Below are 108,138 nucleotides of genomic sequence, written 5' to 3'. Positions count from 1 at the left end.
GTCCAAATCTTTTTTTAACCTCCCCTGATATGCTAACTGCTGTTACCACATCCTCTGGCAATGAGTTCCAGAGTTTAACTATTCATTGAGTGAAAAAATATTTCCTCCTGTTTTAAAGCATTTCCATGTAGCTTCAATGAGTGTCCCCTAGTCTTTATACTTTTTGAAAGAGTACAAAATTGATTCACTTTTACCCATTCTACACCACTCAGGGTTTTGTAGACCTGAATCAGGAGATAGATTTGCATACACTGCTTTCTTGGTATGCAAATCTCTCTCATGCATATTCATTGTGGATATCCTGAAAACCCGAATGGCCAGGTGGTTCCCGAGGACTGGGTTAAAAAATCGCTGCTACAGAGGATTCAACCTGGTGCAAGGGGGATTCTGCATGACATCATGATGCTCCAGTGCCTCTGAGAGGATTGTGCACAATGGGGCTCTGCTTCACTTCATATTAGTTAAAGGATCAGGGCTTCCCTTCACTGCTTTCCCCACAAATCAGTCAATACTTCCACACAAGGCCACATGGCTAGCAGGAGTGTGGGCCAGAGGCTAGCACACGTGACAATTTTCCACATGCCACGCACAGAAGGGCTAATGTGCTGTGTTATGTAGTTAAAGTGGCCATTGCTTGGGGCCAGTGGATTTGATAAATGTGAAGAACACACAAAAAGTGATTTATCACAGTTTCATATTTCACATTTCACAATAGCTGTGTAGCCAAAGGGAGATGTAATGGAGAAAGGAACCACTGCAGCCTCCCTCTACTCACATCTCCAAACCCAGCCTTAGAACCCTCAGTCAGAGAGGCCAGGAACAGTGCACAACAGGGAGGTGAGGGGGAGAAGATGAATCTTTGCTCCCATCAGTGTAGGAAGCATTCCTTGTGCATTCCAAACATTCACAGCATCTCTTCATTTGGTCCTTGTATGTCTTTTCAGCTGCTTCTCGCACACAAAAGTAAATAATATATTCTTTAAGTGTATAAAAATATAAAGCCTAATTCTGTTTTTCTGCTGCAGATGGTAGATGTCTTCAGTGGAAGTGTCTGTTTCAGACAGGAGCACCTCAAACGTCAGGTTGACACCATGAGACATTTGCTGTGTTTGGACTAATTTCAAGCAGCCCATGTTTGCAACTGCCCAGAGGCACCCTCTGCTAATACCCAGCTGCTCTGCCTTGCTTTCTTTTGTCTGATTCAGCATAGACACAGGAGCCCTGTTTCAGGACTGCTTGCACCACATTCAGAAAAAAAGCAGAATTGTTGATCTGGTGCCCTCGGTCGCTTAGACCACTCTCAACAACCTGGAGAAGAGAAGAAGAAACATTTAACGTTGATGATACGAAAGATTTCCCTGTAAGTAAGAATAGCATTCAAGCGATCAGATCACAAGAGTGCCTAAAACTCTATGGGGTCCTTTTACTAAAGTGCGCTGAAAAATGGCCTGAGGTAGTGTAGGCACATGTTTTGAGTGCACTCAAATCCATTTTTCAGTGTGCCTGCAAAAATGCCTTTTTTAAATTTTTGCCGAAAATAGATGTGTGACAAAATAAAAATTGGTGCGCGTCCATTGCGGGTCTGAGACCTTACCGCCAGCCATTGACTTAGCGGTAAAATCTCATGCACTAACCGGGTGGTAATGACCTACATGCATGCGTAGCGGGTGTACGCCAGAAAAATAAAAATTATTTTTCGGACGCGCACCAAAAATGAAATTACTGCAAGACCCACGCAGTAGCTAGGAGGTAACTTCAAATTGGTGCGTGTTTGACACATGTAGATCCCTATGGGCCCAATATTCAGACCACAGGATTAAGCCCGGTTAACTCCTGCGGTTGGCGCTGAGCATGGATATTCAATGCTGGGCTGTTTCCAGTGACCGGCATTGAATATCCGTTTTATTTTTGGCTGCTTCAAACTTAACCAGCCAAGCTGATATTCAGCACTACCGGTTAAGGTTGAACCAGCCAAAGCTAGTCCTGGTATTCACGTGGCCAAATATGGCTGCCAAATTAAAAATCAGTAGATAGCAGTTATATCGCACGATATAACTGGCTAGCCGCTAGCTGGAAATTTTCATCGGGTCATGACCGGCCGTGTCCCGCTGAAAATTCGCAGATAACTGGTTATGAGGCATTTAACCGGCCAGGTGCCGATCCTGGCCTGTTAACTTCTTTTGACTATTGGAAGTACTTTTTGCATAGAATGTCCTCTGTTACACACAAGCGAGTCTTCATTTAAAGATCTTGCCTGGTAATAGCATTATGAATGCAATATTCTGATTTTCTGGGATTCAGCCATGGATAGTACCAGAAACTGAACCCAAGTGAAAGTGGAAGCAATATACTGAGTAAAACCTACAGATCATTCAGAGCATAGCCAAAAACTACCAGTAGTGTGAGGTGGGCAGGAACGAGGTGGCAGATTTCAGAACACCAGGCATATAGCTGGGGATGCCAGTTCCCCTTCTTCCTTTCTCTTTTGCGGACTCCCCTGCCTCTCCTGCTTAGCCAGTATAAAAAAGGACCCTCCCTTTCCCCTGCATTTCTTTTGCCTCCTTCAGCTGCCTATCTCTTCCTCCCTACCCCAGACATGACCCTTTCAATCCACCTTTGGAAATACAATTATTTCCCAGGTTGACTTCACTCGTTATTAAGAAACTTCAGCAAGTAGAACCACATTTTGCACATTCAGGTATAATCACATAAACAAACTCATAAAACACACTGGTAAGTATTTAGCTGGCAGCAGTCAGTATTTTATTTTAAACTCTGACCATCATGGGCTAAATTAGACCAAGATATTCAATGCTGAGTCATATCCAGGTATGACTGAACATGTGCTGGGTGGCATCACTTATGCAGGTCTGGGCCGATAGTCAGTCAGGACCTATATAAGACACTTTTGTGGTTCCTGGCTGAATATTGGCCAAGACCTGCATCAGGAAAGCTGTTAGGTTCCCCCCCATCCCATCCCAATCCCTCCTCCCATCTGATCTGTCATGGCATCTCTCCCCCAAAGAGCATTGCCCTCTTCCTCCTCCCCACACAAGAACCTATTCCCTCCCTCCCCCTGACCCCCCCCCCCCCCAAGAGCAATGCCCCTCATGGATCCCTTCTGCACAATAGCTTCCCCCTCCCACACACACAAGCATTGCCCCACTGAAAGAACTCCCCCTACTTCCTGTAGGCCCTCTAAGCCTTCCTTGAGTCCTTGACTCACTGGTGGTTTAGTGTAGGAAGGGCAGGAGTGAGCCTATGGTGGCTCCAGGTTCAAAAGGGCTGCCATAACCTCTAGCAGTAGCCTTGTGCTTCTAGCGGTAGTACCATGAGACTTCCACTAGAGAATGCAGCGGGCATTTTGAATCTGGAGTAGAGAGCTGCATGGGAATGGTGTTAGTGGGGATCCCCTCTAACTCTGTGGGAAACCCATGGGGATAGATGCAGGTCCTCCTGGGTTCCCTCAAAGTGTAGTGCCAGGCCAGCCTACCTATCCTTTCCTTGTGTTTCTAAACTAGCTTAGCAATTATTATAGCACTAAAAAAAATGAAAGGATATGGTTGATAGCATTGAAATCTCCATAAGGAAGTCTGAGAGAGGAAGTTATCATCATGGGCTACTGTTAAATTGGGTTATTTTACTACAAGTTGGGTTATTTTAGTACAGGGGATGGGCAGAGATGGAGATTACTTGTGGGGACAGGCGGGGATGGAGAAGATTCCAGTGGGTACAGGTGGAGACGAGTGAAATTTTTGTCCCCATGCAACTCTCTAATCTGGAGCTCCATGGATAGGAGTGAGTGGGGATCACTCCTACCTTTCCTACACTGAACTATCAGGGACTTTTAAGGTGGGCCCAAGGGGGCCAATGGGGGAAGGAGGGGGTCCTTCAAGAATGGGACAATATTCATGGAGGGGAGTGAAGCTCTTGTGGAGATAGTCGTCTGTGAGGGAGCTGCTCTCGGGGGGTGTAGTAGCGTGGGCGAGGGCAGACCCAGAGTCTTCACAATCACAGCCAGACAGAGGCTTTAAAGATGAAAACAAAACAATTTATACATTTTGCAGGGAAAGGGGTAACTTGTTTCTTTCTAAACACTCTGTTTCAATCAAGCTACCTAATATTTAATACTTATTCACTACAAGAAAAGAGTCCTCAGAAACCCACAGAAGACATTCTGGGGTTAACCACCAGCAAATATCTTATGCTGGTATCACGTTTCTATCATCGGACTCAAAACAACTCCTTGAGTCTTTAAATTTTTAAACATTAATTGTGCCACAAAATTCAAAATTGTCGTGATAATTAATAATGAACACCAAAAGCAATAATGCTTATTCACAAAAGGACAGCAACATATTAATGTTTGAGGAAACAGCACTTAGCTTCAGTTCAATGCATTTCACCAGTCTCACGGCTTCATCAGCAACGTGCTGCCTTACAATTCCAATATCACCAATTTTTCATATCACCATTGTTTTCAACTGTCTTTTCAGCTTCATTATTGCCTTTGATGTTCATTATTAATCATGATGTCAATTTTGAATTTTGTGGCACAATTAAGAATGTTTAAAAATTATTAGAAAAAATACATAAACAATTTAGGGGCCCTTTTACTAAGCCGCGTAGGCGTCTATGCACGCCAAATGTGCGTCAATTTTGAGCTACTGCCTGGCCCTTGCAGTAATTTCATTTTTGACCATTATTGCCCGGTTACTGCGTGAGACCTTACCGCTAGGTCAATGGCTGGTGGTAAGGTCTCAGACCCAAAATGGACGCACGGCCATTTTCATTTTGCCGCATATCGATTTTCAAAAAAGTATTTTAAAAAGGCATTTTTTACAGGTGCGCTGAAAATGATTCTGCGTGCACCCAAAACACACGTCTACACTACCGCAGGCCATTTTTCAGCGCACCTTAGTAAAAGGGCCCCTTAATGACTTAAGGAAGTTTTTTTTTTTTGAGTCCGATGATAGAAACTTGATTCCAGCATAAGATACTTGCTGGTGGTTAACCCCAGAATGTGTTCTGAGGGTTTCTGAGGACTTTTTTCTTCTTGTAGCGAGTAAGTCTTAAATATTAGGTAGCTTGATTGAAACCGGAGTGTTTAGAATTGTTAGTATAGATTTACCACATTTTCACTCCAGTACAAGCTGCATTGTGTGAGTATTGTTTGAGTAATCTGTTTCCTTCACAGCTGGGGAGAAATAAAACACAAAACTAATTCTTTAGTCTCAAGAGTTATCTCCCGTAGCCTGCTCCTGCAGGACCATGGCATGCACAAGACTGTCTCTCTAAAGGTAGCACAAACAGCTTGTCTTTGGAGTGGGGGAAATACTTTGCTCCTAATTTAGTGAAGACATTCCCAGGGTGGGTCTGAAACACTATGTGTGGTTTTGCAGGTTCAAAACATGTTTTTTTTTTAAAGTCAAAGAGTGTCCACACAGAAGATGATGTAGGTGTGCCAGGTGAGCAAGTGGGTGCAGGCCTGGATTTAATATTTTGGTGCCCACAGACAGGACTGGAGGGTGATGCAAGGATCCTTCCCAGGAGCTTGGAGAGCCAAGGAGGACACCCAGAGCCTGGAAAGCAGGGGTGGGGGTATTGGCCAGAATGCTATAGTGGAGCCTCTCTGAAGGAGCACCAGTGGAAGGCCCTAAAGTGAGTGGGAAAAGGTTCCTCTTTGTAGCAGGTAGTTGACACTTCAACATTTGAACATTGTGTGTGTGTGTGTGTGTGTGTGTGTGTGTGTGTGTGTGTATCTCTCTCTCTCTCTCTCTCTCTCTCTCTCTCTCTCTATATATATATATATATATATATATATAGGAGTGTACAGATGTGTATATTGGCATATGTGGGCGTGTGTGCAAGAGTGTGTGGGTGAGGGAGTGTGCAGCTATTTGTGTGGGTGCAGGCAGGTATGTGCAGGTGCATACGTACAGTGGGGGAAATAAGTATTTGATCCCTTGCTGATTTTGTAAGTTTGCCCACTGACAAAGACATGAGCAGCCCATAATTGAAGGGTAGGTTATTGGTAACAGTGAGAGATAGCACATCACAAATTAAATCCGGAAAATCACATTGTGGAAAGTATATGAATTTATTTGCATTCTGCAGAGGGAAATAAGTATTTAATCCCTCTGGCAAACAAGACCTAATACTTGGTGGCAAAACCCTTGTTGGCAAGCACAGCGGTCAGACGTCTTCTGTAGTTGATGATGAGGTTTGCACACATGTCAGGAGGAATTTTGGTCCACTCCTCTTTGCAGATCATCTCTAAATCATTAAGAGTTCTGGGCTGTCGCTTGGCAACTCGCAGCTTCAGCTCCCTCCATAAGTTTTCAATGGGATTAAGGTCTGGTGACTGGCTAGGCCACTCCATGACCCTAATGTGCTTCTTCCTGAGCCACTCCTTTGTTGCCTTGGCTGTATGTTTTAGGTCATTGTCGTGCTGGAAGACCCAGCCACGACCCATTTTTAAGGCCCTGGCGGAGGGAAGGAGGTTGTCACTCAGAATTGTACGGTACATGGCCCCATCCATTCTCCCATTGATGCGGTGAAGTAGTCCTGTGCCCTTAGCAGAGAAACACCCCCAAAACATAACATTTCCACCTCCATGCTTGACAGTGGGGACGGTGTTCTTTGGGTCATAGGCAGCATTTCTCTTCCTCCAAACACGGCGAGTTGAGTTCATGCCAAAGAGCTCAATTTTTGTCTCATCTGACCACAGCACCTTCTCCCAATCACTCTCGGCATCATCCAGGTGTTCACTGGCAAACTTCAGACGGGCCGTCACATGTGCCTTCCGGAGCAGGGGGACCTTGCGGGCACTGCAGGATTGCAATCCGTTATGTCGTAATGTGTTACCAATGGTTTTCGTGGTGACAGTGGTCCCAGCTGCCTTGAGATCATTGACAAGTTCCCCCCTTGTAGTTGTAGGCTGATTTCTAACCTTCCTCATGATCAAGGATACCCCACGAGGTGAGATTTTGCGTGGAGCCCCAGATCTTTGTCGATTGACAGTCATTTTGTACTTCTTCCATTTTCTTACTATGGCACCAACAGTTGTCTCCTTCTCGCCCAGCGTCTTACTGATGGTTTTGTAGCCCATTCCAGCCTTGTGCAGGTGTATGATCTTGTCCCTGACATCCTTAGACAGCTCCTTGCTCTTGGCCATTTTGTAGAGGTTAGAGTCTGACTGATTCACTGAGTCTGTGGACAGGTGTCTTTCATACAGGTGACCATTGCCGACAGCTGTCTGTCATGCAGGTAACGAGTTGATTTGGAGCATCTACCTGGTCTGTAGGGGCCAGATCTCTTACTGGTTGGTGGGGGATCAAATACTTATTTCCCTCTGCAGAATGCAAATAAATTCATATACTTTCCACAATGTGATTTTCCGGATTTAATTTGTGATGTGCTATCTCTCACTGTTACCAATAACCTACCCTTCAATTATGGGCTGCTCATGTCTTTGTCAGTGGGCAAACTTACAAAATCAGCAAGGGATCAAATACTTATTTCCCCCACTGTAACTGTGTGTGCTGCAGGTGTGGGTGAAGGTGCGCAGGTGTGTATGGATAGGTGCAGCTGCGTGAGTGTGTGTAGGGGGAGTTTGTGTAGGCATGTGCAGCTAAGAATGTGGGTGGGTGGGTGTGGGGGTGCATGCATGTATATGCAACTGTACATGTGGATATGTGTGTGTAGGTTTGTGCATGTATGTGCAAGTGTGTGTGCAGGTGTATGTGAGTTCACGTGTGGATATATACAGGTATATGCAGTGTGTGTGTGTGTGTGTATGAGGGGGTTGTGCACATCTTTAATTCATCAATACTCAAAGTGAAAGTGAGTAGATAAAATGTTCCAGCAGACTTGCCAGTTATGCAGCAGCATGAAGATTGACCCCTAAGAGAACAATGTTCAGATTAAAGAGATGAGACGGAGTGAAGGGTGGTGCCACCGAGCAATGCAAAAGGATTTTATTTTGAATCACTATGCATGATTTACTGTGCAACTAGTTTTGTACCCAGGGCACTGCCCAGCCCTGAATTTTCAAATATTCACTTGTAGACCTGCAAGTAAACATGGGATTTTAAAAACTGCCCCTTAACTTGTTATGTTGTGTAACGAGACAGAGAAGATGACTCAAAAAGTAAACGACACTCCAGATGAACAAGACTCGACACAGCTGTGTTTCGGCCTATAAGGCCTGCATCAGGAGTCTCTTGTGTTCAATAATTACATCCACTTGTAGTATTTGTTGTTTAATATACCGAAAAATTTTTTTACTATGTTTTTTTGCCTCTACTGCTATCTTTTTTTCGTAATCCCTCTTGGCCTTCTTTATCTGCACCTTGCATTTGCTTTGACACTCCTTATGCTGCTTCTTGTTATTTTCAGACGGTTCCTTCTTCCATTTTCTGAAGGCGTTTCTTTTAGCCCTAATAGCTTCCTTCACCTCACTTTTTAACCACGCTGGCTGTCTTTTGATGCTTTCCTTTTCCTTGTGTGACTCGTAGAAATGACTGCTTATGGTATGCTAGAATTGCTGTATAGGTCCTGAGTGTTTTATAATCTCGGTATGCCTAGTACTGGATTTTGGAGGGGGGTGTTAAGAATGACCGGCCCCGGGTGTCAACTACCCTAGGTACGCCACTGACTTTGGCATACCAGAACACACCTGAAGTATGTCTAAAATAGTATGTCTAAATAGAAGCTTGATATGCTTTGTGCGCAGGGAATAAAACAAGGCTATAATAAGCAGTAAAACTTTGAGGTTGAACTTGTAGTCTAAAAGTATTAACTTGTTAGACATATGGAATGTTAAGATCCACTACTTAAACTTCTTGTTAGTGTTCTGTCCTCTGACAGCCTTGCACTAGTTTAAAATGTGACCCTAAAATGTGTTCAATGCCTTTACTGTCATTCTAAGGATCTTCATTGCTTCAGTTCCCACTGCAAAGATACGTGAGCAGTGCATTGTGTGTAATGTAGTTCACAGGCAATGCAGCCACACTTGCCTGTCTGTATAAGAACTGTTACCATCAGGGCCGTGCCAACACGGTAAGCGAGGTAAGCATGGCAGGAGGGCGCCATCCTCTGGGGGGGCGCCCCACCGCACCATGCTTACCTCGCCCTCTTCTCCCCAGGTCCTTTTCCTTTTTTTTCTGTTTAAATTTACCTCTGTCCGGCGGCGTAGTGCCAGTGAGAAGGAGGCAGCGCTCCCCCGCCCCGACGTGTCTACTAGTCTTCCCTTCGCTGTGTTCCGCCTTCTTCTGACATCAGAAATGACATCAGAAGAAGGCGGGACACTTAGCGAAGGGAAGAAGACTAGTAGACACGTCGGGGCGGGGGAGCACCGCCTCCTTCTCACTGACTACGCTGCCGCCGGACAGAGGTAAATTTAAACAAAAAAAAAAAGGAAAAGGATCTGGGGAGAAGAGGGCAGGCAGTGTAGCGATCGTTTTCGGGGGGGAGCGGTGCGGTGCCAACGGGGGGGGGGGGGCGGCGGCGGCGGCACGGTGCCAATGGGGGGGGCGCCGGAGGCGTCAACTGCAGAGGGGCGCCGGAGACCCTAGGCATGGCCCTGGTTACCATTGGTTTGTGCTGCTGCCCAGAGCTCCTCTCTTTCTCAGCCGAGCTTAGCTCCTTTGTCTACCTGCTATCATTTCCTGCTCATTCTTACTATCTCTGTCCTGAGAGGTCAGCCAGGCACGACCTTTCCCTCCAATCGAGGGATGTCCCCTAGGACCACCCTTGCCACCTGGTGGCAGGCTCTGTCCCCATTGGTCTTTACCTCCTCCTCTCTGGGCCTGTGTGAGCCTTCTTGACCTCCCTGTCTCTCTCTCCATGAGGCATTCTCCATCTTGCTTCAGACAGCACTTGTCCTGCTTCACTCCTTGGAACGAACTTGGTTTTTTACCTTGAATATATCTTCCTAATGAGATATTGCACTCTCCAGTCACCCAGCTCTGAGCTACTTCTACCTGTTCAACTATTTTCTCACCTCTGCAATAAAGCTGCCTCTCCTCAGATTTCTACCTCCAACCAGGGTTACAGCTCTCAGAATTACGGAGTCTCTGTGCCCTGGGGCAACACTTCTGAACATCTGACTGTGAGTAAATTATCTGTATTTACTCAATAACAGAAACTTCAGAAAATAAAGAGACTTCAGGTGTGTTCTGGTATGCCAAAGTCAGTGGCGTACCTAGGGTAGTTGACACCCGGGGCCGGTCATTCTTAACACCCCCCTCCAAAATCCAGGACACTCAGGACCTATACAGCAATTCTAGCATACCATAAGCAGTAATTTCTACGAGTCACACAAGGAAAAGGAAAGCATCAAAAGACAGCCAGCATGGTTAAAAAGTGAGGTGAAGGAAGCTATTAGGGCTAAAAGAAACGCCTTCAGAAAATGGAAGAAGGAACCGTCTGAAAATAACAAGAAGCAGCATAAGGAGTGTCAAAGCAAATGCAAGGTGCAGATAAAGAAGGCCAAGAGGGATTACGAAAAAAAGATAGCAGTAGAGGCAAAAAAACATAGTAAAAAATTTTTTCGGTATATTAAAAGCAGGAAGCCGGCAAAAGAATCGGTTGGGCCGCTGGATGACCGAGGGGTAAAAGGAGCGGTCAAGGAAGATAAAGACGTAGCAGAGAGATTAAATGAATTCTTTGCTTCGGTCTTCACCGAGGAAGATTTAGGTGGGATACCGAAGTTGGAAATGGTATTTCAAGCGGACGAGTCGGAGAAACTTACCAAATTCACGGTAAACCTGGAGGACGTAATGGGGCAGTTTGGCAAACTGAAGAGTAGCAAATCACCTGGACTGGATGGTATTCATCCTAGAGTACTGTTAGAACTGGAAAATGAACTTGCGGAGCTACTGTTAGTGATATGCAATTTAGCCTTAAAATCAAGCGTGGATTGGAGGGTGGCCAATGTAACGCCGATTTTTAAAAAAGGTTCCAGGGGAGATCCAGGAAATTATAGACCGGTGAGTCTGACGTCGGTGCCAGGGAAGATGGTAGAGGCTATTATTAAAAACAAAATTACAGAGCACATCCGAGGACATGGATTACTCAGACCAAGTCAGTACGGCTTTAGTGTGGGGAAATCTTGCCTGACCAATTTACTTCAATTCTTTGAAGGAGTAAACAAACATGTGGACAAAGGGGAGCCGGTTGATATTGTGTATCTGAATTTTCAAAAGGCGTTTGACAAGGTGCCTCATGAAAGGCTACAGAGGAAATTGGAGGGTCATGGGATAGGAGGTAATATCCTATTGTGGATTAAAAACTGGCTGAAGGATAGGAAACAGAGAGTGGGGTTAAATGGGCAGTATTCACAATGGAGGAGGGTAGTTAGTGGGGTTCCTCAGGGGTCAGTGCTAGGACCGCTGCTCTTTAATATATTTATAAATGATTTAGAGATGGGAGTAACTAGCGAGGTAATTAAATTGGCTGATGACACAAAGTTATTCAAAGTCGTTAATTTGCGACAGGATTGTGAAAAATTACAGAAGGATCTTATGAGACTGGGAGACTGGGCGGCTAAATGGCAGATGACGTTTAATGTGAGCAAGTGTAAGATGATGCATGTGGGAAAAAAGAACCCGAATTATAGCTACGTTATGCAAGGTTCCACGTTACGAGTTATGGACCAAGAAAGGGATCTGGGTGTCGTCGTTGATAATACACTGAAACCTTCTGCTCAGTGTGCTGCTGCGGCTAGGAATGCGAATAGAATGTTGGGTATTATTAGGAAAGGTATTAGGAAAGGAGTGGAGGAGTGGCCTAGTGGTTAGGGTGGTGGACTCTGGTCCTGGGGAACTGAGGAACCGAGTTCGATTCCCACTTCAGGCACAGGCAGCTCCTTGTGACTCTGGGCAAGTCACTTAACCCTCCATTGCCCAATGTAAACCGCATTGAGCCTGCCATGAGTGGGAAAGCGTGGGGTACAAATGTAACAAAAAAACAAACAGATGTGAGGATGTTATAATGCCATTGTATCACTCCATGGTGCAACCACACCTTGAGTATTGTGCCCAATTAAGGTCGCCGCATCTCAAGAAAGATATAGTGGAATTGGAAAAGGTGCAGCGAAGGGCGACGAAAATGATAGCGGAGATGGGATGACTTCCCTATGAAGAAAGACTAAGGAGGCTAGGGCTTTTCAGCTTGGAAAAGAGACGGCTGAGGGGAGACATGATAGAGGTATATAAAATAATGAGTGGAGTGGAACAGGTGGATGTGAAGCGTCTGTTCACGCTTTCCAAAAATACTAGGACTAGGGGGCATGCGATGAAACTACAGTGTAGTACATTTAAAACAAATAGGAGAAAATGTTTCTTCACCCAATGCGTAATTAAACTCTGCAATTCATTGCCGGAGAACGTGGTGAAGGCGGTTAGCTTGGCAGAGTTTAAAAAGGGTTAGAACGGTTTCCTAAAGGACAAGTCCATAGACCGCTACTAAATGGACTTGGAAAAATCCACAATTTTGGGAATAACATGAATAGAATGTTTGTACGTTTGGGAAGCTGCCAGGTGCCCTTGACCTGGATTGGCCGCTGTCGGGGACAGGATGCTGGGCTTGATGGGCCTTTGGTCTTTTCCCAGTATGGCATTACTTATGTACTTATGCACTACATTGAGCACTAGAACACATCAATTCACCTATTGTAAAATGAAACCAGACAGAATAGTACAGATCGTCGATCCTGAACAGTCAATGCCAACTGAAAGCCATGTCTTTTTCATAAACATAGATACACCCTAATCCACTATAGAACAAGTAATCATAAACTTTTTATTTAGACAAAAATTAAACTGAAACCCCAAGATGCTAGATTCTGCATACAATGCAACACCACAGAAACAGAAAATGTAAATTTGAAAAAACTAAAAAATACCAATCACCACTTTACAAATTAATAAATAGAAATAAAACAAATATAGAAAATAAAATAATACCATTTTATTGGACTAATACATTCAGCTTTCAGAGGCCAAAACCTCCTTCCTCAGGTCAATACAGTATAGTGCTGTAGTCAAAATGTATTAAAATTAGTCCAATAAAAAGATTACCTTATTTTGCGTAACCCTTAGAAATGCTAAGTAGTAGTAGTAGTAGTAGTACATGTTCTATTTATAAACATTTATTAACACATTATCCTAAAGCAAAACAATAAAAATATATATTTTATTTACATTTTGTTGTCTCTGGTTTCTGCTTTCCTCATCTTCTTTTCACTGTCTTCCTTCCATCCAGCATCTGTCTTCGCTCTCTCTCTCTCTCTCTCTCTCTCTCTCTCTCTCTCTCTGCCTTCTGCCCTCTCTCTCCCTTCCATCCTCCTGCCCTCTATCTCTGCCCCTTCCATCCACCATCTGCCCTCTATCTCTGCCCCTTCCATCCACCATCTGCCCATCTGCCCTCTTTCTCTCCCTCTTCCATCCACCATCTGCCCTCTATCTCTGCCCCTTCCATCCACCATCTGCCCGTCTGCCCTCTCTCTCTCCCCCTTCCATCCACTGTCTGCCCTTTCTATCCCTTCCATCCACTGTCTGCCCTTTCTCTCTGCCTCTTCAATTTACCATTTGTCCTCCCTCTCCCATCCATCCAGGGTCTGCCCTCCCTCTCGTTCCCCCTTCCATCCAGGATCTGTCCCCTCTCTCTCTCTGCCCCCTCTTTTCGGCCCCAAGTTCCAGCTCCATTATCCTACCTGCCCCTAGTTCCAGCCCCAGCCCACATCTCCCACATGCCCCCCTTTTCCAGCCCCACTATTTCATCAGTCCCCAGTTTCAGCGCCAGCCCTTTTCTCCCACCAGTGCCGAGCTTCAGCCCCAGCCACTTCTCCCTGTCCCCTTTTCAGCCCCAGACCCATTCTCCCACCTGCCCCAGGCATGGCCCCATTCTCCCTCCTGCCCCCTTCTCAGACCCCAGTTCCAGGCCCCTTCTCCCATCTGAGCCCCTCCTCCCCAACCCAGTCCCCTTCTCTCATCTGATCCCTCCCCTTCTCCCATCTGAGCCCCCCTCCCCTCCCCATTCCCCACCTGCCTACCAGCTCCATGGACAGACGACCCTCTTCTCCTGCCACCCGGCACCTGACCCAGCCTTTTAAAAAAATCTGTGAAACGGCAGTGCAGCGCCTCGCGTCTGTCTGCTCTGCGTGTAAAGGAAGCAAATCACCTCGTCGGCCGGCCTTCCCTCACTGTGTCCCACCCTCTGATGTAACTTCCTATTTCCGCGAGGGCGGGACACAGTGAGGGAAGGCCGGCCGACGAGGCGATTTGCTTCCTTTACACGCAGAGCAGACAGAAGTGAGGCGCTGCGCTGCCATTTCACAGATTTTTTTAAAAGGCTGGGTCAGGTGCCGGGTGGCAGGAGAAGAGGGTCGTCTGTCCATGGAGCTGGTAGGCAGGTGGGGACTGGGGCGCCGGCGGAGCACCCCCCCCCCCCCCACCTGCTGACACCCAGGGCAGACCGCAGCCACCGCTCTGCCCTTGGTACGCTACTGGCCAAGGTTATACTTCAAGATATCGAGACTTTACAGTTAACAAGTCTTAAGAGGCTTGACAGTTAGTGCTACTTTGCAGTATCAGGAAGTGGAAGGACAGTGTAAGGGTGCAATTTTCAGCCATTTAACTGCAGGCTTTGTTCCAAGATTTCAAAATGAAAGTAGACATATACTTTCACTTTCAAACTAACTGCTCGGAAGAAGAATCCATTCACGTTTGTGCATGATTTTTGTGCTACATGCAAATCCAATGGAACCAACTTTCCAGAAGGTATGCATATAGGTGGATCTTAAAAAAACACTAGGTTATCCTACCCAAAGCAACATAAGCATGGAAGCTGCTGAAAATTGCACAGTAACAGCGATCTCCTCACCTTATCTACAGGAGGCTCCAGCTGAATTTGATTATTTATATTCACGTGCAGAATCTGAGCCGAAATAGCTTTCTCCAGGTCATAACCAATCCAGAGATTGTTCATAATCGCCTGCAAAAGGAGAAAAGTTACTTTTCTGTACTGTCTGCATCATGGTGGGTAAGAAAACAGGGCGGTGTGTGCCAGCGGTATAGCTAGACATGCCATTTTGAGTAAGCCTGAGCTCAAGGTGGGTAGGCACACAATCCTGCCCCACTACTCTCTACCCTTGCCTCTACCCTGCCCCCCCAGCAACCCTTAATAAATAATACCTGAGCCAGGGCCACTGAGAGGGGGGGGGGCATTTTGCAGGTGGCACCGATGGGAGGCCACCTCCCTCCCTCCAACGTAAGGTAGGGGGTGGGGAGATTGTCTGTGGCCCACTGGGCCACCAGGACCCTGTAACCCTCGGATCTCCAGCCCCCCCTGAACCTGTGTCGGGGGGGGGGGGGCAAGGGGGCCAGAGGTTCACTGGACATCCAACCCCCTGTCACTGGGGGGGGGGGGTCATCGGTCACCCACTGGGCCACCACAGACATCTGAGGGTTGGGGAGGGGTTAGGGAGGCTGGAGACCCACCGGATCTTCAGCCTCTCCTGAATCTGCATCGACAGGGTTTGAGGGAACTGAGGTCTGCTGGACCTCTAGCCCCCATTTCGCCTGGCTCAGGGCGGGGGCAGTTGGGGTCTGGTGGTCCCATGGACCTCCAGTCCCTGTGTTTTACAGGTCTGGGCTTTTAACAGCCCAGACCTGTCAAACAAGTGCGGGAGGATTGTGCCTGAGAGCATGCTCAGGCACAATCCTCCCGCACTACTACCCCATGATCAGAGAGAATTGTGTGCTTAAATTTGCATGCAATTATCTCTGATCTTAGGTCCAGTAATGCCCCACACTGTTCCAGCGCTATTTTTAGAGCGCTGTTTGGAACAGCGCAGGGCTTTTGATCATCTGCCTCAGGGGCGTAGCTAGGTGGGGCCACATGGGCATGGGCCCCCACAGATTAAGCCCTGGTCCCCTCTACTTTTGACCCCCCCCAGCCACCGACCCCCCCCCCCCCCCCGCGCTGCTAGGTACCTTTGCTCAGGGCTACATACAGGACGTGCATGCAGGACGTCAGGAGTTAAAAACAGATCATCAGCAAAGGCGCTGGAGTCGACCGGTGCTGAAGAAGACTTCGGCTGGTGGGGGTTGGGGAACCCCGCCAACAAAGGTACCTGGCAGTGGCGGCGATGGGAGGGGGTCGGTGGTGGCGGCAGGGGAGGGGTCGGCGGACTAAACTGTGCTCCCCCACCTTGGGCTCTAGACCCCCCTCTCACCGAGGTCTGGCTACGCCCCTGATCTGCCTGTATTTGTATATTAGTTAAAGAGCTTCAGAAAGCTACTGCACGAAGTTACACCTGCTCCGAATCAGACATATATATGCAAGTACTAGGAATCCCTTATTTGTGTATGAGATACATACATAACTACATACCTCATCCCAGCTCTGCCCATGCTCCATTCCAGGGAGTTTCTAATATATATCAGATAAGGTAGGGACTATCTGGTCAATGGTTAGTGTGGTGAGCTGCTGTCTGGATAGTCGGTGGCACCAAATACATTTATAGATTGCCGACTGCTGCCAGAATTACAGGTAGGTAGCGCCATTTAGTCACCTTTGTGGTGAGCTGCTGTTTGGATAGTCAGTGGTGCTAAATATAAATAAAGACTTCCGACTGCTGCCAGCATTACAAATAGGTGGTGCTATTGGGTCAAGAGCCAGCCATTGTGGTGAGCTGTTGCCTGGATAGTCGGTGGCACTGAACACATTTATAGACTGCTGACTGCCGCAGAATTACAAATAGGTGGCGCTATTGGGTTGAGTCAGCTAGTGTACTGGATAATCAGTAATAAACAGAAATAAAACAAAACAAAAAAAGATAAGATAAGATGATGCCTTCTTTATTGGATTAACTTAATACATTGTGTGACTGGGTGTCCAACTCTCCACATGCTGCATTTGCACACCTAAAAGGAGGCGCCTACTGACAGAACTGCCACCAATGTGTCACTGTGCTGCTGGTAATGTCATAAATATGAAACTGCCTGTTGCCTTTGTGCTGCTACTCTGTGACTTACTGTTGAACCTTGTGGTATTTCACATTTACTTGCTACTCCATGAAAATGGCTTCTAACACTGATCCTTTGCTCTATCTCCTGCATCACTGAGCTCCAGGTTGCTGTCTGATGTTATATTATGGGGGTATGTTTTTTTTTTTAGAGAATAGCAGCATTTTACACGCTCAAATAGATACTTTTATGCGTGTCTATGTTAGGGTACTTTTATGAGTAAGTGCTCAGAAAACATAGAGCCTGATATTCAAAGGATTTATACTCCTAACTTTGAAATTATGCTCTTAAAATTGTCCTCTTTGAAAATTTATTAGGGCTGAATGCCTAAATTTATATTCAAAATTTCACTAAGACTAAGGGGTCCTTTTACTAAGCTGTGGTAAAAGGGAGCCTGTTATAGCGTCAGCATGTGTTTTTGATGCACGGTGAGGCCCCCCTTTTACCACAGCGGGTAAAAGGCTGTCTTTTTTTTTTTCAACAAGAAATGGCTGTGCAGTAGGTGAAACGCTTACAGAGTGGCCATTTCGTGGGGGGGGGGGGGGAGCACTTCCCCATTGAGGTGACGGTAAGGGCTCCCATGCTAACCCAGCGGTAACCAGGAAGATATTACCACCGGGTAAGCACCGGCGCTACAAAAATAGAAATTATTTTGTAGAGCTGGAAATGGTGTGAGTGGGAGGTGGGAACTACCGCCGGGCTCCTGCAGTAGCCCGGCGGTAGTTCTAGATTGTTGCATGGCAAACTCATTGCCGTGCACCAACCATTTAGTAAAAGGGCCTGTAAATTTTAAAGGCCCTCTTTGCGCCCTAGGAATAACCTTCTCCAGGGACAAAGGGTCTGTGCTTCCAGTATGTGTTCGCCCGCCTGCCTAAATCCTTTTGCTATTGCATCCCATTGATACCTCTGTTGTGTAGATAGCACGAGGCTTAAGTCTAGGATAAAGTCCATGATCATGGTCTTCTATTTGTCAGGAACTATACAGGATCTAAATAGATCTTTGTCCATTCAAGTTCCCATACATATAGTATTAGAAATCTACAAAACTTTGTGTAAATACCATGTGTGATTTGTATGTAACTTAGTTTTAAGTTAGAATGACAGGTAAAGAATTATTGGAAATAAAGACAGAGATAGATTTCAGAAAGAAGACTTTAATCTTACCAAGTTGTTCAATTAGGTACAGACATCAGACAGTCTCTGGTTTCAGTCGCACAGGGCCCTGCCGTCTGAGCAAGCGTTGGGGAGAACTCCAACTTTCTCTCAAAATCTTATCTCTTTTATAGCCACAAATCCCAATAGAAGTCTATTGTGAGGTACCTTTTTTTTTCTAATATTTCTCAATTTCTGAGATCATACTTTCGTATCCGGCCACATGCGCATCTGTACCATCTGTCTTTCCGTTCTAGCTATTTCAAGAGATTACCCCATATCCGTTAAAGTCAACATGTTTTTGGAACATTCTGTTTTGTTCGTTTACCAAAATATCTTTATCAGTTTCATATCTTTCTTTTGTAATAAATTTCATAACATCTCATGATCTGTGTGCCATCTTATGGAAAATAAGTCCCATTTTATGAACCTCATTTTATTCCTTTTACTCATTATTCTTTCATTATAGGTGCTATATTCAATTAAAAAGTTGTACCTGGTTGTGTTAAGACTCATTGTTCAGACCTGCATTTTGCAGATTCTCAAATATGACATCATTAGCTTGTTACTTGGCCTAGTCAATACTCTTTCAGTTGCTTTAGGCTGTGTAGCTTAGCCTACCACTATTCCAGTGGTAGGTCTGAAGCTAGGCCACATATTAACAGGCCCCTATATTATTAAATTTAGGAGCATAAAATGTAGATGGTAACAGAGGAGGATTTAGGGTGGGAAATATAGGTGTAGATGTTCCTGAGGTTTGCAAATGTGTAGAGCAGAGGCCAGAGCCGGCCCAACCATTAGGCAAAACTAGGCAGATGCCTAGGGAAGCAACTTTTTGGAAGGCAAACAGCAGCTGTATTCAAAGCAAAACAATAGACCCAGAAAGCCACGCAAATTCAAAGAACCATCAGCACATATTTTACCTTAAACTGTTACATAGTAAAATACATACATAGTAGATGACAGCAGAAAAAGACCTGCACGGTCCATCTAGTCTGCCCAACAAGATAAACTCATATGTGCTACTTCTTGTGTATACCTTACCTTGATTTGTATCTGCCATTTTCAGGACACAGACTGTAGAAGTCTTGCCCAGAACTAGCCCCACCACCCAAACACCAGCCCCGCCTCCCAATCTCGGCTAAGCTTCTGAGGATCCATTCCTTCTGCACAGGATTCCTTTATGTTTATCCCACGCATGCTTGAATTCCGCTACCGTTTTCATCTCCACCACCTCCCGTGGGAGGGCATTCCAAGTATCTACCACTCTCTCCGTGAAAAAAATACTTCCTGACATTTTCTTGACTCTGCCCCCCTTCACTCTCATATCATGTCCTCTCGTTCTACCGCCCTCCCATCTCCGGAAAAGGTTCGTTTGCGGATTAATACCTTTCAAATATTTGAACGTCTGTATCATATCACCTCTGTTTCTCCTTTCCTCCAGGGTATACATGTTCAGGTCCGCAAGTCTCTCCTCATACGTCTTGTAATGCAAAACCCATACCATTCCCGTAGCTTTTCTTTGCACCGCTTCCATTTTTTTTTACATCCTTAGCAAGGTACGGCCTCCAGAACTGAACACAATACTCCAGGTGGGGCCTCACCAACGACTTATACAGGGGCATCAACACCTCTTTTCTTCTGCTGGTCACACCTCTCTCTATACAGCCTAGCAACCTTCTGGCTACGGCCACCGCCTTGTCGCACTATTTCGTCACCTTCAGATCCTCAGATACTATCACCCCAAGATCCCTCTCCCCATCGGTAACTATCAGACTCTCCCCGCCTAACACATACTTCTCTCATGGATTTCTACTCCCTAAGTGCATCACTTTGCATTTCTTCGCATTGAATTTTAATTGCCAAACCTTAGACCATTCTTCTAGTTTCTGCAGATCCTTTTTCATGCTTTCCACTCCCTCCCCGGTGTCCACGCTGTTACAAATCTTAGTGTCGTCCGCAAAAAGGCAAACTTTACCTTCTAACCCTTCGGCAATGTCACTCACAAATATATTGAACAGAATCGGTCCCAGAACCGATCCCTGAGGCACTCCACTACTCACCTTCCCCTCCTCCGAGCGAATTCCATTCACCACCACCCTCTGGTTTCTGTCCGTCAACCAGTTCCTAATCCAGTTCACCACTTCAGGTCCTATCTTCAGCCTGTCCAGTTTATTCAAGAGCCTCCTGTGGGGAACCGTGTCAAAAGCTTTGCTGAAATCTAAGTAGATTACGTCCATAGCACGTCCTTGATTCAATTCTCCAGTCACCCAGTCAAAGAATTCAATGAGATTCATTTGACACGATTTCCCTTTGGTAAAACCATGTTGTTTCAGATCTTGGAACTTATTGGCTTCCAGGAAATTCACTATCCTGTCCTTTAGCATCGCTTCCATTACTTTTCCAATAACTGAAGTGAGGCTTACCGGCCTGTAGTTTCTAGCTTCTTCCCTATTACCACTTTTGTGAAGAGGGACCACCTCCGCCGTTCTCCAATCGCACGGAACCTCTCCCGTATCCAAGGATTTATTAAACAAATCTTTAAGAGGACCAGCCAGAACCTCTCTGAGCTCCCTCAATATCCTGGGGTGGATCCCGTCCGGTCCCATGGCTTTGTCCACCTTTAGGTTTCCTAGTTGTTTATACACACTCTCTTCCATGAACGGTGCTAAATCCACTCCACTCTCACATGTACTTTTGTCAGTCCATCTCGGTCCTTCTCCAGGATTTTCTTCTGTGAAAACAGAACAAAAGTATCTATTTAGCAAATTTGCCTTTTCTTCATCATTTTTTACATAGCAGTTCGCAGCATCTTTCAGTCTCACAATTCCCTTTTTATTCATTTTCCTTTCACTAATATACCTGAAGAAAGTTTTGTCACCCCTCCTTACCTTTCTAGCCATTTGTTCTTCCGCACACGCTTTCGCCAGACGTATCTCTCTCTTGGCTTCCTTCAGTTTCATCCGGTATTCCTCTCCGTGTTCCTCTTTTTGAGTTTTTCTGTATTTCTGGAACGCCAACTCTTTAGCCTTTATTTTCTCAGCCACTTGCTTGGAGAACCATATCGGTTTCCTTTTTCTCTTGCTTTTATTTACTCTCCTTACATAGAGGTTTGTGGCCCTATTTATAGTTTCTTTCAGCCTGGACCACTGCCCTTCCACTTCTCGTACGTCCTCCCAGCCCATCAGCTCCTTCCTTAGGTATTCCCCCATTTTACTAAAGTCAGCATGCTTGAAATCCAGGACTTTCAGTTTTGAGTGGCCACCCTCCTCTTCAGCCGTCATATCAAACCAAACCGTTTGATGGTCACTGCTGCCCAGGTGGGCACCCACTCGGACATTTGATACACTATCCCCATTTATGAGTACCAGGTCTAGCGTCGCTCCCTCCCTTGTGGGTTCCATCACCATTTGTCTGAGCAAAGCACTTTGAAAAGCATCCACGATCTCTCTACTTCTTTCCGATTCCGCAGATGAAACCTTCCAATCTACATCCGGCAAATTGAAATCTCCCAACAACAGCACCTCTCTTTTCTTCCCCAACGTTTGAATATCAGCGATCAGATCTTTATCTAGTTCCTCCAATTGTGTCGGGGGTCTGTAGACAACACCCACGTGGACAGAGGTTCTATCCTCTCTTTTTAAGGTGATCCATATCGCTTCTTCCTTTCCCCAGTTCCCTGTCATTTCAGTCGCTGTGATATCATTTCTCACATACAGAGCTACTCCTCCTATCCTTCCTAAAAAGATTATAGCCTGGTATGTTTGCATCTCATTCATGGGAACCATTGAGCCATATCTCTGTGACTGCAACTATGTCCAAGTCTGCCTCCAACATCAGGGCTTGAAGGTCATGAACTTTATTGCTTAGGCTGCGAGCATTTGTGGTCATCGCTTTCCATCTACATTTCCTAGTATGTGTTTTGGTTTTAGTGATTTGGAGGTGTCTTTTCTCTTTGGGTACCTTCATATCTTTTTGTTCCACCTTCCTTGCTTTTTCTTTTTCTTCCGCCTCAGTTTTATTTTCAGGAACATCACAGTGCCGTAGTGGAGCAAAAGAATTCTGTAGGGGCAACACTTGTGAGGGCGGATGCTTCTGTGTCACATAACGAAGCCTGCCTGAGCCTACCGTGAACCATCTATTCTTAGGTGTTTTTATCCTTTGAGGCAGTGGTGAGAATTTGGTATGATTCTGTGCAGTATGATTTTGTGCAGTCCTAGAAGTTGCTTTAAGTGCATTCAATTCCTGCTTTACTTTACTGAGCTCCTGTTTTAAACTAGCGAGCTGAAGACAGATAGGACAAGCTTTAAGTCTCCAGATGATTAGCCTTGAAACTAAAGCACCACAATTATTACAGAGAATAAAAGTCATCCTGATTGGTTGAAATGGGTATGAACAGGTGTACTATGATGGGGTTGTAATTAGGGTGGAGTTAATTTGTGATAAGTAGTGTATTTGGGAAAGCTATTTAGGAAGTGTCAGTCTTGGGGTGGGTGGGCTTAAGCTTAAAAGCTGTGGAATGTGTTTGCTGTAACCTATCTCTAGAACAGTATTGAAATGCCCAGAGCCACAACTGTAAGGTAGGGGTAATCAGAAAATAGTCTTATCTGAGAGCTCCCAAATCTGTCCAGCTTCTGTGCAGAGACAAAAACCACGTGGAGAGAAGCTCCACCTGTGCTATGCAAATGCCTTACAACAACTGTTATAGGATGTTTGTGTAATGAACATGATTGATGAGTTTAATTATCAAAATCTTGGACGGGGGCTGCAGCCTAGGGCCCTGAAAATTAATTGAGGAGGGTTGTAAAGCTGAAGGTTTGCCTAGGGTGCCCCCGACACACACGTGCAAACAGTTACGCCTGACTGAGAGACTAACACAGAAAGCTACTGCAGAGGAAAGGGTGCAGTTAACAAGAGCTCAACATGCACATTAGTAGGCAAACAGTGAAGAAACGGGTTCAGCAAGGGAGTTAAAGCCCACCTCTTGACCACTGCCTTTGACTCCTAACCACTACTCACTTGCCCTGTCCTTTTATCCTCATCTCTTTTTTCCCTTACCTTATTGTTCTGTCTGTTTACCTGTCTTATCTAGATTATAAGCTCTTTGAGCAGGGACTGTCTTTTTGTGTATGGTGTACAGCGCTGCGTATGCCTTGTAGCTCTATAGAAATGATAAGTAGTAGTAGTAGTAGTAGTTAGCTTGTGCGGTAGACATCAGCGCACAGCAAATTAAAATTAATGGTAATGAGGCTAATAGCTATTCTACCCTGATGCAGAGAAGTACACAGAATATTTATAGCAAGCATAATGCAAGAAATCTACTGACAAGTCTGAGGAGGCATAGAAAGGTTAGCTTGCCCTTCTACATCAGGGCAGAGAAGCTAAAAGCCCCCAATGGGTTCCCAAGACTCTTGATCCCTCACCATGAGATCACCCAAATTTCCATGATGTCTAATGACACCTCGAGTCTCTGCCCCCCCCCTGCAAGATGACCCCCCAATCCTCCAACCATCTACCCTCCTGATCCACCAAAACTTTCCCTGGTGTTTAGTGGCACTCCAAGCCCCCTCGCTTCTGACATGACCCCCAAGCTCCCAATCCTCCCCAACTTCCCTCCCAGTGTACCTTCATGAAGAGGAAGGAGCAATGCCCACTCACTCCTGCCTCTGCACAGCCATCTTGGAAAATGGTGGCACCTGTGAGACACACTGTACAGGGTCAGTCTGTCAAATAAGGCTGTTGGCATATTACAATCAGAATGGAACACATAGGCTGAGTTTTACAGTCTGTTATCACAGACACAATATGGCCATTGTTTTTAGCACTGATAGCTGACACTGGAACAGTTTAACTTCACTTACTCACCAATGCAGTGGCACTAATGATCATATCACCACCTGACCCTCCAATCACCAACCGGGATTTCTTATCTTTGGAGATTAAGATGGCAGGAGTCATGGACGATGGGGGCATTTCTCCTAAAAGAAAAGATACAGCAAACAGGGCAGATTAAAACTGGAAAATTGTAAGATGTGGTGGTGCGTGTCTATTTGTATGTAAGACCAAAAGACTGGATGCTGAGTGAGGCAGAGCTACATCTGCTGACTGCTGCCCAGAAGTTATGAGAACACGCCAACCTCTATCACATCCAGTTAACAAATAAAAAAATGGCAAGCAGACCCTAATGATACAAACAGAGATGAGCACAACGCATGGAAGCCAACTTTTCAAAATTATTGGGGGTGCTAAGCCCAGTGGAAATAACCCCTCCCTGGACATATACAAGGCATTTTCTAAATATTGGGGGTGCTCAAGCACCCATAGCACCCACAGAGTCGGCTCCTATGAGCACAAGCACTAGCAAGTTAGATATAAAAAAAAAGCTAATAAGGCAGGCCAAGAGATACAGCTATAGGGGCAAAAACTAATTCTAAAATCTTTTCCAGGTACATTTGAAGCAAAATCGTGTAAGGGAATCATTTGGACTGTTGGATGACCAACGGGTAAATGAGTGCTCAGGGAGAATAAGAGAATAACAGAAAAACTAAGTGGACAATTCTATAACTGGTCACTATGTGTTAGGCACCTCAATGACACACACTGTATGTCAATTATATAAAAGCATAAATCCACATGTGTGCACAAAGTTAAGCGTGCTAACTTACACCATGTCAGTGGCAGGCGTCAGGGCTGAGTGCTACAGTATTTTATTAAGTTGCATGAGTAAGTGGGAGACACACCCGTGCCCTGCTCATGCTCTATCCACGTGTGCACGCCCATGTGTAATGTGCTAATGCACATATGGGGTACTTTATACAAAGGCATGTGGTACACTTGTGCGAATGCCAATTATCTCAGCACTTACGCATGTCACTTCATGCACACTTAGCTGAGATTGGGTTGCAGAGCCGGTGGGGGGAGGCGGGGCTGGTGGTTGGGAGGCGGGGCTAGTGCTGGGCAAGACTTCTACGGTCTGAGCCCTGAAAATGGCAGATACAAATCAAGGCAAGGTATACACAAAAAGTAGCACTTATGAGTTTATCTTGTTGGGCAGACTGGATGGACCGTGCAGGTCTTTTTCTGCCATCATCGACTATGCTACTTATAGAATTGCCCTTCACATGATTTATTTGCCTCTGTCCACCTGATATTCAAATCAATTTAAGTGGACAGGAGGCTCTCCTGTCCACTTGAATTGCTTGGAGACCCCTAACCTTCAATATTCAGCAGCACTAAAATCAGGCAGTGCCACTGAATATCGTCTCTGGCTGTCCATGTTTAAGCAGGTTCCGGCCAATATTCATCCAGGACCCGCATAACTTTCCAAGTACAATATTTACCCCTCTGGGCCTCCTCCTGCCCTCCGAAACAGCCCCCTCCTCTCATTCACCCTCCTCCTAGCCCGCAACAGTAAGAACTCCCATCCTCCCTTTCCCCTGAACATCCCCTCAACCCCCTGGGCCTAACTCAGTTCCCTGGTGGTCCAGTGGGTGGGTACATGGAGGTATGAACGAACTTCACTTGCTCCTGCACCTAGCGGTGGCACCCACAAAATGGCTGCCCCACTAAGGGAACGAACGAGTGGGACATATCTAGACCAGGGGATGGGGGATGTTCTAGGAGGAGAGAAGAGGGTTTTTTTGTGGGCGGGAGGGGGGGTAGAGGGTGAATGGGAGGAGGGAGTCTTTTTTATGGGGCAGGAGGGGGCCCAGACTGTACTTGGAAAGTTATGCGGGTTATGCGGAAAAACCAATAACCTGAAACTGGTAATCTATAACCTATTATTCAAAACAACCAGGATGCCTGAGGACTGCCCAATACAATGCTAATTTTTTGAAAAGAGCTCCTGGGTTGATAATGAAATTATAGATATGTGGGCCTGATATCAATGTTGATAAAAATGGTTGAAATTATACTTGGATTCTGTCAAGTGCTTGGCTACTGTTAGAAACAGATTCTGAGCTAGATGGACCTTTGGTCTGTCCTATATGGCAAGTCTTATTATTATTATTAGCATTTGTAAAGCGCTACCAGACGCACACAGTGCTGAACACCTGATACAAAGAGACAGTCCCTGCTCAAAAGAGCTTACAATCTAAATAATACAGACATACAAGACAGTTATGGGTGAGGGAAAGTAATGGGTGAGAAGGAAGGAAGGGACAAGGGGAGGGCAATTGAGTAGTGGCTAGGAGCTAAAAAGCAGCAGTGAAAAGGTGGGTTTTCAGCATAGATTTGAAAACAGGTAGAGATGGAGCTAGACGTATAGGTCCAGGAAGTCTATTCCAGGCATAAGGTGCCGCGAGAGAAAAGAAGCGAAGCCTGGAGTTAGCAGTGGAGGAGAAGGGGGACGACAAGAGAGATTTGTCCAGTGAGCGGAGTTCACAGGGAGGAATGTAGGGAGAGATGAGAGAGGAGAGGTAATGGGGGGCTGCAGAGTGGATGCATTTAAAGGTCAGTATGAGAAGTTTAAACTGAATGCGGAAGCGGACAGGGAGCCAGTGAAGTGACTTGAGGAGTGGGCTAGTGTGGGTATAACAATTCTGGCAGAAAATAAGTCGTGCCACAGAATTTTGGACAGATTGGAGAGGAGAGAGATTGCTGAGCGGAAGACCAATGAGAAGTAAATTGCAATAGTCCAAGCAAGAGGCGACAAGGGTGTGGATAAGGGTTCTGGCAGTGTATTCAGAAAGGAAGGGGCGAATTTTGGTAATATTGTATATAAAGAAACGACAGGTTTTGGTGACCTGTTGAATATGCGCAGAGAAGGAGAGAGTGGAATCAAAGATGACTCCAAGGTTACGAGCCGAGGAGACAGGGAGGCTGTGAGAGCCATTAACAGAGATAGAGAAAGTGGGAAGAGGGGAGGTGGGTTTAGGGGGGAAAATGAGAAGTTCAAGTTTTGGTCATGTTGAGCTTTAGATGGCAGTGAGACATCCAAGCAGCAATGTCGAACAAGCAGGCTGAGATTTTGTCCTGGATCGAGGTTGAGATTTCAGGGGTGGAGATGTAGATCTGAGAGTCATCAGCGTAAAGATGGTATTGAAAACCATGGGATGAAATTAGGGTACCAAGGGAAGAGGTATAGATGGAGAAAAGGAGGGGTCCAAGGACAGAACCCTGAGGCACACCAACTGAAAGCGGGATGGAAGTTGAAGAGGATCCACCAGAGTGAACACTGAAAGAACGAAGTGAGAGGTAAGAGGAGAACCAGGAAAGAACAGTGCCCTGGAATCCAAGCGAGGACAGCGTATCCAGAAGTATAGTGTGGTCAACAGTGTCGAAAGCAGCAGATAGGTCAAGAAGGATAAGGATAGAATAAAGACCTCTGGATTTAGCCAGTAGCAGGTCATTAGAGACTTTGGTAAGTCTTCTGTCCTTATAGGAAAAAATGAGTCAATATACAGCCCACAGAAGTCAGTATTTATTTTTTTTTTAAATGCCGATTGCCATGTGCTTTTTATACCCGGATATTCAACTTTTTTTGTTGCACTAACTTTAGCCAAACAGTTAACCAGTTAGTGGGCTGAACACTGCCTCAAATTGGGAAAGTTCTGGCTCATCCCAGATTCCACCCCTGGACCATCCTGGCACTGCCCAGATAGCGCTGAGGCAGCCTGACTGAATTTTCAGTGGCATTATCTGGGTAAGTACTGCTGAAAATCTGGGTATGACCCTGTGAGTGAAACTTATCCGAGTAGGAGACACTCCTACCTAGATAAACCCTGCTGAATATTGGGCCCCAAATTGTTGACCATATTGATAGACACAGCTTAATGGGAATGAGTCAGCATGGGTTAAGCAATGGCAAGTGTACTGCTATGGATTTACAGCCTGCTTCACTGACACAGACTACTCAATAATTACCGTGGATTCTTTTGGATTTGTATTATGTAAATGAGACCTTTATTAGAGGTGCTAAAATCTACAATGATTAAGATATTTATACAATGATTAAATCATCTAACTAAAAGAAAGCAATAAGACAGATATATACATATTATACATACAACATCACTGGTCAGGAATTTCAGGCCCTTATCTCATCAGCTGGGAGGCCCGTTGCAGCGAAAGCCCGAAGTCTCCTTATGACCAGGAACAAGTCCTCTGCACGATACGTCTACCCACAGATGAGCCTCAAAACTCTGCTGCAACAAGCCTCCCTTTTTATAAGACTTCAGAGCTAAGGAAAATTACAAGAATGTACACGAGGATGCAGTCACATGCTTCCAGCCCAAGTAAACAAACCAATGGCCAGGTGGCTCATCTCTTGAACTCCGAGCATATCCTGTTTCCCTCCTGCACAAACTGAATTGGTCAGAGATGTGCCTTATCTTCCACATTCCAGCTTATTTTCACACAAATCATTTTTAAACAGAATTACCTCTAATCAACAATACAGACCCCGAGTGAACTGGTCAGTCAAGACAGAGTTGAAAAACAATCTTTAAAATTCACTTTTATTAAAGCAAGTCTTTCCTTACCAATTTATTAGATTTTTGAAGGTGTAAACAAACCTGGTTGATGTGGAGGGGCATTTTTGGTATGATGTCTAAGTCCGAATGTGGTTTTGCTAAAAACGTCCAAAATTCAAGTGGGGAATATAGCCATTTTCAAACCAGAAAAAATGTCTATCTTTTTTTCAAAAATGGCTGTTTGCTAGATGATTTTGTGCTCTGTGTGTTTATCTTTTTGGTCCATTTGAAAAAAAAAGTCAAAGTGAAAAATGCACAACATCAAGGCATTGGGATGTAGGAAGGGTCAGCATTCTTAGCAGACTGGCCACACAGACATCCCAGGAGAGCAATGGGGCACCCTAGGGGGCCCTGCAGTGGACTTCAAATAAATGCTTCCAGGTATACATCTCACCATTGCGCCTTTATCTTGTCTGCTGAGCCCCCCAAAACCTACTACCCCCAACAGTACACTACTACAATAGCCCTTATAGGGGAAGGGGGTGCCTATATGTGGGTACAGTGGGTTTCTGGTGAGATTTTGAGGGCTCACAGTTTCCACCACAAGTGTAACAAGTAGGGGGAAAGTATGGGCCTGGTTCCACCTGTCTGCAGTGCACTGCACCCACCACTAGACTACTCCATGGACCCGTATGCTGCTCTAATGGACCTGAGTATAACATCTGAGGCTGGCATAGAAGCAGGTAAGTAATGTTTTTAATCACATTTTTTGTGGGGTGGGAGGGGATTAGTGACCACTGGGGGAGTAACGGGATGTCATCCCTGATTCCCTCCAGTGGTTATATGGTCATTTAGGGCACTTTTTTGTGGCTTATTCGTTAATAAAACAAGTCTAGACCAAAACATCTAACTTATAGCCCTGGATGTTTTTGTTTTGTTCCATTATGGCATAAAAACATCCGAGTGTTAGAAACGCCCAGATCCTGCCCTTAACACAACCCTGACATGCCCCCTTGTGATTTGAACACAATTCTGACGGACTTCATAGAAACACATCTAAAAACTGGTTTTGAAAATACCAATTTGGACGTTTTTGTGAGAAAAACATCCAAATGCAGATTTATGCCACTCTTTGGACATTTTTCTCTTTTGAAAATGAACCCCACAGAGTCTCATTTTCAAAGCACATAGACTTACAAAGTTACTTGAGCACCATAATGTATTTGGATTCAGAGAAGGCATTTTCCTCTCATTAGGGACTTTGTTAATTAAAGAGTCATGGAATTGGAGCCAATGTCCTGCAGTGGGCTGTAAACGGGCTAAAAGACAGGAAACGGAGATTAAGACTGAATGGTCAATGATCCACATAGAAAAGGGTCACTAGTGGAGATAGGAGTGAGGTCATCACATTTTCAGATCAAACAAAACTATTCAAAGTCGTAAAAACAGCTGAGGATTGTGAGGAATTGCAGAAGGATCTTGTGAGACTACAAAACTGAATATCTAGATGGCAAAAGAAATTTGATGTGGGCAAGTGCAAAGTGATGCACAAAGGGAAAGACAACACCATCTATGGGTGCAAAATGTTGGTTCTGAGTTAGGAGTCGCCACCCTAGAAAAGGATCTTGGAGTTATTGTGAAAATGTTGAAATTTCCAGCCCAGTGTGCTGTGGCTAATAAACTATGTTTCTTCTGTGGATTGACAAAAAGATTTTTTTGTCCCATCCTACTACTTCTAATTATGACCCTCAGAATTGTTTTTTAAAATTCCCTACGTTCCTTGCATCCTTTGGTCCTGCCGGTTATAAATTCTAGTTTACAAAAGGGTAATTTGTCTCCAGTATTAAAGAAACCTCTGATTAGACTGAGCTTGAAGAAAGGCAATTTGGACAGGTCTACTCTGGGAAATTATAGACCAGTATCCGATATTCAGGTTCTGTCAAAACTAATTGAAAGAGCTGTTTTACTCCAATTAAGAAGTTTTATAGAAAAGAAAATTCTTCTCCACTCTCACCAATCTGGCTTTGGGGCATTCCATACTACTGAGTCGAGTCTAGTTCAGGGGGTCTCAACCCAGTCCTTGGAACACACCCAGCCATTGTTCCCTCTAAGGTGAGCAGGATTCCTCCAACTGCATTGCTGCCTATGGGGGGGGGGGGGGGGGGGGGAGGTGGTGTTTCTGTTTTCAATGGCTAGGGGAGTCCTACAGAGCTTGCCTGTCTCTCACTATTGAAAATGTGATAGTGAAACAGCACCCGCACTGGCAGTACTGTAGGTGGAGGATTCCTGCTCAGCTTAGAGGGAACAGTACATCCGGCCAATCAAGTTTTCGGGATACCTACAATCTCCCCGATATGTAAAACCATTTAACCGACCAGGATCAGCTCCTGGCCAGTTACATGATACTTAGGGACCTTTTTACAAAGCGGTGGTAAGCCCAACACGGGCTTACCGCTTGCAAAATGAGAAGTACTGCCGGGCTACCACAGCAGCCCGGCGGTAGCTCTCTCCCCCAGCACGTACCATTTCCGATGCAACAAAAATAATTCAATTTTTGCAGCAACGATGTGTCCCCAGCGAAAATCGGAAAAAAAAAAGACCTGCCTTTTACCCGCTGTGGTAAAAGGGGGCCTCGGCGCAAATCAAAAACACACGCTGATGTCAGCGCAGGCTCCCTTTTGCTGCAGCTTCGTAAAAGGGCCCCTTAATTGGCTATCCAGCAATATTCAACGGAAGACTGCTGGTTATCTCCAGCTGAATACTGCAGTGTGGGCATCTCGGGTCACTCCATATCAAAAAGGACATAGTGGAACTAGCAAAGATTCAAAGAAGGGCAACAAAATGATCAAAGGGATGGAACGACTCCATGATGAAGAGAGGTTAAGCAAGTTAAGGCTCTTCAGTTTGGAGAAAAGACTTAAAGGTGATCTGATAGAAGTTTGTAAAATCATGAGTTGAGTGGAATTGGTTAAACAGGGAACTGCTGTTTAATCTGTCAAACACCATAAAGTGAGAGGACACTATGAATCTACTAACTGGCAGATTGAAAACAAATTGTACAAAGGTTTAGTTAGTTTTCTTTTTGTTTTTTTACACAGCGCATAATTAAGTTTTGGAATTTGTTGCTGGAGGATGTGGTCAAGGCAACCAACATCATGGGATTCCAAAGAAGATTGGACAAGTTCCTGGAGGAAAAATCCATAAAAAGTTATTAGCCATGTAGGTGGACTTGGGAGAGCCATTGTTCATCACTGGAAATGAAATAGATCCACTTTTTGGGATGTGCCAGTACTTGTGATCTGGACTAGCCACTGTCAGAGAGAGGGTGGTGGACTCAATGGACCATGGTCTGATTCAGCATGACATGTCTTATGTTTTTATGTTCTTATAATACTCTATATGTTACAGGAGCACAAAAACATACAGAAGAGCAGCAGATAAGAAGTCCAAAGCCCATGCAGTCTGATCAATGTACTTTCTGGTGCAGGGCCATAGACTTCTGACTTTCCCACACTTGATGGCAGTTAAGTAGGACAGGATTAACCCTTTAGTGGACTCTAGGTGAACAATACATTTTTAAAACCTCCAAATATGTGCACACCAGTAGGCTAGCCTCTATTCAACCCCCTGGTGTAATCACATCACCCTTTTCATCCCCCCACCCCTTGCATAATCATTGTCTTCATTTCCCTGATCTGCCCACCCGATTTTCAGTGGGCAGAAGTCTGCAAGCAGTGTTTCTTTCCTGCCAGGGCCACCGAGAGACTGAACCATGCTCGGAGCAGGGCCGCTGCCCCCCCCCCCCCAAGTCGCCAATCGCTGTAGCCCCCCCCCCCCCCCATCGCTGCTGCTGCTGCTGCTGCTGAAATACCATAGCTAGCAGGGATTCCAGGCCCCACTAGCAGAAGACATCTTCTTCCTCCAGTGCTGACTGCCTGCCCCTGCGGCTGCTTTTCCTCTCAGGGCATGCTCAGTTTCAAAATCGAGCATGCACACCTGAGAGCAAAAGCAGTCACTCAGCAATGGGCAGAACAGCAGCGCTGGAGGAAGCTCTGTGTCCTCCCCAGCCTCCAAGGGGGGTCCGGCGTCGGAGTTTTCTCTCTCCTGCTCCTGTCAGGACACAATCACTCGGGTCCCGTCAGGAGCAGGAGAGAGAGACCCCAATGCCTGGCCCAGGGAATTTTGGCCCCCCCTGCCCCCCCCCTCGGCAGCCCTGTTTCCTGCTGCTGCCTTCTTTTGTGCTGGCTCTCCTCTGCAAATGGGACTTGTGAGTGTCTAGGGCCCTACATGGTTCTGACGTAGAGGAGCAGAAAGGAGGCAAGAGGCTTTTCGACAGCTCCTGGAGGACAGTGCGCAAGAAGTGGGGAGAACAGACAGATTTCTGAGGGCAGTGATGGCTCTGGCTCATCTCGTTCTGCTGGCAACTGACTTACCAGGGTAAAAATCTGCTTTGGAAGCCACTAAATTAGAACATATGGCAGGGGATCCCTAAACGTTTGGATCCTAGGCACATGCCTAGTTTGCCTATATCTTAAGCCCACTTTGCAGCTAAGGATCCTCTGGGCTCTCTGGCTTTCTTTCTTTATTATTTGGACTTAGCTCAGATATTTCAATAGTAGCTCAAAGCGAGAAACATTCAGGTATGAAAGGAATTTCTTGAATTCTTTTATTGTTCTTGTCTTCAGCACTTTCCCTGGGAGTTCATTTCATGCATCCATCCATAGGCGCCAACTTTTCAAAATTATTGGGGGCGATAAACCCAATGAAAACAATCCCTCCCTGGACACATACAAGGAACTTTCTTAATATTGGGGGTGCTCAAGCACCCACAGAGTCGGCTCCAATGCATCCATCACTCTTTCCATACAGAAATATTTCCTAATCTTACTCCTGAGTTCATCCCCTTGCTGTAAGTGCATGTGTGTGGCTATGAGGGAAAATCCATTAATTCTGGGATAAGCAGTATAAAATGTTTTGTACTTTTTGGGATCTTGCCAGGTATTTGTGATCTGGATTGGCCACTGTTGGAAACAGGATGCTGGGCTTGATGGACCTTTGGCCTTTCCCAGTATGGCAATACGTACTTATGTGTGAGATCTCAAAAGCTTTCAAGCATCAATATCTCTGTAATTTGATGTTCCCCCTCAGGATCAGTACAGAAGTTACATCCCTGCATATTATAATGAGGTACTGGGCCATCTCTGCTAGAACATGTTGCTCCCAACTCCTATCTGTACACAGATTCCGACATAGAATAACAGTTAAAAACCCACCCGTTGTAATATAAATGCATTTTTTAAACCCCAAATGTGTTCACAGCAGACATCAGTGTAAGAGGGAGGGGTTTTTTTTTGGGGGGGGGGGGGGGGAGGAGTTAACCATTTTTCTATGATGATATAAAGGAATGCGTCCTTCATCTATATATCTGTACATGGACCCTCAGCTATATCATAAGCAGTATTGTACATAAGTACATAAGTAATGCCATACTGGGAAATGACCAAGGGTCCATCGAGCCCAGCATCTTGTCCACGACAGCGGCCAATCCAGGCCAAGGGCACCTGGCAAGCTTCCCAACGTACAAACATTCTATACATGTTATTCCTGGTATTTTGGATTTTTCCAAGTCCGTTTAGTAGCGGTTTATGGACTTGTCCTTTAGGAACCCGTCCAACCGCTTTTTAAACTCTGCTAAGCTAACCGCCTTCACCACATTTTCCGGCAATGAATTCCAGAGTTTAATTACACATTGGGTGAAGAAACATTTTCTCCGATTTGTTTTAAATTTACTACACTGTAGTTTAATCGCATGCCCCCTAGTCCTAGTATTTTTGGAAAGCGTGAACAGACGCTTCACATCCACCTGTTCCACTCCACTCATTATTTTATATACCTCTATCATGTCTCCCCTCAGCCGTCTCTTCTCCAAGCTGGATAGCCCTAGCCTCCTTAGTCTTTCTTCATATGGAAGTCGTCCCATCCCCGCTATCATTTTAGTCGCCCATCGCTGCACCTTTTCCAATTCTACTATATCTTTCTTGAGATGCGGCGACCAGAATTGAACACAATACTCAAGGTGCGGTCGCACCATGGAGCGATACAATGGCATTATAACATCCTCACACCTGTTTTCCATACCTTTCCTAATAATATCCAACATTCTATTCGCTTTCCTAGCTGCAGCAGCACACTGAGCAGAAGGTTTCAGTGTGTTATCGACGACGACACCCAGATCCCTTTCTTGGTCCGTAACTCCTAACGTGGAACCTTGCATGACGTAGCTATAATTCGGGTTCTTTTTTCCCACATGCATCACCTTGCACTTGCTCACATTAAACGTCATCTGCCATTTAGCCGCCCAGTCTCCCAGTCTTGTAAGGTCCTCTTGTAATTTTTCACAATCCTGTCGCGAGTTAACGACTTTGAATAACTTTGTGTCATCAGCAAATTTAATTACCTCGCTAGTTACTCCCATCTCTAAATCATTTATAAATATATTAAAAAGCAGCGGTCCTAGCACAGACCCCTGAGGAACCCCATAACTACCCTTCTCCATTGTGAATACTGCCCATTTAACCCCACTCTCTGTTTCCTATCCTTCAACCAGTTTTTAATCCACAATAGGACATTTCCTCCTATCCCATGACCCTCCAATTTCCTCTGTAGCCTTTATGAGGTACCTTGTCAAACGCCTTTTGAAAATCCAGATACACAATATCAACCGGCTCCCCTTTGTCCACATGTTTGTTTACTCCTTCAAAGAATTGAAGTAAATTGGTCAGGCAAGATTTCCCCACACAAAAGCCGTGCTGACTTGGTCTCAGTAATCCATGTCCTCGGATGTGCTCTGAAATTTTGTTTTTAATAATAGCCTCTACCATTTTCCCCGGCACTGACGTCAGACTCACTGGTCTATAATTTCCCGGATCTCCCCTGGAGCCTTTTTTAAAAATGGGCGTTACATTGGCCACCCTCCAATCTTCCGGTACCACGCTCGATTTTAAGGATAAGTTGCATATCACTAGCAGTAGTTCCGCAAGCTCATTTTTCAGTTCTATCAGTACTCTAGGATGAATACCATCCGGTCCAGGAGATTTGCTACTCTTCAGTTTGCCAAACTGCCCCATTACGTCCTCCAGGTTTACCGTGAAGTCAGTAAGTTTCTCCGACTCGTCCGCTTGAAATACCATTTCCGACACTGGTATCCCACCCAAATCTTCCTCGGTGAAGACCGAAGCAAAGAATTCATTCAGTCTCTCCGCTACGTCTTTGTCTTCCTTGATCGCCCCTTTTACCCCTCGGTCATCCAGCGGCCCAACCAATTCTTTTGCCGGCTTCCTGCTTTTAATATACCCAAAAATTTTTTTACTATGTTTTTTTGCCTCTAATGCTATCTTTTTTTCGTAATCCCTCTTGGCCTTCTTTATCTGTGCCTTGCATTTGCTTTGACACTCCTTATGCTGCTTCTTGTTATTTTCAGACGGTTCCTTCTTCCATTTTCTGAAGGCGTTTCTTTTAGCCCTAATAGCTTCCTTCACCTCACTTTTCAACCAGGCCGGCTGTCTTTTGGAGTTCCGTCTTTCTTTTCTAATTCGCGGAATATGTATGGCCTGGGCTTCCAGGATGGTATTTTTGAACAGCGTCCACGCCTGTTGTACAGTTTTTACTCTCTCAGTTGCCCCCCTAAGTTTTTTTTTTACCGTTCTTCTCATTTCATTAGTGTATTCATTAGTGTATTTCAAAAGCATTAGTGTAATATCTAATTTATTTAAATGTTCTAATGTGTGCTTATTAGATATCCCATTAGTAGTCAAACTGATGGAAAGCTTGGTGACCAAACAGCTTATGGAGTACATGGACAAGTTCTCAATACTACACGACTCACAATCAGGATTCTGCCCCTACCATAGTACTGAAACTGTCCTAGTCACTCTCCTGGCGAAATTCAAGCAGGACAGGTAAAAGCATACTTCTCCTCCAATTCGACATGTTGAGCACATTCGACATGGTAAACCACAATATACTACTAAGACTCCTTGGCCACTTTCGGATTGATGGAAATGTACTTAACTGGATCAAGGGTTTCCTAACCACCAGAACATAGCAAGTAAAATCAAACTCAGACATATTACCACCGTGGAAAGCAGCCTGCAGAGTACCTCAAGGATCACCATTATCACCAATACTCTTCAACATAATGATGATCCCATTGGCAAAGTCCTTATCCAATCGAGGCCTCAACCCGTTCATCTATGCAGATGACGTTACAATCTACATTCCTTTCAGACATGACCTAACAGAAATAACCAATGAAATCAATGATGGCCTGAACATCATGGACTCATGGGCAAACTCATTCCAACTGAAACTGAACACTGAAAAAACACACTGCCTCATCCTCTTATCTCAACATAACAAATACAAACCCACAACCATAAACACCCCAGGACACACCCTCCCTGCCTCAGACAGCCTAAAAATACTCGGAGTCACAATCGAAGTAACCTTACCCTTGAGAGCCAAGTAAACTCCATAATAAAGAAAATGTTCTATTCAATGTAGAAACTTAAACGATTAAAACCTTTCTTCCCGAGAGAAATTTTTCCTTGTTAAGTCCTTTCTGTTGGGTGTTAAAATATTCAATCATTCTGACTTCAAAGGTCTTACGTTCTTGTATGGTTTTATGCCAGAAAGGACTTAACAAGGATCTGGGGTTCCTAGCCCATTATAAACCATAAAGCTGTATGTCTCTGTTGATCACCCTCCCCTCACCTATCCACACCCACCCTGTTAGAATATCAATGATATGCTTTAATGTCCCCATGCATACTTCCTACCCACCCTGTCAGACTGTCATAGTAATGCTTGAATGTTTTCACTTATATACACTGTCAGCAGGCACATTTGCTTATTTCCGATCTGAGGAAGAAGGGCAACCTTCGAAAGCTAATCAAGAAATGTATTAAGTTATGTCCAATAAAAAAGGTATCATCTTATTTTCTTTTCCATGTTTTGTTTTGTTTGATTTCTATTGATACAGCTTATAATCGAAAGTGATCGCCGTCCATCTTCCGACATAAATCGGGAGATGGCCGGCGATTTCTTAAAAGCGGCGAAATCGGTATAATCGAAAGCGGCATTTTTGACAGCATCGCCGCTTTCCCGTCGCATCGCCGGTGAAAGTTCAAGGGGGAGTGTCGGTAGATTAGCAAAGGCGGGACATGGGCGGGCATGGGCGTGGCTACCAGATGGCCGGCTTTCGCCGATAATGGAAAAAAAAAAGCGGCGTTAAGCAGTATTTCGCCGGCTTTACTTGGTCCTTTTATTTTCACGACCAAGTCTCAAAAAGGTGCCCCAACTGACCAGATGACCACTGGAGGGAATGGGGGATGACCTCCCCATACCCCCCCAGTGGTCACCAATCCCCTTCCAAACTAACAAAATAAAACTAAAAACCTTTTTTCCAGTCTGTATGCCAGCCTCAAATGCCGTACCCACCTCCATGACAGCAGAATGTGTTGTATCCTCCGACAGCCTTTCCCTGGTTGCGATGTGGCTGTGGGGTGAGTGTGACACCTTTTCTGTTAGGTGCCCTGCAGAGAGTCACATTAGCAATGCATTGTGGTGGGTGTAGGGTACTGGGCTCTACTCCCATGGTGCTTTTCCCCCCTGCTAACTGGGTCAGAGTGTGCCCTGTTTTGTTTCCTGTTGTAGTCCATGCGGTAGTGGCCATTTTTGTAAGCCAGTTTTAGTTCCCTTTCCTGTGTTACCCACATTAGAGAACGTAGTTCTTACCTTGAATGGTGCTGAAAGAGGGCATTGTATACCATTGTGCCAGCTCTGACCTACTGCTAATCTTAGTACCAGGGGACTCTTTGCCAGTGGGGCACAGCCTCTGATCTGCAGTTAACTGTGAGTAAACGTGGTTATTTCAAGAAAGGACTTTTTCAGAGAGATTAGTCTTCAGGTATGAACTGGTGTGCCAAAGTTATACAGCAGCAATAAGTCCTAGAGGCTGTATGCAGGTCCCTGGAGCAATTTTAGTGGGTGCAGTACATTTGTGGGTAGTGGGTTTGGAGGGCTCAGCTCCCAAAGTAAGGGAGCTATGCACGTGGTGGGAGCTTTTCTGAAGTCCACCGCAGTGCCCCCTAGGGTGGCTGGTTGGTGTCCTGGCATGTCAGGGGGGCCAGTGCACTAAAAATGCTGGCTCCTCCCATGGCCAAATGCTTTGAATTTGGCCGGGGATTGAGATGGCCGACATAACTTTCCATTATCGCTGAAAAACAAACCCTGCCATCTCAAACCCGGCGAACTCCACGGCATTTGGCCGGGCTAAACTGTATTATTGAAAAAAAATTTTCGATAATACGGTTCCGGCCAGCTGTAGCGCTGCCGCCAACATAGATCGCCGGCGATTATGCCCCTCTTTGTGACCTTAGAACAGAATCTGGGACTCAAAGGATCTTGGGTTTGACCCAGGATGCACATCTTACATTCTTATAAAAGCTTCTTACATGTAAATCATATGACCTTAAGATCTGACGGTCAGGATGCCTGGGTGAGAGATCTTACCATTTTGGATGCGACTGCCAGGCACATGGACTATCCTACAGAAATCAGCAAGTTCATTGTTGAAAATGATGCCAGTACGTGGTGAGTAGACCATGGAACCAAATCTGATTAGAAGGAAACAAGCAAGAGAGAAGCTGTAACCTGCAGAGAAATGCAATAATCATCCTTCCCTAACAAGCACAACCAATCACCCTGCCAGGCTGCATTGTGTCAATGTGGCACATTATTTCTCAGTACTAAGGGGTGCTTTTATAATGGTGCGCTGAAAAATGGCTTGCAGTAGTGTAGGCGCGGGTTTTGGGCACGCTCCAATCCATTTTTCAGCGTGCCTGTAAAAATGGCCTTTTTAAAATTTTTGCCGAAAATGGACGTGCGGCGCGTCCATCTTGGGTCTCAGACCTTACCGCCAGCCATTGACCTAGCAGTAAAGACTCACACAGTAACCAGGTGGTAATGACCTGTGCACGCCTGTTACACGCATCCGAGAATAAAAAAATATTTTTGAGATGCACGTATTGGACACGCCAAAAATGAAATTACCGTAAGAGCGATGCGGTAGTCAGGCAGTAACTTCATTTTGGTGCATGTTGGGCGTGCATAGACGCTTACGCGGCTTAGTAAAAGTGCCCCTTAGTGCTGTTCAACTTCTGAAGATGTGGATGTGCAGATTAACACACTAAAAAACAACAGATTCAGGGGCCTTTTTACTACGTGGCAATCCGGAACTACCGGCGGCCCAACGTAGGTACCTGCTGTACTTCCACCCCCAGTGCATCCCATTTCCCTATTTTTTACCGCAGCAGTCACTGCCAGGTTAGTGTGGGAGCCATTACTGCCACCTCAATGGGTGGCAGTAAATGCTCCCTCCCCCATGGTCACATGGGAAGTGCAATCTTACCGCATGGCCATTTCTTTTTCGTGAAAAGAAGACAGTGAGGTAAATCCAAGGAGGATAACAAGGAAGTCTTTATTGAAGATGCTTAAAAACCAACCCAACACGGCTTTGTCGGGTCGGTTTTTAAGCATCCTATATAATAAAACACACCTCCAACGTTCTGAAGCTGACTGCGTGGACATAAGCCTTGAGGCATTCGTGCTTCTGTATCCATCTCCTGAAATGATGACGTCTCCCATTTCCGGGTGCGTCAGCAGCGACTGTGCCCAATCACAACATAGCAGCGCAAGTCAACTCTGTTGTGTAACTGTGCTGACGGGGGATCCCAACCCCTGACAGCCAAGTCCTCTTCTCTGCTGCTGCGGCATTGCTTGCTGAATGATCTGATCGAGTTTCTGTGCGTGCGTCTGACATCAGACGCACGCACAGAAACTTGATCAGACCATTCAGCAAGCAACGCCGGCGCAGACGAGAAGAGGACTTCGGCTAACGGGGGTTGGGGTCCCCCATCAGCACAGGTACACGACGACGGCGGCGGGGGAGGGTTTCGATGGAAATGGGGGGTTGAGAGGGTCGTGGCAGGGGTGTTTTTGAAATCGGAGGGAGGGGGGAGTCTGTAACTCGGTGGGAGAGGCGTGAGGGGGCCTTGAACTGGAAGGGAGGGAGGGGGGTCTGGAACTTGGAAGGAAGGAAGGGAGGGAGGCGTGGGTCTCGAAGGGGAGAGAGCGAGACAGCGAGGGAGGGTGGGGGATTACCTTGCTAGCATCCATTTCATTGCCTACCGAAAACGGGCCTTTTTTTACTAGTCTTCAATAAAGACTTCCTTGTTATCCTCCTTGGATTTACCTCACTGTCTTCTTTTCACTTCTCACGGCTTCGTGAGGTTTTTTTCCTCCTTTTTTGGTTGTTTTGTTTCACTTCCTTTTTCGGCCTTTTTACCGGCTAAGGTAAAAAGGGCCTCAGCGCGTGGCAAAAATGGCCACCACCGGTAGAGCAGGGTCCCTTTTACCGCAGCTTAGTAAAAGGGCCCCTCAGTAAATTATCCAAGAAAATGAAACCAAACTAAATTGTTAAAGGAGCCCTCAGATCCTAGTCTCACCACTACAAAAGCTGCTCATTAGCGGGCATATTTTCAAAGCACTTAGCCTTCCAAAGTTCCATAGAAACCTATGGAACTTTGGAAGGCTAAGTGCTTTGAAAATATGCTAGAACGTTACCTATCTCCGACTTCCAGACTCTATTTAATATGTGCTCCAAATAAGTATAAAAAGGGCACAATCTTTGTCTGCAGAATTTACACAACGTCCTTATTTTTGTTTTTGTAATATTAAACTCTCGCAACTCTATGCAATCCTCCATTAAGTGGACTTTTATGCTTTAATGAGGAATGTTTTTTTTGTTTCTTGCATATTGCCTGATTTCTTTCTTATTATTGAAAACTCTTAATTTGAAAAAAGAGCTCAATTTAAAGTGTCCATTAATCAGCACTCTATTTTGAAAAAGTACATGTTTTGAAGATTTTGATAAACTATACACTTATCTGCTCCAGAAGACCTCAACGTTTAAAGTCATCAGCAGGAGTCACTGCCAGCGAGTTCACTCAATATTCAAAATCAGATGACTTCTTGCTGCACAATATGTACCCCCCCCCCCCCCCCCCCACCACCACCACCACCACCACAAAATAAATCAGAAACCCAACTCCATGGGTTTAATTTTGAAACTTTTTCAAAGAACTCAGTGGCAACAACCATACTGTGGCAAAGACTTTCAGAGAGTTAAAAAAAATTATTTATTGCATTTAACAAAACATTACAAGTATCAACTTGATAAGAAAAGCACCGTAAGTCAATATTACAGAATAATAAAGCAAAACTACAAAGAAGAAAAATATAAGTGCTATATCAGACCACAACAAAAAATCCCTGAAACAAGGGTGAACATGCAAACCTAAAAAATAATAATAATAATAATAATAATAACAACTTGAGAGAGAACCTATCTATACAAAATCTTCATCTGCTCTTATTCGCCTGCAGGTATAGGAATCTCTGACTTCTTGGCTTCCAGGAATGATTTCAACTGATTAGGGTCAAAAAAGATAAACTTCTGAGAACCCAAAGTCACACAACATTTGCAAGGAAATCTCAAATTCAACTCGGCACCAATTGCAGGCGCTTGTTGCCGCATCTGAAGAAATGACTTTCTACGATCTTGTGTACTTTTAGTTAAATCAGGAAACATCCATAAAAAGTTTTTGTAGCTTCCAGAGAGCTTAACATGAAGTGCTGCAAAGGGCTCACATGCTAGTTAATCGACACTTTAAGCCAGGGCTATTTTTGAGGGGGTACTGAGTACCGGCACCTTTTCCACTGTCTGCTAAAATTGACCCATGGACCTCAAGTTTTAACGGAAGAGCTCAGACTCTACACACCAATTCTGCCTTGTCATAGATTCTGTGACTGGTTGCAGGGGACCTGGCTATTGAAGGGTGGGTCCCTCAGCGATCACCCCATCCCTGAAGGGTGGCCTAGCATTTGATACCAGCACCTTTTCTGCTAGAAAATGCACTGCTTTAAACTGAGCCTTTTTCTATTATGATGTCTGGAACCCGCTGAAAGATAATCTAATGAGCCACTTTTGAGCCAATTTTTTGGTGGACATGGGTGGTGAAACTATTATCTGAGGGTTCCTTTAACTATTTAGTTGTGTTTCATTTTATTAGCTAATTTACAAAGTCTGTTGTTTTTTTGGTATTTTCAGTTGTGGTTCTGTACCTGAGAATTTTTTGCTTTTGGTTTTCTGACCAAATTAACACGCTAGCACCACTGAAGCAGGAGTCAAGCAGGAAGAGAACAGTGTGTGAGCCCCAGGCAATGTGCCTGCAAGGACTGACCCCAAATTGCAATTCAGATACCACAGTGGTCTGAAGAAGTGAAAAGCAGTAAAGCTCTGTGGAATTTTGTTGCTTTTTTAGTCTCCACGGTTTCCACTGGGAGGACATTCGATCATCTACTATCCTTTCTATGGAGAAATATGTTTCAATGGTAATTCCTTACTGCTCAAAAATGAAAGAAGCTGAATCATGAATCTTAATTTATTTTATCAAAAGAAGTATCCTCTAGTAGATGCAATTAAAAAAACAACCCATAAATATCTTTAAAAGGTGTCATATATCTGAGCTGAAAATTCAAATTCCAGCTGAATTTTATAAACATTTACACCTTTTAAAAATATTTGTTGACCTTTTTATGAAACAAAACTTGGTGAAAAGTATCACCTTAGTTGAAAAAGTTCCAAAAATTGAAAACATCAGCCCCCCCTGATTACTAAGCTACACTAGTGGCTGCCATGCACTAATGCCGACACAGCCTATTCAATAACGCCGCTTAGTAATCAGGGGGGCAAATTTGCTTCTTTTGATAAATATAAATTAAGTTTCACCATCCTCCTCCTTTACGGCTCCTTTTACTAAGCAGCACTAGCGTGTGCTTACCACAGCTTAAAAGGGTTTACCACGGGATGCGCTGATGCATTCTGCGGTAAAAGCCCAATGTGAGTGTGCAAAGCACCTGCTAAAACATTTTTCTCTGAGGGGATGTGTCTGGAGGGCAGAGAGTGGGCGTGACAGCATGAATCAGGATTAGCACTTGAGCCCTTACCGCCTATAAAATAGATGGTGGTTAAGGCTCACATGCTAATTTTTGTTAATGCTGTGGTCTACTGGCAACATTAGCACGTGGTCATTAATTAGGAAAATGGAAAATCAGCCATTTTCTGACTGTGTGCAAGAATGGCCTTATTGCACAGGAAAAACCCATGTAAGGGAATGAAAAGGTCACTTTTTTTAACCACAGCTTAGTAAAAGGACCCCTTAGTTTATTGTCTGTGTAATAAATGAAGCACAATTTCTTCATAACTCCTTACTGCTTACATGTGGTTGATTGTGCTGGTAGCAGATACCATACTACCATCCTCAGCCACGACTGAGATATGACTGGTGCCAAAACTTTCTCCCACTAGCTGAGTGACATTGTAGTAGCTCAGAGGGTGGCTTCCAGACCCATCAATCCGCCTCCTGACTAAGTCAGCAAAACTGTCAGACAGCAACTTCAAAAGAAAAAAGAAATCACAGAGATGAGGGATGAATAGACTACTGTCAATAGTTAGTGGTATTCAAGGCAGAAACAGGAGCCACTGCTTTTCTCCAGGTCACATCAGAAAGCTAGGGGGCAACAATGAGAGGTAATGACCAGAGGAGTAACGGTGAAAAATGATTATCCCCTTTAGCACTCCCTTCAGGCTTGATCACCCAAACCATCACTATCTGATGTCCTCCTGAGATTCAGATGAGTTATGATGATCAGGTATATTCCCTTGGTGTAGAATTACTTGATGTCAGGAGCTAGAAACGTCCTGCAGCATGTGCTAAAGGCTCAGTCATGGTTTCCACTCTAGAAACCACTGCTGCCAGGTAGCAAGATAAAAGTGATTTAAATAATAATGAAAAAGTTTCAAAAAAGGAAAGAAGCCTTTGGCCCCTTTGGACATATTTGATAATGGACTATTACACTGTTACACACCACTCACCACTCTCCAGCTGTCCCCAACATGATGCCCAATTTTACTTCTTTGTCCATTGGCAAACTTGAAAGCCTCTGCAATACGATGGAAGGTCTCAATCTTGTCACTGTCCTTCTTCAAGGAGTCCGAGCTGAAGTTATATCCTTCAAAAATAATAAAGTGATAAACACTGCAGTTTAATGAAGAGAACTTGGGGAAGAGTGGAAGGAACTCTCTGCTGATACAGAAGTCCTGAGCTGTAGAAAGCAGATAATCCTTTCCACAGAATGGTATTCTCCTGCCTCAGCTTCTGCCATCAATTACTCAATAATTCACATTAAAAGTAACAGTGCAATACAGATTTTGACTTTTCTAGTAAACCCCTGGGCTCCAATGTTCTCATTGGCCAAAGATAGTGGGACAAGACCAAGTATATCCAAAGTCACACATCTCAAGAGCTCCTTCCAAAATGTGCTCAAAATCAATAGCTACAATGCAAGTTATATTTTAAATTACTAGAAACCTGAACACCAGTAAAAAAAAAAAAAAAGCATCAGAAAGAAGCATATAGAGAAATTTGTGATATTAGGTGGCCGGTGAACGGTGTGAATATCAAAAGAGGACACTGGGTTTAGAGCACGGAGTGAGAGGTGGAAGTAACAGAATCTAGAATGGGACATCAGGGTCAGAGTATGGAAATATTTCTTTATGGAAAGGGTGGTGAATGTGTGGAACAACCTCCCAGTGGAGGTGGTGGAGACGAGGACTGTATTGAATTCAAGAAAGTATGGAACAAGTACGTGCAATCGCTTAGGAAGAGATACTAGATGGTATAGATGGGCAGACTGGATGGCCTTTATCTGCCATCATTTTCTCTGTTTCTATGTAAAAGAACCTAGAATGCGATATTGGGTCAGAGTATGGAGGAAGAGATGAGAATAACAGACCTAGAATGGGACATTGGGGTCAGATTATAGAGTGAGAGGTGGGAGTAACAGAACCTAGAAAGGAACATCAGGTTCATAGTATGGAATGGAGGATGGGAGTAACAGAACACCAAATAGGATGTCCGGATTAGAGTCGGATTCTGGAGATAGGTGGGAGTAACAGAACCTAGAACAGAACATTGGGGTCAGAGTATGGAGAGAAATGGGAGTACCTGAATCCCAAATGGGACATCAGGGTTGGAATTTGCAGAGAGGCAGGAGTGACAGAACCTAGAATGGGACATCATAGTCAGAGTAAGGAGTGAGAGGTGAAATCAACAGAATGGGATATCGAGATCAGAGAATAGAAAGAAGTGGGAGTAACATAACCTAGAACAGGATATCAGGTTCAGAGTATGGAGTGAGAGGTGAGAAGAACATTTATAACAAATTTCTATACTGCAAGTACCTGCCAGGTTCAGAGTGGTTTACAATCAAGTAAAAGAGACCAAGACAGTTTTTTGAGAATTAGCAAAAAGATTTTAAAAATTATATCGTCAGAAATTCCTTGAAAAGCATAGTTTTCAAGTTCTTCTTAGTTAAGTAAATCATCCTAAAAGTTAATATGAAAAAGAAAAGAATTCCAGGCCCTAGGAGCTTGTACTGCAAGTAAACTATCATGTCTGACTACAAAGGGCTTGCACCAGCTCCACTTGATTCAGAATGCCTCAGCAAGACTCATAGAAGGTTGCAAGCGATGTGACCACATCACACCATTTTTGCAAAATCTTATTGGCTACCAGTACAATACAGGGCTAAATTTAAAACTCTATGTCTGATCTTCAAGGCCCTGAAAGGAAATGGCCCTGAGTACCTGAAGAATAGGATGATCCTCTACACACCGCCAAGGACACTAAGGTCCTCTCAAGGACTATCACTAACCACACCCTCTCCAAAAGACATTACACGATGTGATACCCACAAGCGAGCCTTCTCCAGAGTAGCCCCCACACTCTAGAATGCACTGCCTGAAAGGATCTGCTTAACACAAGACTATCTCTACTTCAGGAAGCAAGTCAAAGCTTGGCTCTTCAACCAGGCCTTCAATGGAACAAGTAACTAACTTGTTAGTCTCACTCACACACACAAGGAGTGACATGGGCTTCACATACTGCAGCAGGACATGTTTATCTACTCCTACCCTAGCTGAGATAATATTTAACCATCTCTCTGACCTCATGTGCACCTTTCGTTACATTAGTCACCTTATTTTCTAACTCCTCTTGCTCTCTTACCTATCTATGTCATCTTTCTGACCTCATGTGTAACTTTCTTCAAATTAGTCACCTTACTTTCTAACTCTTCTTAAGCTTACATATACTATATATTCCATCTTTGCTATATAGCTTTCACTGTCAATTAAAATATTCTATTACGTATTGTGTTGATATTGTAAGTAGTATACTATGCCATACTTTGTACTGTTATCTGAATATTGTTACTGCTGTAATTGCCTATTGCTCATGTTTGATTTATTCTTACTGTTTACCGCCTTGAGTGAATTCCTTCAAAAAGACGGTAAATAAATCCTAATAAATACATGTAATTTGAATATATTTACCCCTCTAATTGATGGAAGAATAAAAAACATTATGACACGATCTTCTTTCTCTGTTATTAGTTATGAATTCCAAATGATCTATAATATAAACTGGGCATTCCACCCTTAAAATCTTATATAATAGACAAGAAAATTTGAACAGAATCCTCACTTCTATGAAAAAATGAGTCTGACTGCAGTATTTTGTTTAGATTGTAGTCCACGAATTATTTGTTTAGAGGCACCCAAATATAGCAAATTACAATAATCTAGTTTAGCTAAAAGCAGTGCTTGCACCAGTAACCTACACTGATCAAAGTGAAAGAACTTCCTGATTCGACTCAAATTCCTTAGAAGTGAAAAAAAGCACCTTTAATTAGGGCTTTGTTCTGGTTCTAAAGAAAGGGCTTGGTCTATATGAACCCCAAATATTTTAACTTCTGGAGATAATGCATATCTTGTCCCATTTTATTTATGCATTCTTGTATTCCACTATTATCCAAAAACAAGTTTCAGTTCAAAGTGGCTTACAATTTGCATTTTTGGTGGAGTTACAATAGTGTTGTGCAACGTGGAGAGGGCATCTATAGTTCATATTTCATAGAGTTTTTGAAGAGATAGATTTGGGATCTTGCCAGGTATTTGTGACCTGGATTGGCCACTGTTGGAAATAGGATGCTGGGCTCGATGGACCTTTGGTCTTTCCCAGTATGGCAATAGTTATGTACTTAAGTAGCAAAGGAAGTGGTAACTTTTGTGTTCAATTGTAGAGTTTTGGTGATATTTATTCATATAGTTTTTGAAGAGGTACTGTAGATTTGAAAGGAAGGCAATGATATCTTTGTGATTAGCTCATTTATGGGGTCTTTTACTAAGGCACGCTCACGTTTTTGGCACGCACTAAAATAGGGTGCACGCTAAATGTTAGAGATGCCAATGTATTCCTATTTCTAACATTTAACGTGCATCCAATTTTAGCACGCGCCAAAAACGGGAGCACGCCTTATTAAAAGGCCCCCCTAAAAAGATATGATCTAATTGTGGGTCAGGGTCATTGTCCAGTAATAAAAATTTGGTTTTATTGGTGTTTAACTTCAGTCTATAATGTAACATCCAGGAATTGGTCAGACACTTTTCCACAAAAGGCAAACTTTGAGTTATAGAGGACTTAATGGGAATCAACACTGTGATGTTGTCAGCATAACCACTTAAAGAATGCATCACGTTCAAAATATGTACCCTAGTACACAAAATCATTCACGGAGATGCCCCAGCCTACATGTCAGACCTGATAGACCTACCACCCAGGAACTCTAAAAAAATCATCCCGCACATTCCTTAATCTTTACTTCCCCAACTGCAAAGGTCTAAAATACAAACTAATGCATGCGTCAACCTTTTCCTACTTGAGCATACAATTCTGGAACATGCTGCCGCGCAACTTAAAAAAGATCTACGAACTAACCAACTTTCGCAAACTATTGAAGACCCATCTCTTTAACAAGATATACCACAAAGACCAACAAATGTGAACTCCTATACATATAACCATGCTTTATCACTATCATGCTTTATCATGCTTTATCACTATGATGTAACCAAGATCCTTATGCAATACTAAATGTCTATTTTCTTATGTATTTCCACTACTCATGATGTAATGTAAGCCACATTGAGCCTGCAAAGAGGTGGGAAAATGTGAGATACAAATGCAGGCCATACATGGAGCACAGCGTATCAAAACTCTTCATCCTACCCCCCTGCAGCACAGCTCAGAAATTCAAAATACCCACTTGTTCCCAACGCACAAATATAGCATTTTCTCTCCTAGCCCCAAGTTTAGGCTCCCATCGCAAAGGCGCCAGTGTCGATACCCTATCAGTCTGTCCCCATTTCCTCCGCACATCTCCCCACAATTCCACAAAATGCCTCACGTATGGATTTTGTATCTCAGCCAAGATCCCTCCCCACCTTCAGTAGTCCATAAGTAAGAGCTCATTGGCCTATGCGGGCTATACGACTGCTCTAACTGACTAGCTGGCTTAGTTATCCCCCTCTCACAGTCCATAATCATCTACAGTTGGGCAGCAAAATAATACCACTCAATATTGGGCACCGCTCTACCCCCCCCCCTCTCAGGAGCCCCCCACACTACTCGTCCCACCAAACGGGGATGCTTACCCTCCCAAATAAACTGGGACAGAAAATCCTGCAATTGTTTAAGTGTCCATCTCAAAAGCTCCAACCCCTCCGAGAAAAGCTACACTGGTTACCAATCAAAGAACATATTGCTTTCAAAATCTGCACCCTGGTCCATAAAATTATCTACGGCTAAGCCCCGGGATACATGAAAGACCTCATAGACCTATCAACAAGAAACATAATTAAATCAACACGAACATACCTAAATCTCCACTACCCAAGCTGCAAAGGACTCAAATGGAGTGGAGGAGTGGCCTAGTGGTTAGGGTGGTGGACTTTGGTCCTGGGGAACTGAGGAACTGAGTTCGATTCCCACTTCAGGTACAGGCAGCTCCTTGTGACTCTGGGCAAGTCACTTAAACCCTCCATTGCCCCATGTAAGCCGCATTGAGCCTGCCATGAGTGGGAAAGCGCGGGGTACAAATGTAACAAAAAATATATATATAAATCAACTTATGCATCCAGCTTCTCTTACATAACACACAACTGTGGGACACACTACTAAAAGCCCTGAAAATAACGTACGACCACATAAACTTCCAGAAATGACTAAAAACCAACCTGTTCAAAAAGGCATACCCTATCGACCCAACCTAAGTGCCTGAACCCTGCAACATAACGAAACCAAAGCTTGTAAAAGACACTGCATAACTCTTCCTCTCTACAATTCCCCAATGTGTCTATAACATATGAACCTTATCTGACCATAACATCTCTTTGTATTTGTTTTCTCTACCAGAAATGGCAAACGCCCTACAGTACTATGTAAGCCACATTGAGCCTGCAAATAGGTGGGAAAATGTAGGATACAAATGTAACAAATAAAATAAAAAATAAAATAAATAAACTATAAATAACAAAGGGGCCCTTTTACTAAGTCGCGTAAGCATCTACGCGCGCTCAATGCACGCCAAAATGGAGTTACTGCTCGACTACCGTGTGGCTGTTGCAGTAATTTCATTTTTTGGCACGTGTCCAATACATCATCTGAAAAATATTTTTTATTTTCAGATGCGCGTAACGGACACGTGCCAAGTGGCATTTGATGCACATAAGTCATTACCGCCCGGATTCTTTACCACTAGGTCAATGGCTGGCGGTAAGGTCTCAGCCCCAAAATGGACACGCGGCAATTTTGATTTTGCAGCACATCAATTTCAGCTAAAAAAAAAGGGCCTTTTTTACAGGCACGCTGAAAAATGGATTGGCGCGCACCCAAAACCCACACCTACACTACCACAAGTCATTTTTCAGAGCGTCTTTGTAAAAGGACCCCAAAGTCTTCTCTACTTAGTTCCAGACCCAAAGAATGTTAAAAAAAAAATGTTGAACAGAGTGGGAAATAGGGGAGAGCCTTAAAGAATGCTACAAGAATTCCTCCAACTGACTGACAACGTCCACTCTATTTAACTTTATAAGATCTGTGGGCTAGAAGCCCCTTGATCCATTTCAGAACATTTCCATTTATGCCTAAACGATCTAATTCCAAAAGCCTAATATTGTGGTCCACAAGGTCAAACACCGATGATAGAATTGCAATAATAACGCTTTGCCATTTTTTTAAATGTTTTTTGACATTACGTTACAGGTAATATCACAGATGGAAATAACTACTGTCTCTATATTGTGCCATGTTCGAAAGCCCGATTGGGTGATATGCAAAATGTCATGATTTTTTAGATATGCATTTAGCTGCAAGTACACTAATCCTTCCATTAATTTAACAAAAACAAGATTGATGCAACCAGTCTATTATGTTCGATACAAGGCCCCTAGATTCTTTTAAATCTTTCACAATAGGTGTTACAATAATTTCTCCTAAAGGAATCCAGTAAGAATAGATGTTGAACCTACATTGGGAGTAACAGAACCTAGAATGGCGTAGCAGGGTCAGAGTATTATATGAGAGGTGAAAGTAACCATTGGGGTCAAAGTATGGCATGAGAGCTGGGAGTAACAGAAGAATTGAAATCTTAGGTCAGTGTATGGGGAGAGTTGGGTGTAACAAAACCTAGAAAAGTACATCAGGGTCAAGTATGGAGTGAGGGGTGCGGATAACAGAACCTAGAATGGAACATTGGCGCCAGAGTATGGAGTGACAGATGGGAGTGAGAACAGAACGGAACATAAGGGTCAAGTATGGAATGAGAAGTGGAAGTTACAAAACCTACAATGGCATATTGGGGTCAGAGTATCAAATGAGAGGTTGGAGTAACAGAACCTAGAATGAGACATCATGGTCAGAGTAACAAACTAGAATGGGACATCGGAGTTAGAATATGGAAACAAGTGAAGCAACTGAACCCCAAATGAGACATCAGGGTCAGAATACAGAGAGAAGCAGAAGTAACCAAATTCCTAAACAGGGCCAGAATTTGGAGAGGTGGGAGTGGCAAAATCTAGAATGAGATATTGGAGTCAGAATATAGAGTGAGAAGTGTAAGTGACAGAACCTAGAACAGGACATCAGGGTCAGCGTTTAGAGAGAGATAGAACTTAGAATAAGTCATTGAGGGCAGGGTATGGAGTGAGAGGTAAGAGTAACAGAACTTAGAATGAGACATCAGTGTCAGAGTATGGAGAGAGGTGAGAGTAACAAACCCTACAATGGAACATCGGGATCAGAGTACGGAGTGAGAGTAACAGAAACTAGAATAGGATATCAAATTCAGAGCACGGAGAGGAGTGTGAGTAACAGAACCATGAACAGGACATCATGGTCGAAGACAAGTAACATAACCCAGTACAGGACACCAGGGTTCAATTATGGATACCCTCAGGTTTTTGATTCAATTGCTGTGGAGCAAACTAAAAATTGCAGTTTGGAGATTGCAAATTTGGATAACATGCTTGGTAGCAAGGCCAATGTATTGAAATGCAAATCAATAGGAACATTATGAGAAACAGAGAAGGTACTTTGAGATTTTATAGACACCAGAGTCAGTAGGCAGTGGGAGAATGGTATATATTTGTGCAGCAAGGTAAAATCGGGACACACATTGTCCAATGTTTATCTGAGGTGTTGTTTTAAAAAAAGTTAAAAACAAAAGATAAACAAACTGTGCCATTCTCCTTTACCTTTTAGTACATTGAGGATGAAGCTGAGAAGAGCGCCTCCTGCAGGAGGGGGAGGAGAGTACACTGTATAGTCACGTAGCGACACATTCAAGGCCTCCATTCTTTCAACACGGTAATTTCTGAAGTCGTTCGATGTCAGGAGACCATCTTCAGGAGATGAAAAGATAAGGGGCACACTGTTAACACACCATGCCATACCCATATACTGACCTGTGGCAAACAGAAACTAGTGCTATCAGCAGAGATCTTTCATAGACCTTTCCTCATTACTGCCACACAGCCATCAGCACTGGGAGACTAACCAGGACCACTTCGGGGCTGAGGAGAGACCTTACATTAATTAGGACAGAGAGCGTAGAAAGTACACAGGGAAGTTAACCATTATTTAATCTGCTGTGGCTGTTAATTTTACTTGAAGACCTCCCAGCACATACACTGCCTATGATCCTGCCTTCCTGCTTCACTTCCTGCTTCATGTTAGCAGTAAATCACTGGGGCATCTCAAGAGGAACTGCAGGAGTTTTGAGCTATCCACAAGCTGGATTAGTGAGCTCTAGTCCAAAGTATCCTGACCACATATAATATTCATATCTATGTTAGTTGAATGTTCTAATGCATACTTATTAGGTGTATCATTAGTATTATGCTAACATTGTATTATATCTCTGGTATTTGAATTCTAGTGATGTTAAATGTGTATATTTTTGATACTCTTTCACTGTAGTTCTATAATTAGGTTTCAGTTTACTGTTTTCAAATTTACCTACTTTATTGTATTTGTGTTTATTCTTAGTTATTTTATTATTGTTATGCTGTTAACAAAATTATAAGTTTTATGTTAAACTGGACCTTCTGTACACCACCTTGGGTGAATCTCTTCATAAAGGCGGTTAATAAATCCCAATAAACAAATAAAGAAAATTAACAGAAAGCAATTAAAGGTTTATTTCTTTCAGAAAGCCTATGCATAAGTTGGAGAGCAGTGTCTGCATACATGACATTTGGCAGTGATTTATTTTATTTTTCGATGCTATTTTTGTCTTTATGGATGTTGTGAAATGAGTATTATGTTATGCTTGTTCGCTGCCTAGATTTGTAGATGGGTGTGATATCAGAGTTTTATACATAAATAAAAATAAATAAAGCAATCCAGCCTCTCCCTCTAGGAGCTAATGGGGTAATTCTATAACTCTGTGCCTGGAAATTGGTGTCCTGAGTGTGCCTGGATGGAGCCTGCTCTATAAAGGAACACAGGTGCCTACTTTCTTTCACAGAATACTAGCGAACAGCCAAAATACACACCTGAACGTTAGGTGCGAGTACTTACACCAGCCTTAGAACTGGAGAAAGTGTTTGTGCCTAAGTCCAGTGATATGTGCGTAAATTGCAGTATTATGTACGTTTTTATACATGTAAGTTTATTTACTTATTTATTGGGATGTATTAACACTTTTATGAAGAGATTCACCCATAGTGCTGTTCAACAGGTACAGCTTTCCACAAAACTTACAAGTTTATTAACTGCATAGCAATAACAAAAACTAAACATAAGCATAAACAGAATCAAAGAGGTAAATCTGGACTCAGACAAATTGAATCCTAATAATAGGAATAAACATGTTACAGTGTCAGAAATATACTCACTAAAACAGCACAGTACAATCATATAATGGAAATATGAATGTGTTCTACTGCTGCAATCACTTATTGCCTGTGTCCAGGTTAATCTAGGTAAACACAGCCTTGAGTGGATTTCTTCAAAAAGACTTTAAATAAATAAATGACAGCAGAGTACAAATGATACATCATAACAGGTAGCATGGGGGAACATTCTTTTTACACGGATATGATATGTGCAAAGTCAGCACAATATAAATAAAACCCCTTATTAGGCAATGTAGCAAAACATACATATATCATAGATACGATAAGCACGATGTCAGCATGGTACAAGATATTCAATGCATTAGCATTCTTTGAGATTGGCTAAACAGAAAGAGCATTTGGAGGTCTTCAAGCCATGCCTCAAAAATGAATTTCTTGTTATTTGGGTGACAGCTCCTGAGGATGTCCTTGTGGCGAAACACAAATTTGTGCTGAGCTGGAGAATATCTTTAAGATCAGAGATATTTTCAAAAGCTGGAAAATATTTTATGGACTGGAGATATTTAATAATAACTGGAGATATTTAATAATAACTTGCTGATCTTTGAAGAGTGAAATCAATGACTTCCATGTGAGACGTTATGTTACCTTGTCAACTGGACAATTGGTTTTAATGCAATTAGGTGACGCTTGCATCTGGAATAATAAAAGGGTAACTCATGGAAGAACCTTTTTGGGTTTTAATAGTTAGAGGCATATTTTCAAAGCACTTTGGGAGGCTAAGTTCCATAGGTTTCTATGGAACTTTGGGAGGCTAAGTGCTTTGAAAATGAGCCTCTTAGTTAGTTAGTTAGTGAATGTATGTATAATTAGTGGAGGAATTGTAGTGCACTTTTTTTACATTGTGTGTTATTGTTTGATTTAATAAATTTTTAATTTATTTCTTTGTTAAAATATTTTGAAAACATTTTCCTAAACTTTCTATTTATTTTTGTTTACAAGATACTCAATGCCAGGCTACTTCCAGTGACCGGCATTGAATATGCAGTGAGTTTTTTCATCCGGTTTGAAGATAACTGGCTATCGATATTCAGACATAGCTGGTTATCTTTAAACTGGATAAAGATATAACAGGGTTTGATGCAGCCAAATATGACTACCAGACCCGGTTTAAAAATCGGCGGACAGCCAGTTATATTGTATGATATAACCAGTTATCTGCCAGTTGCTAACCATGGATATTCAGCGAAGAATAGCCAGTTATCCCCCTCTGTATGTTATGGTATAAGCCAATCATCAGAATTAAATGTGTAGCATGATGTTGTGTTGGATCAGATACATATATATATTTTTGTGCAGCTTTTAAAAATACACTGCAGCAGAACTGGCTTTCATTCCAAAAGCCCTCTTCCCTCTCCCTTTGGGGAATCTCACTCCTTAAACAAAAGACTTAAGACTGCTTTAAAGTTTTAAATTGACTCTATTCCTCTGATCAACACAACAAAGATTGGACCTAACCAGTAGAGGCAAGGAGACAAGCAAGTGGGAAAGGTGTGAATACCCCATTGAAGACAAAGACTTCAGAGGGGAAACCATAAACAGGACATTTGCTTGTCAAAGGTATACCTGCCCCTCCCATCAGCTTTCAGACATGTGCAGAAAGGAAGGACTTGTAATGTGTATCTGCTCCAGAGACTGAGCAGGAAGCCCTGTACATCAAAAGACCATTTGCCAGCAAAATCCAGACAGCAAGTCTCGTGATGTCATAAGACATGAGACCAAGACTCAGGGGTCGTGTGCAGACATGAGACCAAGATACCACAATGCTTTGCAAATGCCCAAGGGTCGTGTGGAAACCAGGAAACCAGGACAAAGATCCACATGGCATATCCTCCTGCAGCTTGCAAGGTATAAAAGGACAAGCTGTTTCCCCAAGAGACGCTCTCTCTTCTCTCTTCAAGACTCTCCCTCCAGGAGATTCTCTCTTCAGCACCAATCCAGATGCCTTGCTCCTGATCTGCAGTTCACCTGCCTCATGGCTCTTCAATGGACCACAAAATGCTTTTGCAACAGACTGCTTTGTAAGTTATAACTTTTGATCTAGACCTGCTATTCTACCTTGCCTTACTTAAGCACAGATTATCTGTAAAGATCTCTTAAAACCTACCTCTCGTGTGCAATTGTATATTAAATCAACCTTTTTGAAGCTAAAATTACGGTCTCTTTGTGTTCTGAGTATATGGTATCTTTTATATATATACTTAATTTATTTAATTTATTGCAATTATCACCTTTGGTGATTGTTGGAGAAATTAATATCCTAAAACTTATAAATACAGCACCTGCTCTTAAATTATAAACAGTAGCGAGTGCTCTCTAGAGCTCTTTTCCCCAAATAAATAATTTCTTGTAACATGTATATCGGTAGATAGCTGGTTAAGCAGTATATAACCAATCAGCATCCGTTCAGACCTGTTAAATAGCGCTAAATATCGGGCAGGCTGTTTATAATATCAGTACGACACAATAAAACATCTTGCTCATCCCTCCTACCCTAGCTGAGATTATATTATATTCACAATTAACTTTCAAGTTTGTCTCCTTAGTTTCTATTTATTTTTATTTTATTTGTTACATTTGTATCCCACCTTTTCCCACTATTAGTAGGCTCAAAGTGGTTTACATAGTTCTGGAGAGGTGGTTACAGAATCCGGTGTGAACAAATACAGTATAGGGGTACTATTACAGTGACAAGTACAGTAAAGAAGTATCGGTAAATAGGTTGGGGTGATTCAGACAAAATGTCTGTTTCCTGATTAAAATGCCATATTTCATTATTTGGTGTTTATGTCAGATACTGTGGGGTATGCCTTCTTGAACAGGCGAGTTTTTAGGTTTTCTTGGAATTCTAGATGATTATTCATAGATTTCAGGCGTTTTGGTAGAGCATTCCAGAGCTGTGTGCATATGTAAGAGAAACGGCGCGTATGTTGATTTATACTTCAGGCTTTTACAACTCGGGAAGTGAAGAGTTAAGTAAGTTCTGGCTGATTCAATCGTGTTTCTAATTGGTAAGTCGATTAGTTCAGACATATAGCTCGGAGCTACACCATGTATTATTCTGTGAACAAAGGTACACATCTTGAAAGTGATACATTAAGTACATAAGTAATGCCATACTGGGAAAAGACCAAGGGTCCATCGAGCCCAGCATCTTGTCCACGACAGCGGCCAATCCAGGCCAAGGGCACCTGGCAAGCGTCCCAAACGTACAAACATTCTATACATGTTATTCCTGGGATTTTGGATTTTTCCAAGTCCGTTTAGTAGCGGTTTATGGACTTGTCCTTTAGGAAACCGTCCAACCCCTTTTTAAACTCTGCTAAGCTAACCGCCTTCACCACATTTTCCGGCAATGAATTCCAGAGTTTAATTACCATTCCTTGATTGGTAGCCAATGTAGTTTTTCCCAGAGGGGTTTTGTGCTTTCAAATTTAGATTTTCCATAGATAAGCCTGGCTGCCATATTCTGTGCAGTCTGTAGTTTCCTTAGGATTTGTTCCCTGCAACCCGCATATACTCCATTGCAGAAATCGACATGTGTTAATACCATTGTTTGAATCATGTTGCGAAAAGTGTCCCTTGGGAAGGATTGTTTTACCCATCTGAGTTTCCACATTGCGTGGAACATTTTCTTTGTAATGGCGGTGACTTGGTTCTTTAGCATTAGGTTGCTGTCAATAATAATGGTGAGGATTTTCAGGTTATCTGAGATTGGAAGAGTGTGTTCCAGGGTATGTATGGCTGTGGGGTAGTTTGTTAAATGTTGAGATGAAAGAATAAGGCAGTATGTTTTTTCTTTATTGAGTTTTAGTTTGAATGTCATAGCCCAGGTATCCATTAGGCTTAGGCTATTTTTTATTATATTGGTGATTTCTGAAAGGTTCAATTTGAAATGTGTGTATATCGTGACATCATCCGCATACAGAAAAGGGTTAAGACCTTGATTGAAAAGAGACTTGGCTAAGGGGGTCTTCATCAGGTTGAAAATGATGGGTGAGAGAGGTAATTCTGGAGGTACTCCACAGTCGGTTTCCCAGGGTTGAGAGATGTTGGAGTTTGACTTTACTCGATATGACCTTGTGGTTAGGAACCCCTTGATCCATTTGAGTATATTCCCTCTGATTCCTATCCTGTCAAGAATATTTAGTAGTATATTATGGTCTACCATATTGAATGCGCTAGACATGTCGAATTGAAGTAGGAGAATGTTTTTACCTAGTGCAATTTCTTCCTTGAATTTGGCAAGGAGAGATACCAGTACAGTTTCTGTACTATGGAGGGGTCTGAAACCGGATTGTGATACATGAAGTATTGAGAATTTGTTGATATACTCCATGAGTTGTTTGGCTACAATACTTTCCATCAATTTGGTTTGTCAGTGGGATGGATGCCACAGGACGATAGTTGGTGATATCATTTGATATCATATCTACTTCCTGTTACCCTGTCTATATGTTCCACCTCTGGTTACACCCTATACTACTTATTAAGATGCTTTATTGCACATTTTGCTGTTACTGTAAATAGCACACTATGCCATAATATTTACTGTTATTTGAATATTTTTTCTGTTGAAATCGTCTATTGCCTGTGTCCAGATTATTCTTGCTGTACACTGCCTTGGGTGAACGTCCTCAAAAAGTATATAAATGCTAATAAATAAATAAGGGGTCCTTTTACAAAGGCGCGCTGAAAGCTGGCTTGCAGTAGTGTAGGCATGGATTTTGGGCATGCGCCAATCCATTTTTTAGCGCGCCTATAAAAAAGGCCTTTTTTTCCAAAAATGGATGTGTGGCAAAATCACAATTGTCGCGTGTCCATTTTGAGTCCAAGACCTTACCGCCAGTCATTGACCTAGCGGTAAAGAATCCAGGCAGTAATGATCTGCACACGCCCATTACGTGCGCCAAAAATGAAATTACCACAAGAGCCATGCGATAGTTGGGCAGTAAGTCAATTTTGGCGCATGTTAAGTGCATGTAGACGCTTGTGCGGTTTTGTAAAAGGGCCCCTAAATTAAAAAACAGCTTAATAGGCAACCAAGGGGGAAGTGCGGTTGAAACATATAGTCATGCAGTCACATAGACAGATAAGATAGGTAGAACAAAGTACAGTATCGATTATCCGACTTTCACTGATCCAACCATTCGACATATCCGATAGACCCCCCCAGTGACGTCACGCAGCTTCTCTTTTCATTTTCCGAATCTGGGACCCTACTTTTACTGCAAAACAGCAGCATAGTGAGCCTTTGTTTCTGCATTGTTTTCTGTATAATCAGACTTTTCATTTATCCGACAATGGGTTGGTCCTGTTTAGGTCAGATAAATCGAGACTTTACTGTAGTTTGGATGGGATAAACATGAGTCCTGCCTGTGCTCCAGCTAGACTCCACCTATGTGTATGTCTACCTATACATCTACAGAATAGCACTTAGGCAAAAGCTGGGCATTTTCATGCATATGTATACATATACAGTACGACGCCGATTATCCGGACTATCTCTGCAGGGGGGTGGTCCGGATAATCGTAAATCTGGATGATTGGACAAACTTACATGGACATCCAGTTGTGGAAGAAAAACCTTTTACCACCCATGGGAATAGTAAAAAGCGTTTTTCCCATGGTAAAACAAAACAAATTTGCTGATTACTGTGCCTCCTTGTTTCCACATCTCTTGTAGTTCTCTCTTTCCTATTCCCCCCCTCCCCCATGGCCAGCAATCCGGCATCTCTCATTCTCCCTCACCCTTGCGACCCTCCAAACCTGCTTTTACTGTCAGCAAGCATTAAACACGGTGCCTGTCTGTAGCCCACAGCCTCCCTCTGTAGCGCTCGGCCTCCTTTGATGGAACTTCCTGTTTCCTACAGGAAGGACACTATCTACAGAGGAAGGCAATGAGCTAGGGCAGTGGTTCCCAAACTTTTTCAATTGACGGCACCCTTCATGTCCAAGCAATTTTTCGCAGCACCCCCTAACCAGCGCCCCCCAGCCACATAGGTCTCTGCCCCCTCCCCGGCCATACAGGTCTCCGTCCCCCACCCCCCCCAGCCACACAGGTCTCCATCTTTTATCTGCACAAATATATCAGTGCTAGGGTATCCCTATAACCAGCCTCTCCAAATAACAAACTGATTACGATTTATAACAAATTACTAATCTACCTATGAAAAGTTAGTCCATTATTATACTTCCCATTTGTACATCTGTATGCTGCACAAGCCAGCATATTTAAAAATATAAGTGAGATTAAATTAAAAAAATGCTACCAACAATAAGAATGACAACTCGGATGCAGCAGCTCATAGGTTTGCTTGCTTTTTTTTGAATGGGAATTGAAACAAGAGATTACTGCTCTATTGGCTTCAATTTTGCACAGTTTGGGAAACGCTGAGCTAGGGAAATGCAGCATGTGTAGCGCTACTGACTGTAAAAGCAGGTTTGGAGGGAGAGAGTGAATGAGATACTGGTCTGGATAATTGGACATCCAGCTAATTGGCATTCGGATAATCGACATCATACTGTACATGCATAAATGCCATTATTCTAATGATTTACATGCATAATCGGCACATATTTTATAGAATTACCCTCCATGAGTTGCCACCGTTACAAAAGGATATGCAGAAATGGTGAGCAAGTTGTAGAAGAGAGACAAAAGACTTTACACCTACTTTGAGTCCTTAAATCTTCCAACATCAGCCGTGCTAAATCGCCTTCATAGAAAATGTCAGCTCCCTTCTCTGCCACAATCCTCAGGGTTTCTCCTAGCTTTGATAACTGTAGGTGATCACCTTTCTTCAAGACATCCCCATCTTTACAGAACAGCTGACTGTAAAAACAAAATATAAATCTGTTACTAAGACAGGTTTCAGAGTGCTGGGAAACTTTCTGTTTCAACTCCAATACTTTGCAAACCATTCTCAATATTCAGAAACGTAGCATGACCCATGTCCCACACTGGGAGGAAGACGTCTTCAATATCGTTCACCCCCAGAGCTCCCCATCCCACACTGGAAGGCCTATCCTCATCCCACTTACTATCAGAGCTCCCTTTCTGCCCCACAATCCCCTTTACCCCCACTAGAATTAGGCTGTCTCCATCAGTCCCATCCTCAAGACTCCTCTTCTGCCCACCCCCCTGATAGAGCATTATAAAGCACTTATCTCCACTCTAGAGCTCCTTTCTCTGGCTTTCACTGGGAGAGGGTAATATATCTTTATTATGGAATCACAGGGTAAAAATCACGGTTATTGAAGTCACATGGAAGGACACAATGGGGCCCTTTTACAAAGCCGAGTAGGCGCCTACGCGTGCCAAATTGGAGTTACCGCCTGGTTACCATGTGGCCCTTGATTTTGGCGTGCGTTCGCTATGCGTGTCTGAAAAGTAATTTTTATTTTTTGGCGCACAGCAGCTACATGCGTCAAGTGGAATTTGATGCATGTAGACCAATACCGCCCGGTTACCGTGTGAGACATTACTGCTAGGTCAATGACTTGCGGTAAGGTCTCAGACCCAAAATGGACGCATGGCAATTTTCATTTTGCCGCACGTCCATTTTGGCAAGAAATTTAAAAAAAAAACATTTTTGTAGGTGCGCTAAAAAATAATTCTGCACCCGCCCAAAACATGCGTCTATACTACCGAAATCCATTTTTCAGCGCACCTTAATAAAATGACCCCTATATTGGATGAAGCAGTAATTGCTTCTGTGGTGTAATAGATGTATTACATCTCACTGCTAAATTCTTACCATAAAGAAGAATTCATCAATCTGCTCTTGAAGAAGTCATGCTGAAGATACTTGTGCAGAATTTCAGGAACTGGGAAGCCTTCTGTTGCAAGCTTGATAGTGGGCTCAAAAAGTGACTTCCAAGGCAACTTGCCATATTTCTTGTGGGCTTCTTCATACCCCCTGAGTTCTCCAGGGACCCCAATCCACTGGGCACCTGTCAAAGCAAACCTGGTAGTTTGAACATGGCAGCAGCCTCTACACGCTCCCCACACCCTCTGTAATGCAACACTATGACAATGTCAGCGCTAAATTCTTAAAGACCCTTAACAACTGTGTTTTGCAGCAAACCCTCCCCCGGTCTGCTTTGTGAATACATCTTGACATATCCTGACTGTCCATTCTCAAGGCACGGTGTTACAAAATAGCTGGAAGAGAATTTGTACACCAGAAAATCCCACGGTCTAATGCTCAGATGGCTACAGAGACTCCGTCTGACCTTGCTCAGGTCACTTTCTAATGAGAAGAACATTTCCTATAAGCAGTGGCGATCCTAGGTCGGCTGCCACCCGGAGCGGATCGCCACTGCGCACCCCCCCCCCCCTCCCCAGGTGCAGCGGCGTCTGTTCCCCCCCAGGATGCTGCACGACACCACACACCCTCCAGCATCGTGCACCCGAGGCGGACTGCCCCACCCTTGGTACGCCACTGCTTATATGCCTTTCTCCATGTCAGTTGTCAAAAAGCATGATGAGACCTTCGCCCTACTGGTGGCTGCACTTTTGTTTCTGATTTACTAGGTGTATGCAACATTATGAAATAGTGTATGATTGCAAAGCACCCTATAATTCATTATAAACTTACCTATTTGGTTCGTGTAGTTCCCACAATCCATCAACAAATCTTGGGGTGTTTTCTCTGGTGCTCTTTCTCGGGCATTAATCACTTCAACAGTCCCTAGGAGCAGGTGCAGTAGGAGGAAACCAGAAACCACATTAGTCCTTTCCCTCAACAGCCTCGCTGAACAATTTCATTTTCTTGGTCAGGCAGGGCCGGCGTTAGGGGTGGGCAAACAGGGCAATTGCCCTGGGCCCCCATGTCACTGGGGGACCCAAACCTGTCTGATATTGAAAGAAGGACAATTAGCAAGCAAGCTTTGGGGCCCCCTCCCTTGCATCTGCCCTGGGCCCCATCATGTCTAGCACCGGCCTTGCATTCAGGTATCTTTCCTTACACTCTGAGCAGGACTAAGGAGAACTGATGCCCTAAGCACAGTTCAACAATGGTGCCTCCCTGCTTAACTGACAAGACATAGACTCAATAAGTGCTGAGAATTATCATTATTGCACGAAACAAAACATCATATATATTTATAATGATTAGAAAAACACTGAAATTCATCTTGGATAATGGTTGTGGCAGACAGCATTGAAAGAGTTACGCTAGGGAAAAACTCTGAGGTTGTCCTTTCCTTTATTATCTTAAGCACATGCTTATTTTGCTTAATGGTTAATCCAAGGCTGCTTAGACCTAGCAATTATGTGATTTTACTTCAAAAATGGCCAAAAGGTAAATGGTTTGTGGTAGATCAAGGGTGAGCTAGTAAACACATATCTCCTCAAGCCGTTGATTTTCAAAGGTACTGTGGGGTGTCAGGATTGCTGGAAGTCAAAATTATTGCTGGACACACTTATATTAATATTAAACCAGCTTCTGACCTCTGAGAACTTCCCCCTCCCCTTCAGGAATCAGAGGAGGGAAAAATGGAACAAATTGTGTTGAGCGGCCTGCTAGCCCTGTGTTTAATTGCTCTTGATCAGCATACCTTTTGTTTCTATAACTTGACACCTCAGATTAGATGCCTTAGCCAAGCATTGAGCAAGAATTCTATAACGGCATCTCAGGACTATATTATAGAATACCAATGTAAGTTGGGATTGGTACGCCTAAATGTAGTCTCATAAATAAACAATCTGCAACGAGTGTGTAGTTATAGTTTCTTTGTTACGCCTAAATGTACGCCATGTCTATGACAGACATAACCAATGACACCTACAGCTGAAGTTTTGTGTGTAAATTACAGTATTCTCTAAGTTATGTGCATAACGGCAAGACCCACCCACTGCCCAGCATGCTCTGCCCACGTATATGCCCCCTCACACATATGCACTAAGGTTGTGGTTCCCAAACCTGGTCCTGGAGGCACCCCAGCCAGTCAAGGTTTTAGGATATTCACAATGAATATGCATGAGAGATATTTGTATACAGTAGAGTCAGTGCATGCAAATCTCTCTCATGAATATTCATTGTGGATATCCTGAAAACCTGAAACTTGAATGCGCTTAGCACGATTCTATAAAGAATATGCATCCTTTATAGTATCACGCTTCTATAAAGAGTATGCATCCTTTATAGAATCATGCTTAGGCATAAATTGCGCCTAACTGTAGGTGCCTGCAATTAGGCCTGCTATGAGCAGGCTTAAAAGCTGGTGCCTAAAGTTAGGTGTAATTTGGCCATGTTCTATATCAATGTGCATGATCTTTGGGAACGCCCCCAGAAGCGCCCCTATCCACACCCCCAAATGTGTACATGAATTAGGATTTATACGCACATCGTTATAGAATATATGTGCGTAAATCCTAATTATTGTTAAATAGTGCTTTAGTGCTGATAATTGGTTATCACCCAATTATCAACACTGATTGGCTCATAAGTCAGTTACATTATGCGTGTTAAATAGTGTGTGCATAACTGTGTCATAAGTGACTTATGAATAGACAAATAAAGTGGGAACAAACCGCAAACGAACAAGTAAGGAACAAATAAAAGTCCAGAGAAACCAGTACTTAATGGTCCATTTTCATTTATTCAGGATATAGATTGTAAGCTCTTTTGAGCAGGGACTGTCTTTTCTTCATGTTAAATTTGTGAAGCGCTGCGTACGACTGGTAGCGCTAGAGAAATGATTTGTAGTAGTAGTAATATAGCACAGCTGGTGAAACAGGAGGTGCGACTCAACACGGGCCGTGTTTCGGCAATACTGCCTGCATGAGGAGTCCAATCCTCTATAGCACTATATTTCGAAGATGAGAAGGACCTAAAGATAGGATACACTGATTTATTCGTGCACAAACAAACTGCTCTCTTGACTCTTCAATGCAGAAATGAAACTGCAAAAAAAAAAAGCCCTGCTTCTCATATTTGAAGATATAGTGCTATAGAGGATTGGACTCCTGATGCAAACAGTATTGCCGAAACATGGCCCATGTCAAGGTGCACCTGTTGCACATGACTTGTGTTGTATCCTGAATAAATGAAATGGACCATTATGCACTGGTTTCCTTGGACTTTTATTTGCTCCTTACTTATCTGTTTGCTAAGTGACTTATGTGCATAAGTAAAGAATAGCACCTAGCACTTATGTGTATAAGTGTGCATTATGGGCTAGATTCAGTAAACGACGCTCAAAAATCGGTGCTGAATGCAATTCTATAAATGGGCACTCACAGATGAGCACCCATTATAGAAGAGAACTGAGTGCCGAGTTCAGCACCCAGATTTGGAAGCCAGGACTTTTTCCTGCTGAAAAAACAGGTGTCATTCCCGGTTCCCATGAATGGACATGTGTGTTTTTTGCACAGATCTGCCGTTTCTGCCCCGTTTCAGTGCCTTGCATCTGTTAGGACACTTTTTCTATGCCAAAGATTCAGTGCAGAAATAGCACCTAATGTCTGGCACCATATATAGAATTTCCCCCCAAATACATGCGTAACTTATAGAACTCTAGCACTTATACATGAATATCCCCAGATTCTATATCTATATCTGTGATAGGGACACAATAAAAGAAAGATGAATCACAGAAGGAATGAGAAAGGATAAGGAGATACCAGCTCTCACCTACAAGGAAACCAGTGACAGAGACCCCCTCCCCCCACTACCAAGTCAACTTAGGGCCCTAAGAGCTGTACAAAAAAACAGGTCTTGAGACCAAATTTTAATGTGCTTGCTGATGCTTCAATCCAAAGATCAAAAGATAGAGTATTCCACAGCATGGGAGCCAAATAAGGGGCCCTTTTACTAAGCTGCGTAAGCGTCTACGCACGCCCAACACGCGCCAAAACGGAGTTACCGCAAACAAACACGTGGTTCTTGCAGTAATTTTATTTTTGGCGCTGAGTCTGAAAAATATTTTTTTTATTTTAGGGTACGCGTAACGGACGCACACCAAGTGGCATTTGATGCACATAGGTCATTACCACCCGGATTCTTTACCACTAGGTCAATGGCTGGCAGTAAGGTCTCGGACCCAAAATGGACGCATGGCAATTTTCATTTTGCTACATTTCCATTTTTGACAAAAAAGGCATTTTTTATAGGTGAGCTGAAAAATAATTCTGCTTGCGCCCAAGTCATGTGTCTACACATTTTTCAGCGCACCTTAGTAAAAGGACCCCTAAGTGAACCCACAATGTCAAACAACTTCCAGCTTAATTCTAGAAGGTGGAAGAACTGTCAAGAAGTTGCTGCGGAATGATAAAACAGCCCATGGAGGGGTTTGTGCAAACAGAGAACATACTGAGAGTTCAGAGTTCCAGTGAAAAGGGCAAAATGAATTAACATGGTGACTTTAAGCTTGACTAAGGAGCCAATGATGAAAAGTTAACAGAGGGGTCACAGGGTCTGACCTACAAGCATTCTGAAGTAGCTTAACTGAGGTGTTTGTATACATTTTAATTGTTTTAAAGCAGAATCTCTAAGGCCAATAAGGAAGAAATTCCATTGATCAATTCTATTGAGAACCAGGACAAGAATTAATGGTTCAAGGTCTTACCCTAAGGGAAAAAGGTTCAGAAGCAAAAATATAATGGCTAAATTCAGCTGCAAAACATATCAGTTAAGGCCCTTAACTGATATGTTTTGCAGCTGAATTTAGCCATTATATTAACTTAAGGGTGTCCTTTCATAGGGGAGTTGAACAGCTAGAACAGTGTTTTACGCGCTCAATTCGGCTCTTATAAAATTGCCGAATGCCAATTTTGTAACAAGGCACCTAAGTGCAAAATCCAAAAAGGGCTCCCATTTTATTCAGCTAACATAGGCGCTTGTGTGCCTTTATAAAACCAGCTTGTACAATGACACTCAGCAGAGAACAAATCCTCTTGCACAAATTTACATCAGCTCTAAAGGTGTAATTGTGTGCAATGTACTCTCTGCATGTAACTATGTATTTTGGAAAATGTATGTGCACTTTGTAGCTCTGCCCAAACTCTGCCCCTGGGAATGCTTATCACAGTGTGCATATATGTCTGCGTTATTTTATTGTGTGTATTTCAAGGATAAAGTGAAAAGTCTACCAAAGGTGGACAAACGCCAAAATCCCACAAAGAGAATAACAGCACAAAGACAGTGGGAAATGGGCCGATGACTCAAGAGACCAGGACAACAGACTGGTGTCTAAAGTAATTTATTAAAGACTCAACACAGATCTGTGTTTCGGCCATAGACATGCCTCAAGAGTCTGAAACACATTTTTTTAAAACCTGGTAAATATAAATATTTAATGATCGTAAAATGTATGTAACAGCGTATCCGATTACGATGACAAACATACAAACAATAATATATATCCAAGTATAGAATGTTAATTAACACTGGTGAAAAAATGATAAAATCATATTAAATAAAATGTAATCAAAACATAATAAGAGAAACAGTATAAAGTTCATTGTAAAAAAAAATATAATGTAAGGAACTGTACTGGAAGATAGATTAGATATGAATGGTTAAGAAAAAATATTACGAAAACACATCACATGTATGATAAAATACTGATAGGTGCATATATACATCAAGACATATTAAGAACACATATATAGTGTAATATAGAAATATATATACGAAATGCATAATAAACATGTAAAATCATATAGAAAAATACATGAAATACAACGTGTAAGAGAAAATGTAATCTTTTAAAATGGAAAAAAAAAGTATAAATGAATTATACCCGAGCCTAAATGTTAATACATCCCTCAAGTAGTGAAGTACGTGAATGAACAAAACATTATGTGGTCCCTTTACTAAGATGCGCTGAAAAATGGCCTGCGCTAGTGTAGGCATGTGTTTTGGATGCTCGCAGATCAGCACGCCTACAAAAAATGCCTTTCCTGGGGGCGGCCAAAAATGGACATGCAGCTAATGAAAATTGGCGTGCATCAATTTTGGGTCTCAGACCTTACCGCCACCCATTCACTTAGCGGTAAGGTCTCATGCATTAACTAAGTGGTAATCATCGATTCCCGTACAATGCTAATTACTGCCTGGTTAGCACCGCATGCCAGAAAATAAAAATATTTTCCGGCGTGCATAGTGGATGCACATAAAATATGATATTACTGCCCGGGCCACAAGGCAAAATTTAAACTGACCTTGTTAGCTGCGTGAATGGGTAATTTTATCTAATATGATTTTATCATTTTTTTGACCAGTATTTATTAACATTCTATACTTGGATATATTTATTTATTTATTTATAGTACATTTCTACCACACATTTTCCCACACATGCAGGCACAATGTGGCTTACATAGGAGAATTAAAAATGACAATGCAATAAGAGAACATGGTAAGAGACAAGAATAGGCAAAGAAGGGGGCATAACAGATGCAGAGGTAAGAAAGTGGGACTATTGATCGGTAAGAGAGTGGGGGGAGTAGACCAGTCCAATATATTATTGTTTGTATATTTGTGATCATAATCGGATATGCTCTTACATTTTACATCATTAAATATTTGAATTTACTAGTTTTTTTAATGTTTGTATTTCAGACTCCTGAGGCAGGCCTGTGGTTGAAACACAGATCTGTGTCTTTAATAAATTACTTTAGACACCAGTCTGTTGTCCTGGTCTCTTGAGTCATCAGCCCATTTCCCAATGTCTTTGTGCTGCTATTGTGTGTATTTCAGTCATGCGATTTTCATAGAGCCCTTGTCTGTATGTAAAACGTGTAGCATGGAAACTGCTTTATAAACTTACCTCCATGTGATGGACATGTATCCATGTCTGTGGGGTGGAAATGGGCTGGAAGGGAGGCAAACACTGCCTTGGAGAAGTGTAAATGTCTGCACCTACATGGATTTCAGTCTGACATTTATTACTCATCTGTTTTCCAAATCTGAACTCAAGGAGAGTCACTACAGCTTATATAGAGCAGTTCTGGCTGAGAGCCAATCAATATAGTAACAGTGGCGTAGCCAGACCTGACATTTTGGGTGGGCCCAGAGCTAATATGGATGGGCACTAAGTATATATAGGTGTGAGTAGTTTTTTTGGGGATCCTAAATAATTTTTAATAAACAGTCTGCCCAACAGCTGTCCTACAGCAACATAAAACCACATACATATTCGGAACCTATGTTGCAAACCTTAAAACCACAATACCGAGAATACAAAACACTCAGGACCTATAGAGCAATTCTACCATACCATAAGCAGTCATTTCTACAAGTCACACAAGGAAAAGGAAAGCATCTTAAACATTACAGTGAGCACTAGAACATCAATTCACCTATTGTAAAACGAAACCAGACAGAATAGTACAGATCGTCGATCCTGCATAGTCAATGTCAACAGAAAGCCATGTCTTTTTCACAAACACAGATGCACCCTAATCCACTATAAAATAAGTAGTCATAAACTTTCTATTTAGACAAAAATTAAACTGAACCCCCAAGATGCCAGACTCTGCATAGAATGCACCACCACAGAAACAGAAAATGTCTCCTAATACTGTGCAAAATATAAAGACAGCAGATGTAAATTTGAAAAAACTAGCAAATACCAATCACCACTTTACAAATTAACAAATAGAAATAAAACAAATATAGAAAATAAAATAATACCATTTTATTAGACTAATACATTTAGCTGTCAGAGGCCAAAACCTTCTTCCTCAGGTCAATATAGCATAGTGCTGTTACAGTGTCTTATCCTGTCCTGAGGAAGAGGGTTTTGGTCTCCGAAAGTTAGTTAAAATGTATTAAAATTAGTCCAATAAAGATTACCTATTTACATGTTCTATTATAAACATTTATTAACACAGCTACACTACTACTTTATCCTAAAGCAAAAAATAAAAATATATATTTTCTTTACAGTTTGTCGTCTCTGGTTTCTGCTTTCCTCATCTTCTTTTCACTGTCTTCCTTCCATCCAGCATCTGTCTTTGTTCTTTCTCTGCCATCCAGTGTCTGCCCTCTCTGCTGTCCCCTCCATCCAATGTCTGCCCTCTCTCCCTGCCCCTTCCATGCACACCTGCTCTCTATCTCCGCCCCTTCCATCCACCATCTGCCCCTGTCTGCCCTCTCTCTCTCCCCCTTCCATTCACTGTCTGCCCTTTTTGTCCCTTCCATCCACTGTCTACCCTTTCTCTCTGCCCCTTCAATCCACCATTTGCCCTCCCTCCCTCTCCCATCCATCAAGGGTCTGCCCTCTCTCTCACTCCCCCTTTCATCCAGGATCTGTCCCCTCTCTCTGCCCCTTTTTTTCATCCCCCAGTTCCAGCCCCCTTATCCCACATCTCCCACCTGCCTCCCTTTTCAGCCCCAAGTTTCAGCTCCACTATCCACCAGTCCCCAGTTTCAGCCCCAGCCCTTTTCTCCCACCAGTCCCGAGATTCAGCCCCCAGCCACTTCTCCCTGTCCCCTTTTCAGCCCCCAGTCTCCACAGTTTCAGCCCCTGCCCCTTTTCAGCCCCCAGTTCCAGTGCTAGTCCCCTTATCCCACCTACCCTCCTTTTCAGCCCCCAGTTACAGCCCCTTTCATCCACATGCCTTGCATTGGGGCCCCCCCTTTTAAGCCCCAGACCCATTCTCCCACCTGCCCCAGGCATGCCCCATTTTCCCACCATCCCCAGGCATGGCCCCTATTTTCCCTACTGGCCCCTTCTCAGATCCCAGTTCCAGCCCCCTTCTCCCATCTGAGACCCCCTCCCCACCCCAGTCCCATTCTCCCATCTGAGACCCCCCTCCCCTCCCCTTCTCCCATTTGAGACCCGACCCCCCTACCCCTCCCCCATCTGAGACTCCCCTCCCCTGAGGCCCCCATCCCCACTCCTTCTCCCATCTGAGACCCCCCTCCCCACCCCTCCTCCCATCTGAGACCCCCCACCCCAGTCCCCTTCTCCCATCTGAGACCCCCCCGACCCGACTACCAGCTCCACCGACAGCCCTCTTAGTTCTCCTGCCACCACCCTGCCTTAAAAAAAAAATTTGTGAAGTCGTTTTGCAGGCAGCGCTTCGCGTCTGCCCCGTGTGCATTGCAAAAAAAGGAAATCGCCTCGTCGTCTTCGGGCCTTCCCTCACTGTGTCCTGCCCTCCGACAAGGCGATTTCCTTCTTTTGCAATGCACGCAGGGCAGACGCGAAGCGCTGCCTGTGAAACGGCTTCACAGATTTTTTTTAAATGCCCGATTTTCCGAGTGCTGACTGGGTGGGCCTGAGTTGAGATTGGGTGGGCCTGGGCCCACCCAGGCCCACCCGTAGCTACGCCTCTGATAGTATACATAAAACCATTCAAAAAAACTATAGACAAACAAAGTAAAACAAACAACCATCCCTTCCTCTACAACAGCAAGTACCTCAAACCAGTCCCAACATCTTCATCCATTCAGATACACACATTCTTCCATGTCTAAGCTGTACTTGAGGCAACAAATGCACTCGTTTAGCATATTTTAAAAGAAAAGCTACACAGGTACCTTCTTTTTGAAAATTCACTACAAGTAATTGCACTAAGCAGCTTTGTGAAAATGTTCTTACTTAATCCATTTTATTGTTACATCATATAAACCACTGTGTATTTATGAATCTAATTTACACCAACAACCCTCTAGAAATGAGACTTTTTCATAACAAAGGGGTCCTTTTACTAAGGTGCACTGAAAATGGGCTGTGCTAGTGTAGGCGTGTGTTTTGGGCACGTGCAGATCCATTTTTCAGCGTACTTGTAAAAAAGGCCTTTTAAAAATTTGCCGAAACGGATGTGCGGCAAAATAAAAATTGGCACGCATCCATTTTGGGTCTGAGACCTTACCACCACCCATTGACTTAGCGGTAAGGTCTCAACACATTAACTGTGTGGTAATCATCTACACGTGTAGAATGCCAATTACTGCCCGGTTTCTGCCGCGCACCAGATAATAAAAATCATTTTCCGGTGCACATAGCGAACATGTGTCAAAAATGAAATTACCATATGGGCGATAAGTCCAAATTGGCGCACGTAGGTGCCTACGCGGCTTAGTAAAAGGACCCCATAATTTATTTCATTTAAGAATACTTATAATTAAGTATTCTTGGAGTTTGCCTGGCCAAAGGTGGGGGGCAGGGACATTACCTGTGGATGCATTATAGATGGTGAAAATGACACCACCCCCAATGCCCATGCTTTGGGGGTTCACAACTGAAGTACAGAGGAGGCCAGCGATAGCACCATCCACTGCTGAACCTCCACGATGCAGGATGTCCCTGAGAAGGAAACAGAAGCAGATTCAGTGAGAGAACAAGGAAGTTTGATTGAGAACAGGAGATGGCATGACATGAAAAAATTGAAGCCACTTAGGTTAGTCTGTGTTTCCCCTTCCCAGCACAGCCATTGCTCTGCATATGCTCAAAACAAAGCAAACAAATCTATGAGCTGCTGCATCCATGTTGTCGTTCTTTATTGTTGGTAGCACTTTTATTTAATCTCACTTATATTTTCAAACATGTCAGCTTGTGTAGCATATTGTGTACACAGATGGAAGTATAATAACGGAATAACTTTTCATAGGTAGAATAGTAATTTGTTATAAATTGTAGCCAGTTTGGTTATAGGGACACTCTAGCATGTGTTATACTCGTGCAAAGATTTTTTTCTCCTGGTAAAGGGCCACTAAAACAGACAACATATTATGAGAATCAGGTGCTCAGCATTCAGAGTTTCTATCCATTCATTTATTTACTTATTTATGACATTTAAATCCCACATTAAACATGAATTAGGTTAAAACAGGGGAGCATTTAAAATCTTTTTTTCCCTGTGCCTAGATCAAAAGAGAAAGATGGTTTGTGGGAACTTGCTTCTTTTGTTTTGTGGAACGCAGTGGTACATTATAAAAATGCACATAGGGCCCTTTTACTAAGCCGCGTAAGCATCTACGTGCGCCAAAATTGAGTAACCGCCTGACTACCACGTGGCTCTTGAGGTAGTTTCATTTTTTGCACGCATCCGATATGCGCATCTGAAAAATGTTTTTTATTTTTGGGCGTGCATAATGGACACGTGCCAAGTGGCATTTGATGCGCATAGGTCATTACTGCCCAGATCTCTTACTGCTAAGTCAATGGCTGGCGGTGAGATATTCAATAATGAGGACAGAGCTACCTTCATGCAGAAGTCCAGAGTCAGTCTAAACGTGACAACATTTTTCCAGTTCTGTGATATATATTTATTTCTTCTAGTCATTTTTCAACAGCATTTTCTCAGTTATTACCCAAATGTAAACACAATTGTAATGTTAATTAATAGGTTTTGGATGTTACTGAATTTTATTATTCTGTCTCACTGTATTTCCAGTTTTGGCACAGTATAAGTCATCACAAGGACAAAATATAAGCAAACCAATGAACTGCATTAGGGGTTTATAGCCCCATTTAGTTATATTTAAACAAATGAGAGATCTGTATGAAAGAAAATATTTATTTTAATTATTTTGACTTATGAAAACCACTTGTCCCTGAAATATGCTCAAAACAGAAAAATCCATTTGTACAAAAGAGATGAGATGAAGATGTGATTTCTTGTGCCCCAATGAAAGGAGAGTTTAATTTTACTTCCAATCTTTATAACACCAGGCTTCCCAAGGGAGATTACAACAACAGTTTAGATGAACCCATCAGTAAATTAGGATATCCTCACTGAAATTTGGCCATGTATTATTGTATTGTATAGAAAAGTGTAGAAAAATTAGCACAAAATACAGTCTTTATTAGTGCCGTTTCCACCAGCTACAATAATTTTTGAAGCTGTTTTAGTGACATTCAGTTTTTATTTCACGATATTTATATCTACACTAGTAAAAAAAAAAGCCCGTTTCTCATTGAAATGAAACGGGCTCTAGCAAGGTAATCACCTTCTGCATTAATGTTTTTAAGGGAAGTTCCAGGTTCCCCCTCCCTCCCTCCCTCCCTCCCAGTTCCAGGGTCCTCCCTCCCTCCCTCCTTCTTCCAGTTCCAGGGTCCCCCCCTCCCTCCCTCCCAGTTCTAGGGTCGTCGTCCTTCCCTCCCTTCCAGTTCCAGGCCCCCTCCATCCTGACTTACTTTTGTAGGGGTTACGGCGGCCGGCAGCAATGGTAAAAGCATGCAGGATCGGCATTTCAGTTTTCCCTTCTCTGTCTCTCAGCTCTGGTCCCGCCCTCATTTCTGTTTCCACAAGGGCTGGAACTGGGAGGGAAGGGGGACGGACGACGACCCCTGGATCTCGGAGGAGGGAAAGAACTTCCGGTGGGGTGGGGCAGTGATCGGGATGTGCGATACGAACCCGACGAACACTACGCGGGCTTTCACTGCCACGCTGCCAGCTTCAGAACGTTGGAGGTGCAAATTATTATATTAGATATGGCAAGCTTTCAAATAAATTAAAAAGCTATCAAATAAGTTAAAAAAATCTTTTGTCCTCCACCTTTTGTTTATTTATTGCATTTGTATCCACATTGTCCCACCTATTTGCAGGCTCAATGTGGCTTACAGAGTTTGGTTATGACATAATCATTCCATGATATCAGATACAATTAGTAATGTACAAAGATTAGGTGAGGGAAGAGAGAAGGAAGGTGTTAGGCAAGATATAAGGTGGACTGTAATAATTGGGTGCGTTGGTGAGGTAATTTTGTAAGGTTATGGGTTCTCTTTATAGGCCTTGTTGTGTCTTCAGAGATTTACGGAAGTTAGTTATTTCATCAATAGCTTTCAGGGCTGTAGGTAATGCATTCCACAATTACGTGCTCATGTAAGAGAAGGTGGTGGCGTGTATCAGCTTGTATTTTAATCCTTTACAGCTGGGGAAGTGCAGATTGAGAAATTTGCGGGATGATCTTGTGGCGTTTCTGGGAGGCAGGTCCACAAGGTTTAGCATGTAGATTGGGGCATCTCCGGGAATGATTTTGTGTACAATCGTGCAGATCTTGAACGCAATTCGTTACTTGAGTGGGAGCCAGTGAAGTTTCTCTCTTAGGGGTTTTGCATTTCATATTTGGTTTTTCCGAATACGAGTCTGGCGGCGGTATTCTGGCCTGTTTGGAGTTTTTTGATGGTCTGTTCTTTGCAGCCAGCGTACAGTGCATTATAGTAGTCCAGATGACTTATTATCATTGACTGTACCAAGGTGCGGAAGATATATCTCGGGAAGAAAAGGTTTTACTCTTTTGAGTTTCCACATGGTGTGGAACATCTTTTTCGTTGTGTTCTTCACGTATCGAGTATGAGGTTTCGGTCGATGGTGACTCCAAGAATTTTTAGATTTTGTGCGACGGGGAGAGAACAGTATGGTGTGGTTATTGTGGAGTAGTTGTTTTTGTTGTGTTGAGAGGTGAGTACGAGACATTGTGTTTTCTCTGCGAGTTTCAGCTGAAATGCATCCGCTCAGGAGTGCATGATTTGGAGACTTTGGTTGATCTCGTTGGTGATTTCATTTAGACCATGTTTGAATGGGATGTAAATCGTGACATCATCTGCATATATATAGGGATTAAGGTTTTGATTGGCTAGAAGTTTGGCTAAAGGTATCATCATTAGGTTGAAGAGAGTTGGTGATAGTGGGGATCCTTGGGGAACTCCACATTCAGGTATCCATGGGGGTGATATGTCCGTGTTCGTTGTTACTTGGTACGCTCTTGTGGTCAGGAATCCTTTGAACCATTGAGAACTGTACTCCTACTCCAAAGTATTATAGTATATGTAGTAGTATTTCATGATTAACCATGTCAAAGGCGCTGGACATGTCGAATTGTAGGAGGAGTATGTTGTTACCAGTTGCAATTGCTTGTTTGAATGAGTTCATTGCAGATACTAGTACCCAGTGGTGTGCTGGAGCCGGCTCGCACCGGCTCGCAAAAGCCGGTTGTTACATTTTGTACCGAATTGCAAGCCGATTGTTTCCCGCTGCGAGCCGGCTCTCCTCCCTCCCGCCCGCCTCCGCCCGATCCGGTCCCTCACCTGACTCTTCTAATTCTTTGGCGGGGCAGGCAGTCTTGCCTGCCCGCTACCATCGCTGACTCTCCCTGCCGGTTTGCGCTTTAAAACTGGCTGCCGAGACTTCCAGAGGCGGCCTCGCAAGACTTCTACTGAAGTCTCGGCGGCCATTTTGAAGCGCGCACCGGCAGGGGGAGATGTCAGCGCTGGTAGCGGGCAGGCAAGACTGCCTGCCCCGCCGAAGAATTAGAAGAGTCAGGTCGGTGAGGGACGGATCCGGAGGGAGGGATGAGAAGTCGCCGGTGAACATCGCGGGAGGGGTGGCAGGGGAGAGAAGGGAGTCCCTGGGCATGGGTGGATGGAGGGCAGGGGAGAGGAGGGTCACTGCTGGGCATGGGTGGATGGAGGGCAGGAGAAAGAAGGGTCACTGCTGGGCATGTGTGGATGGAGGGCAGGGGAGAGGAGGATCACTGCTGGACATGGGTGGATGGAGGGCAGGCAGGGCCGTGCCAACACAGTAAGCGAGGTAAGCACTGCAGGGGGGCGCCGATCTCTGGAGGGCGCCTGAGGTCTTCTCAGTTGCAAAATCTTTTACCTGAAGTTGTGATTCTCCTCTCGCCCCTGCCCTCCCCTCTTCAGGTAGCAGTGCTCACTGAGGCAGGCAGGCGCTGCTGAGTTGTTTGAAAGAATACAACTAGTGCTATATATGTCTTTGGTTGTGGAAGAACTCCTTAGTCAGGTGAGCTTGAACAACATTCAAATTAAAGAGAACAGGTTTGGAGAGAGGTGTGCAAGTGAGACTGGGGAGAAATAAAAAATAAATAGTGTAATTGTTAAAATCTGTAAGTGGTTCAAAGTTTTTCTGAGCATGTACACTGAGAGGAGGGCATGATGACTGCAATGATGTGTGCATAATTATCAGGTAACCTGAGATAGCTACAGCTAAAAGCCATTTCATTGGCTGATGGTTCCAACAGTAGTTTCAAAGAAGTTTAGCTGACTGTTTAGTGTTTGAAGAGCTGGTAAGTGAAAATCTGATTGCTTTTTTTGTGTTTGTTTTTATTATAAACATTCTCCTTGGATAGGAAGAGTAAAGAGTTTGTGATATGTGAAAATACATTTTGCTTTAATGAAATTGTTAAACTTTAGATTCAGTGGTAGCGATCATTTTCACAGTTAAAAATCATAAAAAATTATATGCGATCAAGTATTTTGCAAGAAAGGCTTGTAAGCCTTGCCATGATTGCTATTGAGAATGATATATGTGCCCAGTTAGATATCAAAGATTTAATTACCAATTTCATGAACATGAAAGCACGAAAAGCTAAGTGGTTGTAAACCCTTTATTTGTTCAGCAATCCCACAAAGATGCACTCCATCTTTCAGCTCCTATTTCCTTTGCATCTTGTGCCACACGGGGGGGGGGGGCACCAACTGATAGTCTGCAGGGGGGGCGCCAGATACCCTTGGCACGGCCCTGGGGGCAGGGGAGATTAGGGTCACTGCTGGACATGGGTGGATGGAGGGCAGGGGAGATTAGGGTCACTGCTGGACATGGGTGGATGGAGGGCAGGGGAGAGGAGGGTCACTGCTGGGCATGTGTGGATGGAGGGAAGGGGAGATTAGGTTCACTGCTGGACATGGGTGGATGGAGGGCAGGGGAGAGAAGGGTCACTGCTGGGCATGGGTGGATGGAGGGCAGGGGAGATTAGGGTCACTGCTGGACATGGGTGGATGGAGGACAGGGGAAAGAAGGGTCACTGCTGGCATGGGTGGATGGAGGGCAGGGGAGAGGAGGGTCACTGCTGGGCATGTGTGGATGGAGGGCAGGGGAGATTAGGGTCACTGCTGGACATGGGTGGTTGGAGGGCAGGGGAAAAGAGGGTCACTGCTGGGCATGTGTGGATGGAGAGCAGGGGAGATTAGGGTCAATGCGGACAGGGTAGATGGAGGACAGGGAAAGAAGGGTCACTGCTGGGCATGGGTGGATGGAGGGGAGAGGAGGGTCACTGCTGGACATGGGTGCATGCAGGGCAGGGGAGAGGAGGGGAGAGAGAGAAATGCTGGACATGGATGGAGGGGAGAGAAGAGTGAGGAAGGAGATGAGATGAGGGAAAAGGAAGAGAGGAGAAAAACTGCACATGGATGAAGAAAATGGGCAGAAGCTGAGGACCCGAAATGAAGAAGAAAGGAGAAATGGAAAGAAATAAATGGAAAGGAAGCCCTGGAAACAGAGTTAAGAGGACAGATAGCAGCAGAATCGGATACTGGGCCAGCATGATCAGAAAAACAGTCACCAGACAACAAAGGTAGAAAAAAATCATTTATTTTCATATAGTGTTTGGAATATGTTCACTTTGAGAATCAGGTGCTCAACATTAAAAGTTTATATTTATTTACTTATTTATGGCATTTTATCCCACATTAAACATGAATTAGATTGGAACCTGGGATCATTTAATTTTTTTTCCTGGATAATGCATTGCCACCCTCCCCCCCAAGGCTCTCTCCCCGGCTATAGTCAGCTCTGCAATTTGGGGGGGGGGCGCAGAGGGGGACAGGGGGGGCGCAGAGGGGGACCGGGGAGAGAGCCTGTTGTTAAACATTTACCAGCACACCACTGCTAGTACTGTTTCGGTGCTGTGATTTGACCGAAATCCTGATTGGGACTCATGCAGGATTGAGTGTTTATTTAGGCATTCAGAGAGTTGTTTCGTCACTATGCCCTCCATGAGCAGGATAGATGTTACTGGGCGATAGTTGGTTAGGTCCATTGTGCTTTTCTTAGTATCTTTTGGCAGCGGAGTAAGATGTTTCCTTTCTCCGTGAGAAAGAGACCATTTTGAAGCCTGTGGTTTATATGATTCGTGAGGTCTTTTTTGAATTGTTTGGGGGTGGATCTTATTAGGCTATTGGGGCAGATGTCTAATTTGCATTGTGACTTGGCGTATTTTCCAAGCCATTGTGAGAATTCATCTGACGATATCGTGTCAAAGTTGGTCCATGATCGATCTGCTGGGCTTTCCCAGGTTTTAGATCTAGACATTCAAGGATGCTTGTGTATTCAGTGATGTTGGTAGGTATAATGCTTCGGAGCTTTATGATTTTTTAATTGAAGTAATTCGCAAGATTGGTTGCGGATGGGTTGTCTGTGTTGTTAGAGGTAACCGGTGTAGTATTTAGTAGATTGATTACGAGTGTGAAGAGTTTGTGTGTGTCCTTATAGTTTGGTCCTATTTTGGTTTTGTAGTACGTTCTTTTAGTTTGTCTGATAGTGTATTTGTATTTTCTTTGTAGCTGTTTCCAGTCTTTGAGTGTATGTTCGTCTTTTTTCTTGGTCCATGCTCGTTCTAATCTTCTGACCTGTGTTTTTAGTTCTTTCAATTCTTCATTGAACCATGGTATTGAATTTTTCTATGTGAGGTTCTGGTTGAATTGGTGCTATGTAGTCTAGTACTGTTCGCATCTGTTGTCCCATTCTTGGAGAAATTGGGAAGAGTCTGTGGGTGTTGTCCATTCGTCTGTATAGAATTGCTGCCAGAATGTTGGTGGGTCTATTTTTGCCTCTCGTAGTATAAGTTTTTTGCTCCTGTTTTGTTGTGTCTTTTTTGTTTCTCCAGCGGAGGGAGAGGTTGCTTTGTAGTGATCCGACCATGGTGTGGCTGTCCACTTTGTATCTATATGTGTGAGATTAGGTTCTGATGAGAATTTGTGGGTAATAATGTCTAATGTGTGGCCTTTGTTGTGGGTGGGTTGCATGTTTGGCCAGTGGAGCTCCCATAGTTGGAGGAATTCCTTGCATTCAAGTACATTGCTTGATTTGGTATCTTCAAGATGGAGATTGATGTCTCCTGCTCTGAGAAGGTCCTGGGTGGAAATGCAAGTATTCGATATGAAATCCATAAAGTGCGTTTTGTGAGTCTTGCCAGTTGCCCGGGGGTCTGTAAAATAGGATTAGGTTTAGGTGATCACGTAGTTTGGGGCAGTTGATTCTGACTGAAGCTATTTCAAGTTGGGGAAGCATAGATTCTGCTGTTGTTGTGACTGTGAATTGTGATTTATAAATTATTGCTATGCCTCCTCCTCTTTTTCCTTCTCTTGTCCAGTGGGTAATTTTGTATCCTGGGAGACATAGCTCTAAAATTATTGGATCTTTGGAGTCATGGATCCAGGTTTCGCTGATAAGTAGTAAATTGAGATGTTCATCAGTAATCCAGTTGGTTATAATTGTGGTTTTATTAACTGCCGATCTGGCACTGCCTATCCAACTAGATCAGCTTTTGACTTTTTACAGATGGACTACGCATAGGCAGTCTGTTATGTTTAATAATCTTTTACTATTGTTTTAAAATAATATTTGCTATTGTTTTGGATAAACCAGTGACTCCGCCTACTGACTTCAACCCATATAATGGGCTAGATAGCCTATTACCATCTCCTGTTCTCAATCTAACCTCCTTGATAAGGAAGGCCAGGAAGGGAAGGGCACTGGAGGGACAGGGCTAGGCTGAAGAAGTTTATGGTGGAGGAGGGACTTGTGGATGTACGGAAAATGGCACACTCAAGAGTATGGTACTACACTTACTATTCAGTTCCCAATGGTTCACATTCAAGGACTGATTATATTTTGATATCCAAGAGAGGGGTGGAAGAGGAGAGTATAGGGAACATAATCTAACCCAGCACCTGTTTGGGTGGGCCTAAGGGAAAGGGTGGAAGACCCAGGAAGGAAATTTCAGAAACTTAATGATGGTCTATTAGCAGATGAAAAGGTTCAACAGGCAGTGGAGTTAGACATAAAGGAATACTTCCCTATCAATAGAATGAGGAAGGTGTCACAAGTGACAAGGTGGGATGGATTTAAAGTAGTGACAAAGGGCAGGGTTAGTTAAATGAGGATCCCAAAAGAAGATGTTGACATTGGAAAAGCAGCATGAGATGATTAAGTGGTTAGAAGAGGTGAAAAAAAAGAGCCCCGGTCCTATAACACAGGTATCTATTGGAAACTAGGGAATAGTTGCAAGCAATGGATATGGTGGAAGAGGTTAAGTGGCAGATGTTTAAAGTGAAGCAAGTTTCTTATGAAAAAGGAAACAAAGTAGAGATACTATCAGCCATGTGCTTGAGGGAACAGAGAAAAGAACAGATGTGCATGTGGCAGAAAGGGGAGGGTAACTCAGTTATGGAGTTAACAAAATCAGGGATCAGTTTGGGAAGTTTGTCAAGCAGCCATATAGGGCTAGAGATCATGGCTCGGAAGGGGATATCATTAGCTACCTCGAGCCAGTACTACTTAGCAGGCTAATGCAGGAGGAAAGGGAAGAGTTAGATCAGGACATCACAGGAGGACATCTGGGAGGCCATTAAAGCTCTGAAGGTAGACAAAACCCAAGTCTGGATGGACTAAGTGAAATTTTATAAAACCTTTGGGGAAGGGGTGCTACAATTAAGAAAAATTAAGCAACCAAAAAAAGAAACTTATCAATAGAATATGCCGAATATGCCAAATATACAGTCCATATCAAGGAGCAAAAGAGAGGAATTATAAGGAAAATAAGAAACTTCAGTACCTCAAACAGAACATGAGCAAAACTAATTTGATTTTAAACCCCAGCAACTTAATCTCCATGAAACAAATAATAAGACTAACCTCACTTTTTTCCCAACCATTTCATTCCTAGGAGGAAAGATTGTTCTGTCAGCTTATTCACTGCCTGCTGAGAAATACAGCCACTTGAAGAAGAAACTGCTGATCGGTAGACTTAATCTCAGATTCTGTGACAAGTAGCTAGAAAGTGCTTTTCACAGGGTTAACTCCCACTCTTTAAGTATAAGGAAAAGTAAAGCATAAGCTTCTTTGAGACAGCTGGACTGCATTTCCCAACAGCCAGAAGGGCTGGAATTGGAAGGAGTGTGTGCTTGAGGGTGGAGGAAAGCCAGACTACATTTCCCAGCAGGCTGGAGTTGGGAAGGAGCAGGTGCTTTAAGAACCTGGAAGGAAGGCTAATTAGCAAGTTCCCAGGTGCTTGATTACTGACCCATCGCATGCTATGAGGGGAATTTAAAAGAAGGTTTTTCCCTGTTAGAAGAGAAACAGTCAGGGCACATAGCCTATGGGGAAAGGAGGAAGGATGTCACTGAGTGTCCCCCCCCCCCCCCCCTGTTTACCAAGCCACAGGGCATTAGCACAGGGCTGCCACTAGCATGGCTTAGTATATGGGATGGGGGAGGGGTGATTAGCCACTCTAGCAAGGTTCCCTTCCTTGCTGTTTTCCTAGGTATAGGCAGATAAGCCTGGGGAGTTGTTTGGTCTCCACAATAAGTAGCTGGGAATCTGAAGGAGAAGTGGTTTGCCTCCAACAGGCTGCCATGTCAGATGCTTAAGGAGCTTAAGGTTTTTAAAAGCCCCTGGGTGAAAACCAGACCAGGAAGAAAGAGTAGGGTTGCCATACGTCCTCCAGGGTTTTTAATTTTTTGGAAAATATTCTCTTTTTCTTTATTTGCCTATAACCAACCTACCCACATAATGAGAGAAATCATCTATAGCCTATTAGTCCATCTGGACACATGGGGGGTAATAAGAGAGAGAAAAATACTGCTGATCTCCTTTCTGTTTCCCTGCTGGTTTTAAAGGAATTTTGTTTGTGCAGCACAACTTTAAGCATACGTCATGTAAAGACTTTCACACCTATCTCTGAAGCCAGCCAAAGCTGATGAGTGATATGCACTCTTCTGATAAATACGCTTGGGCTCAAATTCAAATCCGGAAGTTCTCAAAAGCAGATTAATGTCTACTGCTGTTTGATGTGTGCTCATTAACTAAAGGCTACAATTAAATATTTCTGTAGCAAAGGTAGCAACCAGTTTTATTTTTTCTGTCCTCGTTTTTTGTCTCTGCAAATATGGTAACCCTAAGAAAGAGGTATGAGCTGGCTTTTTAGGAAGCTTTGATTCTAGTTTGGAGAGATTAGCTCTCTTATCCAGATTCTAGATGGGAAGTGAAAAAAAAGAGGGAAAGCTTAAGTGTTCACCTGCAGATGCAAAAGGTTGCCCTGAAACATGAAGCAGAGGTGCATAATAAGGAAGGTTTGTTAAAGGGAGACTGCAGTTCAGGGCATCGACTTTGTATCAGAAACCTGGACTGGAATGCCATGTAAACTACCACCAATGATCATTTCTATCGCTAAAGGTGTACACAGCACTGTACACATTATACACAGGTACTCTGTCGCAGAGGGCTCATAGTCTGTTATTGTACCTGGGGCAATGGAAGGTTAAGTTACTTGCCCAAGGTCACAAGGAGCTGCAGTGGGAATTTAACTCAGCTCACCAGGATCAAAGCCTGCTGCACTAACCATTAGGCCAGTGTTTCCCAAACCTGGTCCTGGAGGCACCCCAGACAGGGGCGTAGCCAGACACCCAATTTTGGGTGGGCCTGGGCCCAGGATGGGTGGGCAGAAGCCTTTTCCCACAAATGATTTGGTCTCTCCCTCTCTCGCCTGCATGTCATAGGTTCTCTCAAACATCCCCCCTCCCCTGCATACCTTTTAAATAGCAGCTTTTCACCGGCAGTGAGCAGCAACTAATACATACTGCTCATGTTGGTCCCACAGTCTTCCCTCTGATGCAACTTCCTGTTTCTGCACAGGCGGGAATACATCAGAGGGAAGGCTGTGGGCTGGTGTGAGCAGTATTATCAGTTGCTGCTCACTGCAGATGAAGATCTGTTATTTACAAGGTATGCAGGAGGGACAGTTGTTGGGAATTTTTGGCTGGTGGGGCTTGGGGATCCCTGCCAGCCACATCATAGATGTGCTGCTACTGGGTGGGCCTGAGCCCACCCTTGGCTACACCACTGCCCCAGACAGTTAAGTTTTCAGGATATCCACCATAAATATTCATATCAACAATCCTGGTCTAAATATTTTAATTATCGGCTAATTAAATTTATTATCTGTATTATAGCCTAAATTCTACAAATCAGTTCTCAAACAAATTTTATTTTACTATATCAAACTATATAACTTTATAAACTTATAACATCAATCTTAATCGGTAATAGAGATTCTACCACATCACTGGAACAAAATAATTACCAACTACGACATATCACACTCTTTACAAAGTCACATCATCCAGTACTTAGTATATATCTATAATCTTTTCACTTAACTTATCTTCATTCCCGAATAGATGTGAAATGTTCATCCACAAATAAATTGTCAAGTGTATGTTCGTTGGTAACCCAAAGATACCAACGAACATACACTTGACAATTTATTTGTGGATGAACATTTCAACATCTATTCGGGAATGAAGATAAGTTAAGTGAAAAGATTATAGATATATACTAAGTACTGGATGATGTGACTTTGTAAAGAGTGTGATATGTCGTAGTTGGTAATTATTTTGTTCCAGTGATGTGGTAGAATCTCTATTACCGATTAAGAATTGATGTTATAAGTTTATAAAGTTATATAGTTTGATATAGTAAAATAAAATTTGTTTGAGAACTGATTTGTAGAATTAGGCTATAATACAGACCATAAATATTCATGAGAGAAATTTGCATTCACTGCCTGCATTGCATGCACATCTCGCTTGTGAATATTTATTGTAGATATCCTGAAAACCTGACTGGCTAGGGTGCCTCCAGGATCAGGTTTGGGAACCACTGCATTAGGCTACTCCTTCATTGTAAGGGAGAAATAAAGAATTACCCGTTGAATGGTTGTAAAAAGGAAAGGAAAGCCCCAAGCTAGTGCTACCATGAATTTTGTTTGCTACAAAACACTAAAGCTTTTGGAAAGTTTTAGTGTGGTTCTGCTGTATGTTAGGTCCTTGAAAGTAGAGTGACTGTTTTAATAAGGCCTTTGCAGGGTTGTCTCATTGGCCTATAGAAGGTGCTAGGCCCAGAACATTGAGGATCCAAGACTAGGATGACCTGGGATCATCACAATACCATGATCTTTCAGTGAGGACATCCACTTGTGAAGATCCACAAGGAATATTCTGGTCTCCACTTATCCTGAAGATGGCAAGAGACAGGAGTGAGGTGAGACTGTAGATTCAGAAAGCACCGAAACTGCCACAGAGACATGAGTGAAGCAGAACAGTGTGTTCAGGAAACTGACTGCCACAGAGACACTTGAGTGAAACGAGACTCTGCGGCAGTCTCAGTGTGTTTCTTGAACATACAGGCAGTGAGGTGAGAATGTCTCACTACTTCCTGAGACAATTATAGAACCACAAGTGAGAAAGTCCTAGGCACAAGCACTGAACAGAGACTTGAAAGGAGGAAGCTGGGGACCTTCCGTTTACTTATTTATTTAGCAAAGAGGCAGCTAAGATGGACAGAAAACAATCAGAGGAAATCCTGACTGTGTCCAGAGGGAAATGAGGAAATGTTAATACACCTGAAGGAAAGCATCACGCCCTGTTCACAATCTAATCTTTATCCACAGCAGCACAGCCAGGGCCATGGATCATCTGTAGAGCTGATACAAGGAAAGACAAGCGTGGGCTGGGCAGGGTAGGGGATGCTATGGACTTGTTCCTGCTGCCATTTACTTTTCAGCCGCTTTCTTCCAGCTCTCCACGTGCCTGTCATACACAATAACATCTGCCAGACTTCCTTCTTGGGGCCAAAATTCTAGAACATCTAATTTAACCTCACATTGCATCAGGGATAGCTTTCCACACACCCTCTCAGATCTTATTCAACTGTGCATTCAATTCACCCTCAATCCATCCACCCACTCTTAATTATTCCATTGCCTTTGTTAGCCATTTTGTCTCTCTATGGCTTCTGTTTTAAAAGCGTTTCCATATCTAAACAGTGGCATTCACAAGTGTAGATTTCATACACGTATAAATGGTGATCACAGGGATGCTGAGATTTCAAGGGGGCATGACTTTGGTTGGGCCAAAATCTACAGATGTATTGCTCATCTATGGTAAAAAAAATATATATATATATATTCCTGTTGGCTTTTGAACTAGCTCAGATTCTTGCAAAGGTTTTTACAAAGTGCTCATTTCATCCAGAGCTTTATATGAGGAATTAGAGTATAATGGTTAGTGCAGCAGGCTTTGATCCTGGCAACCTGGGTTCGACTCCTACTACCGCTCTCACTTAACCCTCCATTGCCCTACATACAAAACTTAGATTGTGAGCCCTCTAGGGACAGAAACGTTCCTGCATATAATGTGTATAGTGCTGTGTACATCTAGTAGTGCTACAGAAATGAATAGTACCAGTAATAGTAGTGATTAAGGACTGGAGAAGAAGCCTAATGGCTACAGCACTTTAAATCCCACTGCTGCGCCTTGTGACCTTGAGCAAGGTACTTAACCCTCCATTGCCTGAGGCTTAGATTGTGGGCCCTCCAGGGACAAGAAAATACCCACCATACCTGAATGTAACTCACCTTGAACCAGTGGTGTGCTGGAGCCGGCTCGCACCGGCTCGCAAGAGCCGGTTGTTAAATTTTCTTCCGGCTTGCGAGCCGGTTGTTGAAAATAGCGAGCTGGCTCTGGCTCTCCTCCCTCCTTCCTCCCTCCCTCCGGATCCGCCTCATCGCCCGCTTGTTTTTTGAATTCTTCGGGGCAGGCAATCTTGCCTGCCCGCTTCCAGCGCTGACTGTCCTCCCTTGCCGATTCGCCCTTTAAAAATGGCCGCCGAGACTCCGGCTGAAGTCTCGGCGGCCATTTTTAAAGGGCGAATCAGCAAGGGAGGACAGTCAGCGCTGGAAGCGGGCAGGCAAGACTGCCTGCCCCGAAGAATTCAAAAAACAAGCGGGCGGTGAGGGACTGGATCGGGAGGGAGGAGAAGAATTCACGAAACAACTCGGAAGGGGGTGGCAGGGGGGAAAAGGGAGTCGCTGCTGGGCATGGGTGGATGGAGGTGGTCCCTGGGTATGGGTGCATGCAGGGCAGGGGAGAGGAGGGTACACTGCTGGACATGGGTGCATGCAGGGCAGGGGAAGGGAGGGTCACTGCTGGACATGCGTGCAGGCAGGGGAGAGGAGGGTCACGGCTGGACATCTGAGTGCATCCAGGGCAGGGCAGAGGAGGGTCACTGGGTATGGGTGCATGCAGGGCAGGGGAGAGGAGGGTACACTGCTGGACATGGGTGCATGCAGGGCAGGGGAAAGGAGGGTCACTGCTGGACATGGGTGCATGCAGGGGAGAGGAGGGTCACTGCTGGACATCTGAGTGCATCCAGGGCAGGGCAGAGGAGGGTCACTGGGTATGGGTGCATGCAGGGCAGGGGAGAGGAGGGTACACTGCTGGACATGGGTGCATGCAGGGCAGGGGAAAGGAGGGTCACTGCTGGACATGGGTGCATGCAGGGGAGAGGAGGGTCACTGCTGGACATCTGGGTGCATGCAGGGCAGGGCAGAGGAGGGTCACTGGGTATGGGTGCATGCAGGGCAGGGAGAGGAGGGTACACTGCTGGACATGGGTGCATGCAGGGCAGGGGAAAGGAGGGTCACTGCTGGACATGGGTGCATGCAGGGGAGAGGAGGATCACTGCTGGACATCTGGGTGCATGCAGGGCAGGGCAGAGGAGGATCGCTGGGTATGGGTGCATGCAGGGCAGGGGAGAGGAGGGGAGAGAGAAGAAATGCTGGACATGGATGGAGGGGAGAGAAGAGTGAGGAAGGAGATGAGATGAGGGAAAAGGAAGAGAGGAGAAAAACTGCACATGGATGAAGAAATAGGCAGAAGCTGAGGACCAGAAATGAAGAAGAAAGGAGGAAAGAAATAAATGGAAAGGAAGCCCTGGAAACGGAGTTAAGAGGACAGATAGCAGCAGAATCGGATACTGGGCCAGCATGATCAGAAAAACAGTCACCAGACAACAAAGGTAGAAAAAAAATCATTTTATTTTCATTATAGTGTTTGGAATATGTTCACTTTGAGAATCAGGTGCTCAACATTAAAAGTTTATATTTATTTACTTATTTATGGCATTTTATCCCACATTAAACATGAATTAGATTGGAACCTGGGATCATTTAATTTTTTTTCCTGGAGAGAGTAATGCATTGCCCCCCCCCCCCCCCCCCCACCGGCTATAGCCAGCTCTGCAATTTTGGGGGGGTGCCGAGGTGGATGGGGGGCGCAGTGGTGGACGGGGGGGGGGGGGGGGGGCGCTGAGGTGGACTGGGGAGAGAGCCTGTTGTTAAAAATTTACCAGCACACCACTGCCTTGAACTGCAACTGAAAAAAGGCAAATAGAAATTCTGCCTCTAAAAAACAATTGTGACCACACTACTTAGCAATTTGCAGCCAATACTTAGATGTTTAGCTGGTCCCATTTTATAAACCTATATATCTGTTTCAGCTGAGGGGGGATATGACAGAGGTCTATAAAAATCTGAGTGGACTAGAATGGGTAGAAGTGAATCAATTTTTCACTCTTTCAAAAAGTACAAAGATCAGGGGACACTCGATGAAATTAAATGGAAATTCTTTTTAAAACAAATAGGACATATTTTTTTCACTCAAAGCTCTGGAATTCACTGCCGGAGGATGTGGTAACAGTGGTTAGCGTATCTGGGTTTAAAAAAGGTTTGGAAAAGTTCCGGGAGAAAAAGTCTATAGTCTCTTTTTGAGATGGACATGGGGAAGCCACTGCTTGCCCCGGGATTGGTAGCATGGAATGTTGCTACTAATTGGGTTTCCAGCAGGTGCTTGTGACCTGGATTGGCCATTGTTGGAAGCAGGATTCTAGCTAGGCTAGATGGACCATCAATCTGACCCAGTATGGCTATTCTTATGTTCTTATGTCCTTACACAGGAGAAATGTCAGTCTGATGCCATTCTTTTTTTGTAAAACGGTTGCTTTCGCTGTGCATGCTGAAAAATCCATGTGCACTCCTGAACTTCCTTGTACATATTTAAAAAAGGCTCCATGTTTGGTAGAGCTTCTTATGAAATATTACCAGAACTGAGCATGCCCTGATCAGGAAGCCTCAATTCTGATCTCAACCTCTGTATAGATTGAGACTTCACATATCCCAGCTGCACTTATCTCCTCCGTTGCCTGTTAAGATCTTTCATTGTATTGTGCTGAATTTGCATCATATCTATATTATATGAATATTCTAGTGTGCTGTTTTAATGTGTACATTACTGGCACTGTATCATATTCTTTTTTTATTGCATATTTTCTAAATCTTATGTATAGAATAATGCAGCAAGAAGCAAATAAACCAAGTCCAATTAATGAGTAGAAAGGAGAATCAGATAAGAAAAATGCTAGCAAAACAAAAGGTAATCTGCAAAAATACATTGCATAATTGCACCCAACAAATATTGGCCCATTATCTAAGCTTGGTATCGTTGTTAGATCACGGTAGAAATCAGCTGGTAGTAAATGCTGAGATGCTCATAGGAATATAATGGGCGTCTCGGCATTTACCGCCAGCTGATTTCTACCATGAGCTAAAAACACTACTGCAGCTTAGTAAAAGACCCCCAAAGTATTATACAAATAATCTCTTAACTTCTCTATCTAGCAAAAAGTATTCCAATCGACCTCCTGGCTCAAAAAAACTAACTTGAATCATTCTTTTTGGCTTTCTAATAATCTTCTTATCCTGAACTCCTCCAAGTAGGTGTGTATTTTATAATCTACATGTGTAGATTCACCCAACGCATAATTAAACTCTGGAATTCGTTGCCGGAGAACGTGGTGAAGGCGATTAGCTTGGCAGAGTTTAAAAAGGGGTTAGACGGTTTCCTAAAGGACAAGTTCATAAACCACTACTAAATGGACTTGGGAAAAATCCACAATTCCAGGAATAACATGTATAGAATGTTTGTACGTTTGGGAAGCTTGCCAGGTGCCCTTGGCCTGGATTGGCCGCTGTCATGGACAGGATGCTGGGCTCGATGGACCCTTGGTCTTTTCCCAGTGTGGCATTATTTATGTACTTATGTACTTAGTGACTCCGCCTGTGCTCCACCTAAACTCCTCCCCCAAACATCTACACTCTGGTGAGACCTCAGTTAGAATATTGTGTACAATTTGGAGACTGTACCTTCAAAAAGATAAAAACATGATGGAGTCAGTCCAGAGGGGCGACTACTGAAATGGTCAGTGGTCTTCATCATAAAGTATATGGGGACAGACTTAATTATCTCATTATGTATACTTTGGAAGAAAGGCGGGAGAGGGGAGATATGATAGAGACATTTAAATCAGGGCCCCCGAGAGGGGGGGCAGGGGGGACAAAATTCCCCAGGCCCGGCCACTGCAGTCCCAGTCTCACCCACCTGCCTTTGGCTCTATCAACTGTCTGCCATCGGGCGGGGCCTCCTGCATTCAAATCACAGTGCCTCACCTCTGTGTGAAAGCGCAGCAGCGGCAGATCGCCTCCCTTCGGGCCTTCCCTCCCTGTGTCCCGCCCTCATCTGATGTAACTTCCGCAAGGGCAGGACACAGGGAGGGAAGGCCCGAAGGGAGGTGATCTGCCGCTGCTGTGCTTTCACACGTAGGTGAGGCGCTGTGATTTGAATGCAGGGGGTCTGGCCCGGTGGCGGATGGAGGGGGGCTGTTGACAGGGCCAGGGGTGGGTGGGTGGAGACTGGGGACTGCAGCGGCCTCGGGGGGGGCAGCGGGGGGGCCCGGGAGCGGCCTTGCCCTGGGCCCGGCCCAGTCTCTTGGCAGCCCTGATTTAAATACCTATGCAGCATAAGTGGACAAGAGGCGAGTCTCTTTCAACTGAAAGGAAGTTCTGGAATAATTTCACAGAAAGCGGAGCATAGGATGAAGGTGAAAGGGGATAGACTCAGAAGTAACCTGAGAAAATGTTTCTTCATGGAAAGGGTGGTGAATTCATGGAATAACCTCCTAGTGGAAGAAGTAGAGACGAAAACAGTATCTGAATTCAACAAAGCTTGGTACAAGTACTAGATAAGCCATATGGTCTTTCTCTGCCTACATTTTCTATGTTTTTTCTATGGGGCATGTTTACTAAGGCACGCTATATGCGCATTAGCGCGTTAATGGTTGATGCACGTTAAACGCTAATGCACCCATAGGGATATATTGGTGCGTTAGTGTTTAATGCACCTTAACTTTAAAGGCAAGTTAAAACACTAATGCACCATAGTAAACATACCCCTATGTAAATTGCTTGCTGTTTGGCTCAATAACTGACCTCTCTACCCTCTCCTGCTCCTACTCTGCGTTGTTCCCCCATTCAACTAGAAGATCATTTAAAACATGTAGGTATTATTTTCTACCACAGGGGGTGTTCCCAGCAGTAATCGGCAGCGTGGCCACATTGGCGCACGCTGCATGAGTACAGCAAATACAGTGCGTGACCTTTTACCGCTATGTCAATGGGTGGTGGTAAGGGCTCAGGCAGTAAATAGCCACACGCTACTTTTAATTTTAGCATGGCCATTTACTGCCCCTATTTAAAAAAGCCTTTTTTTCTAGCTATGGTAAAAAAAAAAAAAAGGTCCGGCGCACACCAAAAACTACTACTACTACTAGTACAAATCATTTCTACAGCGCTACCAGTTGTATGCAGCGGGGACTGGTGATTGGGAGGCGGGGATAGTACTGGGCAGACTTATACGGTCTGTGCCAGAACCGGTGGTGGGAGGCAGGGCTAGTGGTTGGCAGGCGGGGATAGTACTGGGCAGACTTATACGGTCTGTGCCAGAACCGGTGGTGGGAGGCGGGGATAGTGGTTGGGAGGCGGGGATAGTGCTGGGCAGACATATACGGTCTGTGCCAGAGCCGGTGGTGGGAGGCGGGGCTAGTGGTTGGGAGGCGGGGATAGAGCTGGGCAGACATATACGGTCTGTGCCAGAGCCGGTGGTGGGAGGAGGGGCTGGTGGTTGGGAGGCGGGGATAGTGCTGGGCAGACTTATACGGTCTGTGCCAGAGCCGGTGGTGGGAGGCGGGGCTGGTGGTTGGGAGGTGGGGCTAGTGCTGGGCAGACTTATACGGTCTGTGCCCTGAAAAGGACAGGTACAAATCAAGGTAAGGTATACACAAAAAGTAGCACATATGAGTTTATCTTGTTGGGCAGACTGGATGGACCGTACAGGTCTTTTTCTGCCGTCATCTACTATGTATGTTACTATGTATTATAGACCAGTGATTGGGTTCGATTTTTTACATTTCTTCAGTCATTAGGTGTTGCTTTTTTGTCCTCCATCACTTTTGCTCTGTGCAAGTTTATCTTGATGATCATAATCAACAGCCTGTTGTTTGTGCATTTTTTCACCTCACACCAAGTTTATGGTGATGTGATCCTAGCTGGCTTTCCTCAGTATTCTCTTAAATGGCTTTGGTCTGTTCAAAATACAGAAGTCTTATGTCAAGCCAGCAAGTCAGACCATGTTTCACCACTTCTCTGTCATTTGAACTGGCTCCCAGTGGGTTTCCATTTCCAGTTTTTCTCCTGCTGACTCAGTATCATTTTTAAGGACAAGCCATCATACCTAGCCTCTTTACATGTCCTGTACAAACCAGGGGCATAGGCAGAACTTGATTTTGGAGGGAGCCTGGGTTTGGACTTGAGGGGGCCAAGCATTTTTTCTTCCCTTCCCCCCCCCCCCCCCCCAACTGCTGCATCATACCTTTGCTAGCGGGGAGGCTCAATCCTCACCAGCTGAAGAGATTTGCTGCTGGAGCTCCCACCTTTGCTGCCTGAACAGCAAGGAGGCTGGAGGCTGGCGGGTGCTCAAGCCTTTGACGCCAACCCTTCCACACATACTCAGCTTAATACAAGAACTGAGCATGCACAGAAGTGCCAGCATCAGTGGCTGGAATACCCCTCCGGCTTTCTTGCTGTTCAGGCAGAACAGGCTCCAGCCGCAAATCTCTTCAGCTGGCGGGACTTCAGTATCCCCACCAGTCATAAATGCTGTGATTTTGAAGGGGGCCAGAGCCCAAAGTGGGGGGGGGGGCCCAAGCCCCGAGGCCCTCCATGGCTATGCCGTTAGTACAAATCACTTTGATCTTTGAATAAATCTCTTTCTCTCCCTGCATTAGCTCTTGCTCGACATTCTGCGTTCTTTTTCCTGGTTCTTACACTGTGGAATTTTTTGCCCCTCCCTCTTCGTGCAGAACCCTCACGTGCTAAATCTAAAACTGCTCCTGAAACTCATCTCTTTGGCTGTGCTTTTCTGCCTTGAGCTTTATGCACAGTTCTGTCAGCTTTTCATAGGACTCCTGTATTCTCATATATAGGTTGCTTTTTCTTCTGTTTTTTTTTTTAATTAATATATGTACTACTTACATTATTCTATCAAATAAGAGATACAGAGTTTCTTTCTCTTGCTAAATTTTCTATTTTATGATATTGTAAACTGGTGCCTCACAAAAGGTGCTATATAAAGTATTAAATAAACCATAAGCGTTAAACCATTGTTGCTAGTACTATGATTTCCTTTGCCTATTTCCAAGTTTACCTCACTGTTTTAACAGTGTATTACACTGACATTTGGTTCTTTTACTATAGTTATGCTGGTGCTATAATGTAAGTTGCCCATGTCAAGCTATACCTGTTGTACACAACCATGGGGAAATCTCTTCATAAAAGTAGTTAACAAATCTAAGTAAATTAAAAAAAAAATTCTGCTCAGGGTTCTCTTGCAGTCCAAGTGACTCTGGTGATGTTATTAGCAATGCACGGAGTTGTGAGAACAGAAGAGTTTCTTAGTGGTCTAGGTTGCTCTCAAGGTCTGACTCATCATGGGATTATGAGAAGAACTAAAAGACATGTATCTCGTATGTACTGCTTTCTACCAGGAATAAGTTTGTGTTGCTGTTTTGGCACTTTGGATAGTGACCAACCATAACATTAATCTAGGAAGTGTGTTGGCAATTATAAAAAGCTTTTCTTTGTGTAAACAATGTACAGTGTATTACATATGGAAAATGTGCATAAGTATTGCCATACTGGGAAAGACCAAAGGTCCTTCGAGCCCAGCATTCTGTTTCCAACAGTGGCCAATCCAGGTCACAAATACCCGGCAAGATCCCAAAAATGTACAAAACATTTTAAATGGCTCTCATAAAATTGCACACATGTATACAAATAAGCACACCAGAAGATTATTCCTGCTCATCATTATCTGGTATGCATTTAACAAGTTATTTTGATCCTATTCCATCCAGTTGGCTTAATATTTCTACTCATGCTCTGCAACTTATAGCTTTAATCAGAATCTAACTGATGGATCCGTTCCAGTTAGTTGAAAGCAGGCAGCCATTTGACCAATACTAAAAACAAGGGGCACTTTAGATCCAAAAGAACCAGCCCATTATCATCCAATTTCAATTTTGTGTTTTCTTTCTAAATACTTGAAAAAAAATAGCTTTCTCAACCTGTTTCTGCACTGCACCCTCGCCAGTCCAGCTTTTGAGCTAAACGTAGTACTGAGACAATCCTGACTTCTCTGATGAGTGAAATTCATGCAAATTTTGGCAAAGGCCTCAACATTTTGATAGTCTCCTTAGATCTAATAGCAGCCTTTGATACGGTAAATTATCCATTACTTTTATACAAATTGAAATCATTGGGACTTTCTGGATAGGTTTTTGGTTGACTTTATATCTTCATGGCCGTTCCTTTGTTCTAAAAACATCACACACTAACTCCTATGACATCTATCCAATTACTAGTCGAAGTAAGGGCAAAGTGATCTAATATGATGAAGGGTGAAGAATGAGGAACAAAGAACTGAATCTGACTTTTTTTTAAAGAAAGCATAGAATGAAAAAGACCCCAAGGATTTTGACAGTGTCTGAATACAGGAGAAGTTGACCATCAATAGAAGGGGGAGGTGGGACTGTGATGCCTGTGTTAGGAAAGGTTATAGCTTCACATTATGTGATATTAAGAAAGAGCTGGTTATTTTTCAATCAAGATGAACAGCGCTAAGACAGGTATTGATTGTGGAGAGAGAGCTGAGGTGGAGTCAGTAACATGGAGGAGAATCTGAATGCCATCAGCATAGCAAATGGTAGACATCCTAGTTTCTGAATAAGTGTCAAGAGTGGAAAGAAATGGAAAGACATTGAACAAAGTGGGTGCAAGAGTGGACCTCTGGGGAACATCTCGGGCGACAGGAAAGGCATAGGAAACAGTGGTGGCATTAAGTAATTGAAAACCAGGCAAGAACTGCGCCACTGACTCCAAGAGAGTGAAGGCGGGACAAAAGAAGAGAGTGGTCTACCACGTCGAAAGCAGAAGAGAGGTCTAGGGAGATAACAATAACAGCATGGTGTTGATGAAGGGATACGCGAATAGTGTCATAGAAGGGTCTCAGTGTGGTGGTGGTGACAAAAACCAGATTGGTAAGGGTGTAGTGCATTAGTCTTCCTTCAGCTTGATAGCGTCCTCAAAAGTACTATCTTTTCCAATATTTTAGAAAAGATGAGAGATTTGAAATGGGACAGAAATTTGATGGGATAGATGTCAAGACCAGGCTTTTTCAGAGTGTGTTTCCAGGCTGGAAGGAACTGACACAGATTGTGGCTAGACTGCAGTAGAGAGATCACGTGGGGTGAAAGAAGAGGAAACAAGGTTTACAAGACGAGCTGGCCATGGGTCAAGTGAGCGAATGAGGGGTTAAGAGATCTGACTACTTTTGAGCAAAGAGATAGTAGATTAAAGGAGGACCAAGAGCCTGAGAGAGTTGAGGTAAGGGTGGAGACTTGGGAGGCAAAGAAAGGTCAGCTGAGGGGGAGGGGAAGGGGAAGAAGAGGATGAGGAGGCTACAGACTGACAGAGCTCATCAAGTTTAGACAGTTATGCTCCAGCTAGATTGTCTGGAGACGGCAAAGAAGGGTCATAAGATATGGAGGCAGTGTCAATAGGAGCTAATTCAGACAAAATGCGGTGAGCAATTTGTGGGTGATTGATAGCAGTGCCTATATGCTTCAAGAAGTAGACACCTTTGCTGCCCATGTTGCCAAACAGAGTTCCTACAGGGATAAGCAAAAAAACCATAAAGTAGTAGCAGTGCGGTGTCTGTGCCACTGTTTTTCAGCATGATGCAGGTAGCGCCAAAGGAGGCGGAGCTTGGAGGAAAACCAAGGAGTAGAGGATCGACAAGAGGAAGACGGAGGAATGAGGTGTACACAGTTGTCGAGAAGAATGCAGAGAGACAAGTGAAGGGCTGCAGCTTGGACAGAGAGGGAGAGCAGAAGAAGGGGGAGTAATAGTAGGGACCAAGGCGGAGAGGCAGTCAAAAGTCTGGTCGTTGAGGGGACAGGAAGGGAAAAGCGTGTTAGGAGGTTGAGGGCGAGAATGAGGGAGAGCAAACATAAAGGAAAGAAACAGATGGTCAGACCAAGGAACAGTAAGAGATTCGAGCGAGTCAGCTGGAATATGCAGTTGAGGGTGTGCGATCAGTAGTGGATCAAGAAGATGACGTGCTGGGTCAAGCTGGCGGCCATAGTGAAAGAGAGATAGGAGGCAGCCTCAAATCATGAAGGAGCAGGTTGAAGTCTCCTAGAAGTAAAAGAGGAGAAAAAAATAGTACAGCATTCAGAAGTAAATGCTGTTTGTCCGCAGTGAGTTCAAATCACAAGGGGGTGTGTGGCATTCCTAACATTTGGACATTTTTCTGCCGTAATGGAACAAAACAAAAACGTCCAGGACTAAAACTAAGATGTTATGAGCTAGACATGTTTTAATAACAACAAAGCCATAAAAAGGTGCTTAAATGTCCAGATGGCCACTGGAAGAATAAAGTCATGATCTCCCTTACTCACCTAGTAGTCACTGACCCCCTCCTACCCCCCCCCCCCCCAAGATGTGAAAGAAACAGTACATACCAACCTCTATGACAGCATGCGCTTCCCCCCTCCCAAGCGCATGCTCAGTTTTAGTGAAATTGAGCATGCACAAGGCTTCACATATGATCAATTTCATTCAAACCAAGCATTCACGTGCCATGGGGCGGAGAGCAGTGTGGAGGTTGGGTAAAATGTGCCCCCCCCCACCACCACTTTGGCCTCAGCCCTCCCCCACCCCCCCAAATTGAGGTCTAGCTATGCGCCTGTGTTCTACACATTTAAGTGGCTTATAAAATTAGCCGTATGCTGGAACATTCCAGCAGTGCTTTAAAACTGACATGATTTACCAATTGAACCTAGCTTGGGCCACAGATGTGTCTTAAGAAACACAAAATGCCTGTTTAATCTCACATTGCAGCTTCTGGGTTATGCCTCAGCATTCTTAAAAGCTTCAGTATCTCAAATCCAATCCAACTACTGAAGTCTGAAGCAAGCTGGGACATGAAGAGAGAGGTTTAATGGAAAGAAATGTGATTACAAAGCATACTTAAATTACAGTACAGTTTCTCTGCCAAACTTACTGTTTATACACAGAAATATTCAAACAATCTTTTAGGAGGTGATTGGTTAGAAATTTAAATGGAAAATTGGACACTGCTACAATTTTATGCTTGAGACCCCAGAATAGGACTCTTTTTAAATCTACACATGCTGAAAGGGAGAGTGAGTCCCTCCATATGTGCTAGTTTCAGACGGAAACAATGAACTCTCCCCTCTGTGCTGGTGGCAGAGAGGGTTGGCAGGCTCGCCCATGGATCTCTTGGCCTATGCTACTGTCAGAGAGGGATGATAAACCCTTCTGGTCTGTACTAGTGTCAGAGGAGGGGGGTGATGAACTCTCCTGGTCTATGTTAGTATCAGAGAGGGATGTCACACTCTCTCGGTCTGTACTACACAGTGATTGAAAAAAAAAGGGAACCTCTAGATTTAGTCATCTAACGTTGTTAACAGCATAATTTAAGCAAATTTGGGTAATCTGTACCAGAATAAATGTCAAGAAACATTATAGTGCTCATTTTCAAAGCAGATGGACATTTTTTTTAGGCATTTTGAGGCATCCATCTGCTAAAAAGATCCAAATCCCGATTTTGGAAAGTCAGAATTTGGATGTTTCGCATTGAAGTTCATCCAAATGGTAAGGGGGTGCATTTTGGACAGACCTAGGAAATGCCCAAAAGTAGGATGTCCAATAGTGATTTTGAATGGGAAGAAAAGTCCATGTCTAAGAAAAGAAGGGCGTTTTATTCTAGTCCTGTTTCTCGGATTTTAGCCTTATTCATGAGCAGGCTTGATTATTGTAACTGTATCTAGGAATATCTCAAACTGTGCTCAAGCGACTCCAAAGGCTTCGGAATATGGCTAGTCACCTTTTGTGTCCTCTTTGAAAAACCGATCACTTAACATAGTGTTTAAAAGATCATCATTGGCTTCCAGTTTGTTTCTGTGTTCAATTCAAGACTCTTCTATTGAGATTTTGAGCTTTCCATCAGGGTACTCCATCCTATCTTTACACTTTAACTCTTCCCTACTCCCCAATGCGAGTTTTGAGATCACTAAACCATCATCGTTTGGTTTTGCCTGAGCCCCGTGCAGCCCGGATAGAGAGCAGTCAGCAGAGTGCTTTCTTTTTTTGTCACTCCGTCATTGTGTGGTGAACTCTCCTTGAAAAAGTTTAAGTCTCTGCTCAAGGCCTGGTTGTTTGAACAGGCATATGACATTATGAATCGGCGAGTATTGGCCAGCGTGGTCTTTGGCAACAAGTGAATGGAGGTTATGCATTGATTATTTGGTATCCTTGTTTCACTGGTATGTTTCTTTCCTATTTTTATTGTAGTTTCTCTTCTGTTATCTGTGATTTTAGTTTGTAAAGTGCTTTGCCCTGTTAGCCACTTAAAGTTGTTTGGAATAAATAAATAAATAGACTTAATCAACACATGATTGACACTGCAGTATGACAGTGGTGTACACATCTTTGTGTTTGTATGTCTGCTCAGGGAGGACATTTTCACTGAAATTCACATTATCATTTCATTGTAGAAATAGCTCTTTGGTACTAATCAAAAAAGGTCACATAAGTTTTTGCTAAATGTTTTCTGGACAACTGTTATGTTTCATTCACATTTTTGAGTCTTGTATTTGATAAGGTATGTGACAATAGCATTAGGATGTGGAAAGTTGTACTGTTATTGCTTTCTATTCAATATATTTCTGCATATGTACTGAAATTTTGATTTAAATAGGTGCCCAGCAATGGCGTAGCCATGGGGAGCCTAGCCCCCCCCCCCCCCCCCCCCCCCCCCCACACACACACACACACTTTGGGCTCAGGTCCCCTTCAAAATTGTGGCGTCAGATGCATGGCTGGCGGGGATGCCCAAGCCCCACCAGCCAAATAGATTCTCTGATGCAGCACTCCTGCTGAAGCAAGGAGGAAACTAGGGTGCTCCAGTAGCTGGTGCCGACACTTCCACACATGCTCAGTTTTCGCACTGAACTGAGCATGTGTGAAAGTGCCAGTGTCAGAAGTTGGCACTTGTCACATCCCTGCGCATAACTCTTGTTCATAAATCACTTCAGTACAGGATTATTTCTTCACAAAACTTTTATTCTCACTCAAACTTGACTTGTGAAGTATCAAGGCCTTGATACTTTTACAAGTCAAATTTGAGTGAGAATAAAGTTTTGTGAAGAAATAATCCTGTACTGAAGTGATTTATGAACAAGAGTTATGCACTGGGATGTGATAAATGTGTGCTGAGTACCCCCGCTTATCAAGGATCAAACTACTTGAATTTGATTCATCACAGTGTCGGAAACTGGAGCACCCTGATGGTTTCCTCCCTGTTTCAGCAGTAGTGGCTCTGGCAGAGAATATCGTTTGCTGGCAGGACTTGAGCATCCCTGCCAGCAAAGTGTGATTTGAGAGGATGGAGAAGAAAAACTGACAGAAAATAACCTGTGCTACTGTTAGAGAGGTCCAAGGATCTCCTGATTTATGCCAGTGTCGAGAGGGACAATGGTTTCTCCTGGTCTGTATCAGTGTCAGAGGAAGCCATGGACTCTCCTGCTCTATACTAGAGTCAGAGCAGGTCTATGGACTCTCCTGGTTGGTGTTGTCAGACACAGGAAAATGGAGTCTCACTTTCCTGGTTCATGCTAATGTCAGACATAGGACGATGGAGTCTCATTCTGTGGTATCCCCCAGACTGAGGGAAATCATAACAAGAAGCAACAAGTCAGTAATTAATACCCATCTATAACCTAAGCAATAGATTAATTGTAGTCATTTTATGAATTATTGCAAAAGCTAACAAAATGTACCACATAAGTTTAAGGGACTTTAAACTAGATTGAGGGTTGTTGAGAATGTTCTATTTGTAAACAATTTTCAATATCTTTGACATCTCAACATCATTAAGATGCAGGCAAAAGTCAATCCACTTGAAGGGGACTATCCATGCTTTCACCCTTGTATTACTATCTACCAGTTGGTGAGAGGCTGTATGTGTGTGCTTGATGCAAAGAGCTGCTGTCCCTTAGAGCATGAATCTAAGCTTGGAGATGCTAAGGCAGACAGAGAAGTACATAAAAAAGACATTTTCAGAGACACTGTTCTAGTCTCATAAAGCATGCACATGCATTATGATCTGGACAATAAAACTTAATAGTCCAACATCTACAAGGAAAACTCTTTTTTCCTTCTGAATTTCAACATTTTATTGCAAACTAAGTATGAACAATTTATTTACTACATACGGGAGCTGAAACTAAGCCTTTCATTCTCAGGACAAGAATCTTTGAACTTTATTGTAAAGAGGTGGAAATGGAATGCCTGAAAAATGGGCTGATTTATAGTAGACATGAAGTAATGTAGAAAATAAAACTGAAGAAATTGGGAAGTTGGGCAAAAAGAAAGTGAGTGAATGACTGTGAAAAGAGAGTCTGCTTCCATGGATGAGAGGGGCAGAGCAGGAGGAGAATCTGCCTTGCAGGAAGGAGGCTAGAAGACCCACAAAGCTAGAAGATAAGGAAAGGGACCAGTAGGGTTAGTAACTGAGACTAGGGCACAGTGCATGTCACTAAGGGGGCCTTTTACAAAGCCATGCTAGTGTTTTTAGCTCATGGTAAAAATCAGCTGGCGGTAAATGCTGAGGTGCCCATAGGAATATAATGGGCGTCTCTGAGTTTACCGCCAGCTGATTTTTACCGTGAGCTAAAAATGCTAGTGTGGCTTTGTAAAAGACCCCGTAAGGCAGGTGTGTCAAATATGCAGCCCACTGGGAAGTTCTGTGAGGCTCACATCATAGTATCTAATGTGCCTACTAAATTTAACAGTTGGTTAATTGCATAATGTAAACTTAGCTCCTAAGTATGTAATGGGGAAATAGGAGGGATAATATTGTAGTGATGACATATAGGAAATTTTGTCATGTTAAATAAATTGTGTGTTAGCTATACGAAATGGTTTTTCTTTTGTTTTGTAATTCTCCAGGGACTGACTGGATTTCTTGTATATCTGTGCACAGAACTTATCTGTATACTTTATTATTGCCCTCCTGGGTTGCCCTTTGGGATACACTTTGGCTAAACGTCCCATTGTAGCTTCCTCTATACACTGTTGTACATTTTGGAGTAACCTCAGGTGCTGGTATCTTTCCTTCATTCATCATTCTCCTCACCGTGACTCGACTCAAAGGCCAAGGCTTCTGGGGTATAACGTTTCACACGGTCAGGTTGTAGGGTATTGACATACAGATTGCTGCCACATACATATGCTTGATGACTTCTTTATAGTTTTTACAATCTTTAGCAAGGTGATTCAGATGAAGAACAGCATTTATAGCAAATTTCTGTAATTTTTGAGCGATTTTTTTGTGTTCTTTCAAGGATTTCTCTCTAAGCCCATGACATTTTCATAAAGGATGAGGTTTCTTGGGCAACGGAAACTGTCAGTTTGGCCCTCTTTTTCATTATTAGATAGGGGAAGGTCAAAAGGTGTAGATGCTGTGGTCAACACTTCTGTTTTGTGCACAAATACGGGTTTCCTTGTGTTGCTATACTACTTAATTGGCCTTTCACTTTGGAGGTAGCTGACCTTGTTTACTTCAGGTGTATCAAGCGAGAAGCTTAGATCATTTCTCCTGTCCACCAGATCTTGAATAAACTTTGAGAAGATTGCAAATGGAGGGAAGTTCCTTTGTCTCTTTTGTACATTGTGCCATATGAGCAGCACTTCTTCCTTAGATCATATGTGAGCTTTTTCATGACTGGCTTTATTCCACGAGACATCTTCACGTAGAACCCTGGGAGATATGAATCAGTTATGGCCACCTCCATCTCCTAGAGTCTCCCAGTTCTTGCAACTTGTAGTTGTCTTTGCTTGATATTTTTGGAATCTGTATATTTAACACATTCTCAATAGCTTCTGGGCTGCGATAGCAATGTTCAAGCCTTCTCTCCATTTCAGCTAGTCCCTTGGATGGGTGATTCATATCTGAAGATTTTTTTTACATTTTATTTTCCATTTAAGAAATGAAACAAGCATAATCAGCTTAAGAGAAAAGAGTTGCATCGCTTCATATAAACACTTCAAAGAAATATTCCAAAAGGAACACCAAAGAATATTTACAATGTAATTCTATAATAGCACAAATAGCTAAGAAAAAAGAAAAGATAGTTGGTAACAACATCAAGAAAGAAATTAACAAAGGAAAAGGAAGCTGCTTGCAGTGTTGTAATATATAATGCTAGACCATCATAAAATAGGTGAGGCTAGAGCCAATGGAACAGAAGTAACTTGTGCATCAATAAAATTCTGCAATAGATTTGAGTCAGTAAAAATATAAGTGTTATTTATCATGTTTAATAAAATATTTGCATCAAACCTGAAGAAGAAAACATTAGTGCTTAGCCAAGAAAGCCTTGCACCTACTTTACGTAGCCCTGGATAAATCAGAAAAAATCCTCACAATTTGACTTAAAAAACTAACATCCTTATCTAGAAATACAATCTCAAAACCCAATTCCTATTTGGTTAAACTGAAAAAGTGACAATGAGAGTAGCTTTAGTAGATAAAATTGACTGTGACCCTTCCAAAAAGCCAGTTACAACAATATTGCCCTGGTCTCTCCTCCCATTGCCACTTCTGTCTCCAGAAACCTGCATGTCTATATAGAAAGCCCTGGTTAAAGGAGATTTAGCCATGTTCCTTGAGGAAAAGTCCATAAGCCATTAATAACCAGATAGACTTGGGAAAGCCACTGCTTATCTCTGGGAGTGAACAACCAGGAATAGATCTCTCTTTGAGATCTTACAGTTACTTTATAGTGATCCAGATTGGCCACTGTTGGAGCCGGGCTTCTGGACTTTGTCAGTCTTCAGTCTGATCTTATGTTTTTATGCCAGTATCAGGCACAGGGAGATGGGTTACTGGATTTTCTCAAACTAAAATTTAAAACTTCAATATAAATTTGAAAAGAGCAGCAGCCAGGAGGATGGCACCAGTAATAGCTTCTGGTCCTTTGAGGGAGGTCCATATCTGTGTAAGCCAGACCCTTGGCTCAGTTCAATTTTTTTCTTCTTCAGGAAGAGAGAGTGGCCTGGGCCCAGCCTGAGGAAGATCCTGTGCTATCCTGTCCATAGATGATAGCCTTATCTCACTTATCCCTGTTTCAGCTCTACATGAGATTACTGCTCTTAGAAGTAGGTTGGCAGCCTGGGCATTCGGAAGGGGGAAGGGATCTGTGAGAGGGTAGAATAAGCAGGTCTCTTCTCTCTCCTGAAGGGGGAGGGGAGGTGGTTCTTCCTCAAACTAAATGCCTCAAAGGGTTTTAGGTACCATTTTTATTAATGTTATTTGTAGAGTGCTACAAAGTGTATACAATGCTGTGTCAGTGTGTAGTGTTAATACATTATTATTTGTAACTATAAGGTGTACGCAATGCTTAACAGAAACACATAAGTGACAGTCCGCTCCTTGGCGTTTACCATCTAGTCAAGATAGAGAAGACATAAAAAAGAAACAAACAAATATGAGGGCTGGAGTTAAGATCAGGGGTCATAGCTGTGATTAAGTGAGGAAGGAGCAGGACTGTACCAAGCTATAGCTGCAGCCCATTGGTGTCCTCCATCCTGCCCGTTTCACCAATGCCAATGAGAGAGGTGGGGGGCTGGGGGTGATTTTTGCGCCCCTCCATATGTGTACCCTGTGCGGCTGCAGCATTCACACAGGCCTTGGTACAGCACCGGAACTGATCTATCTTGGGAATTAATTTAAGGAAACAACCATGTGAAGCTGGTGAGAGATTGTTCTTATTAATTTCAGACTCCTGTGAAGCAGATTCCAGTCCTAACTACCTCCTCCCTCCCCCACTGACCTTTCACATCTAGTTAAACTGGGTCAGACACAAATAACTTTATTGACATGACAATTCTACCTGTTGTCAAAGTAAAACATTTTCCCCTATCATTAATATAGCAGATAAATGGATTCTGTGTAGTACTGTGGACCGGTTCTGTGTTACAGAAATCATGTGTGGATTTCGGTCAGCACAGACATGAACTGCTTCCGTGTTATAGAGACTCACATGGGCCTCATGCAACACAGTCATGAACCAGTTCTGTATCACAGGGACACACATGTAGACCCCATGCAGCACAGCTATGAACATGGCTTTTTTTGTGGGGGTACTTGGGGGTACTTGGGGGTACTGAGTACTGGCACCTTTTCCATTGTCTGCTAAAATTGACCCAGGGACCCCAAGTATTAATGAAAGAACTCAGGCTCTACACACCAATTCTGCATTGTCATAGGTTCTGTGACTGGTTGCAGGGGGCCTGGCTATTGTGGGGTGGATCCCTCAGTGATCACCCCACCCTTGAAGGGTGGCCTAGCATTGAGTAGCGGCACCTTTTTTGCTAGAAAGATGCATTGGCTATGAATCAGTTCCGGGCTGGCCCCAACCACTGACCAACTGTATTCTTGGCCCCACTTTTCTGCCCTGTTTTCAGTAACTGCTGACTTATATAAATGAGACCCCGCAATGCATTTCTGTATATGGCCCCACATTCTTCTGCATCCCCCTTGGGCCATCCCTCAATCAGTTCTGTGTCTCAGCACTTTGTACAGCACAGCCAAAGTGATACAAAGTAGAGAGACATTTCATTTAATTTCTACCAGGTGCCTTTTGTGTGAAAATGACTCTTGTGAGCAGTGGCATAAGTTCAAATGAAGAGCCCCAGAGCAGGAAGGACTCACCTCAGAACAGATGACAGAGGAGAGATTACAAGCCCCCCCCCCCCCCCCCCCCCCCCCCCCCCCCCCCCCCCCCCCCCCCCCCCCCACTGTTTGGGTGGAATTTTAACCACTACTACTGACTAAAACTTCCAGAGGCTTTACTGCAATAATTAACATTAATCCTCTAAACCCACTGCCGCTTCTGTTTTTCTCACTCACCTTCCTCAGCCTAGGATGAGTAGTAAGAGAAAATATCCCAGAATGCTTAAAGACCCAAAGTCAGCTGACAATCATTATTCAGAAGGGGCAGATCCTGGTTTTAGCTTCTTCTTACACAACATTCAAGGATTATTTCACTTTTGAAAGTCTAGAAACAAGTGGTGGTTAGGAAGCCAAGAGCTGTTGCATATTGCATAAAACTAATTATTTACTCACTGGTCTCCCTCTCCAGGGCTTTATCAGAAACAGATACACTTTTAACGACAAAGTGAAGATGTGAAGAAATCTGAAATGCCATGGAAGGATGATACTGAGATCTAGTTCTGGGTTTTAGAGAAGGAAATAAAACGTCCATAGTTGCTCAGAGTAGTGTCATTTCTTGGTTATTACTAGTTGTCACAAAGATACAAACGGGGGTAATTCTAGGAGGAGCTGCCTGCTTTTACACAGCAGAAAGTAGTGTAAATGGCAATTTTCACTGATGTGTAATTGTGTACACACATTTGAGCGTGTCTAATTTGCATGCACACTTTAATTGGATAATGAACTAATTATTGGCACTAATTAGTTTTAATTGGAATATGAATGCAGAAATTTAGGTGCGGGATTCATGCCTAAATTTTACACGTGATCTGAAAAAAGGAGCGCAGAAATAGGAGGGTGGGACGGGGCCGTTCCTAAAATGAATAGGCATTGTTATAGAATAAACAGGACATGCGTATAATGTAGGTTCATACATTTACACCACGTTCCAGATGATGCAAATGGATGCACCTATAGTTATTCAAAATAAAAAGACTCTATTCAGCAAAAGCTTCTATCAATGACACAATAATAAGCTGAAAGACAATTTCTTGATCGTGCCTCTGCCATAATGTTCTAGTTACCCTTATTACTAGAAGGAGGAAAAGACCTGAAATGTCCTTCGCTAGGAAACACTAGAGACAAGAAAGAAAGAAAATATTGGAAAAATTAAAATAATTTAAAATTTAAAAAAAACAACAGGAGTTTTTTTTTGACCAGTGATATGATCAGAGTCCTATATGAGCTGGCATTAAGTTTTCATGCTTGCCGCCTAGTGAAGGACATTTGAGGTCTTTTCCTCCTCCTAGAACATTGTGGCAGAGGCACGATCAAGAAATTGTCTTTCAGCTTATTATTGTGCACCTATAGTTAAGCATGATTCCCAGGCAACTAACTTTAAGCAGAGCTTTTTTTCCGTGCCATATATAGAATTCACCCCTTAATGCATAAATGACCAAACAGCATGGACCATGATTTAATGGTAAAGCAATTTGCTGGTGTGTGCATAAATTATACCGATCTATCCTTTAGGCACATACATACTAACTTCTAGGTGCAGGCAGTTACACGGCTATAGGGCAGGTGTAAGTGATCATGCCTCAATGTACTTGGACTTTCACCCAATTGCGTGAGTAGTGTCATAACCATTATCTGTAGTGGGCACCATGTTAGAGAATTATAACACAGAAAGCATCCCCCCCCCCCCCAAGTAAAGCCCTGGTGGCCCACAAATCAACTCCCCCCCCCCCAACCTGGTGGTCTAGCGGCCCTCTTCCCCACCCCCTACTCTCAAAATGCCATGACAGAACATTGTAAGCCACATTGAGCCTGCAAATAGGTGGGAAAATGTGGGATACAAATGCAACAAATAAATAAATAAATAAATAAAGTGGGTGTTTGTCAAAGCTCCATGCAGACATCATACTAATATATAAAGACTGACTACAGCATGAACAACTGAACAGCAGATCTTTATTAGAATCCCATGCAGGCATCATGCTTAAACATGTAAAACATGAACACAGCACAGACAACTGAAAAGCGAATCATCAGATCCTGTGCAGGCGAGAAAGTTCCAACAATTGTAAGGTTACCTAAGGAATAAAACACAGGAATAACGTACAACCTGGAAACTATAAACTAAAAACCAAATTGGTTAAAGTTTGTCTGCAAAGAAGAAAAGTTAAGTGTGTGAAGGCGGCGCTGTAATTAATACCTGCGCCCCTCTTTTTAAAAGAATAAGAGATCCTAGCACCTACCTAGCGATGTCCGAGCAGACTCCAGAGTCCGCAGCCACAGCCGCGTGCGGGAAGCCCCCGGAACAGATGTTCCTGCGGGTCAGTAGGGCGACCAGGGTCACCACCGCGGCCAACACCGCCAAGACCAGCAGCACTAGACAGCACGTCCAGCCCCTGGACACGGCCATGCTGAGGCTGCACTGGGATTTCTGCACTCTTCTCCCGAGTCCTCTGATCTTTGTATCTCCTCGGGGGCTCTGTTCTCTCTATCCCTCTGCAGGGACTTTCTTGTTTTGCTCTTATCTCTCTTTTTCTCCACCGGGGGGTGGTCTCCCCTGCTTGGGAAGTTGGTGCCGAAATGCTGCCTCTGCTGCGTGTGTCACTCAGCATTGGGCGCACAGACAGGCTACACGAGATCCTACTTTCTCTTTTTTGGCAGGACACAGTTTTCCACAAAAAGAAAACTTAACTGTTTAATGGCCGCTTGGTAGACGCTGAGGAGGCGTAATCATTCGACCAAATGCAAAAGGCGTGAACAGGACCGAAGATCCAAAATTTTGAGGTGAACTGAATTAGTTATATATATAAAGAGAGAGAGAGACTGGTGGAAGGTTTGTTTGTTTTTTTCCCTCACCAATGACTGTATGAACACCTTCCCATAGCGAGGTGAAATTTCTGAGGTCCTTTTCTCCACTCGATTCTTTATTTGTGTTGCACAG

At 43.6% G+C, this 108,138-nt stretch overlaps 1 protein-coding gene across 1 annotated transcript; it reads right to left on the bottom strand.

Moving 5' to 3' along the window:
• Positions 1-277: 277 nt before the first annotated feature.
• Positions 278-107,842, bottom strand: GGT5 (gamma-glutamyltransferase 5). Its single transcript, XM_030218115.1, has 12 exons — positions 107,441-107,842; positions 72,244-72,374; positions 62,708-62,800; positions 61,865-62,060; positions 60,782-60,939; positions 52,440-52,586; positions 44,661-44,797; positions 44,005-44,180; positions 39,176-39,279; positions 24,054-24,166; positions 14,890-15,000; positions 278-1,308 (listed from the first exon to the last, which is right to left on the bottom strand). Exons 1-12 carry the CDS (start codon positions 107,605-107,607, stop codon positions 1,162-1,164), a joined length of 1,680 nt encoding a protein of 559 aa, XP_030073975.1. The 5' UTR covers positions 107,608-107,842; the 3' UTR covers positions 278-1,161.
• Positions 107,843-108,138: the final 296 nt, after the last annotated feature.

Source organism: Microcaecilia unicolor, chromosome 11 (genome assembly GCF_901765095.1).
Source record: "Microcaecilia unicolor chromosome 11, aMicUni1.1, whole genome shotgun sequence".
Lineage (NCBI taxonomy): Eukaryota > Metazoa > Chordata > Amphibia > Gymnophiona > Siphonopidae > Microcaecilia > Microcaecilia unicolor.
The sequence above is the reverse complement of the archived record's forward strand: the minus strand, read 5'-3'. Positions and strand labels throughout refer to the sequence as shown.

Bases quoted from the DNA above. Each gene is read 5' to 3' on its own strand.
- GGT5 (XM_030218115.1), bottom strand. From the start codon at position 107,607: ATGGCCGTGTCCAGGGGCTGGACGTGCTGTCTAGTGCTGCTGGTCTTG. The intron at 39,280-44,004 runs GTAAGCAGTAAG...CCTTCTAATCAG, and splicing joins ACCAGCACAATCAACCACAT to ATTTGGTTCCATGGTCTACT. The intron at 1,309-14,889 runs GTGAGGAGATCG...TCTCTTCTCCAG, and splicing joins TGGAGCCTCCTGTAGATAAG to GTTGTTGAGAGTGGTCTAAG.